Raw genomic sequence first — 101387 nt, 5'->3', positions numbered from 1 at the left:
TTCAAACACCCAACACCTTTTTTTGTATTGACATGCCCTAGAATATCAACATATCCCCTCTTGGGACTCACCATTCACCACATCCTTTTCCTTTGTGAACATTGATGCAAAGTACTCTTTAAGGATCTCGCCCACTTCCTCCAGCTCCATGTGTAAATCTCACCTCACTTGAGTAAGCCCACCTTTTCCTTGGCTACTCTCCTACTCTTTATGTATTTATAAAATACTTTGGGGTCATTTTTACAGGAACATGCTGGTGCTGAACACAAATCAACTGGCCTTTAAAAAAATTCCCATGTGCCGGATGTAGATTTACCCTCAAACAGCGAGCTCCAGTCTATATTCCCCATTTCCTTCCTGATATTGTAGTAATTAGCCTTCCTCCTGAGAACTACCCTTGTCATTATCCATAAGTAACTTAAAGCTCAGAGAATTGCGGTCACTGTTCCTGAAACACTCCCCCAGTGAAGCTTCGATCACTGGGCCAGGCTCATTCCCAATACTGTGTGTAAAGTACTGCATGTATCACTACACCGCCACCTCTCTCGATGCTTGGTGTCCTTAATACTTACCTTTTGCAACAAGCAACTTGAGTATCTGGTGGTGGGCTGTTTCCGACTTCTCAAACTCATGTCTGCTTTCCTCGCCTTCGGTGCAGAGGGGTGTCACTCCAGTGGGAACAGGAGTCCTGTGTTCCCTGATGGGTTGATTAGCCTTTCCAGGGAGGTATGCGGTCACAAACAACAAGACTCAGCCCTGCTCACTCTGACATCCGCACAACCAAATGTAACTTGTTTCCTGTGAGTGTCATTGCCAGTTCTTGCCTTAACGCAATTTAAGCAAATGAGCAAACAAATTCTCCAGAAGGTACGAAGGATTTTATGAGACAACTCAATAACTTCCAAAACAGATTGGCGTAATGACCTGGGAGGGAGACATTTACAAGGAGTTAAGAGAGTGAGCCGTGAGGTCTGTGGAAGAGGTCTAGTGGGTTAGCGGGCTCTTAAAGAGCCAGCATGATTACGATGGACCAAATAGCCTCTCTATGTACTGCATATGTGTGTCTGTGTGCATATCACAAATCTGTGTGAATTCTCAATAGGCCTATCGGAAGAATGTTGTGAAATTTGAGAAGGTTCAGAAAAAGTTGGGCGGCACAGTGGCTCAGTGGTTAACACTGCTGCCTCGCAGCACCAGGGACCCTGGCTCGATTCCAGCCTCGGGCAACAGTCCCTGTGGAGTTTGTACATTCTCCCCGTGTCTGCATGGGTTTCCTCCCACAGTCCAAAGATGTACAGGTCAGGTAAATTGGCCATACTAAATTGCTCATAGGGTTAGGTGCATTAGTCAGAGGGAAATGGTTCTGGGTGGGTTACTCTTCGGAGGGTTGATGTGGACTCGTTGGGCCAAAGGGCCTGTTTCCACACTGTAGGGAATCTAATCAGGAAAGATTTACAAAGACGTTGCCAGGTTTGAAGGGTTTGAGCTGTAGGGAGAGGCTGAACAGGCTGGGGCTGTTTTCTCTGGAGCGTCAGAGGCTGAGGGGTGAGTTATTAGGTTTATAAAATCATGAGGGGCATGGATAGAATAAATAGACCAAGTCTTTTCCCTGGTGTGGGACAGTCCAAAACTAGAGGGCATAGTTTTAGGATAAGAGGGGAAAGATATAAAAGAAACCTAACAGGCAATGTTTTCATGCAGAGGGTGGTACTTGTATGGAATGAGCTGCCAGAGGAAGTGGTGGAGGCTGGTACAATGACAGCATTTAAAAGGTATCTGGATGGGTATATGAATAGGAAGGGTTTAGAGGAATATGGGCCAGGTGCTGGCAAATGGGACAAGATTAGGTGAGGATATCTGGTCAGTATGGACAAGTTGGGCCAAAGGGTCTGTTACCGTGCTATACATCTCTACAACTCTATGATTGTAAGTGCTGATGGGGCATAAATTCCTAATTAAAGGAATTTGTCCCTGATGTTCCCTTAGGGATGAGTGGAGCAAGGTACAGCATGAATTGGGTACACCTCATCTCAGAATCATAGAATGCCTACAGTGCAGAAAGTTTGGCCCATTGGGCCTGTACTGACTCTCCGTAGAGTATCCCACCATAACCCAGCATTTATCATGGCTAAGGCACCTAACCTGGGTATCACTGGACACTTCAGGGCAATTTAGCCTGCTATGACCCACCCATAGAGAAAATGCTTCTCAGCAGGAGAAGAATCAAGTGGATCACCATCAAAGCGATTGGCTACTTACCAGATAAAGGAAGGTGGTGGATTGGTTGATTTATTGACACGTGTACTGAAGTGCAGTGCAAAACTTTGTTTATGAGCAGGACAAATGGGATTGCAGTTCTGGCCACTGCATTATAAGAAGGATGTGGAAGCTTTGGAAAGGGTTCAGAGGTGATCTACTAGGAAGTTGCCTGGTATGGACGGAAGGCCTTAAGAGGAAAGGCTAAGGGCCTTGAGGCCGTTTTCGTTAGAGAGACGGAGGTTGAAAGGTGACTTAATTGAGGCATATAAGATAATCAGAGGGTTAGATAGGATGAGCAGTGAGAGCCTTTTTCCTCTGATGATGATGGCTAGCACGAGGCTCGCTTTAAATTGAGGGGTGATAGACATAGGACAGATGCCAAAGGTAGTGTCTTTATTCAGAAAGTAGTCAGAGTGTGAAACAGCCTGCCAGCAACAGCAGTAGACTCGCCAATTTTAAGGGTATTTAAATAGTCATTAGATAGACGTTTGGACGAGAATGGAATAGTGTAGGTTAAATGAGCTGCAGATGGATGTAAGTTTGTTCACTGAGCTGGGAGACTCGTTTTCAGGTGTTTTGTCACCAACTAGGTAACATCATCAGTGAGCCTCTGGTGAAGCACTAGTGGTATGGCTCACTTTTTATTTGTGTGTTTAGGTGTCCTTAGATTGGTGATGTCATTTCTTGTGATGTCATTTCCTGTTCTTTTTCTCAGGAGTGGTAAATGGGATCCAGGTCAATGTGTTTGTTGATAGAATTCCAGTTGGAATGCCATGCTTGTCCAGAGGCTCACCGATGATGTTACCTAGTATGGTGACGAAACATCTGAAAACAAACCTTGCAGCTCAGCGAACAAACCTACATCCCGAAGCCCAATCTGAGCTACAAATCTTCACAAAATGGGCTTCAGATTGGTTTCACAGGTTGGCACAACATCGAGGACCGAAGGGCCTGTACTGCACTGTAATGTTCTTTGTAGATACACGTTTTTTTGTCTCCAGTGCATGTCATCACTGCAGGCTGATCCAAAGTGTTTTATGAAATATTAAATATTTTCAAAGACTGTTCCATGTGTGGGGAACATGGCAGCAATGATGGTGCAGCAAGATCCCACAAACAGCGCTGCAGCCCTGTATAGGCATTCTGCTTCTCCAGTGCTGATTGGTTGAGGGTAAAAGCAGGGGACAGCACACAGGGGAGGATCTGCTCTCCTTTGAAGGAGAGGCCATGAGATCAGTAAACTGCACAGATGGCTACAGGTGTAATGTCTTTTTCAAGATATTTTCCTCCTCAACCTGCTCAGGGGGTGTTATTGCACAGCTCTGGAGCAGGGAGCACTTCACCTCAGGAACATTTAGACAGGTCCATGGATTGAATAGGTGTGGAGGGATATGGACCAAGTGCAGGCAAATGAGACCAGTTTAAATTGTGAAAACTGGGCTGCATAGGCAAGTTCGGCCAAATGGCCTGTTTCCATGCTGTGGACCTGTGTGACCTTGCCTCCTGGCCCAGAGGTAGGGGCACGATCACCGTGTCACAGATCCCTTTAAATACAAGCGTGTTTCTCTGCTGCAAGTGCTTGACAGTAGAGACCTGTTTAATATTGATTGTCAATGGTGCAGTGAATTGGTGCTGCTTTCTTCACATTGCAAACAATGCATTGCACCAGTGTCGATCATTGGTTAATTCGCAGTGATGCGATCTGAGTGTGACTGAGGTCAGGAAAGGTACTATATAAGTGTAAACCTCTTTTTGTTGATGAATGTTAAGGTCCTAGGGAGTGTTGCTGAACAAAGAGACCTTGGAGTGCAGGTTCATAGCTCCTTGAACGTAGAGTCGCAGGTAGATAGGATAGTGAAGGCGGCGTTTGGTATGCTTTTCTTTATTGGTCAGAGTATTGAGTACAGGAGTTGGGAGGTCATGTTGCAGCTGTACAGGACATTGGTTAGGCCACTGTTGGAATATTGCATGCAATTCTGGTCTCCTTCCTATCGGAAGGATGTTGTGAAACTTGAAAGGGTTCAGAAAAGATTTACAAGGATATTGCCAGGGTTGGAAGACTTGAGCTATAGGGAGATGTTGAACAGGCTGGGGCTGTTTTCCCTGGAGTGTCGGAGACAGAGGGGTGACCTTATAAAGATTTACATAATTATGAGGGTCATGGAGAGGATAAATGGGCAAAGTCTTTTCCCTGGGGTGGGGGAGTCCAGAACTAGAGGGCATAGGTTTAGGGTGAGAGGGAAAGATATAAAAGAGGCCTAAGGGGCAACTTTTTCACGCAGAGGGTGGTGTGTGTATGGAATGAGCTGCCAGAGGAAGTGGTGGAGGCCGGTACAATTGCAACATTTAAGGGCATTTGGATGGGAATATGAATAGGAAGGGTTTGGAGGGGTATGGGCCGGGTGCTGGCAGGTGGAACTAGATTGGGTTGGGATATCTGGTCAGCCTTGGCAGGTTGGACTGAAGGGTCGGTTTCCGTGCTGTACATCTCTATGACTCTATGACCTGCAAAATTGACGCTGAAGAAAAACTCAAGCTGCAGTCCCACAATGAATCAGCAGGTGGAGCATGTCCACTACATTGAAGTGAGAAACACATTGAGCTCAGTGTAGTCAAATAATAGACCACCATCTGGGGAAGGCCCATCATGTTCCCATAGAATCAGAGATAACATTAAAAGTAGGAGTACGAGCAGGCCATTCGGCCCTTCAAATCTGCACTGTTATTCAATACGATCAGGGCTGATCATCCAACTGAGTCCCCTGTTCCCACTTTCTCCCCCATACCCTTAGATTCCTTTATCTCTAAGAATTATATTGAACTCCTTCTTGAAAACATTTAATGTTTAGGCCTCAATCACATTCTGTGTCAGAGAATTCCCCAGGCTCCCCACTCTGTGGGTGAAGACATTTCTCCTCACCTTTGTCCTAAATGGTCTACCCAATATCCTTAGGCTGTAACCTCTAGTCATAGAATCATAAAGTCATTCAGCACAGAAACAGACCCTTTGATCCAACCAGTCCATGCTGACCATAATCCCAAACGAAACTAGTCCCACCTGCCTGCACTTGGCCTAGGTCCCTCCAACGTTTCTTATTCATGTACCTTTCCAAATGTCTTTTAAACATCATAATTGTGCCCGTGTCCACCACTTCCTCTGGAAGTTCATTCCACAACGGCACGGTGGCACAGTGGTTAGCACTGCTGCCTCACAGCGCCAGAGACCTGGGTTCAATTCCTGCCTCAGGCGACTGACTGTGTGGAGTTTGCACATTCTCCCCATGTCTGCGTGGGTTTCCTCCAGGTACTCCGGTTTCTTCCCACAGTCCAAAGATGAGCAGGTCAGGTGAATTCAGGTGAATTGGCCATGTTAAATTGCCCATAGTGTTAGGTAAGGGGTAAATGTAGGGGTACAGATGGGTTGCACTTCGGCGGGTCGGTGTGGACTTGTTGGGCCGAAGGGCCTGTTTCCACACTGTAAGTAATCTAATCTAATCTAATCACACATGAACCACTCTCTGCATAAACAAAATTTGCACTCCTATCCCTTTGAAATCTTTCTCCTCTCACCTTAGAAGGATATGGGCCAGGTGCAAGGAAATGGGGTTAGCAGGGACCGGTTTGAGCTAAAGGGCCTGTCTCCTGCTGTAAGACCTTATGACTCTATGACCTTAAAAATATGCCCCCAAGTTTTGAAATCCCCCACCTTAAGGAAAAGACATTTGCTATTTCACCTTATCCATGTTCTTCATGATTTCATAAAACTCTACAAGGTCACCCTTTAACCATCTACCCTCCAGTGAGAAAGGCCCCAGTCTATCCATTCTCTCCTTATAACTCAAACCCCCCATTCCTGGCAAAATCCTGGTAAATCTCTTATGAACCCTCTCCAGCTCAATAATATCCTTGATTCTGGACTCGTCTGATCATTGGGAACATTCTTCTTGAGAATGAGTTGAGTGTCAGGAGAAGGTCAACTACAGTCAGAGAGTTGGAGTATTTTGTACAGATGATAATTGGGCCGATGGATAGTGGGGAGTGTGGAGAGACTGGAGAAGCTGCTATTGGTCTCCTTACAGCAGACAAGGTTAAGGGAAGTTTTAAAAGAAACGTTTGAAATTATTAGAGTATTAAATTAGGAAAAATCGGTTTCAGTGTCACGGAGGCCCGCGACAAGGTGACACAAATTTAAGATAAAACAGGAATTGCTGAAGAAACTCAGCAGGTCTTGCAGCATCTGTGGAGAGAGAAAGCAGAGTCAATGTTTTGAGTGCATGACCCTCCTTCAGAAGTCAAAGCGAGCAGGCAAAGAAGATATTTATGCTGATGATGAGTCAGTGAGTGTAAAAGGAATGGATTATTTACGCTGTTACTGAATTCCTGCAAGTGACTTTCCCAGCTGTCGTCAGTTCAGAAGAAGGCACTGACTCGAAACATTTCTCTCTCCACAGATGCTGCCAGACCCACTGAGTTTCTCCTGCAATTTCTGTTCTTGTTTGTTTCAGATCTCCAGTATCCACATTTCTTTGTTTTATTTAATACACGTTTAAGAAAATTGGCACCAGAACTTGGGGAGGGAATGTGAATCCTTTTCATTGCAGTAAGTTGTTGTGATTTGGAATGTGCTGATTGCAAGCGTGGTAGATCCGAAATCAATAGAAACTTTCCAAAAAGACTTGGATAATTACTTGAAAACAATAGCTTGCAGGGCCAAGAGAAGAGGATGCAATTAAACAAAAAGACCCTTCGAATTATTGGTTAGGCCACTATTGGACGACTGCATTCAAATCTGGTCTCCCTGCTAAAGGAAAGATGTGAAACTTGACAGGGTTCAGAAAAAATTTACAAGGATGTTGCCAGGATTGGAAGATTGGAGCTATAGAGATAGGGGCTGAATGGCTGGGGCTGTTTTCCCTGGAGCGTCGAAGGCTGAGGGTGACCTTATAGAGGTTTATTAAATCATGAGGGGCATGGATAGGATCAATGGTTTTTTTTCCAGAGTTGGGAAATCCAGAACTAGAGGGCATAGGTCTAAGGTGAGAGAGGAAAGATTTAAAAGTGACTTAAGGGGCAACTTTTTTACGCAGAGGGTGATGCGTGTGTGGAATAAGCTGCCAGAGGGAGTGATGGAGGTTGGTACAATTACAATATTTAAGAGGCATCTGGATGGGTATATGAATAGAAAGGGCTTAGAGGGATATGGACCAAGAGCTGGCAAATGGGAGTAGATTTAATCTGGTCAGCATGAACAAGGTTGAGGTGTGACCTTATAGAGATTTATAAAATTACGAGAAGCGTAAATGAGGTGAATAGCAGAGATCATTTCCCTAGGATAAGAGGGTTCAAAGCTGGAGGGCATATTTTTAAGGTTAGAGGAGAAAGGTTTAAAAGGGACTTGAGAGGCAATTTTTTACACAGAGGGTGTTTTGAATGTGGAATGAACTGCATGAGGGCGTGATAGATCCGGGTACAGTTACAACATTTAAAAGACGTTTGAACATGAATAGGAAAAGTTGAGAGGGATATGAGCCAAATGCAGGCTCAATTGAGAAATTGGTCAGCATGGACGAGTTGGACTGAAGGGTCTGTTTCCGTGCTGTATGACTCTATGACTCAGAGGGGTCTTTTGTAGTAATGAATGTGAACCCAGTGAATTGTTGACCAAGCCTTGACATCAATAATCTTTCCTCCCTCATGCTTTGTTGAGTCAATCACCTTGAGCCTAATACAGTCCTCAGCTAAGCTTAACTACGCCTAAGGCAAACGTGAGGACTGCAGATGCAGGAGACCAGAGTTTAGATCAGAGTTGTGCTGGAAAAGCATAGCAGGTCAGGCAGCATCTGAGGAGCAGGAAAATCAAGGTTTCGGCAAAAGCCCTTCATCAGGAATGGAGTATTGAGTCTCCAGGGTGGAGAGATAAAGGGGGTGGGGGGGATGCTCCTTGCCTCCATTCCTCCATTCCTGATGAAAGGCTTTTGCCCAAAATGTTGATTTTCCTGCACCTCAGATGCTGCCTGATCTGCTGTGCTTTTCCAGCACCACTCTAATCTTAACTAGGCCTGAGACAGTAAAAGGAAGAGAGTAGCTCAAGTAAACATTGCTCCCTTAAAGGATGAGACTGGAGAATTAATCAAGGGAAACAAGGACATTGCAGAGACTTTGAACAAGTATTCAAACCTGTCTTCACACTCAAGAAACATCCAGTAGAAAGGAAACAAAAGGACCCAAAATGAGGGAACATTTTAAAAAAATCACTAGAGAAAAGGTATTGGGAAAACTAATGGGACGAGAGGCTGATCAGTTCCTTGGCCCTTATGGGAAGTCACTGCAGGGGTAGTGAATGTAAATTTCCAAAAAATCCCTAGATTTTCCATGGATTTGGAACCATAAATGTAACACCACTATTCGAGAAAGGATGGAAGGCACAAAGCAGAAAATCAGAGTTAGTCATACATTTGTCATTGGCAGCATGATAGAATTCATTAATAAAGAGGCAATGCCAGGGTATTTGGATAATCATATGACAATGAGACAACATGATTTTGTGAAAGGGAAACCATGGTTGACCGACTTATTAATGTTCTTCAAGGATTTAGTACTCAAGGTGATAAAGAGAAATCAGGGTTTCCAAAGGAATTCACTAAAGGGCTAAATAAATGGTTACTGAACGAGATAAAAACAGCTGGTGTGGGCTTTGACATAGACTAGACTGAGGATTGATTAACTAACAGGAAATAGAGTGGGGAGAAATGGGTCATTTTTGGATTGACAAACTGTAACTCATGGTTGCCACAGTGATCGATGCCATGGATTCCAACAATTTACCATCTCTCTTAATGACCTGGATGAAGGATAGACCTGTGTATAAACTGGGCAAATCAGATGGGAAAATGTAGACTCGAGAAAGAACTCATTGAATGTTTCAAGACAATTTATTCGTCCAGCATGTTATGGCACCAACCAAAGAGTAGGCTATTCTAGGAGCAAATTACTACAGATGCTGGAATCTGAACTGAAGACAAAAAATGCTGGAGCAGGTCAGGCAGCAGCCACGGTGAGAAAGAAAGCGAATGTTTCCAGTCTGGATGAAGAAACATTAGCTTGCTTTCTCTCTCTGGATACTGGCTGACCCATTGTAATCTAGACCTGGTTTGGACCAACAAGTTTGGATTAATTTCTGAACTGATAATGAACACGTCCTTTGCGGCTGTGACCAGAATCTGATTGAGTTTTAGATGCAATTTAAGAGAGAGAGAAGTGTGATTCCAAGATAGCTGGTTTGAATTTAAATAAAGGCAGCTATGAGGGTATGAAAGTAATTGAGGCTAATGGAGATGTAGTGGCAAATATTTAAAGGGATGTAAATCGCACATTCCAACAACTAAGAATTCTAAGGGACAGACCCATTATCTGCAGTGAACTAAAAAGTCAGAAATACTATAAACTCAAAGAAAACATGTACAAGTCTGCAAAGGTAGGTGGTAGGGTAGAAGATTTGACAGATTGGGCATTTTAAAAAAAAGCTAAAAGATTAATAAGGAGGAAATAATTAGTATGCTTTCTAGAAAGAAAGCTAGCCAAAAATATAACAACAAGTAAGAAAAACTGTGTGCAATTCTCTTCTCCCTGCTATAGAAAGGATGTTGTGAAAGGGTTCAGAAAAGACTTACAAGGATGTTGCTGGGGTTGGAGGGTTTGAGCTATAGGGAGAGGCTGAATAAGCTGGGACTATTTTCTCTGGAGTTTTGGATGCTGAGGGATGATCTTATTGAGATTTATAAAATCATGAGGAGCATGAATTGAGTGAATAGTCAAGGTCTTTTTACCAGGGTACGGGTGTTCATAACTAGAGGGCATAGTTTTAGGGTGAGAGCAGAAAGATATAAAAGGGTCCTAAGGGGCAAATTTTTCACAGAGGGTGGTGCGTGTATGAAATGAGCTGCCAGAGGAAATGATGGAGGCTGGTACAATTACAATGTTTAAGGGGCATCTGGATGGGTACATGAATAGAAAGAGTTTAGAGGGATATGGGCCAAATGCTGGCAAATGGGACTAGATTAATTTAGGACATCTGATTGGCATGGATGAGTTGGACTGAAGGGTCTGTTTCCATGCTGGATATCTCTCTGACTCTAAAAGTTTCTTCAGATATTTTGTCAACTCTCTTTTTATTTAAAGAAGTGTTAGCATATAAATGATGAGCCTGGGGAGTAGTAGTGGAGGGTAAAGAGATATCAGATGAATTGAACAGATACTTTCCGATGGTCTTCACTAGAGAGGATGCAGGTAGCGTTCATGAGATGGCAGTAAATCAAGAATTAAAAAGAAGGGAGAAACTCAAGAAGATTTACAATTTCTCAGAAAGTATTACTGAGTAAATTGTCACAACTGTGAGCTGACAAGACCCCAAGATTATTCAGGAAGAATAAAATTGAATATTATATGAATAGAGAAAGACTGGAGGTGGCTGTAGTACTGAGGGATTTGAGAGTCCTCGTTCATGAATCATGAGATGATAACATCCAAATTCAGCTGATAGTTGAGAAAGCAAATGAGATATTGGCTTTTACAAACTGTTTTAAGTATAGAGAGACTTTTGCTAAAATTGTACAGGCATGAGTCAGACTCTAGCTGGAACACTGAGAACAGATTTGAACCCTTCATCTGAGAAAAAAGTGCACTGAAGCATTGAATGCAGTCCAGAGAAGGTTCACTAGACTGATACTAGGAGGGACTGTCTCATGAAGAAAGGTTGAATAGATTGGACCTGCACGCATCGGAACTGAGAAGAACAAGAGGAGATTGTACTGAGATAGACAAAATTCCTGGTTCGGGGTGTTTTTGGTGGGGGAATGGTGGGGCAGATGCAGGGGAAGGTTGGGAGTGGTGGGGAAGGCAACATGGTAGAAAGTTTGTTTCCCCTAGTGAGAGAGTTTAAGACCAGAGGGCATAATCCCAGAATATGGAGTCATATTTAAAACAGAGATAAAGAGGAATTTCTTCTCTCACAAAGGGTCTGTTTCCGTGCCGTACGTCTCTATGACTCTAAGCGATCAGTGTTTTCAGAAAATCTAGTCCTATTAAAACTGAGGAATGTGAAACTAACTGGAGTTAACAATCAGGAAGTGTTTGTTTCATTTCGAGACAAATCTGGTATTGAGGGGCTTTTATTAGAAAGTGATAAATCTGTGGAATTCTTTATCACAGAGGGCTGTTGAGGTTGGGTCATTAAGTATGTTGTAGGCTGAGACAGATTTTTAATCAGGAAGGGAATTTAAGGGTTAGGGGGAAAGGCAGGAAAGTGGAGCTGAAGATTATTAGATAAGCCATGATCTCCTTGAATGGTGGAGCAGACTCGATAGGCTGAATGGCCGACCTACTCTCATCTTTTGGTTTTCTGGTTCATTGCATTTAGATTTCCAGAAGGCATTTAATAAGGTGCCACATCAAAGATAACAAAAAACAAAAAACTCACCGAGTAAGGGATAAAATATTGGCATAGACAGAAGATTGGCTGGTTAACAGAAAACAGAAAGTCAGAATAAATGGGTGGAAGAATGAAAAGAAAAACATAATTTAAACAGTGAAAGATTACAGAGCACTGAGATGCAGAGGGATTTAGGTGTCCCAGTTTCTGAATCACAGAAAAGAAATCAGAGTTAATCAGTTCTAGGGAAAGGTCACCGGACCTGAAACGTTAACTCTGATTTCCCTTCACAGATGCCACTAGATCTGCTGAACGTTTCCATCAATTTTTGTTTTTGTTTGTGATTTACAGCATCTACAGTTCTTTCAGTTTTTATTCTGAATCGAGCAGGTGATTATACATGTACAGCAAGTAATCAGGGAAACTAATAGAATGTTGTGTGAGGGGAATTGAATGCAAGATTAAGGAGTTTATGCTTCAGTTATACAGGGCATAGGTGAAATTAAATCTGGAGCATTGTGTACAGAACTGGAAGAATTTTAATACATTTGAAGCCTTTCTGAGCAAGTTTACTAGATTAATCCCTTGAATAAACAAACTGCCCTATGAGGAAAGGCTAGTCAGGCTAGGCCTATATCCTCTGAAGAGTCAAAGGTGACTTAATTAAAACTTCAAAAATCCTAAAGGAACATGACCAGATAGATGTAGAAAGGAACGTTTGAGGACTCTGGAACTATACTCAATAGAGTTTAGAAGGATGGGGAGGCATCTGACTGAAACATATAGAATGCTGAATGGCCTGGACAGAATGGATGTTGGGAAAATGTTTCCATTGGCAGGAGAGACGAGAACCTGAGGGCACAGCCTTAGAGTAAAGGGAAAGTCGTTTAGAATGGAGAGCCGGAGGGTGGGGAATCTATGGAATTCACTGCCACAGAAGGCTGTGGAGGCCAGGTCATTGAGTATGTTTAAAACAGGGATAGGTAAGTTATTGATTGCCAAGAGGATCAAGGGTTACAGGGAAAAAGCTGTAAAATGGGGTTGAAGAACCTAGCGGCCATGATGAAGGGGACTAGATTGGCTTGGGATATCTTGTCGGCATGGACAAGTTGGACCGAAGGGTCTGTTTCCATGCTGTACATCTCTATGCCACTATGAATGGCAGAGCATACCTAATGGGCCAAATGGCTTAATTTCTGCTCCTATGTTTTATGGTCTTATGGATGTTCCCTCCTGTATGAGAATCTAGAACTAGGGGTCAGAGTTTAAACATAAATGGTCATCCTTTAAGAGAAACGTAAGGAAACATATTTTTCTCTCTGAGGGTCTTTGGGATTCCCTTCCTCAAAAGGCAGTGAATGTCAAATCTTTAATTATTTTGGAGGCAGAGGGAGATAGAGTTTTAAGGACCACGGGCTAAAAGATTATCAGGTGAATGCAGGAATGTAGAGTTGATGTTCAACTCAGACCAGCCATGATCTTACAGAGTAAGGAGGACAGATCCAAAGGAGCTTGTTCTTGAACATGATGTGAATGCACTGGTAAATAGAAAATACACGTGGGGGATCCTGATGCCAACACTTGTACTAATAATAAATAACAAGCAAATATAAACTGAGAAGAAAGGATATATGAATAGGAAGGGTGTAGTGGGATATGGGCCAAGTGCTGGCAAATGGGACTAGATTAGGTTGCGATATCTGGTTGGCATGGATGAGTTGGACCGAAGGGTCTGTTTCCGTGCTGTACGTCTCTATGACTCTAAGTGATCAGTGTTTTCAGAAAATCTAGTCCTATTAAAACTGAGGAATGTGAAACTAACTGGAGTTAACAATCAGGAAGTGTTTGACTGTTTCATTTCGAGACAAACCTGGTATTGAGGGGCTTTTATTAGACATGCCAATGATCATGTCTCCAAGTCCAGCATACAATGGTATTAGAGAACAGAAAGCAGTTACATCAGCAGATGTTGCATTTTGAAATTTACAAACTGCAGATCAATTCGGGGAAATAAAAAAGACACTTCCCTTTTGTTTTTAAAATCGTGAGTACAGGCAGAAATAACTCCAATTCCTTCTGCCCCATTAAAAAACATCAGGTAACTCCCCTGAGAATGGGAGGATGGGTTATTTGAGAAAGAAGGAGTCATTAATGCTTTTCCCCTCTCATTAGGGGAGACAAGTCAGAGTCAGAGAGTCACATAGCACAGAAACAGACCCTTCGGCCCAACCAGTCAATGTTGAACAGAATCCCATACTAAACTAGCCCCCAAGAGTGAAAGGCAAGGTTGTGAAGGCAGGACCTCAGCCAAGAATTCTACCTGCACTGTGCTGTCACTCTGTTAGTGAACCAACCATTCAGCCAACTGATCTAACCACTGAGCAGGGAGTCAGAACTCAAAAGATTACTCCGAACAGTAGATGGGTCTCTTTTTGCAGGTATCTGTTAATATAGTAACTCTTGTGTTAGTCAAGGTAGAAAACTGATAGATATATTGACCAGAGTTTGTTACATGTCAGTGAGGCAGAGAATTGCAGTCCATAGGGTTAGTTTTGGATATAATTAAAACAGAAAGTGTGGAGAGACTCAGCAGGTCTTACAGTGTCTCCAAAAAACGTTATACTGGACTTGAAGCATTAACTCTCGTTTTCTCTCCACAGATACTACCAGACCTGTTGAGTTTCTCCATGCATTTCTGTCTTTTTTTTCCAGCATTCAAAGTATTTTGCATTGAATTTCAGTTTTGGATTTGTCTGGCAAGAGGATGGCACAGACCTGACAGGCAGAAAGGCCTCTTATTTTGTTCTGTAAACGTCAGTGCTTTTAACTTGGGTCTGGAAGGGAATGGACAGACGTACTGGGTCCACATGAGAACTCAAAAGCAGTTTTTCTGCAGGGCTAGCCCACCTATTTCTGCACATAATGGGCCATTTCCCATGACCAAACCTTCTGCACATCTTTGTGACTGTGGAAGAAAGCCAGAGCACCCAATGGAAACCCACGCAGACATGGGGAGAATGTGCAAACTCCACCCAGCCAATTGCCTGAGGCTGGAACTGAACCCAGGTCCCTGGTGCTGTGATGCAGCAGTGCTAACCACTGAGCTACTGTCACTATGGATGAGACTTGTTTCCAATTCCAATTTCGTTGGTTGGGTTGAAATTCCACCAGCTGCTGTGGTGGGATTTGAACCCGTGTCCCTGCTTTCTCCTCTAGATACCAATCCTGGACAATCAGGCACCAGCATCTCAAGGCAGGCTCCATGGGTACTAACCGCCTACACCTCATCGTCTGTGGGCCTTCGTGTCAAATTCTTGCCCACGTCTCCACATCATCATGAACACTTCTCCAATCCTCTTGGAGCTTCTGCTGCAGTTCTGGGTACACTGGCATCTCTCATTGCAATCCCTTAAGGGACCCAGCTTACAGATTGGACCAGGCTGCATCTCAATCCTGCTTACTGGCTCTCATAGCTCTCACTTGCTCTGCATGCTCCCAGCATCCCTGCCTTGCCTTACCATTTTGCACTTCCCCATTGTGGTCTGTTCCCTCCTGTAATGATAGAAAAGGAGGTATTGAGGGAGGAGATTGCTCTAGATTTAGGAGTAATCCCTCTGGATTGGAAATTGTACACGTCACTCCACCTTTTAAACAGGATGAAGGAGGAAAGCAAGGGAATTACAGATCAGTGGAGAGAAAGCAGAGTTAATGTTCATTTCCAACATCCACGGTTGTTTGTTTGAAATTGGTGAGACCGCATCTGACCTCCGATATTTAATATCGTCATTTGGTGAAATGATTTGGAAGCCTCTCAGGGATTGTTTACCAGACTAATACCTAGAATGATAACAGAAGTTGCTGGAAAAGCTCAGCAAGTCTGGCAGCATCTGTGAGGAGAAGTCAGAGTTAACCTTTCGGGTCTGGTGACCCACCCTCAGAACTTTAGATAACTTTGATTTCACTCCACAGATGCTGCCAGACCTGCTGAGCTTTTCCAGCAATTTCTGTTTTTGTTTCTGATTTACAGTTTCTACAGTTCTTTCAGTTTTTATTTAATGCCTGGAATGGGCAGGTTGTGTTATAAGGAAAGGATGAACATGCTGGGCTTTTAACTCACTGGAGCTTAAATGAGTAAGTAGTGACTTGATTAAAACATATAAAATCCAGAGAGGTCTTGATGGGATGATGTGGAGAAGAGTTTTGTCTTGTGGAAGAATCTCAAGGTCGGGTCTACTATTTCAAAAAAAGGGGTCACCAATTATGACAGAACTAAAGAGAATTCGCCAAGTCTTCGGAACTCTGTTCCTCAAAGGACAATGGAAAGAGAGTTAATAAGACCATAAGAAATAGGAGCATGAGTAGGCCATTCGGCCCCTCAAACCTGCTCCACCATTCAATAGAATCATGGCTCATCTGATTAGACATTTCTCAAATCCAATTTCCTGCCCTTACCCTGTAACCCTTGATTCCCCGAGTGATCAAGAATCTCTCTCAGCCTTAAATATACCCAAGAACTCTGCCCCCACAGCTCTCTGTGATAAAGAGTTCCAAAGACCCCCAACCCTCTGAGAGAAGAAATTCCTCCCCATCTCAGTCTGAAATTGGTGCCCCTTTATTCTGAGACTGTGCCCTCTGGTCCTAGACCCGCCCATGAGGGGAAACATCCTCTCAGCATTGACCCACTCAAACCCCTTAAGAATCCTGGATGTTTCAATGAGATCACCTCTCATTCTTCTAGACTCCAGGGAGTAAGATCCCAAATTGTTTAGCCTTTGCTCATAAGACAATCCCTCCCATCCCTGGGAACATCTGAGTGAACCTTCTGTGAACCTCCTCCAATGAAATGAAATCTTTTCTTAAATAAGGGGACCAAAAATATTTTTAAGGTAGAGGTACATAGATTCTCAGTAAGCAAGGGGAGTGAAAGGATCCCGGGGATAGACAGGAAGGTGGAGTAATCAGTTCCACCATGAATTTAGAAATGGCAGAGCATTCTGGATGCGCCGAGAGACCTCTTGCTGCGACATCTTTTTATTTTTGTGTGAAAGGCACTCAGTCAATGCATTATTTTTTCTAACTAGCCCAGGGATTAAATGCATTGCAAACCCTAACTGATGTTTTCCAGTAAAAACGGAAAGAACTGCAGACGTTGTATATCAGAAACAAAAACAGAAGTTGCTGTAAAAGCTCAGCAGGTCTGGCAGCACCTATGCAGAGAAATCAGAGCTAGGTTTTCCCCATTCTGCTTTCAGAGGAAAATTAAACAGTTTTGGTCTCAACAGCCTGTGTTTGCCAATCCACCACAGAAACCATCTCACTAGAATGTTGACAGAGTTTCACTGTTACTCGTGAGCGCGATGCATTCCTGAGGGAAAACAAAGGGCATTTCCACAATTTTCTTGTCTGTTGCAATCTCTAGTTCATCCAGCACAGTCGAGTTATTTACAAGAAAAAAGAACTTGCATTTACGTAGCACCTTTCATTTTTGCTTTAAAAAACACCACACTATCGCCAAACAGTGGTAGTCCTTATTTCCCCCCAGCACCCATGTTGTGTGCGTATAGTTGTAGGAGACAGTGAAGAAACAATGAATACAGAAAACTTTATTCATGTTCCACAGCCAGGAAGTAAAAAAACTCCCGCGTGGCCAGTCACAAGCAGTGCCCTTCTATTTAGCGGCAATGCCTGAGTGATCAAAAATGTGAAGAGGAGGGTAGGGATTAAATATAGAATTGGAGGGGGAAACAAAACACTTCACACCCCACAGTGCCCACCTGTCCCTGGAAACCCCGCGGGTGTTGGTCAACACTGTGTGCTCCTTCTCCAGGGAACATCGCACCATTTATATACCTCTGTGTCTCAGGGAGGACAGAGGTCAAGCAGTGACATTGGGAAGTGTTGCTTCTGTTGCAGCCCAGGGCACAAGGCAGCTAACATGTGTGCAACGAGCCCCTGCAAACTGCAAGAGCCAATTAGATTGTTTTGATGACTTTAGCTAACAGATGAATATTGCCCAGTCACAGTGCTGTGAAGTTTTTTACATCTGCCTGTGAGGGCTGAGAGTTTTCATTTCGATCTTTCTCGTGAAACTCAACACAGCACATTTACATCTTCCTCCTCCTTCACATTAATCGTCGCATCTCAGGCAGATACGAACGCTGCTACCTGGTATTGCAGGAGATTAAGCACAAGGTTCTGGTCAGCTGCGCTCTGCCCTGGAGCAGTACTGAGGGAATGCTGACAGTCCGTAACCATCCCCTGCAGCCGCTTCGAGGGCAGTTTGTGGTGCTGAAGTATCTGGCCATGCATGAAGGATCTCACAGGCAGTGCCCTTCTCCTCACTGGCCAAGCAATGTCCTGGTGCTTGTTAGAATGTTCTGGTGATGAGGCATTCTTCCAAATGGCATCTGCTCAGGGAACCACGCCGCAGGATCCACCCTCTCCTTTTCCCACAGGGTCTTGGCAACACTATGTGCTGTACATTGTCTCATGGCCTTGTGCTTTTCTTTGCAAATTTCTCCACAAGGAACATGGAACTGTCCAACTGCTTGGAGCGAGGCCAGTCCCATCTTTCACAATGCCAGGGACAGGTAGATCCTCAGCACGTAGTGACACTTGGTGTTTGCGTACCAAGGGTCTACACACAGCTGGATACAGCTGCAAACAAAGATGGCCATCAGGATGACGGTGACATTAGGTATGTTCTTCTCCCCTTTACCCAGAGTTTTGTACATGGAGCCCCTGCAGACATGGTCCATCTGAGACCTCCTGATGAAGTGGAAGCTGGCTTGGGTGACTGAAACAGCACAGTTTCTGGGGATGGGCCAGACCTACTCCACATACAACAACAGACAGAGTCCCTCACACCTACTGTCCAAGTTTTTCCCCACATTGGAGAGGGTGCGGTGCTCCCAAAGGCCCAGTTTTTGCCTTGGCTTGATGATACCCTCCTCCCAAATTTGCACACCCCCCTCTGAACCATATTCCCAGCACTTTCAGGTAATCTGTCCTGACGATGAAAGGGATGAAGGATTGGTCAGTCCAGTTCTCAAAGAGCACGTCTTGCTCTTGCCCTCGATTTCTCTTGGCTCCTGAGGCCAGCTTGAACTGGTCGCAGATGCTCATGAGACTGTGCACTGACAGAGGATTTGAGCAGAAATCAGTGATGTCATAAATATACAGGGAGGCTTTGACCTGCTGGCCTCCCTGCTGCCTGGAATAGCCTCCCCTCTAAGGCTCGCATCTTTCCTGATAGACGCAGCAAAGGGTTTGATACTACACACAGACAAGGCAGGAGAGAGTGGGTAGCCTGCCTGACTCCAGATCTGATCGGGAAGCTTTCTTATTCCCACCCATTGATTGAGATTGCATTAACGATGTTGGTGTAGAGCAATCGGATCCAGTTGCAGATTCTCTCCCCAAAGCCCATTTTGGACACACGTAGGTTTGCAATGCCCTGTCGAAGACCTTCCCCTGGCCCAGGCTGATGAGGCAGGCATCCGACCCCCCCCTGTCCTGTCTGTAGGTGATCGTATCTCTGAGGAGTGCAAGGCTCTCAGGGATCATTCTGCCTGGTACAGCATGGGTTCGGTCGGGGTGAATCATCGATCCCAGAGCACACTGACCCAGATGGCGATGGCCTTTGATGGGATTTTGTAATCTGCATTCAACAGTGATATTGGTCACTAATTTCTAATTTCCTCCCACTCCCCCCACATCCCTCTGTAGATGAGGGGGATGATAGTCCTTATGGATTCTCACATGCCACCTGACAGATGCATACTCTCATCCACCTCCAGCAGCTCCTGGCCAATCAAGTCCCACAGAGCCGAATACAACTCGGCCAGTAACCCGCCATTCCAAAGGTTTTATCCTTTTCAAAGGACTCGAGGGTCGTGGTCAGCTCGTCCAGGGATAGCGGCTAGTCCAGCCTCTCCCACGTGCTGTCATCTAAAGCCTTGGTGATAGAGGACAGGGACTACTTGGAGGCCGCACTGTCAGTTGGCTTCGAGTCACACAGGCTGGTAATAGAAGGATTGCCTGATGGTGTTGGACTGAGATGGCAATACCGAGCGACCTTCTTCCTTCAGTCTGCTAAGCATGAAGCTTTCCCTGTGCACCATCTGGAAGAGGAAACGTGAGCACATCTCGTCCTGCCCCACGGAGCAGACCCTGGGGCGGGTGATTATCTCCAAGGCAAAGAGCGAGGCTTGCTGGCCCTTCACCTCCTTGAGGTCCTCCATCACATCGACCCCTGTAGCCTGTAGCTGGAGCAGGCTCTGCATAGTTTTCTGGCATTTGGTCAGTTTTCCCAATCTCTTTCTCTTCTTCTGCACATCTCTGAGAATGAAGAACCTCTTCCTGTTCCCTTTGCCTGCTTCCCACTAGCCCGCTGGAGACTCAAAGAGGGGCTTTACGGTTCTCCAACCTGCGTAATCCCTTCTGGAGTCCTCAATGTTTTCTGGCATTCAGCTTCCACATTCCCTCACCAGCCCACTGATATCCTTGTAGGGTGACAGTTGACCAGCAGGAGGCAGTGGTCAGAGACGAACACCAGCTTGACATCAGTGGATCTGACCAAGAACGCTTGGGACACAAGCAGGGAATTCTTCTTCGAGCAGATAGACCCACGTCTGCCCGTGACCAGGTGTATCTATGTTATGCTCTGTCTGCAGGGGTGCTGAAGATGTCATGCAGTGTGGTGACTTTAACCATTCCCATCAAGAATCTAGCCACGGAGTCCAGTTCTCTGTCAGCCCCTCTGGGTCATTCATAGTGTTAAGGTTTAGATGGAGAGGAATTTGTTAAGTGTGTATAAGAAAATTTTCTGATTCAGTATGTGGATGTGCCTACTAGAGAAGGTGCAAAACTTGACCTACTCTTGGGAAATAAGGCAGGGCAGGTGACTGAGGTGTCGGGGGGGAGCACTTTGGGGCCAGCGACCACAATTTTATTAGATTTAAAATAGAGATGGAAAAGGATAGACCAGACCTAAAAGTTGAAGTTCTAAATTGGAGAAATGCCAATTTTGACGGTATTAGGGAAGAACTTTCGAAAGCTGATGGGAGGCAAATGTTCGCAGGTAAAGGGACGACTGGAAAATAGGAAGCCTTCAGAAATGAGATCGTGAGAATCCAGAGAAAGTATATTCCTGTTAGGGTGAAAGGAAAGGCTGGTAGGTATAGGGAATGCTGGATGGCTAAAGAAATGGAGGGTTTGGTTAAGAAAAAGAAGGAAGCATATGTCAGGTATAGACAGGATAGATCGATTGAGTCCTTAGAAGAGTATAAAGGCAGTAGGAGTATACTTCAGAGGGAAATCAGGAGGACAAAAAGGGGACATGAGATAGCTTTGGCAAATAGAATTAAGGAGAATCCAAAGGGTTTTTACAAATACATTAAGAACAAAAGGACAACTAGGGAGTAAATAGGGCCCCTCAAAGATCAGGTAGGAGAAAGTGAGGACTGCAGACGCTGGAGATGCTGATTCCTGAAGAAGGGCTTATGTCGATTCTCCTGCTCCGTGGATGCTGCCTGACCTGCTGCGCTTTTCCAGCAACACATTTTTCAGCCCCTCAAAGATCAACAAGGCGACCTTTGTGTGGAGCTGCAAAAATGCAGAAGATACTAAATGAATATTTTGCATCAGTATTTACTGTGGAAAAGGATATGGAAGATATAGACTGTAGGGAAATAGATGGTGACACCATGCAAAATGTCCAGATTAGAGAGGTGGAAGTGCTGGATGTCTTGAACTGCATAAAGGTGGATAAATCCCCAGGATCTGATCAGGTATACCCTAGAAGTGATTGCTGGGCCTCTTGCTGAGATATTTGTATCATTGATAGTGACAGATGAGGTGTCTGAAGCCTGGAGGTTGGCTAACCTGGTGCCACTGTTTAAGAAGGGTGGTAAGGAAAAGTCAGGGAACTATAGACCGGTGAGCCTGACCTCAATGGTGAGCAAGTAGTTGGAGGGAATCCTGAGGGATAGGATGTACATATATGTAGAAAGGCAAAGACTGATTAGGGATAGTCAACATGGCTTTGTGTGTGGGAAATCATGAGGACTGATGAGGGCAGAGCAGTAGATGTGATCTGTATGGACTTCAGTAAGGCGTTCGACAAGTTTCCTCATGGGAGATTGATTAGCAAGATTAGAGCTCATGGAATACAGGGAGAACTAACCATTTGGATACAGAACTGGCTCAAAGGTAGAAGACAGAAGGTGGTGGTGGAGAGTAGTTTTTCAGACTGGAAGCCTGTGACCAGTGGAGTGCCACAAGGATCGGTGCTGGGTCCTCTACTTTTTGTCATTTATGTAAATGATTTGGATGCGAGCATAAGAGGTATAGTTAGTAAGTTTGCAGACAACACCAAAATTGGAGATGTAGTGGACAGCGAAGAGGGTTACCACAGATGACAACAGGATCTGGACCAGATGGGCCAATGGGCAGAGAAGTGGCAGATGGAGTTTAATTCAGATAAATGTGAGGTGCTGCATTTTGGGAAAGCAAATCTTAGCAGAACTTATACACTTAATGGTAAGGTCCTAGGGAGGGTTGCTGAACAAAGAGACCTTGAAGTGCAGGTTCATAGCTCCTTGAAAGTCGCAGGTAGATAGGATAGTGAAGAAGGCGTTTGGTATGCTTTCCTTTATTGGTCAGAGTATTGAGTACATGAGTTGGGAGGTCATGTTGCGGCTGTACAGGACATTGGTTCGGTCACTGTTGGAATATTGTGTGCAATTCCGGTCTCCTTCCTATTGGAAAGATGTTGTGAAACTTGAAAGGGTTCAGACAAGATTTACAAGAATGTTGCCAGGGTTGTAGGATTTGAGCTGTAGGGAGAGGCTAAACAAGCTGGGGAGGTTTTCCCTGGAGCATCAGAGGCTGAGGGGTGACCTTATAGAGGTTTATAAAATCATGAGGGGCATGGATAGGATAAATAGACAAAGTCTTTTCCCTGGGGTGGGGGAGTCCAGAACTAGAGGGCATAGGTTTAGGGTGAGAGGGGAAAGATATAAGAGAGACCTAAGGGGCAACTTTTTCACACAGAGGGTGGTATGTGTATGGAATGAGCTGCCAGAGGAAGTGGTGGAAGTGGGTACAATTGCAACATTTAAGAGGCATTTGGATGGGTATATGAATAGGAAGGGTTTGGAGGGATATGGGCCGGGTGCTGGCAGGTGGGACTAGATTGGGTTGGGATATCTGGTCAGCATGGACGGGTTGGACCGAAGGGTCTGTTTCCATGCTGTGCATCTCTATGACTATGACTCTATGTCTATGACTATCTATATCAGTGATGTAGTTGAAGTCTCCGACCAGATTGAACGGTCTAGACATCGGCAGCAGCAGTGGGAGCTGCTACAGCACAGTCACTCACTCACTCTGTATCCCTGTGGTGTAGATGGTAATTAGTGTCAGGGGAGTGTTTCTGTATGTAACATCTTACATGTGGAGACACTGCCCACCAATTCCTAAACCTGATGCTGAGGTTGCCTCCTCACAGTAGAACACCCAGGTCAGATGAATGGGGATTGTTTCTCCCCAGCCAAGTCAAAGGCCCTTGGTTCGATAAACCCATCTCCTGTAGCTGCTGAGGTGTGGAGTCCCACACTCCCTGTAGAAACAGGAGGTCTGCTTTGATGTTGACCAGGTATCACCCACATTATTGGGGGTGGCCCTGCAAACCAGTGCTGTGGCCAAATTGTGAGACACTCTCCGCATTGAGATAGCCGTCTTGCTCTTCCCACTGTGGTGTGGGGATTGCCCTGATCCGGTGTTGTCCGGGCAAGGATGAAGCCAGGACGGTGCGGTTCAGAGTCCATCAGAGGGACTTTCATGCTCAGCTCCTGACTGGGAGTGTTGCTGCCCCCGGTGGCCCGGGTTTGTGGTGCGGTGGGGTACCCATGAATCCTGTTAGCTGGAGCATGGGCATCACCAGGACCCTCGGGACGTTCGTTGTTTCTGGGTTCCAGCAGGCTCCTCCTCCTGCCCCCTCCCCCTTGACCCCAGCTTGGTGCTCTGCCTCTGTTGGTGGCCATCCCATCATCAGACGAGCTGCTTGTGTGTCCATTGTGCAGCTGCCTCTTTCCGTTTTGCTGTGAGGGATTTGGAGGGGGTGGGATCTGACGTGTTTTCCTTTTCTGGTTGTTTCTCACCATATCCACTCCTTGGCCTCCTTCGTCTCCTCCTCCTCCACTGAGCCTGCCTTCTCGGGAGGAGGTCGGGTCGGTTGTTCTGCCTCTGTGCTGGCTCCCCTTTCCCTCCTCCCTGCCCCTCCTTCTGGGTGCCCCTCATGCCAGTTTGCTTGCTGGGGGGAGGGGAGGGAAGACCTTAATGACCTTGGGGATCCATGGTCTGTGTGGCCACTTCCACCTGAACATGTGTGCCTCCCCATCCACCCCAGTCTCGGGCAGCAAGTCTAACCTTTACTTTAGAAAGCTCCTAAATACAGTGCAAATGGTGAGAATTTACTGAACTCACCTGACAATGAATGATTCATATTGTTTAATACAAAGCACAAGATACAGTAAGCCTTTAATTTTAATCTGTAATATGAGAAGACACACACTTTGCAACACATTCACCTGACAAAGGAACAGCGCTCCAAAGACTTTTGGTTTCAAATAAACCCGTTGGACCTAGTGTCATGTGACTTCTGACTTTGTCCAACCCAGTCCAATATCAGCACCTCCACATCACGTTGTCTTGTAATCATTCTTATTCTGAAAGTTTTGCAACTATGCAATCCTCTTGTTATTTGACACTTTATTTTTATTTTGAATTTTTTTAATGCACCTCTGCAAACAAATTGGCAGCTATGCTCCCTTCATTTTAATTCATTGACTTCATGAAGCTGAACAACGCATAATGGAAATGTAAATTACAACATGCAGGTTGCATCCAGGCAAGGCAGTGGCATGGTGGTAATGTAATTGGAGAGTTACGGGTTCAAATCCCATCAAGGCAGTAGGTGGAATTTAATTCGATTAATAAATCTTGAATTGAAAGGGTGTTGTGGTGCACTGGTAGTGTCCCTACCCCTGGACCAGGAGGCTGGTGTTCAAGTCCCATCCTGCTCCAGAGGAATGTAATAACATCTCCAAACAGGTTTATTTGAAAATACCTGCATCTAAAAGCTAGTCTCAGTAATGGTGGTCGTGCAAATATCATTAAGTCTCACAGAAAGTAAGGATTCGACTGAGGAGGAATTTCTTCACCCATAGGGTTGTGAATCTGTGGAATTGCCTGTTCAGTGCAGCAGTTGAAAGTAGCCAAGCAGGAGGCTGGAAGAAAACAGCACAGCCTCCTGCCCATCTACCTTGGATTCCAGCACCTGCAGTTTCTTTTTTTCTCTAACTCAGTGAAGCAGTTGAGACGACCTCGAATGTTTTTAAGGCAAACGTTGACAGTTTTTTGAAGAGTAAAGGAATTGAGGGTTATGATGAGCGGGTGGGTGCAGCTGAGTCCTCAAGAAGATCAGCCCTGACCTTATTGAATGGCGGAGCAGGTTCGAGGGGCCAAATGGCCTACTCCTGCTCCTAGTTCTTACGTTCTAAAACCTCATCTGGTTCACTAATGTTCTTTAGGGAAGGACGTCTGGCCTACATGTGACTCCAGATCCACGGCAATGTAATTGATTCTTAACTGTCCTCTTAAATGGCTCAGGAAGCCACGCAGTTTGAGGGCAATTACATTACAAGATAAGGCTGGCCTTATGCCAGTGACACCCACTTCCTTTATTAAACAAAGCTGCATGAAACCTGCCGTTAATGATATCTGGAGTGTTTACAGTGTGTGTAAACTGCAGCCTGCAGCCTTGCTGTCACACCCAGTGAGATTAAGAACCCCTAGCCACAATTAGCAAATATGTGACAATCTCAAACCCAGCAGAATCGATTAGTTTATAAAGCCGTCCCAGGAAGGCTGAGTAATGTCCTGTGCTAAAAGCTAAGAGCTTTGATTTGTCGAAAGGAGCTGAACTGAGAGGCAAGTTGTAACTAATTGACGTTGTTGTGACTGCGGTGTTCAGGAGAGAAACCTGCAATGACTGGGCACTGACTGTAAGCAGCCTCTGTCTGTCTCATCCAGTTCTGACGAAGAACACACAGGGAGAAACTGCTTCCCCTGGCAGGAGGGTTGGCTGAACACCAGGTGAAGGTAATGAGCAAAAATAAAACAGAGAGGAGGTGAAGAGGACCTTCAATGGGCAGCAGGTGCTGTGGTCTGACAGGGCAGGGAGGAGCAGATTCAGCAGGATCTTTCCAAAGGGGAATTGGATAAGAATTTATAAATGATAAAAAAAACCAAATTTGGTGTGTGAAGGGAAGGGTGGTAGAAGACTGTGGACCATCCCATAATCAGGCGTGTGGGAGTGGGGAGTCAGTTAGCTCAGTTGGCTGGACAGCTGGTTTGTGATGCAGAGTGATGCCAATGTGGCGGGCACCGGCTGAAGGTCCAGCCTTCTTGACCTCACTGCCTTGGCTGAAGTATGGTGACCATCAGGTTAAATCTTAGAATCCCTACAGTGTGGAAGCAGACCATTTGACCCATCGGGTTCACATCACCTTTTCGAAAAGCATCCCACCCCATCCCTGTAACCCTGAATTTCCCATAGCTAATGCACCTAGCCTGCACATCACTGAACACCATGGGCAATTTAGCAAGGCCAATCCACTCTAACCTGCACATCTTTGGATTATAGGAGGAAACCAAAGGAAACCTGCACAGACAAAGTACGAATGTGCAAACTCTACACAGACAGTCACCTGAGAGTGGAATCAAATCAAGATCCCTAGCGCTAACCAGTGAACCAAAGTGCCACCCAACACAGCACCAGTCTAGTGAGGATATGGGAGCTGCGACACTGTTTGTTATATGACATAATTATATATAATTTAAGTTATTGAAAAGTCATCATGATAGCATGATGTGTGGCATGTGGCTCATGGGATGTCACAGTGGCTCAGTGGTTAGCACTGCTGCCTCACAGTGCTAAGGACCTGGGTTCAATCCCAGCCTCCAGCAACTGTCAGTGTGGAGTTTGCACATTTTCCCTGTGTCTGTGAGGGTTTCTTCTGGGTGCTCCAGTTTCCTCCCGCAGCATCAAAGATGTATAGGTTACGGTGGATCGGTCATGCTAAGTTGCCCATAGTGTCCAGGGATGTGTAGGTTATGTGGATTAGCCATGGGGAACGCAGGCTTACAATGATAGGGTGGGGGAGTGGTTCTGGGTGGGGTGGTCTGCTGAGGGTGGGTATGGATTTGATGGGCCAAATGGCCTGATTCCACACTGTAGGGGTTCTACAATTCTAAATAGTAGCTGTGGTGGTATAATGGGCTTGTAATCCAAAATCTCAAGGTAATGTTTTGGAGACAATGGTTCAAATCCCAACATGGCAACTGTTGGAAATATAATTCAGTAAAACAAAATGTGGGTAAAAAGATAATTATAGCTGATAGAGTTTTTTTTAGCAAATGATGTCTAGTTCATTAATGTTGTATAAGGAAGGAAACCTTACATGGCCTGACCTACATGTGACTCCAGACCCACAGCAATGTGGTTGACTCTTAACTGTCCTCTGGGCAATTAGGGATGGTCAATAAATGTTGGCCTCACCAGCGCTACCCACGAATAAAATCAGGCAATGCTAGAGAAGCTCAATCAATCTGACAGAATCTGTGGAGAGAAAAACAGAATTAACATGTGTTCTGAATAAGAGTCATACCAGCCTTGAAACATTAACTCTGTGTCTCTCTGAGTTTCTGCAGTAATTTCTGTTTCTGTTTCAGATTTTCAGCACCCACAGTATTTTGCTTTTATTTTAGCTCTGTCAACATCCCATGAATTAAAAAGGAAAGGCAGGTATGTCACTTTGCCACCATCTTCACACGTGATGTAAAGCAAATGATAAACATGCGATTGTTGTCACATGGATGTAAGTTTGCTCACTGAGCTGGGAGGTTTATTTTCAGACATTTCGCCACCATACTAGGTAACATCTTCAGTGTGCCTCCGGTGAAGCACTGGTGCAATGGCCTACTTTTTATTTATGTGTTCAGGTTTCCTTGGGTTGGTGATGTCATTTTCTGTGGTGATGTCATGTCCTGTTCTTTTTCTCAGGGCATGGTAAATGGGACACAAGCCAATGTGTCTGTTGATAGGGTTCCTGTTGGAATGCAATGCTTCTAGGAACTTTCATGTGTGTCTCTGTTTGGCTTGTCCTAGGATGGATGTGTTGTCCCAGTTAAAATGGTGTCCTTCCTCATCTGTATGTAAAGGTACTAGTGAGAGTGGGTCATGTCTTTTTGTGGCTAGTTGATGTTCATGTATCCTGGTGGCTAGTTTTCTCCCTGATTATCCAATGTAGTGTTTGTTACAGTCCTTGCACGGTATTTTGTAAATGACATTAGTTTTGCTTGTCTGTATTGGGTCTTTCAAGTTCATTAGCTGCTGTTTTAGTGTGTTGGTGGGTTTGTGGGCTACTATGACGTCAAGGGCTCTGAGTAGTCTGGCAGTCATTTCCGAGATGTCTTTGATGTAGGGAAGAGTGGACGCGTTTTGTCTGCTTGTTTGGGTTTGTTACTGAGAAATTGGTGTGTTCATTGGGTACCCATTCTTTTTTAATACACTGTATGAGTGATTTTCCTCTGCTCTGCGTAGTTCCTCTGTGCTGCAGTGTGTGTTGGCTCGTTGGAATAATGTTCTGATGCAGCTTCGTTTGTGGGTGTTGGGATGGTTACTTCTGTAGTTCAGTATTTGGTCTGTATGTGTTGTTTTCCTGTAGATGTTCCCCATTAGCTGTTCGCTCTACTGTGATATCTAGGAATGGCAGTTTGTTGTTGTTTTCCTCCTCTTTAGTGAATGTTACGCCAGTTAGGGTATTATTGATGGTCCTGAAGGTTTCCTCTAATTTGTTTTGTTTAGTGATGACAAAGGTGTTATTATCCATGTAGCGGACCCAAAGTTTGGGTTGGATGTTGGCAGAGCTGTTTGTTCGAGTCTCTGCATTACTGCCTCTGCTAAGAACCTTGATATCAGAGATCCCATGGGGGTTCCATTGGTTTGTCTGTAGGTTTTATTGTTGAAGGTGAAGTGGGTGGTAAGGCATAGGTCCAGTAGCTTGATGATACTGTCCTTGCTGAAGAAGATGGTGGTTTTTGGTGTGTGTATCTTTGGTTCTTCTAATAGTGTAGTCAGTGTTTCCTTTGCCAGGTTGAAGTTGATTGATGTGAATAGGGCTGTTACGTCAAAGGAGACCATTATTTCATCCTCTTCCAACTTGGTGTCTTTGATGGTCTTCAGGAATTCTTGGGTGGAATGGATAGAGTGGTGTGAGTCTTCTACTAAGTGTATTAGTCTTTGGTGGAGCTCCTTGGTTAATCTGTAAATTGGTGTTCAGGATAGTGAGACTATGGGTCTGAGGATGGGGGGGAGCGGTTGGGGGAGTGGGGTGGGGGCTCCTGGTTTGTTGTCATACAGAGCAATTTTTAATTCCTGGAGATTCCAGGAGATTGTTCCAAGATTGGGAATCCTACAGTCGTAGAAGGCTGTAGCACAGAAAAAGGCTCTTCGGCCCATCATGTCTGTACACAGTTAAAAACAGCCACCTAATATTCAATCCCATTTTCTAGCCTAGTGCTGTTCATGTTTTGGTATCACACGTGCACATCTAAATACTTTGTAGATGTGGTGAGGGTTTCTGCCTCTCCCACCCTTACAGGAAGTGAGTTCCTGATTCCCACCACCCTCTGGGCGAAGAAATTTTTCTTCACATTCCGCTCTAAACCTTCGGCCCCTAATTTTAAATCCATGCTCCCAGCCATGGGTCCCTCTACCAAGAGGAACGGTTCTTATCCAGAAGGTGGGTCAGTAAATAATCAAACATAGGTCAAAAACTGCCCTGGACATCTCACTCTCCATTTCCTGTCGGAGATGATCCCTTGGAAAGGACCTGTTTGCAGTTTTAGCTTTTGTTTTTAACCTTGATTGAAACATCTGTCATTCCACAGGTGTGGGACGAAACCAGTTCTTTCCAAGTCAGGACTTGGCAGCTCCTTGTTTGTTTTTTTGGTGCCTGTTTGTTGGGTAAATACTTCACGAAGCTGCCACAGTCAGTTTGTGTGGAATCTGCTGCCTCAGCTGCTTTCTGCCCCCTTCGTCTTTTGAGGCAGCCACATTCCACAAGTGGGTCACACGTAATTCCCGAATGCAGGAAAATGGTGGGAGTTTTCCCCTCCCTCATGGCCTCCTCTTCCTCTGCGACAGGAGACAAGATGAAAGCCAAAATTGTTCTCATCCTTTATCGGTTTGGAGGGAGCATGCTGTTGTCTTCCTCTTCAAAGTGAATGGGGGAGGGACGGTACACTCGCATTTATGTAGCCCCTCTTCTGGCCTCAAAGCACTTCTCATCTTGTTGATCACTGTTGAGTGAGGCAATGGCCTAGCAATATTATCACCAGATTGTCTAATCTGGAAAATATTCAGGGTCCTGGGTTCAAATCTCACTGCAGCAGATGGTGGAATTTCAATTCAATAAAAAAAATTAAGGGTCTAATGATGACCAGGAAGCCATTGCTGATTGTTGTAAAAACCCATCTGCTTCACTAATGCCCTTTAGGGAAGGAATTGACTATCCTTACCTGGTCTGGCCTATGTATAACTCCAGACCCACAGCGATGTGGTTGACTCTTCACTGGCCAGTAATACTTTCATCCCATGAATGAATATATAGAACAAAATGCAGCAGCCATTTCTGTGCACAGCAAGATCCCATAAGAGCAATGTGATAATGGCCAGATATTCAATCTCTTTGGCCACCTTGATTAAGGGATAAATATTGGCCAGGGTGCCTAGCTCTCTTTGAAATAGGACATTGAGATTTTCATTTTACTTACATCTGAGAGGGTAGCTGAGTCTTTGCCTCAATGCCTCATCCTACAGTCGGACCTGGGGCCTACACAGCACTCCCTCAATTGGTAGGACTCTCACATTTGACTCATAGAGTCATGGTTTAAGCTTGTTGCTAGAGGTATACGCATGTTCTCACAGTTCAGCACTAAATGTCAGCAATGTCAGCTTTCAGGGAGGGTTGGTACACTGGACCAGTAATCCAGAGGCAGAAGTGGGTACTGCAGATGCTAGTGATTAGAGTCAAGACTAGAGTGGTGCTGGAAAAGCACAGCAGGTCAGGTAGCATCCAAGGAGCAGAAAATCGATATGTCGGGCAAAAGGCCTTAATCAGGAATGAGCTTCATTCCTCATTCCTGATGAAGAGCGTTTGCCCGAAACCCCGAGTTTCCTGCTCCTCGGATGCTACCTGACCTGCTGTGCTTTTCCAGCACCACTCTAGTCTTGACAGTAATCTGGAGGCACAAACCAATATTCTGGGGATTTGGGTTCAATTCTTACTGCAGCAGATGGTCCAAATTGAATTTAACAAAAGTCTGGAATTAAAATTCTAGCCTCAAGGTGACAATGTGTTCACTGCAAATAGTTATAAATCCCATTTGGTTCACTCGTGTCCTTTGGGGAATCATCCTTTCCTGACCCGGCCTACATGTGATTCCAGATCCGTGGCAATGCGTGGTTGACTCTTAACTGCCTTCTGGGCAATTAGGGATGAGCAATAAATGCTGGTGTAAATAGTGACGTCCACAATCCGAGGAATGAATGAAAAAGAAGGCCCTATCTGACATATGCTTCTTTTGAGTTGGGGAGCAGAGAGTGGAAGAAGCAGAGTCTGCTGGGAAGGTAAGTGATTGTATTTTAAGTAGGCACGATCTAAACCCGAGACCCTACACTGTAGGCCCTACCTCCCACCCACCTCCTCTAACCTTCATAATAGTCGGTAGACTCTGTAAGGTTTTCAGGTTTCCTCTTTTTTTCTCTTCCTTGTTTAGTCCTGTGTGGGCTTTCAGCATAGCGGGGTATGGCAGATAGGGCAGTTGCATGTTCCTCCTGCAGAATGTGGCAGGTGAGAGACATGACGCATGTCTCTGCTGGCCACATCTGCGGGAAGTGCACCCAAGTCCCAGCTCCTCGATAACCAAGTTAGGGAACTGGAGCTGGATGAACTACGGATCATCCGGGAAGCTGAGGGCGAAATTGAGAGGATGTACAGGGAGGTGGTCACTCCTCAGACACAGGATAAAGGACAGCTGGGTTACAGTCAGGGGGAGGAAAGAGAACCAACAGTCGGAGCAGGGATCCCCTGTGGCCGTTCCCCTCAGCAATAAATATACCGTTTTGGATACTGCTGGTGGGGACAGCCTACCAGGGGAAAGCCATCGTTGTCAGGTCTCTGGCACTGAGGCTCAGAGGGAAAGGGGAAAATAGAAAAGCACTAGTGGTAGGGGACTCAAGAGTTAGAAGGATTGACAGAAGATTTTGTGGTCAGGAACAGGACTCCCAGAAGGTATGTTGCCTCCCAGGTGCCAGGGTCTGGAATGTTGCCAATTCGATTTACAGGATCATGACGGGGGAGGGTGAGCAGCCAGAAATCATGGTACATATTAGCACCAATGATATAGCCAGGAAAGAGATTGAGATCTGAAAAGTGACTACAGAGAGCTAGGCTGGAAGCTGAAGAGCAGGACGAGTAGAGGAGTGATCTCGAGTTTGCTACCAGTGCCACGAGATAGTGAGGTGAGGAACAGTCAGCAAGTGCAGCTTAACATGTGGCTGTGAGGCTGGTGCAGGAGGGAGGGCTTCAGATACCTAGACCATTGGGATGCCTTCTGGGGAAGGTGGGACCTATCCATGAAGGACGGGTTGCACTTGAACTGGAGGGGCACAACTGTCCTGGGTGGGAGATTTGTTCATGTGGTTCGGGAGAGTTTAAGCTAGTTTGGCAGGAGAGTGGGAACCACAGTTACATATCTGAGAGCGGGGTGGTTATATATGGGCAGTGACAGGATGTAGTGAATCTATCAGGAAGATCTTTCACGTGATGAAACAAAGGGATTGGTTAAAGTCTGTCTGCTTTAACGCAAGGAGTGTCAGAAATAAGAGTGATGAACTTAGAGCATGGATCAGTACTTGGAACTATGATGTTATGGCCATAACGGAGACATGGGTTTCACAGGGGCAGGAATGGTTTGGAACGTTAGAACATTTAGAAAGAACAGGGAGGGTGGAAAAAGAGGAGGGTGTGTAGCATTGCTAATCAGAGAGTCCGTCACAGTACAGAAATAAAGGTTGTTGAGGAAGGTTTGTCTACTGAGTCAGTATGGGTGGAAGTTAGGAAAAGCAAGGGAGCAGCCACCTAATTGGGGGTTTTCTACAGACTCCCTAATAGCAGTAGAGAGATTGAAGAACCCATAGGCCGGCATTTTGGAAAAATGCAGATGTAGCAAGGTTATTGTTATGGGTGACTTCAACCTTCCCAATATTGATTGGAACCTCCTTAGTGCAGATGGTTTGGATGGGGCCGCTTTTGTCAGGTGTGTTCAGGAGGGTTTCCTTACTCAGTATGTAGACAGGCCGACAAGGGGAGAGGCCATTTTGGATTTGGTGCTTGGCAATTAGCCAGGACAGGTTTCAGATCTCACGGTGGGAGAACACTTTGGTGACAGTGACCACAACTGCCTCACATTTACCATAGCCTTGGAGAGGGAAAGGAACAGTTACTGAGGGAAGATATTTAATTGCGGAAAAGGAAATTATAACGTTAGCAAACAGGAGTTGGGAAGTACAGACTTGGAGCAATTGTTCCACAGAAAGGGCTCAACAGGCATGTGGAGACTATTTAAGGAGCAGTTGTTGCGAGTGATGCACAAATTTGTTCCCCTGAGACAGGTAAGAAAGTGTAAGATTAAGGAACCTTGGATGACAAGAACAGAGGAGCTTCTTGTCAAAAGGAAGAAGGCAGCTAACGTAAGGTGGAGGAAGCAAGGATCTAGCACAGCTTTAGAGGATTACAGGCTTGCTAGAAAGGAGCTCAGAAATGGACTGAGGAGAGCCAGGAGGGGGCACAAAAAAGGCTTGGCAGGAAGGATTAGGGAGAACCTAAAGGCACTTTACTCATATGTGAGGAATAAGAGAATGATCAGGGAGAAGGTAGGGCTGATCAGGGATAGAGGAGGGAACTCGTGTGTGGTGTTTGAGTAGAAAGAGGAAGCCCGAAATGAGTTTTTTTGCTTCAGTTTTCACTAAGGAAAGGGACCTTGTTGTGAATGAGAACTTTGAGGAGCTGGGAAACAGGCTTGAACAGATCGAGATTGATGAAGTTGATATGCTGGAAATTTTGGCAAACATTAAGATTGATAAATCCCCAGGGCCAGACCAGATTTATCCTCGGTTGCACTGGGAAGCAAGAAAGGAGGTTGCTAAGCCGCTGGCGAGGATATTTGCCTCCTCACTCTCCATGGGAGTCGTACCGGAGGATTGAAAGGAGGCGAATGTTGTTCCTCTTTACAAGAAGGGTTATAGGGAAATCCCTGGCAATTACAGACCAGTCAGTCTTATCTCTGCAGTCAGCAAGGTTTTGGAAAGAATTCTGAGGGATAGGATTTATGAAATTTGGAAAAGCATAGCATGATTAAAGGCAGTCAGCATGACGTTGAGAGAGGCCTCACAAATCTTATTGAGTTCTTTGAGGAGGTGACGAGACAGGTTGACAAATGTCGAGCAGTGGATGTAGTGTATATGGACATCAGCAAGGCGTTTGATAAGGTTCCCCATGGTAGGCTCATTCATAAAGTCAGGAGATATGGGATACATGGAGATTTGGCTGTCTGCATTCAGAATTGGTTGGCTGACAGAAGGCAGAGAGTGGTTGTAGATGGAAAGTATTCTGCCTGGAGGATAGTAGTGAGTGGCGACCCCCAGGGCTCTGTTCTTGGGCCTCTGCTCTTTGTAATTTTTATGAATGACTTAGATGAGGAGGTTGCGGGGTGGGTTAGTAAGTTTGCTGATGACACAAAGGTTGGAGGTGCTGTTGATAGTATCGAGGGCTGTTGCAGGCTGCAGCGCGACATGGACAGGATGCAGAGCTGGGCTGAGAAATGGCAGATGGAGATCAACCTGGATAAATGCAAAGTGATGCATTTTGGAAGATTGAACTTGAATGCTGAACATGGGATTAAAGACATGATTCCTGGCAGTGTGGAGGAACAGTGGGATCTTGGTGCTCAAGTGCATAGATCCCTCAAAGTTGCCACCCAAGTGGATAGGGTTGTTAAGAAAGCATATGGTGTTTTGGCTTTCATTAACAGGGGGATTGAGTTGAAGAGCCGTGAGGTTTTGCTGCATCTCTGCAAGTCCCTGGTGAGACCACACTTGGAATATTGTGTCCAGTTCTAGTTGCCCTACTATAATAAAGATACAGAGGCTTTGGAGAGGGTGCAAAGGAGGTTTACCAGGATGCTGCCTGGTCTGGAGGGCTTGTCTTACGAAGAGAGGTTGACTGAGCTTGGACTTTTCTCTCTGGAGCAAAGGAGAAAGTGCTTTGGAAATTAAATTGACTCGACTCAACTGTCAGCAAGAGCAAAGAAAGGAGCTTAATTTAAATTCTGCAGAATTGGCCCAATACTACATTCAGCCACATGCCTCATGTAAGGGGTACTTGAGCATAATTCAGATACTCTTCTTATACTGTTTCATAACACATTTTCAAGGGTAAAGACTGGAAAAATTCAAATTGTTTATTTTCTCATCCCCTGGTTGTGGACATAACTGTTCTAATGCCTTTGCTGAATTCGACTGTCGCAAGGTCAAGTTGAATTCAAACAACGCCAAGCTGTCTCCTGGCTGCAGAGCTCAGCGAAGTATTGTTTACAAAGCTCAGCACAGCATTAAATTTAGAAAGGCATTTTCTTTCAGATTTCACAGTAAATGTTAAATTTGTTAATTTTCCATTACAGAAGAGAGGTGATCTGACTGAGGTTTACAAGGTAATGAGAGGCATGGATAGAGTTGATAGCCAAAGACTTTTCCCCAGGGCAGGATTGACCGCCACAAGGGGTCACAGTTTTAAGGTGTTAGGAGGAATGTATAGAGGAGACATCAGAGGTAGGTTCTTTACGCAGAGAGTTGTGAATGCATGGAGTGTGTTCCCAGCGGTGGTGGTGGGAGCAGAGTCATTGGGGACATTTAAACAACTGCTGGACATGTACATGGACAGCAGTGAATTGAGGGGTGTGTAGGTTAGGTTGTTTTATTTTAGATTAGGATTAATCCTTGGCACAACATCATGGGCCGAAGGGCCTGTACTGTGCTGTACTTTTCGATGTTCTATGTTCTTATCCTTTCAGGTGTGTGTAAAAGATCCTGCAGGCCCTTTCCAAGAAGATCGGGGGAGTTATCCTTATCAGTATTTTATCTCTCAGCTAGCATTACTGAGTCGGTTCTCTATTGGCATTGCATTATTGTATCTTGGACCTGGCTTTGGACAAAATTGTCTGCCACATCTCCTGCATTAACGTGGCAACTGTCCTTCAAAAACACCCAACTGGTTGTGAAACACTATGTGTGACCCTGAAATTGGGAATGGCATGATATAAATGAAAATCTTTCTCTGACGCCAAAATAGAGTTGAGGGGCTGTTTCTGTGTGCAATGCTCTTTGGAGGGCTGGTGCGGACTCAATGGGCAGAGTGGCCTGCTTCCACACTGTAGGGATTCTACTTTCCTATTAAAAAACATATCTTTATTCTTTCACAAGATGTGTGCGTCACTGGCAAGGCCACTATTTGCTGCCTTTGAGTTAGATGGCTTTGGTAAGAGTTAGACCCTTACCAAAGAGTGGTACAGGTCTATAGGTCAGGCCAAGTAAGAAGACTAGATTTCTCTCTCAAGAGGAGACTTATGAACTTGGTGGGTTTTTAAGACAATTGACAATATTTTTGTCACAGTCACCACTGCGGAGACAGGTTTTCAGTTCCAGAATTAATAGTTGAATTTTAATTCCAGTAGTTACCCCAGTCTAATTTGAATCCCTGCTCCAATATTTCCTCTAACCAATGTGTTCCCCTAAACATTAGCAATGGTACACTTCTACATCTGAAGTGTGATTGTGATTTCGAACGCAGAAACAAAGAGTGCTGTGCGTTGAGCTGCAGTTGTATAAATAGACACTGGTAGCTTTGACATGGGGAAGTGAGAATGCAGATGCTCCTCAGGAGGATATTGAAAATCCAGACGATTCATAGAAACAGAACGATTACAGCCCTGGCCTATTGTGTCTGAATGGGCTCTGACAGAGCAATTCACCCTGTAACACTCACTGCAGCCTGTAAAGGTTTCCTTTTCAGATATTGATCCAATTCCCTTTTGACTGTCTTGATTGAATTTGCCTCCCCCATACTCTCAGACAGTGCATTCCAGACCCTAACCCTTGAGTTAATCTGCCTCCCCCACATTCTCAGACAGTGCATTCTAGACCCTCACCCCTTGAGTGAACCTCCCTTCCCCCACACTCTCAGACAGTACATTCCAAACCCTAACCACTCACTGCATGAGAACTTTCTCCTCAGGTAGCCACTACTTTTTGAGCTAATTTTCTTAAATCTATGCCCTCTGATTCTCAATACTCCCATTATTGATCTCTTTCCAAAATCCGTTGGTATTGTCACTGAACTATTAACTCAGAAACCCAGATAATGTTCTGGGACGTGGGTTTGAAACCCATCACAGCAGATGGTGGAATTTGAACTCAATAGAAATCTGGAATTCAGAGTCATCTAATGATGACCATGAAACTATTGGCAATTTTTGGAAAAACTCATCTAGTTCACCGATGCCCTTTAGGGAAGGAGACAGCAGTCCTTACCCATCTAGACTGCATGTGACAGCAGACCTGTGGTAATATGGTTGACTCTCAATCAGGGATGAGCAATAAGTGCTGGCCTGGTTAGTGATACCCACATCCTGTGAATGAATGAAAGCAATTCTTTGGAGGCCTGACAGGGGAGAGGTTGTTTCCCCTTTTGGGAGAGTCCAGGACCAAAGGGCATCATCTCACCTAATGAAAGTGTAGCATTTTGAAAGCTTTTGCTTTGAAATAAACCTGTTGACTATAACCTGGATTCTGACCTTCCTCACCCATTTAAGATAGAGATGAAGAGGAATTTAATCTCTCAGGGGTTTATAAATCTGTGGAATTCTTTACTGCTGTTGAGGGAGGGTAATTAAGCATACTCAAGGGTGAGATAGTCAGATGTTTAGTCAGTTAGGGAATCAAGGTTTATGAGAAAAGGCAGGGAAGTGGTGTTGAGGGTTATCAGATCAGCTATGATCTTATTGTTGATCTGATGGGCAAATGGATTACTTCTGCTCATTGTCCTAAGGTCTTAGAGAAAGAAATTGTTAAAACATCTCTGTTTGATGGAAGGAGATGCCTACCGTCCTTGCTGGAATGTGCATGAGTCTAATAATCTCATCTTTCTTGCCAGATGTGATTTGGCTTTTTTAACCTGGAGTGTGTCCAGGAGCTCCCTCTTCCCCCACCTCCCAAAGGTGTATCATAGAGTCACAGAGATGTACAGCATGGAAACAGACCCTTCAGTCCAACCCATCCATGCCGCCCAGATATCCCAACCCAATCTAGTCCCACCTGCCAGCACCCAGCCCATATCCCTCCGAACCCTTCCTATTCATATACCCATCCAAATGCCTCTTAAATGTTGCAATGACCAGCCTCCACCACTTCCTCTGGCAGCTCATTCCATACACGTACCACCCTCTGTGAAAAAGTGACCCTTTAGGTCTCTTTTAAATCTTTCCCCTCTCACCTTAAACCTATGTCCTCTAGTTCTGGACTCCCCCACCCCAGGGAAAAAGACTTTGCCCATTTATCCTATCCATGCCCCTTATAATTTTGTAAACCTCTATAAGGTCACCCCTCAGCCTCCGACGCTTCAGGGAAAACATCCCCAGCCTGTTCAGCCTTTCCCTGTCGCTCAAATCCTCCAACCCTGGCAACATCCTTGTAAATCTTTTCTGAACCCTTTCAAGTTTCACAACATCTTTCCATAGGAAGGAGACCAGAATTGCACGCAATATTCCAACAGTGGCCTAACCAATGTCCTGTACAGCAGCAACATGACCTCCCAGCTCCTGTACTCAATACTCTGACCAATAAAGAAAAGCATACCAAATGCCTTCTTCAGTAGGTAAAAACAATGACTGCAGATGTTGGAAACCAGATTCTGGATCAGTGGTGCTGGAAGAGCACAGCAGTTCAGGCAGCATCCAACGAGCAGCAAAATTGACGTTTCGGGCAAAAGCCCTTCATCAGGAATGACCACCTTCTGTGTGAAAAAAAGTGGCTCACCAATTTCTCAAGGTTAAAACGTGTTTTAAATCCAATCTACTTGTTTTGAGAGCCTTCTTCAGTATCCTATCTACCTGCGACTCCACTTTCAAGGAGCTATGAGCACACAATACAAAAGAGGATCTTTGGCCCATTAAGTCTGCACCACCAACATCACTCTAAGTCTATACAAGTTGCACTTACCCACAGTAGATCTGTAGCCTTGAATGTTACGACATTTTTAATATTCAACCACGCACTTTTTAAAGGTTGGGAGGTTTCCCAAATCAATTCCCACCCCCCCCAGGCAGTGCATTCCATACCACCCCCACCCTCTATAAAGAAGCCAATGGCTCCCTTCTGCACTGTAACAATTCTGTGAAAGAACAATCTCAAACTGCAACAACAGCAGGTGGCTCACCAGTTTCTCAAGGTTAAAATGTGTTTTAAATCCAATCTACTTGTTTTGAGAGACATCTGAGGTAGGATTTCAATCCGGAGATGTGGACACTACCATTCCACCATGAGGACATTAGGATTTTCCTAAGATTTACTCAGGATGGGTAATAAACAGCCATAGAATCCCTACATTTGAGGGCAAGTTGGGGTCATGGCCATTTGGCCCATCCAGTCCACACTGATCCTTTGAAGGGTGGCCCACCCAGACCCACTCCCTTATTGTCTAACCTTGCATTTCCCATGGCCAGTCCACCTAACCTGCAGACCTTTGGACCACAAGAGGAAACCTGCATTGGCATAGCGAAAATGCGTAAACACCACTCAGTCACCCAAACTGGAATTGAACCTGGGTCCCTGGTGCTGTGAGGCAGCAGTGCTAGTCACTATGCCAAGCTATGGGTTCAGAGTGCACGGCAGAGGCCCTTCAGTCCATTGGGTTTATGCTGATATCCACATTAATCCCACTTTCCAATACTTGGCCCATAGCTTTGAGAGTTATGATATTACAAGTGGTCCTCCAGGTACGTTTTAAAAGGTGTAAGGTTTCCCATCTCAACTACCCTCCCAGGGAGTGGATTCCAGACGCCCACCACCCTCTGAGTGCAACAAAAATCCTCAATTTCCCTCTAAACCTCCCTGGGGAGGTAATCAGGGATAGAAATGGCTTGGAAATTAATTGAAAAACACAGTTTTAAAAAAAAAACGCCCGCTCACATTTGTGACGACAGGGTCGAAAATAAAAAGCAAAATGTGAACCTTCCAGCCCCAGCCCACCAGATCGGACAGTGCCTGTCACATGAGATGAAGGAGGGATTTAAATCTGAAATTGACTCACGTCAATTTCTTAAGTCATTTTAAGGGGAGACGTAAAAAGTGAAAGCGTGGATGTAGAGGAGGTCGAGTGGGACTGAGGATTAAAGTTCGAACAATGCCGCATTTTAACAGAGACAGGTATGTCCTCACACTCTCTCAAATGTTTATCTTCAGTTCTGTTTTATAATGATACAAATTCGGGGCTAGCAGTGGGGGAAACAGTAAAAGGTGACTTGTCAGTCTTTAATGATGAATCGAGCACCTCAGGGAACCCAAAGCAGGACGGTGGGGATGTCTTTAATAACTGACTCAGGGGTTAGCACACTACCTCATAGCGCTGGGGACCCGGGTTTTAGTATACTCTGTGTGTGTGGAATTGGTACATTTCTCCTTGGGGTCAGTGTGGGTTGCCTCTGAGGGTGCCCTGTTCCCATGCCGCCTGGGTTTTTTGTTACAGAGCCGTTTTAAAGACGGTGCTTTGTTAGCCCCTTTGGAGAGTTTACTGTTCCTGGAAAATAACTTGTTCGGTCAGAATTCGGCCAGTTTACGGTTGTGCGGCCAGGGGGAGGATGGATTGGATCCTTAGCCTAGGCATTGTATACAATCCGCCCCAAAGAGTCTTGAGGTGCCGTGGTATTGTCCCTGCCTCTGAGCCAGGACAGCTGGGTTCAAGTCCCACCTGCCCGAGGGGTGTGTTTTAATATCGTCTGAGTATATTAACCAGGAGAGGGAAAGATACACAATCTGTGAGAATTTGAGAGGGAGTGTGAAGAGGATTGTTTACTTTTAATCTTCCTCTACATTGACTCCCAACTTTACCTTCAACTGGGAATATGGTTCTGCTGTTGCCAGTTTCCCAGTTTCAATCCACCTGTAGCTGCCTGCTTTGATCGAAGGTGGATAAGCTATTCGGCCATGGAAGTTCATTGGGGGCAGCTCTTGAGTCTCATTGGTCCAAAGAAGAGGACGGGCGAATCTACATGGAGTAGGAGAGGGAGGGAACTGAGAGTAGTTTCCACTCAGTTTGTTCACACAAGCTGGCAACTGGGACTAGATTAATTTAGGATATCTGATCGGCATGGGTAAGTCGGACCGAAGGGTCTGTTTTCATGGTCTACCATTCTATGATTGTGAACACACCTCTGGAGCAGATGGGACTTGAAACCAGCTCTCCAGGCTCAGAGCTGAAAATGTGTTGCTGGAAAATCGCAGCAGGTCAGGCAGCATCCAAGGAACAGGAGATTCGACGTTTCAGGCGTAAGCCCTTCCTGAAGATTTCCTGTTCCTTGGATGCTGCCTGACCTGCTGCGCTTTTCCAGCAACACATTTTCAGCTCTGATCTCCAGCATCTGCAGACCTCACTTTCTCCTCTCCAGGCTCAGAGGCAGGGTCACTACCACTTCAGCACAAGAGCCTTGGCATGTATTGTATGCACTGTCAGTTAACCTATTGTTCCAATCCTTGTAACCCTGTGCAAACTGCTCACTTGTTGGGTAAACATCAACTTGTTTTACATTGAGTTTTTCTTTTGGAGTGGATCAAAAGTGTTAAATAATGACATAAACCAACCTTGATGTTAATCTCTATGATGGCAGGTTCTCGGATTTGAATTCAATAAAAAATATCTGCATCTAATGATGACCACGAAACGGTCGCTAATTGTTTGGAGAAGATAAACCCATCTGGTTCACTAATGTCCTTCAGGGAAGGAGACTGCCTACATTGTGACCCCAGACCCACAGCAATGTGGTTTGACTCTTAACTGCCCTCTGGGCAATTAGGGATGGGTAATAAATGCTGACTTAACCATGTCCTATGACTGAATAAGGAAGCAATCTGTTAATCTCAATGTAAAAGTGTCCAATTACTCTACAGTATTTCTTGAAAGAGCAAAGTGTTTGATGATGTCACCACTGAACTCTAAATTTAAAGTTATATCCTGGGAACATTATGGTCGGCATGGACTCTGTAACTAGCATTGTAGAGACAGCAGCATAACACAAGTTTTGTTTGCCCAGGCGTGAGAGTTGCCTGATATTGGCAGCTTCCCCAGACAGTGTCAATCACATGTACAATGACAGCAGTAAGCTGCTAGTCTCTGGAAGCTGACGTTCACTTCCCTCAATGGCAAAGTTCAAACAAATGGAACAAATACCCATGTAACATTCCAGTTGTGACCTGCTTACCATCTGGATGCCAATTTGAGACATTGGCGGGACACTTACGGGAATTGAGGCATTTGATTAAGAAAAGTATTACACAAGTTCGGGAGAAGACATTTGTTAAAACAGTTGAGCCGTGAGAGAGCAAAAATGTGGCTTTTCAACCATTCTCATGGATCAGTATAAAAAGCAACCCCTATACTCCATTCATGTGGAGATTTGCTTAACCAGTGTGCTTGTGTTCTAATTATTTGTGTCTGGGTTTTTTGTCCATCCCTAATTGTCCTTGAACTGAATGATTCTCTCAGCCATTTCAGAGGCTTGTTTAAAGTTGGCTAGCTCAGTTGGCTGGACGGCTGGCGTACAATACAGACATTGGCACTGTTGCATCAGTTGAGGTTATCACGAAGGACTCTCCTCAACCTCTTCCCTTGCCTGAGGCGTGGTGGCCCTCAGGTTAAACCGCCACCTGTTGACTGTCCAAGAGAGAATGGGACTATGTTTACCTGATGCATATGGAATAGTTAGGTGCTTGCTTTTGATCTATGCATCCAATGGCCTTTTTTTCAGTGCTGTACACCTCCATGACTCTATGCATTGCTGTGGGTCTGGAGTCACGCATGGACCAGACCCGGTAAAGACAGCAGTTTTGCTTCCTTAGAGGGATTAGTGAATCAGATGGGTTTTTACAATTGATGATAACTGCATAGTCACCATTATGGAGAAAAGCTGATGATTTCAAATTGTAATTAATTGAACCTAAAATTCCACAAACTGCTGTGGTGGGATTTGAATTTCTATTCCCAGGTGAATTTAGCTAGAACCTCTGGATTACTTCCCTGTGACAGGCTCATTATACCCACAGCCATCCTACTCCTGCTGACTGTCAGGAGGGTGGATGGTAATTTACGGGTTTAGGTTTGTGCTTTGAAGCTGGGTTGGTGGAAGGCGTACCAAAGGGAGATCACCGAAGGGACGGAGATCATTGGGAGTTGAGGTTAAAATCCAATCAGCCACAAACTCACTGAATCATGGAGCAGGCTCAAAGGGCCGAGTGGCCTGCTGTTGTTCACATGTTTGTATGCTCCATTTAATCTCCATTGTCCCACTTAAGTTCCATTGTCTCACCTCGATCCCCATTTCATTTTCATTGTCCCACTTAAACCCAATTGCCTCACTGGTATCCTATTACCCTATCTCTATCCCCATTACCCCATTTTATCTCCATTATCCCACATAATCGTCATAGTATATTGATTTTGACTGTGGGGTGACCATGTAGAGGTTTATAAAATCACAAGGGGGTATGGTTAAGGTAAATAGACAAGGTCTTTATCCCTGGGGTGGGGGAATCCAAAACAAGAGGGATAGGTTTAGGGTGAGAGGGGAAAGATTTAAAAAGGACCTAAGGGGCAACTTTTTCACACAGAGGGTGGCGTGTGAATGGAATGAGCTGCCAGAGGAAGTGGTGGAGGCTGGTACAGTTACAACGTTTAAAAGGAATCTGGTTGGGTGTATGAATAGGAAGGGTTCAAAGGGGATGTGAGCCATATGCTGGCAAACAGGGCTAGATTAATTTAGGTTATCTAGTTGGCATGGACAAATTGGACTGAAGAGTCTGTTTCTGTGCTGTACATCTCTGACTCTATATTGTCATTGCCAGGGGCATGAAACCCTGCCCAGATACATCCCAACTGCACCAATTTTATTTCAACCCTCTGTAATTACTGACGATCTGCCTCCTTTTGTTAATTCCTAAACAGCCCACGAAAACGTCCCTCATCCTGACTAAAAGCTTTAGTAATTAAAATCCCTAAATCCGGGATTAATTTTTGAACAGGATTCTAATTACAAATACAAACATGGAGAACAAACATTGTAATCAGCCACAAACAGAGAAATTAGAGTGCACGAGAGATTAGAGTATTAACCTCAGTCATTGTTCATGACTCACACATTACTTTGCTGAAAATGTGTTGCTGGTTAAAGCGCAGCAGGTCAGGCAGCATCCAAGGAACAGGAAATTCGACGTTTCGGGCCAGAGCCCTTCATCAGAGCCTTTTCAGCTCTGATCTCCAGCATCTGCAGACCTCACTTTTTACTCACACATTACTTTCGAGACTTTCCAGTTACTCTTCATTATCCCCTCTGATCACATACATGGATTTCCCAATCCTCATCAGGGTTAGATTTGCTAGCCCCCTCCCATTGTACTGTTACCCCCAAAAGGATTAAATGGGATAAAAAGGCAAGGGTGAGGGAGCACATCCAACATAGATTCTCTGATGAAGGTTTCTTAAGACCCAAGTACCTTTTTAATCCATCTTGGGTACACTTGTCACTGAAAGCTATCAGGAGGACAAACCCCTAGTGTTGCTATTTGAAAGCCCCATTCCCTCAATGCCACTGAGATGTGGATCCACCAGTGGTACTCGTATACGTCCATGACTTGTCCTTCTTGACCTTCTGACATTCTTTGACCTGCCTTCCTCCTCCAACTGAGGTCCAATTGGTTGGCACTGCTTTACCCATGTTCTACTATTATCTACTTAATTGTAGCCAGACATCCAATGACTTCCCTTCCCATTTAGTTACCTCTGAGTGTCCCTCAAGGGTCTCTTCTTACACCCCCTCCTATTTCACAGATATTTGTTGCCCTGAGCAACAACATCTAAAAATTCAACTCCCATTTTCACATTTGTCATCAGCGCTACCACTTAGCCAACTCCCGACTCCTCACTGTCTCTTAATTATCAGATATTCAGTATTGGCAGATTTCCCCTCCCCCAAGGGTATTAGTGAATTAGATGGATCAAACTCTTGATCCCAGATTTTTATTGAATTCAATTACCACCATCTGCTATGATAGGATTATGAACCAAGGTCCTCAGGCTTAATAGCTTAGTGATAATACCATGCAGCCATCATCGTCCCACTTGGAGACACTTTTCCCATTATGCTACCAACTCTTCAATTGTGCAATGCCTGCTTGATCAACTGAGCTATCTCATCATGTTTGTCAGAGCAGAGTATCAGACATTTAGTGCAATGTGTGCAGAATTTATTTAACAAGTTTAACTGAGAGACCGGGTGGTCGGGGGGCACACGCAGCACAGGTGAACACCCTCTGCATGTGTTAAGACACAGGCAGTGGAATTTTGAAAGGCCTCACATTTATGGAGGGTGCTGGGACCGCGAGAGTATGTTCAAATTGTCAAGTCTCAATGTAAAGTGTGGACAAGGGCTTCAGCAGGAGAGGAGAGGAACTGAAACAGCAGGAGAGTCAAGCAATGTTAACAGAGGTGAAAATACATGTCTCGGTCTCGTGCCAGGGACAAACAGGCAACACGGTTGTGGAAAGTCTAGTCCACCTTGGGGAGTTATCAGGGAGAGTGATGGAATCAGTGGCAAAGGAGAGGGCAGGGACTGAAGACAACGTGGTTAATTCTTAAGTGAGGAATAAATACTTTCAATAGACTATAGGTGCAGGAGTAGGCCATTCAGCCCTTTGAGCCAGCACCACCATTTATTATGATCATGGCTGACCATCTGCAATCAGTATCCTGTTCTTGCCTTATCCCCATAAGGTAAGGACGACAGATTTTCTTCCCTAAAGATTCCACTATCTTTAGGAGCTCTATCCATCTCTTTCTTGAAAGAATCCAGAGTCTTGGCCCTCACTGCTTTCTGGGGCACAGCATTCCATACACCCACCACTCTCTGGGTGAAGAATTTTCTCCTCAATTCTGTTGGCCTGTGACATCCGTATCCAGTGGATAAATAAAAAATAAAACAAGTTACTAGCCCAAGGACCTCAGGCTGATGTTCTGGATGTGTGGGTTCAAATCCCACCATGGCAAATGATGTGCAGAAATTCTGGAATAAAAAGCTAGCGTACTGGCAACTATATAACTGCTTTTATATAAACAAACCTAGAACTATGGATGCTGGAGACCTGAAACACACAAGAACAGAAATTGCTGGAGAAACTCAGCAGGTCTTTCATTGTATCTGTAGAGAGAGAAACAGAATTAGTGTCTCAAATCCAGTATCCTTCTTTCAATGTAATTGCTTTCAGTTGTTGTAAAAACCCCATCCCTTTCACTAATATTCTTTAGGTAAGAACATCTGTTGTCCTTACCTGGACTAGAGACAAAAAAACTGCAGATGCTGGAGTCCAAAGTAGACAAGCAGGAGGCTGGAGGAACACAGCAAGAGGTGGGGAAATCAATGTTTTGGGTATTAACCCTTCTTCAGGAACCTGAAGAAAGATAATACCCAAAACGTTAACTTCTCCACCTCCTGATGCTGCCTGCCTTGCTGTGTTCTTTCAGCCTCCTGCTTATCCTTACCTCTTTACTCAGAGAATAGTAAGGGTATGGAATGCTTTGCCTGCAACAGTAGTAGATTCGCCAAGTTTAAGTGCATTTAAGTTATCATTGGACAGGCATATGGACGTACATGGAATAGTGTAGGTGGGATGGGCCTCAGATTAGTATGACAGGGCGGCGCAACATCGAGGGCCGAAGGGCCTGTACTGCGCTATAATGTTCTATGTTCTATGTTCTATGGTCTGGCCTACATGTGACTCCAGATCCACTGCAATGTGGATGACCCTTAATTGCCTTCTTGGAAATTAGGGATGGGCAGTAAGTTGCTATTGATATCCATGTCCTGTGAACACACAATTTTATAAAACAATTAGACCCAGGAACACAGAAAAGAAGCCAATTGGATGATAAATCTGTGCTCATTCTTACTTTACTAGAACAATCCAGAACTTTCTGACCGCCCTGACTTCATCTTTCACTAAAAGTGGTAATGGTCTTTGTCTCAATTTCTCCCTGTGGTGAAACACTTCATGCTTTGTCTCCACTATGTTTAATACATGACCATCCAATGATCTCCCTTCACTTTCTTAGTGACAGTCTTAAACTGATGGTATCCTTTGGAGCTTACTGCAGCCAGTAACAGCTCCATTTATGTAACCAGTTGCTATGAGACAACCCTTTGGGAATGAGGATAACTTGCTTGCCCTTTGATTTGATGGGTTCTGAGGTAATTGTTGAGTTTAGTGCACAGTCTGGGAGGTTGAGCGGTGACCTTTATAGAGGGTTATAAAATCATGATAGACATAGATAAGGTGAATTGCAAGGATCTTTTCCCAAAGCTGGGGCCGTTCAGAACTAGGGGACGTATTTTTAAGGTGAGAGGGGCAAGTTTTAAAAAGGACATGAGGGGCAATTTTTTTAGACGCAGGTTGGTTATTGTGTGGAATGAACTGCCAGAGGAAGTGATGGATGCAGGTACAGTTACAACATTTAAAAGACTTATGGATAAGTAAGTGAATAGGAAAGATTTGGAGGGATATGGGCCAAATGCATGCAAGTGGGATTACTTCAGTCTGGGAACATGGTAGGCATGGAATAGTTGGACTGAAGGGTCTGTATGATTCTATGATTCTATTCTATTCTAATTCTCACCGTGGACTCCTCTACCAGCCTAAATAATATCTCCCTCTCCACTCCTAAAATCTCTGCGAAAACTCCTTCTTATCTCCGATGATTCAGAATCTTAGAACTTTCTCCTGTGTTTTCACAACATCCCAGAGGATAGGGCAGACAGTGAGGCCGAGCTGCTGTCAGAAAAGTGCTGGCCAAGTTTGTGCACAGCAGGTTCCCAGGAGCAGACACAGATCCCGACACAACGACTAGACAATCCGTTTGAGTGATGTTGACGGAAGAAGAAGTCTCGATCCGGACACCAGGGAGCTCTCTGCCATCCCTCTCCAAAATACTACCTGGGGGGTCCAGTGTGAAAGGTACCCTTTCGGAGAGTGCAGCACCTTCTCTGTTGTACACTGGAACTTTGAGACTGGACACCGAATCTGTGATGTAAGAACTAGGAGCAGTCCGGTGAATCACCTCTGCCATCTAATACGATCCTGGCTGATCTTCTCTTGTCCTTAACTCCACTTTCCTGCTCACTCTCCATAACCCTTTATCTGTTACTTATTAAAAATCTGTCTCTCTCCTTTAATGTATTCAATGCCACGGTGTCCACTGCACTCTGGGACAGTGAGTTCCAGGTGCATCGTACTCTTGAGAGAAATAATTTCTCCTTATTTCCATTTTAACTCTGCTACTCCTTAGCCTAAAATGTTGACCTCTCATTCAATGACCCGCCTTTTCTAAACTTCTCAGCTGCCAACAGAACTACTTCGTCAAAATGGTGCTGGAGTAGGTCTCCTGAGCCAGAGCTCGTTCACTCCATCCATTTCTTTTCTTACTCTCTTTTTGCATTTTCTTTATTTTTGCTTTTAGCTCTCGTCTTCGGACAGAATTGGTGATGTCTGGCGTGAAAACCAGCAGGCACTCCCGGTGTCAACATGGATTTGGACTCCCGCCCCTCGGCACGGACCCACACTCCCGCCCCTCAGTACCGACCCACACTCCCGGCCCTCAGCACAGACCCACACTCCCGGCCCTCGGCACAGACCCACACTCTCAGCCCTTGACACGGACCCACACTCCCGCCCCTCAGTACCCATACTCCCAGCTTTCAGCACAGACCCATACTCCCGGCTTTCAGCACAGACCCACACTCCCGGCCCTCGGTGTTGACCCACACTCCCGGCCCTCGGTGTTGACCCACACTCCCGGCCCTTGGCACGGACCCACACTCCCGGCCCTCGGTGTTGACCCACAGTCGCGGCCCTTGGGGCAGACCCACACTCCCGGCCCTCGGTATGGATCCACGCTCCTGGTTCTCAGCATGGACCCACACTCCCATTCCTAGGTGTTGACCCAGAATCCTGGACTTCAGCATTGACCCACACTCCGGACCTCAGCGCGGACCCACACTCCCAGCCCTCGGAGTTGACCCACACTCCCGGCCCTCAGCACGGACCCACACTCCCGGACCTTGGCACGGACCCACACACCCGGCCCTCGGTGTTGACCCACACTCCTGGTCCTTGGCACGGACCCACACTCCCGGACCTCGGTGTTGACCCACACTCCCGGTCCTTGGCACGGACCCACATCCCCAGCCCTCGACGTTGACCCACTCTCCCGGCCCTCGGTGTTGACGCACATGCCCGGTCCTGGGCGTGGACCCACACTTCCGGCCCCCGGTGTTGACACACACTCCTGGCCCTCGGCACAGACTCACACACCCGTCCCTCGGTGCGGACCCACACTCCCGGCGCTCAGCATTGTCCCGGTCTCCCAGCCCTCGAGGTGAAACCTGCTGCTGTTTGGTTTGGAAGGACTGTTATTCTGAACTCTTATTTCTGTCTTTTTAAAAAAAATTAATTGCTAGTCTTTTTATTTCTTTTTTTTCTCATGTTTTCTTTAAGACTCTGTACTTTGCAACCTTAGTACCCAAGATGGCAGTGTAAGTCATGATTTGTAAACTTTGCATTGTACTCATGTGAGTACATGTGACAATAAAGAGAAAGCTAAGAAGGGGAAACCAAGAGACAAGTTTGGAATTGCAGAGAGCTTTTGGGAACATCTCCACGACACTAGCACCAATCAACCCCACCATCCCATGGCTGAAAGTTTCAACTCCCCATCCCACTCTGCCAATGACATGAAGGTCCTGGGTCTCCTCCACCACCAGTCCCTCCTCACCCGATGCCTGGAGGAAATAGGTCTCATCTTCCACCTCAGAACACTTCAATCCCAGAGCATCAAAGTGGACTTCACCAGTTTCTCATTTCCTCTCCCCCCACCTTACCCCAGTTCCAACCTTCCAGCTCAGTACTGTCCCCATGACCTGTCCTACCTGCCAATCCCCCTTCCCATCTATCCACTCCACCCTCCTCTCCGACCTGTCACCTCCATCCCCAACCCTATTCACCAATTGTACTCTTGGCTACTTTCTCCCCAGCCCCACCCCCATCCCATTTATCTCTCCACCCTGGAGGCTCCCTGCCTCATTCCTGATGGAGGGGTTTTGCCCGAAACGTCGATTTCCCTGCTCCTCAGATGCTGCCTGACCTGCTGCGCTTTTCCAGCACCACTCTAATCTAGACTCAAATGCCAAGTACTGATATTTCACTATCCTGAGGATAGCTGTTATGGTGCATTATCTTATTCTTGTTTTCAAAAAAAGAGGAAGGATGCACAGTAAATCCGATGTCTTTTCATTTATCTTCCCTAAAGAATTTATTACTTTAGCTTTCGGTTTTAGTGTCTGTTTGAGACTGTGTTGTGATATATCTATTTGTCTTAACCGTGCCTGGTAATAAGGACAACATCAAATCGACAAGGAGACATCTTTCTGATTTATCCAGAAGAGTGATGTAATCAGATCAAAAGGAAGTTAAAAATGGAATTTCTTTCCATTTTTCCATGATACAGCTAGTCAGGTGTAGTTTAGTGTGACAGATTAATGGTCATTGAATCCTGAATGTTCCTTGGCTCTTTGAAGCAATGGCTGAAGAAATCGAGTTATAAAACCATAGAGACACTGACAAGAAGACTAAACAGCACATCCTACCTTTTAATTCAAAAATATACTTTCTTCATAAAAAATATCTTTGTATACATACATAGTCACAAGTGCAGTTTGCTTCTGTACAGTGGCATATCAAGGAAACAAACAAACAAACCAACATTGCAGTTGGTTGATCCAAACAAAGCCAAGACATTGCTTACATAAACAACACTATATTTATATGCATTGAGGGATGAGGAGGGTCCGATAACTGAACGCATCCCCATTTACCTTCAGCAGAAAGACCTCAGACAGTGGTCTTTTCCCACTGTGCCTTGACAGTAGCTGCCCCCAGCTGTAGTGCGTCTCTCAGCACATAGACCTGGACCTTAGGATGTGCCAGTCTGCAACACTTGATCAGGGTCAACAGCTTGTTCTGGAAGACCAACATGTTTTCCAGCCACAGTTGATGTTTGGCTCGGTGTGTGTCCCAGGGAATAGATACCCTACCTGTGCCAACTCTTCATAAGAACTCTCCAGTTGATTCACCCTCCTGATTTTTCTCATCGTCCTGCATTTGTTTTCCCCTTTTCTGGTAAGTATACAACTCTCAACAAACAGGCAGACAACTAGCAATCCACATCCATGAACACCAATGAGCCACTAAACTCCACGACCAGCTGTCCCCAGCAGCCACACGCACAGGTGACAAGGACTGCAAATCAGACTGGGACAACACAAGGATCATAGAACAAGCCAAACGGAGGACAGCCAGAGAATTTCTAGAAGCATGGCACTCATCTACAGAATCCATCAACATTGACCTGGACCCAATATATCAACCACTACAACAAACAGCTGGAACCAGCAACCAGAAGCAGCAGGAACGGGACCGAGTAAATTCCAGAAGACACAGTACAGCAGCATTTCACAGGAGACTCCGAAGCACTGAAGATGTCACCGAGACAGGAGACAAAACATCTTCAAATCAACTTCCCAGCTCAGTGAACATACCCACAACTAATATAACTCTCATTTTATCTACAGTTTGAGTGGGACAGTAGGTGTAGTGGTCATACCATTGACATAATGAGTCCAACATCCTAGGCTGGTGTGTTGTCAGCCTGGGCTCGAACTCCAGTCGGGCAGGTCGGGAAGTTTGAATTCAATAAATATCTGGATTTCAATCAGTCCAATGGTGGCCTTGTAGCAACTGTTAATTTTCATAACAACTGATTCATTAAAGTAAAACAGGGAACAGTGAATGTTGGAAATCTGGAACAAAAACTGCAAGTGCTGGAGAAATTCTGCAGGTCTGGCAACATCTGTCGAGGAAAAAAAAGTGGACTTCACCAGTTTCCTCATTTCCCTCCCCCCCTCCCCCACTCCACCTCACCCCGAGTTTCAACCTTCCAGCTCAGCACCATCCTCATGACCTGTCCTACCTGCCAATCCCCCTTCCCACCTATCCGCTCCACCCTTCTCCCTGACCTGTCACCTCCATCCCCAGTCCCATTCACCTATTGTACACTTGGCTACCTTCTCCCCAGTCCCACCTCCCTTCCCATTTATCTCTCCACCCTGGAGGCTCCCTGTCTCATTCCTGATGAAGGGCTTTTGCCTGAAATGTCAATTTTCCTGCTCCTTGGATGTTGCCTGACCTGCTGTGCTTTTCCAGCACCACTCTAATCTAGACTCAAATGCCAAGTACTGACATTTCACTATCCCGAGGATAGCTGTTATGGTGCATTATCTTATTCTTGTTTTCAAAAAAAGAGGAAGGATGCACAGTAAATCTGATGACTTCTCATTTATCTTCCCTAAAGAATTTATTACTTTAGCTTTCGGTTTTGGTGTCTGTTTGAGTGCTGTGAGACTGTGTCGTGATATATGTATTTGTCTTAACAGTGCCTGGTAATAAGGACAACATCAAATCGACAAGGCGACACCTTTCTGATTTATCCAGAAGAGTGATGTAATCAGATTCCATTTTTCCATGATGCAGCTAGTCAGACCTAGTTTAGTTTGACAAATTAATGGCCATTGAATCCTGAATGTTCCTTGGCTCTATGAAGCAATGGCTGAAGAAATCGAGTTATAAAACCATAGAGACACTGACAAGAAGACTAAACAGCACATCCTACCTTTTAATTCAAAAATATACTTTCTTCATAAAAAATATGAATGAACTTTTTGAGTCCAGTGACCCTTTGTCAGAATTCAAGTTTCTGTTTTTGTCTCTGACTCACTAATATCCTTTTAAAGAAGGAAATCTTCCATCCCTACCTGGCCTACATGTGACTCCAGACCCACAGCAATTTGCTTGGCTATTAACTGCCCTCTGAAATAGCTGAACAAGTCAAGGGTACCTGGAAGAGGATGGTCAAAAATGCTGGAGCGGCCAGTGACATCCACATCTAGAAAAAAATCATCAGACTTCACACTTCTGTGCATTGACCTCCTTTCCATGTCCATTCACTCCAGCTATCCCTGTTGATATAATTTGATTTGATTTGCTTTGTTATTGTCACCTGTACCTAGGTACAGTGAAAAGTTTTGTTTTGTGTGCACTGCAGGCAGTTCACTCCATACAAAGCACATCGGGGTAATAGAACAGAGTGAGGAATTGACTTCTCTTGGGCTATTTGCCCACCCGGTTAGTTGAGTGCAACCCAGTTAATTTGAAAATTATGGATAATTTTCTTCCAGACCCAAATGAACTCAGTTCAAAAGGAGTCAATTTAACCAGGCTTTCTTGAAATAATAAAAATAATAAATTTATTAATTACTAAACATAAGAAATAATAAGGCAATGCACATATACAGAGAAGGTGCACAGAGGGTGAGATCAACATTAAATTTGAGAGGTCCATTCAGAAGTATAATAACAGCAGGGAAGAAGCTGTTCTTGAATCTTGCTTTTTAGGGGTTGGTTAGCTCAGGTGGCTAGACAGCTGGTGTGTATTTCGGAGCTAACACAAAGCAGCATGGGTTCAATTCCCACATGGGCTGAGGGTTTCTATTGAAAGACTCTCCTTCTCAACCCCACTCTTTACCTGAGACATAGTGAGATGGCCATAGCTCCAATTCTTAATGGAATGCACTCCCACTGTTGGTCACAGCAAGATGACTTAAAACAAAGGATCCTGTCCCTCATTGACTCTTTGCCATGATATCATAAGACATTGGAGCAGGAGCCAGTACAGGCACTAACGGCTGAATGGCCTCCTTCTGTCAGTCCATGAATTTGAATCACCATTTGATAAAAACAAGGAGTAGGAGTGGGCCATTCAGCCCCTTGAGTCTGCCCTGCATCATTAATTTAATAAATCTCTCTAGCTTCTGCTTAACTTTAATCGCTGTCCGAGCATTCCTGTCACTCTTTGCGAGTGAATTCCACAGGTTCATGACCTTTTGAGGGAAGTAATTTCTCCCCATCTCTGTTTTAAATGTCACCCCTTATCCTTAAACTCTGACCTTTCATTCTAGATTGCTCCACACGAGGAAACATTCTCTCTATGTCTACTTTGTCAATCCCCTTTAGCATCTGAAATATCTCAATTAAATCTCCTCTCATTCTTCTAAGCTCCAGAGAGTAAACTGGACCTGGACTGCTCAATCTCTCTTCATTAAGAGAAACCTCTCACCTCTGGAATTGATCTGGTGAACCCCCATCTGAGGTTCCCTCCTCAAATCCCTCCTCAAATAAGGAGACCAAAACAGTACGCAATACTCCAGGTATGGTCTCACTAATGTCTTGTATAGCCACAGCAGCACTTCCCCACTTTTATATTCTATTCCTTTAGCAATAAATGCCAAAATTCCATTTAACATCCTTAAGAACTTCTGTGCCTACAGATTAGCTTTCTGATGGTAAATACCCATCAACATTTAATCCATTAATTATAGTTAGCAAAGGAGATTATGAACTTCAACCATTGTTTGTACGAAGAACTCTCTCTCCTCCTCTAGTTTTGGGTCTATAATTACTGATGAAATCTTAATGCTGAGTGGATGTTTCTCCTTGTGGGAGAGCCCAAAATGAAAGGACATAGTTCTAAGGTCAGGTGCTTCCTAAGTTCTAGACAGAGATGAGAAGAATTTTCTTTCCAGCAGAGGGTCATGAGTTTGAAATTCACTTTCCTGTTCAGTGGTGGAGATGTGGGTTTTAGTATTTTCCAGGTGGAAGAGGATTGAATCTTAACCAGCAAGGCAGTCAAATGATAATGGTGGAGGTGGGATAGGTGGAAAAGCAGGTTGAGGTGACTATTAGATCTTACAGAATGGGCTAGAGGGGCCAATGGCCTACACATGCTCCTTCCTAGAGTCATACAGAATAGAAACAGACCTTTCGGTCCAACCAGTCCATGCTGACCATAATCCTAAATTAAATTAGATCCACCTCCCTGTGCTTGGTCCATATCCATCAAACATTTTTATTCATGTACTTATCCAAATGCCTTTTAACTGTTCTAACTGTACCCACATCCACCACTTTTTGCAGACATTTATTGCACATACAAACCATTCTCTGTGTAAAATATGTTGCCCATCCTTTTTTAAATCTTTCTCCTCCCTGCAATCTTGAAATCCCCCACCCTACAACAAAAACCTCCTGCCATTCACCTTATCAGTACCCCTCATGATTTTATAAATTTCTAGAAAGTCACCCCTCATCCTCCTACGCTCCAGTGAAAAAAAAGTCCCAGTTTTTCCAGCTTCTCTTTATAACTCAAAATTTTTAGATTAGATTAGACTTACAGTGTGGAAACAGGCCCTTCGGCCCAACAAGTCCACCCCGACCCGCTGAAGCGCAACCCACCCATACCCCTACATTTACCCCTACCTAACACTACGGGCAATTTAGGATGGCCAATTCACCTGACTTGCACATCTTTGGACAGTGGGAGGAAACCGGAGCACCTGGAGGAAACCCACGCAGACGTGGGGAGAACGTGCAAACTCCACACAGTCAGTCGCCTGAGTTAGGAATTGAACCCGGGTCTCAAGCGCTGTGAGGCAGCAGTGCTAACCACTGTGCCACCGTGCTGCCCACTAATACCCAGCAACATCCTGGTAAAACTTTTCTGAACCCTCTCAAGTTTAATAATATCCTTCCTATAACAGGGCGACAAGAACTGCACACAGTATTGCAGAAGAGGCCTCACCAATGTTCTGTACAACCTCAACATGACGTCCCATCTGCTATACTCAAAAATCTGAGCAACGAAGGCAAATGTACTAACTAACTTCTTAACCACCCTGTCTACAAGTGATGCAAATTCCAAAGAATTATATACCTGAACCCCCTAGGCCTCTTTGTTCTACAGCACTAACCAAGGCCTTATTTTTAATTGTATAAATCCTGTCCTTGTTTGTTTTACCAAAATACAATACCTCGCATTGATCCAAATTAAACTTCATTCGCCATGCCTCAGCCTATTGGCCAATTGATCAAGGTCTCTTTGTAATCTTAGACATTTTTCTTTACTGTCGACTATACCAGCAATTTTATTGACATCCACAAATGGACTAACCATGCCTTTTATTTTCTCATCTAAATCATTTGTATAAATGACAAACAAAATCACCTCCAACAATTTACCCACCACCAAAGTCAGACTCACAGGTCTTTTAGTTCCCAGGCTTCTCAATATATCCCTCCTTAAACAAAGGCACAACATTAGCCACTCTCCAGTCATCCAACATCTCACTCGTGTTTATAGATGATACGAATATTTCTACAAATATTCCACAATTTCCTCCCTATGTTCTCACAACACCCTAACCTTGGCAATGGCTTTGAAAATAGTTCTGAGAGCATTACAATAAATTAGCATTTTGTAGATAAGACAGTGTCAAATGATGATAGAAGGAAACTCCTTAAAGAGTGAATATTCTCAAAATTATTTCCGAAGTCATTGCCAAAGATAGGAGAAGCTGATCTTTATTTGAACTTAGCGTCAATTGCAGAGACTGTCGGGGAGTTGCGTAGACTGCAGTAGATTGCAGAAGGTGAAAAACTACATCAACCTACTTCGCTCGTGCATGGTGGAGATTACTGAGATTGATATTTTACTCTGGTCACAAGGCAACAAGACCAGCCTTTGTGAAGTTGGTGATGAGCTGCCTTTATTGAACTGCTGCAGTGCATTCAGTGTCAGACTGTGATGGAGATGGTTCCACATTATTTTGTTCGTGACTCATTTGCTGATGCTGGAATTAACCTGCCTTCCAGAACCTTTTGTTTACATTTTATCATCCCGTGGTCTATCCTTCCTAACCTACTCCGTTTATTAGAGAAAACCACTTCCTTTAAAATATACCCCATTGATAATCAGCTGTTCTCCATTGTCACTGGACGATGTCCTGATTTTTAAAAGGGCTATTATTTACAACATGGTCAATCCAACAAGGAGCTGATGTTGATCTTGTACAAGATACTTGTTTGACCTCAACTGGAGTATTGTGTACAGTTGTGGGCACCACATTATAGGAAAGGTGTGAACACATTGGAGAGAGAGAGAGAGTACTGAAGCGGTTTCCAAGAATGGTTTTAGGGATGAAAAATCTTCAGTTGGAGCTGTTCCCCTTGGAGAGAAGAAGGCTGAGAGGAGAGTTTATAGAGCTTTTCAAAAACCTGTACAGGCAGGATAGAGTAGATTGAGCGAAACTGTTATTTCCCATAAAAAGGAACAAGAATGAGAGGGCATAGATTCAAAGTGATGTGCAAATGAAGCAAGCATGGGGTGGCATCCTTCACTTCTGGATGTAGGTTTGCTCGCTGAGCTGGAAGGTTCATTTCCAGATATTTTGTTACCCTACTAGGTAACATCTTCAGTGGGCCTCAGGGTGAAGCACTGTTGATAATTTCTGCCTTCTATTTACTGTATATGTTTATTTGTATGACTGGGAAAACATATCCACTCTTGGACAAGCCAAACAGAGACACGCACGAGAATTCCTAGAAACATGGCATTCCAACTGGAACTCTATCAACAAACACATCGAGTTAGACCCCATCTACCATCCCCAAGAAAGAGAACTGGAAATGACATCACCACCAGAAATGATGTCACAACCGGAAATGACATTGCTGGTCTATAGAAACCCAAACATATAAATGGAAAGCAGGAATTATCAACAGTGCTTCACCCGGAGTCCACTGAAGATGTTACCTAGTAGGGTGATGAAACGTCTGGAAATGAACCTTCCAGCTCAGCGAGCAAACCTACATCCAGAACCTCAACCTGAGCTACAAATCTTCTCAAAACTCGCTAATCCTTCACTTTGTTAGTATGGAGTACATAGCCTGGAAGTGTGATGGAGACTGGATCAACTAAGGCATTCATGAGGGTTTTGGATGCTTATCTGGATTAAAAATAATGTGCATGAGGAAAAAGCAGGAAATTGGCACTGGGTTAACTTTGATTTCTCTCTACAGATGCTGTGAGACCTATTGAGCTTTTCCAGCAACTTCTGTTTTTGGGGCAGTGTCAAGCTCAGTGGCAGAAGGATTAGAGGACGTGAGGAAATTTTGTGGGTGTCTGGAATTCGCTGCCTGAGCTGGTGGTGGAGGCAAAGACTCTAAATCCTTTGCAAAAATGCTGTGAGCTACAGGGCTCTTGGCCATGAGCAGGAAGATAGGATTAGAAAGGGCATCTGGGTGCCTTTGGGTCAGCATGGACAAGATGGGCCAAATGGCCCTATTGTGTGGTTCCATTAAAGGCCTGTGATATCACTCGTGTAGCTGGTATTACAAAGAAGGAGTAGTGCAGGAAATCTACCCAGGCCCCCTCAGTCTTTTTTATAATGTGCTAGATATCCTGACAATGTAACACCCTCTCCTAACGGAAACAATCCCAGATTTTTCCAATGTGGGCTATCTCACCACAAGCGACTATTAAAAGACATTCAATCCACTCCTGAATGGAAGAAAAACATAAGCAAATTTGGGGAAATGATTGGTGCAGATTCTCAAAGGGAGATGGTGATTTGAAGCTGTATGTCCAGAATCACCTTGTTTTGCACAAAGTGGTTATAATCCTATCATCAGCTTTACTTAAAGAGGAGTCAAAATTATTTATTGTTGGTTCCAGTTACAACCAACCTACATTTACTTAGCACTGTTAACATAACAAAAAGTGCAAAGGAGCATCTCAGGGGCATAGAAACTAACACTTGACTCTGATCTGCTATGACACCACAGAGAGTAGATGGCAAAGAAATTTTTGAAAAGTAAAGCGAGGGGGGATGGGGGGCACAGAGGTGAAAGGTTATTCAGGAGGGGAAGTGAGGTTGTGGTTGCTATCAGATCAGTCAGGAGCGTGTGCAATGGCAGGGCAGTTTGAGAGGCTGAATGACGTATTCCTTGTTTGCATATCCTCCTGCTGGTGTGAAGAATGTCTTGAGGGAGGGGTAGGGAAGGACTTTACCTTAAAGCATGGCTATGGAAAGTGGCGCAGTTAAACTGGGGAACTCTCCAGAGGCCAGAGTTAAACTTAAAAAATAGGTGCAGGAGTAGGCCATTCGGCCCTTCGACCCTGCACCACCATTCATGGTTGATCATCCCAATCTCAGTATTCCATTCCTACTTGCTCTCCCTTGATCCCTTTAGCTGCAAGGTCCACGTCCAACTCCCTCTTGAATATATCAAGCAAATTGGTCCCAACAGTTTTCTGTGAGAGAGAATTCACATACCTCTCTGAGTGAAGAAATTCTTCTCCATCTCAGTCCTTCTCAGGACGGCACAGTGGCTCTGTGGTTAGCACTGCTGCCTCACCGCACCAGGGTCCCAGGTTCGATTCCAGCCTCTGGTGACTGTCTGTGTGGAGTTTGCACATTCTCCCCGTGTCTGTGTGGGTTTTCTCTGGGTGCTCCGGTTTCCTCCCACAGTCCAAAGATGTGTATATCTGGTGGATTGGCCATTCTAAATTGCCCATAGTGTAAGGTGTATTAGTGAGAGGGAAATGGGACTGGCTGGTTTACTCTTCGGAGGGTCGGTGTGGACTTGTTGGGCCAAAGGGCCTGTTTCCACACTGTAGGGAATCTAATCAGTCCTGAATGGCTGAGCAAAGAGTTCTGGAGAGGAGCGGGTTGAAAGGGTACACAGAGATAGAGAGGGCCAAAGTCACTCAGGGATTTAGAAGAAGGAGAATTTGAAAAGTGAAATGTTGCTGAGCCGGGAGCCAGTGTAGGTCAATGACAGATTGTTGGTATGAGTAAGGACATGGGGAAGGTGAGCTGCATGTACATAGTCCTCCATTTCACCTCTCAGCATCATCTCAAAAAATACTTCAAATGATTTGATTTGGCTTATTATTGTCACATGTACCGAGAGACACAGTGGAAAGTATTGTTTTGCATGCTAACCAGACGAATCCTGCCTTACCTAAGTACATGAGGGGAGTAGAAAAGAATGAAGAATGCAGCTACAGAGAAGGTGCAGGGTTTCAGAGACTGAGGGGTGACTTTATAGAAGTTTATAAGATCATGAGAGGCATGGATAGGATAAAGGATACAGGAATGCAAATCCAGAGGGCATAGGTTTGAGGTGACGGGGCAAGATTTAAAGGGACATGAGGGGCAACTTTATCACGCAGAGTGTGGTGCGTGTATGGAATGAGCTGCCAGATTTCCCTCCCCACCCCTTTCTGCAAAGACCATTCCCTCCGTGACTACCTGGTCAGGTCCACCACCCCCCCCCCCAACAACCCACCCTCCCATCCTGGCACCTTCCCCTGCCACCACAGGAATTGTCCATACCTCCTCCCTCACCTCCATCCAAGACTCCAGAGGAGCCTTCCACATCCATCAAAGTTTCACCTGTACATCCACCGATATCATTTATTGTATCCATTGCTCCCGATGCGGTCTCCTCTACATTGGACTGGACACCTCCTGGCAGAGCGCTTTTGGGAACATCTTTGAGACACCCGCACCAATCAACCTCACCGCCCCATGGCCCAAACTTTCAATTCCCCCTCCCACTCTGCTGATGACATGCAGGTCTTAGGCCTCCTCCACCGCCGCTCTCTCACCACCCAACACCTGGAAGAAGAACGCCTCATCTTCTGCCTCAGAACACTTCAACCCCAGGGCATCAAAGTGGAGTTCACCAGTTTCCTCATTTCCCCTCCCCCCACCTTACCCCAATTCCAACCTTCTAGCTCATCACTATCCCCATGACCTGTCCTACCTGCCAATCTCCCTTCCCACCTATCCACTCCACCCTCCTCTCTGACCTATCACCTCCATCCCCACCCCCATTCATCTATTGTACTCTTTGCTACCCTCTTCCCAACCCCCCTCCCCCATTTATCTCTCCACCTGGAGGCTCCCTGTCTCCATTCCTGATGAAGGGCTTTTGCCCAAAACATTGATTTTCCTGCTCCATGGATGCTGCCTGACCTGCTGTGCTTTTCCAGCACCACTCTGATCTAAACAGAGGAAGTGGTGGAGGCTGGTACAATTACAACATTTAAAAGGCATCTGGATGGGTATATGAATAGGAAGGGTTTGGGGGGATATGGGCCAAATGCTGGCAAATGGGATTACATTAGGATAGGATATCTGGTCAGCATGGACAAGTTGGACTGAAGGATCTGTTTCTGTGCTGTACAAATCTATGACTCTCTGAGCTGTAATATATTGGAGATCGTCCATAAGTCTGTTAACAGTAAGATAAGAAGCTATTCCAACAGTCATTTACTACAGTCACTGATATTATGTTCACAGGCACTTGAACTAACATGAACGTATTTGATTACAAAGAGTACAGAATCATAGAATCTCTACAGTGTGGAAACAGGCCCTTTGGCCAAACAAGCCCATACTGACCCTCTGAGTGTACATATAAGCAAAATGGTATGTTTCACGTGGTCCAGTTTCAGAAAGGGTCTGAGATGTTTATATCCTCAAATGACATGTTGCGATGTAGAGTTTATGTTATGAACATGTCTTTTACAGGCATATTGATCTTCTCTTAAAGATATAACCATTACATACCTGACCTTGATACATAACACAAGAGGAAACTAATTGGATATGTCTTCCAAACTGCTGGTACAGGCATAATGGACTTCATTCTGTGTTACGAGATAAAGCATGAATAATTCTTGGAATGTGAGCAATGTTGGAAAGGCCATATTTATTGCTAGCCACTGCTATTTTTAAAATTCATCCTTGGGATGTGGGTATGGCTAGCCAGAGGCCCAGTATTTATTGCCCATCCCCAGTTGCTCAGGGGGCAGGTACAAGTGAACCATGTTGCTGTAGGTCGGGAATCACATGTAAGCCAGACGAGGTAAGGACATTCGTGAATTGGATAGGTTTTCTACTTCTACAGTCTGTGTGGAGATTTTCTTCCCAATGGTGTCAAGACAGAAGTCTCAAGAATTTTTAACCTAATGGTGTAGAAAGAATGGAGCTGCATTCCCAGTTTGGATTAAGAGTACGTTGGGATGCAGCTCTTGGAGGTGGTGCTGTTCTTATCTGTTTTGTTTGTGGTGGTGCCAGTAATTAAAATAGGACAGAATGCCAGTGCTGTCAACTCATCAAAAATTATAGAATCATGCAGCATTAAAGGAGGCCCTTACCCTTTCATTTGTATGATGGCTCTTCAAAGAGCTCTTGAATTAATCGTATTCTCCCTGCACTTTCCCCAGAGCCTGGTGAATTCACCTCCTTCAGCTCTCTGTTCGAAGTCAGACCTAACCCACACCCCCATGATCACCTCTCAGGGAAAGGGTAGGGGTGTGGATTCATCCTAGACAGTTCACAGGTCAAAGCTCATTCTGCTTGTGCCAAACTGATCCACACTGACATCCAATAACCTCCACCTCCCCTCACCAAACACCATCGGATGGTGTTTCTGTAGTACCATATATTTCCATTATTATTTGACATGATTTGATTTGATTTGATTTATTACTGTCACGTGTATAGTGAAAAGTTTAGTTTGGCATGCAGCATAGGCAGAGTGAGGAATATAATGCTACGGCAAGAGAGAAGGTGCATAAAGAATGAGATCAACATTAAATTCAAAATTGGAGAGGTCCTTTCAGAAGTCTAATTACAGCGGGGATGAAGCTATTCTTGAATCTGTTGGTACGTGTGTTTAAGCTTTGGTGTCTTCTGCCTGATGGAAGAGATTAAACTCAGGTGGGAAGGGTCTTTGAGTATGTTAGCTGCTTTCCCAAGGCAGTGGGAGGTATTGATGGAGTCAATGGATGGAAGTTAGTGCATGATGGTCTTGGCTCCCTGTAGTTTCTTATGGTCCTGGGTAAAGCAGTTACCGTCCCTAGCCGTGGTGCATCCAGATAGGATGCTTTGTGTGGTGCATCTATAAGAGTTTTTGTAAGAGTCTTTATGGAGATGCCGGATTTCATCAGACTCCTGAGGAAGTTGTGCTTTCTTGACTGTCGTGTTAATGTGGATGGACGGATTGTTTTGATGATCTCACTCGCAGGAACATAACAGTATTGGCCATCTCCACCTCAGCACCAATGGTGTTGAAACTATTGATAGCAATGGGAAGCACACTAACTTTCTTTCCATTCTGTGATTGACCAGGGATCTCTCCTATTCTTACAGTCCGCTGTTGATGAGTGTTGGAATGAGTTACCAGTGATACTCACCCTATTTGGTTCAGTGATAAGCCCTTGGCAATGAAATCTGGGAGTAGGACTCGAACCTAGAGCTTTTGACTCATAGGCAGGGTCGTTACACACTGTGACAAAATAATTCTCCTGCAAATGAGTCCTTTTCAAATATTTTTCCAAATCCCTTTCCAAAAGCTGGTTGTTGCATCTGTTTCCACTGCCCTTTCAGGCAGTTTGTTCCAGATCTCAGATATCAGGTACATGAAATAATCCTCTCAATTCACCTCAGCACCTTTGCAAATTATCTCAGGTCTCTCTGATTACTGATCCATTTGCCACTGGAAATATTTTCTTACCTTGCTACATCAAAACCATTCATAATACTAGCAAATATACATGAGACAGGATCATGAGTCAGCATAGAATCCTTACGTGTGGAAGCAGGCCATTTGGCCCATCAAGTACATACTGACTCTCTGAAGAACACCCCACCTAGACCTACCACCATCCCAACCCTATAATTCTGTAGCCTGCACATCCCTGAATACTACAGGCAATTTACCATGACCATTCCTTGTAATCTACACTCGGACTGTGAGAGGAAACCAGAGAACCTGGTGGAAACCATGCAGATACAGGGAGAACATACAAATTCCACATAGACAGTCCCTCGAGTGTGGAATCGAACCCAGATTCCTGGCACTGTGAGGCAGCAGTGCTAAACACTGAACCTCGAGGTTGCTGAAAGTCACTGTGCTGTGTCTGCGTGGGTTTCCTCCCACAGTCCAAAGATGTGCAAGTAGGTGGAATAGCCATGAGGTTTGCAAGGTTACAGGGATAGAGTGGGGGTCTGGGTGGGATGGTCTTTGGAGGGTTGATGCAGACTTGATGGGGTGAATGGCCTCTTTTCCTGCACTGTAGAGATTATATGAGGCAATTTTAAAGGAGATCTGAATCAGTGTTTGCACACAGGGGTTTACATTGAGGCGATGTGGACACTTGCAAGTGTTATTATCAGTGAAACTAGCGTCCACAGGAAGGAATCTGCAGCCCTTGTCTTTGGCTCGGAGATAGATCCCAGTTACCTTTCAAAGATTTATTTCTTTATTTACCCTCGAGTTTCCTAAAACGAGACCGTCTCACGAAATACAGGAGAGGTCAAGGACTGGCCCTGTTACATTCTTTCCATTTATGGCACTTTGTCCCAAACTATTTCTGCACAAACATCAATCTGTAATGTTTCAACAATTAATGTCTGGCAGCGAGAAGCTGAGCGGTCCACTTGCACTGAGTTAAAACTGCAGCCTCAGCTCACAATGCATGAATGCTGCTTAAATCAAGGTGCATTAACAGTTGGCGCAGATACAGTCAGGAAAAACAAGAAGTGTTGACCGCAAGCAGTTAATCTTCCTCTTACTGCCAATTCCTTCCTTTCTCTTGACCCTAGTGCCAGCGTAGCTCAGCTATAGCTCTGAATATTGTGTAAAGAAGATTGACTTTCCAGTATTTGTGCTGAGGAATTGCCCCATCTTTCAGATGGCAGCTTTTGCCTTCGTCTCTTCAGCTATTCTGGTGGATTATTGCTAGGTTGGGGTTATGCGTTTAGGGGTAATATCCTTTACAGACACTAAACCCCAGGGACGTAAAACTCCCATTTTCATTTTTAAAGTTTCTGACAGAACTGAGGGTTGCAAGCATTTCCTTTCACCAGTTTTCTGCGCACACACCAGATTAATTTCCCTCCTTTGCAGTCTCTTCCAGGTCTGATTCTAATTGTTAATCGAAGGCCCCAAGTCCTGGATTTCCAAACTAGTCAAAACATCATAGAGCTATACAGCACAGAAACAGACCCTTCAGTTCAACTCATCTGCGCTGACTAGATATCCTAAATAAATCTAGTCCCATTTGCCAGCATTTGGCCCATATCTCTATAAACCGTTCTTTTTCACATACCCATCCAGATATCTTTTAAATGTTGTAATTGTACTAGCCTCCATCACTTCCTCTGGCAGCTTGGTCCATACGCGTACCACTCTCTGTGTGAAAAAGTTGCTCCTCATGTTCCTTTCATATCTTTCTCCTCGCACCTTAAACCAATGCCTTTAGTTTTGGGACTCCCCTACCCTAGGCTATTTACCCTATCCATGCCCCTCATGATTTTATAAACCTTTATAAGGTCACCCCTCAGCCTCTAACGCTCCAGTGAAGACAGCCCCAGCCTGTTCAGCCTCCCCCTATAACTCAAACCCTCCAATCCAAGCAACAACCTTGTAAATATTTTCTGAACCCTTTCAAGTTGAACAACATCTTTTATAGTAACAATCAGTATTCACTCTTATCTATCTAGGATCTCTTAATTGCACTAAATTAGATTGTATTCCCTACAGTGTGGAAACAGGCCCTTCGGCCCAACCAGTCCACACCGACCCTCTGAAGAGTAACTCATCCAGACCCATTTTCCTCTGACTAAAGCACCTAACACAATGGGCAATTTATCATGGCCAATTCACTTAACCTGCACATCTTTGGACTGTGGGAGGAAACCGGAGCACCCAGAGGAAACCCACATAGACAGCGGGAGAATGTGCAAACTCCACAGACAGTTGCCTGAGGCTGGAATCGAACCTGGGTCCCTGGTTCTGTGAGGCAGCAGTGCTAACCGCTGAGCCATTGTACCACTTAATCTTCTAATTTACTAAATGAAACAGTTGGAGAAAACAGTCATGAGATTTAAGAAGTGTCTTTTGCAGAGTAGTGATTGGTGGAGGGGTCATTGGATATTTTTAAGATGGAGGTGTATGGATTCCTGACTACCCCAAGGTTATCAGGGGTAGTGAGGAAGGTGGAGGTGAGGCTGAAATTAGATAAATCATCATCTTGTTGAGAGATATAGCAGGTTCAAAGGACTGAATGGCTACACTGGCCGATAATTTGCATGTTTGTGTAATGGTCAAGGAGCTACAAACTATTGCAGTCTAATTGTAGGGACACAGTGTTCTCAGATGTGTATAATAGCTTTGTGTCAATCTAAATTTAGTGCACTTTCCTTCATTGCTCAGACCATCAAGTATAGGAGTTGGGACATTATGTCGAGGTTGTACAAGATTTTGATGAGGCCTTTTCTGCAGTACTGTGTCCAGTTCTGGTCATCCTGTTACAGTGGCGGGCGTCACGGTGGCACAGTGGTTAGCACTGCTGCCTCACAGCGCCTGTAGACCCGGGTTCAATTCCCGACTCAGGCGACTGACTGTGTGGAGTTTGCACGTTCTCCCCGTGTCTGCGTGGGTTTCCTCCGGGTGCTCCGGTTTCCTCCCACAGTCACAAAGATGTGCGGGTCAGGTGAATTGGCCATGCTAAATTGCCCGTAGTGTTAGGTAAGGGGTAAATGTAGGGGTATGGGTGGGTTGCGCTTCGGCGGGTCGGTGTGGACTTGTTGGGCCGAAGGGCCTGTTTCCACACTGTAAGTCTAATCAGGACGGATATTACTAAGCTGGAAAAGGTCAGAAGAGATTTGGCAGACTGTTGCCAGGGAATGGATGATTTGTGTTATAAGGAGAGGCTGGATAAGCTGGGACTTGCTTCACTAGAGTGTAAGAGGTTGAGGGGTGACCTTTAAAAATCATGAGAGGCATGGATAAGGTGAATGGCAGGTGTCTTTTCCCCAGGGTGGGGGATTTCAAGACTAGAGTGCTTATGCTTAAGGTGAAAGTGAGGACTGCAGCTGCTGGAAGTCAGAGTCAAGATTAGAGTGGTGCTGGAAAAGCACAGCAGGTCAGCCAGCATCTGATAAGCAGAAAAAAGCGACGTATTGGGCAGAAGCCCTTCCTGACCTGCTGTACTTATTTTTTCAGAAGAGAGAAGAAAGATTTTAAAATGACATGAAGGAAGACTTTTTTATATACAGGAGTGGTTTGTGGGTGGAATGAACTTCCAGAGAAAGTGGTGGATGTGGGTACAGTTACAACATTTAAAACACATTTGGATAAGGACATGAATAAGAAATGTTTGGAAGGATAAAGGCCAAGCGCAGACAGGTGGCACTAGGTTTGGGATTATGGTCAGCATGGACTGGTTGGACGAAGGGTCTGTTTCTGTGCTGTATGATTCTACGGCTCTAAATGCATGATGAATGTTCAACAGGCAGGCATTACAAAAGCCTGGGAATTATTAGAGAGGGAAGTCATTTGTTTTCTATAACAATTACAGATATACATCACAGTGTCTTATCAAACCCACTGTAAATATTTCAAAGCAGTTCTTAAGACAATGGATTCTCCTCAGATTCCTAGCAATGTAGTGCATTGGTGGACAGAGAAAGAATAATGTTTATTCAGTTTACTTATCTAAGTAAGTAGACAAAGAATGGAATTTTTGACTGAGTGTATTAATCTCCATCAGTCAATCATCAATCACAACTTACATTTGTGTAGCTGTTTGGATGTACAGGACTTGAATCTTGCTGAAACAAAGACACATTTTATAGAACCACTCATCAGGAAATTTGCAAGAATATCAATTCAATGGAGAACCAATATTTGTACTGCACGCGAGGAGAGTGCTGGTTGTTTGGCTAACAAACGCTTTGGTGATTGGTAGATATGGTGTTGCCACAGAGGATACATCAATTAAGTTAACTGCCAGGTTTTGTTTAAATTTTAAACGAGGCAAGTTGACTCTGGTCTTGGCATTGTCCTGAGAAATGAACCAGCCAATGGCTGCCATTCATTTTGTTGATTGGAATAGGTGCACTGTGTATATGTAGTATTTCTATTTTGCAGACATAGGGCACATTGCTGCCTGCGGGAGGTTGCTCTGCATTGTGTTTTCCACACTATAACAGTGACTACACAATTACCAGAAAAGGCTTTGGGACCAATGTGAGATCATGAAAAGCCCTTTAGAATTCCAACCCTTTATTCATTCAAGAAGCTATGTCCATTCTGGACACCATCTTAAACAAATTGGATTGTTATCAGTTCCCGAGGCTACTCCAGATAGCATGGGAAATATGCATAAAATCTAAACTGTGTACATGTTGTAAAGAGGAAATGCAAAGCCTGCCAAAGTATTCTGCATCCCACAAATAGGCCTTGACCTCTGCTGAGACCTGATTTCAGATCCACCCCTGGCCACTGTGGAAGACTTTCCCAAATATTCTCAGGGGGACTTGAGACAGTCAACATCATGCTTGCTACAATGACTGTCTTCACCAGTGACAGGAAACCTGGCTACAGCCTTTAGTTATGTTGTGAAGAATCAATGATTGAAGAAAAGAATATAGGAGCAGGAGTAGGCCACTTGGCCCTTCAATGTGACCATGGCTGATCATCCAGCTCAGTCCCCTATTCCTGCTTTCTCCCCATATCCTTTGACCCTTTTTAGCTCTAAAAACAATCCCTTCTTGAAAGCATTCACTATTTTGACCTCAACTGCTTTCTGTGACAGAGAATTCCACAGGCTCCCCACTGTCTGTGTGAAAAACATTTCTCCCCATCTTTGTGCAAAATGGCCGACCCCATATCCTTTGATTCAGCCCCTGGGTTCTGGACCCCAGCCAGACAGACACCAAGTCCAAACAATAATCTGCCTGTCAGCCGGATGGGATAGTTTCCCCATTAATTGTCCACGGCAGTCAGTAAGTGTTTTGCTGAAACATGTTCAGCAGTTTGGGTTTGAGGTCATTGCCCCCCCCCCCCGATGGCCTCTTGGGCGGCATGGTGGCTTAGTGGTTAGCACTGTTGCCTCACAGCGCCCCGGACCGGGTTCAGTTCCCACCTCTGTGTGGAGTTTGCACATTCTCCCCGTGTTTGCGTAGGTTTCCTCCGGGTGCTCCGGTTTCCTCCCACAGTCCAAATATGTGCAGGTCAGGTGATTTGGCTACGCTAAATTGCCCATAGTGTTAGGTGCATTGATCTGGGTGGGTTGCTCTTTGGAGGGTCGGTGTGCACTTGTTGGGCCGAAGGGCCTGCTTCCATACTGTAGGGAATCTAATCTCATCTAAATAAATGTCAGGGATAGTGACAGTGTCATTGGTTCAGTAATCTAGCTGTCCTTCTCATTGCTATGGGGCCAAAGTTTCAATTCCCACCACAGCTGCTTGTGGAACATAAATTGAATGAAAAAAATCTGGAATTGAAAACTAATCTTGGTGGTGGTGACCATGAAACTGTCATCATGTGTTGTCCATCGACTCCCATTAGGAGTCCTCACCTGGTCTGGCCCCAGAGTAACTCCAGACACACAGCAACGTGCTTGACTCTTAACTGCCCTCTCAAATGGTCTGAGCAAACCGCTCAGATCAGGGGCAATGAGAGATGGGGAATAAATGCTGGGAGATGCCCACATCCCATGAAAGAATGAAGGAAAACCATTCGGCAGCAAGGTCGATGAGGGATGAACAAGAGTGTGAACCCATGCCATACTACACACTTCCAGCAGGAGAGTGGGTGTCCTATTCTGTTGTAACCATTCCATGAAGAAAGTCAAACATAACACTCAAGGTTATGAACCCAGTCCAGGAAAGTGGAATGAGTGTAGATTGTAGTGTATTTTGGCAGTACAGCCTTGATGGGCCGAAGGGCCTCTTCTACACCATATAAGTCTTTGAAAAGGGAGAGCCAGGGGAAATGGGAGCTCTTCCCTCAAAGCCTGTGGTAAGTTGGGACCTTGGAAGCCAAAGATTCAATAAAGGTACTCCTCATTCAGCTTTCTCATCTTTCCTGATTGTGAGTTGGCTGGACGGCTGGTTCATGACACAGACTGCGTGGGTTCAATTCCTGCACCGGCGGGGTCCCCTGCCTTCTCAAATTTGCCCCTTACCTGAGGGGTGGTGACCCTCAGGTTAAACTTACCACCAGTTCTTTCTCCTCCTCTCTCTCCCCTGAATGAGAGTTTGGAACAATGGTGACTTTATTCAGCGTCTGTAATTTTTTTTTGCTCAGAAGAAAATGTTTCTGGGGAAGATAGGTTGGTACAGAAAATTCAGATTTTGGTTTAATTTGATTTATTATTGTCACATCTACTGAGATACAGTGAAAAGTATTGCATGTGATACAGAAAAATCATGCTGTACATAAGTCCATCAGAATGCAGAATATAGTGTTACAGTGAGAGAGAGGCACAGTGAAAGATCAACTCTAATACATGACAGGTTGATTCCTAATTCTGATAACTCTGCATTGGAATGGAGTCACCTCAAACCCCAGGGATTGCCTAAGAAAACAAAGAAGGAAGAAATCAGAGGCTGACTCAAAACCTCAGGATTTATTGGAAAGAGGGGAAGGGGAGATAGGGCAGGGCTCCAAAAAGGGTCTGAGGCAATCCCCACCCACCTGACGAAAATTAGCTACACTGGCCATCCAAGGTACTGGCCCTGCTGCTGAGTCACACTTGTGAAATATAGGACAGGAGCTCCCCTTCTCACACTCTCCTCAAACAAGCAGACTTCTTCCAAGCTGGTCAGTCCCCTAATGGCCACCAAGCTTGGAAATACACCCATATGACAATGATTAATCAAATCAAAGGTGTTTCTTCCTCTGCCCTCTTGGCATAGCTGATCTCCAGTACCAAGCTCATTTTGAGAATCCTGTTCAGTTAACAGCTTAGGAAGGCCAACAGGTGTGGCCTGTCGCTGAGTGATGTTGGCAAAGTCATGATGTGGAGGTGCCGGTGTTGGACTGGAGTGGACAAAGTTAAAAACCACACAACATCAGGTTATAGTCCAACAGGTTTATGTGGAAGCACTAGCTTTCAGAGTGCTGCTCCTTCATCAGGTGGTTGTTTAATATTACATCCCATGGCACTGCAATCCTGTTGCTGTAAAGTCTGTGTCTTGTGATTCTGCTCCACAACCACCTGACGAAAGGGCAGCACTCCGAAAGCTAGTGCTTCCAAATAAACCTATTGGACTATAACCTGGTGTTGTGTGTGTTTTTTTTAACGATGTTGGCAAAGCAAGACACAGCCAGCAGCATAAGTGTTTGCACCCTTCACCCCAAAATAATCTTTTTCGACATCTACCCTGTTAAACCTGCCTAACAATCTTGTATGTTTCAGCAAGGTGGTTCCTCTATATGCCAGTGAGCACAGGCCCAACTTACTCACCCTCTTCTCATAAGGCAGACCCTCCGTACCTGGGATCAGCCAAGTGAACCTTCTCTGGATTGCCTCCAATTCCAGTATGCCTCGGGGGGCCAATTTGGCTGGATGGCTAGTTTGATGTGGCACCAACAGCGTTGATTCAATTCCTGCACCAGCTGAGGTTACCATCAACGACTCTCCTTCTCAACCTCTCGCCTGAGCTATGGTGACCATCGTGTTAAAGCAACTACCAGTTGTCTCTCTCTGTAATGAGGGAGCAACCCTATGGTCTAGTAAGACTGTGATGATTTTGCATCTTACCTCAGAGTAAGGCCCCAAAACTTCACAGTATTCCAGCTGTGATATGACTAATGCCTTGTATAGTTTTAGAAAAACCTCCCTATTTTATATTCCACTCCCTTTGAAATAAAGACCCATGTTCCATTCCCCTCCCTATTGCCTGCTGAACTTCTGTGATTCATGAATAAAGAATCCAAAATCCCTCCATTCCGTAGCGTCTAATTTCCGGTCTCATCCCTTGCCAAGACTTTCAGAACATGCCAGAGGATATTTCCATTAAGCTCAGGGCTATTCTGTGGATGGGTCTCCCAAATAACTTTGGAGACTAGTAACGGAGGCTTTCCTTATATGCGCCTGCATTCCTGGTTCAGTTGGCATAAATACAATATTGCCCTGCGTTAGACAAACTGACCATCTTCCTTTTCAAAGAATCACAGAATTATTGCAATGCAGAGGAGGCCATTTGGCCCATTGTGCCTGCACTGGCTCATTTTAAATGAGCATCATTACATCGTGCCACTTTCCTGCTCTATCCCGATACCCATGTTTCAATCCAAATAACCATCCAATGCTCCTCTTGAATGCCTCAATTGAACCTGCAAGATTTCCAGGTAGTGTAATACTGTCCCTAACTACTTGCTATGTGAAAAGATAAGTAGTTTTTCTCACACCACCGTTGCTTCATTCACACATCACTTTAAATCTATGCCCTTTCATTCTTGTTCCTTTTACAAGCAGGAACAGCTTCTCCCTAACTACTCTGTCCAACCCACTCATGACTTAATCCTCTACCAAATCTCATCTCGGCCACTTTCTCTCCAAGGAGAGCAGTCCAAACTTCTTCAATCTATCCTCATTACTGAGGTTTCTCGTTCTTGGAACCATTTTTATAAATCACTTCTTCAGAGATTCCCTACAGTGTGGAAACAGGCCCTTCGGACCAACAAGTCCACACTGACCCTCCGAAGAGTAGCCCACCCAGACCCACTCCCCTAACTTATTATCTGACATTTACCCTGACTAATGCACCCAACCTACACATTCCTGAACACTACAGGCAATTTAGCATGGCCAATTCACCCAACTTGAAAGTCTTTGGATTGTGGGAGGAAACCCACACAGACATGGGGAGAATGTGCAAACGTCACACAGACAGTCACCTGAGGTTGGAATTGAACCCAGGTTCCTGGTGCTGTGAGGTAACAGAACTAACCATTGAGCCACCGTGCCACCCTATAACCTTGACATACGTTGGAGTCAGGCAGCTTTCCAATGTGTTTACCCCTTTCCTGTGATGTGGTAACCAGACTTGTATCAAAAACAATGGCTTTGAACCACTTCCCAGTATGACAGTCAAAAGCTGAACTAAACAATAATAACAACTTGCATTTGAGTAGCACTTTTGATACAGTAAAATACCAAAGTTGCTTCACAGGAATGAACATCAAACACAACTTTTACACTGAGCTTCAAAAAGGAATTGCAGACATTAAAAACAAACCTTTTGCCAAGAAGAGGAGAGAGAAATAGCAAGGTCTGTGTAAGAGATTCCAGACCTTGGGGTCCAGGTAACTGAAGTCCTAGCTGCCAGTGGTGGAATAACTAAAACTGGGATTACTTGAGAGGCCAGAATTAGAGGAAGGTGGAAATATTGGAGGGTTGTTCGAGGTTTACAGAGATAGGAAGAGCGGGGGCTGTTGGAGGAGATTACAAAGCTAGAGAGGATTGAAAGGAACTAGTCATGGTAACAGAGAGGAAGAACAGTGTAAGAGGTAGAGATGTTTATAGAGAGAAGGAATTTTGTGTGGTTGGAGGATGTTACACCATTAGGGATGTTTATAAGGCTGGAAGAGATAATAGTGTTGCCAATTGTTGGAAAGACCCATCAGATTTGTTACTGTGAAATCTGCCACCCTTATCTGTTCTGGTCTATAGGTGACAGCAATGTGGTTGACCTTTGACTGCCCTCTGGGCAATTAGAGATGGGAAATAAATATTCACCTAGCCAGTGATGTCCTCATCCCGTGAATGAAGAGAAAAAAAAAAATCAAAGATCCTCAGACAGCACTTTCCAAAACCACAACCACTTCCATCTAAAAGGACAAGGGGCAGCAGATCAATAGGAATACCACCCCCTGTAAGTTCTCCTCCAAGCCCCTCTCCATCCTGACATGGAAATGTATCGCCGTTCCTTCAGTGTCACTGGGTCAAAATTTTTGAATTCCCTCCCTAAGGGCATTGTGGGTCAACCAACAGCACATGGACTGCAACGGTTCAAGAGGACAGCTCACCACCACCTTCTCAAGGGGCAACTATGGATGGGCAATAAATACTGGCAAGATTAGAGTAGTGCTGGTAAAGCATAGCAGGTCAGGCAGCATCCAAGGAGCAGGAAAGCCAATTTTCCTGCTCCTCGGATGCTGCCTGACCTGCTGTGTTTTTCCAGTGCTACTCTAATCTTGACTCTAATCTCCAGCATCTGCAGTAACCACTTTCATCTAATAAATACTGGCACACAGCCGTGCCCTCCCAGTGAATGAATAAATGAAGTCATTGATAAATCCAATAGGATGATCAACGAAAGAAAATCCCTTCCCTCAAAGAATGTGATATGGAGGAATCTGATTGGTATGGGAGTGTTTACAGGAAAGCTAGATGAGTATGAGAGGCAACGGATTCATGGTCAGAATTAGCTCTTAATTTTGGGTTTTTTTTATTGAGTTTAAATTTCAAATTAAATTTAAATTGAGTTTAAATATGATGGGATTCAAACCTGGTTCCATGGAACATTAGCTGAATCTCTGCATTAATAGTCCACCAATAGCATAGAGAGGCTCTCGCTTCCTGGTATTGCAATGCAATGTATCCTGCAGATGGCCGCTGCTGAGTGTTGGTGGTGAATAAACTGGATGTGATGTCAATATTTTTGTGACTGTGTTAAATTTTGTTGGACTATGTTCAGTGAGGCACTTAAAATTTCACGTTGCCTTTAATTGGACAGAATTAATGGAAGAGCTTGTGGAAGGAAAAACATTGAAAATGATAGCTAGTTTAAAGATAAATAGTGGACATTAGTCTGTTAGATTCTAGACAAAGAAGTGGAACTTCCAAAAGGGAAATAAGATTAATGTTAGCCAGATGGTTAACCACATTACAATCAACCAATAGCTGATTGCGATTCAGTTCCACACAGGACAATGACATTTACCCTCTCTCTAAAACAAATAGATTGGCATGCAATTGTCCTCCTACGCCAATTGGAAAGTAAAATGTCTCATCAGTAAATTGAATGTTGAATACCTGTCAGCCAAACAAGTCTTTTTCCCCATTTTCCATATTTTCAATCTGGACAAGAGAGATGTTCAAAATGACAAAGAGAAATTTGTCCCTGTGCTTTTTCTCTGGCTTTTCCTCAGTTGCTCTGCAACAATCTATCACTTGGGTTTGGTAGATGCGATGAGATTTCAGTTTGCCCTTCTTGACCCTGGATAATGCCTGTGAGTGGGATGCCATGAGAAACAACACAGTCGCCTCTTTGTAACACTACTGGGTTAGTAATCTGTCACATGGGCTCAAATCCCACCTCGTTTTGAATATCATGCCACATGAAGCGCTCATCCAAATACTTTTTATAGGTCATGAGGTTACTCTCCTCAACTACACTCCCAGGCAGTACATTCTCAATAAAAACCAAAAGAACTGCGGATTCTGTAAATCAGGAACAAAAACAGAAGGGCCTGGAGCATCTGTGAAGAGAAATCAAAGTTAACGTTTCAAGGCCCAAGGAAGGGTCAGCGGACCTGAAACATTAAGTCTGATTTCTCTTCACAGATGTTGCCAGACCTGCTGAGCTTTTCCAGCAACTTCTGCTACTGCATTCCAAATGGCCAAGTGAAAAATAATTTTCTTCAGTAACACTTCACCTTCCTGAATCTGTACCAATATCTTCCTTCTCTTGAGTGAAGACAGATGAGAAGTGCACATACAGATTTCCACCTTGATATCTAATGGACCCCAATCTTTTCCTGGTTAGTCTCTTCCTCTTGATATGCATTTATTTATTCACAGGATGAGGGTGTAACTGGCTAGGCCAGCACTTATTGCTGAACTCTGATAGCAGTGATAGCAGTTGAGAGTCAACCACATTGCTGAGGGTCTGGAGTCACATGAAGGCCAGACTAGGTAAGGATGTCAGTTTCCTTCCCTAAAGACATTAGTGAATGAGGTGGGTTTTTTTGACAATTACTAATGGATTCATGGTCATTATTAGACTCTTAATTCCAGATTTTTATTTAAGTGATATTCTACCATCATGTCAGGTTTCGAACATTACCTGGATCTCTAGATTAACAGCTGAAAATGTGTTGCTGGTTAAAGCACAGCAGGTTAGGCAGCATCCAAGGAACAGGAAATTCGACGTTTCGGGCCAGAGCCCTTCATCAGGATGAAGGGCTCTGGCCCGAAACGTCGAATTTCCTGTTCCTTGGATGCTGCCTAACCTGCTGTGCTTTAACCAGCAACACATTTTCAACTCTGATCTCCAGCATCTGCAGACCTCACTTTTTACTCTCTAGATTAACAGTCCACTGATAATACCACTAGGCCATTACCTCCCATTTCTCCCTGATTTTACATGCCAGTGCTTTACTCATGCCCCTTCTTTGCTTTCGAATTGCTTTCTTGAGCTCCCTACTTCACTTCCTGTACTCCTCTAGGGCCTCCATTGATTTGCTTGCTTTGTACAAATTTTATACCTCTCTTTTCCTGCTTAGCCGGTTCTGAATACTCCTGGATATCTAGGGTTCTCTGGGCTTGTTGCTCCTACATTTCACCCCAAAGAGAATATGTTAAGGCTAAACTCTCCCCAGTTGCATTTTATTACACCTTCCACTCTGCTGTAGAAATACCCATATATAGCTATTCCCAGTCTACTTTGGCCAAGATTCTGTCTTATTTTAATAAAATCTGCTTCTCCCGCACCCCCGCCATACAAAATTCTTTTTTTGCTGACCGTCCTTTTCCTTTTCTATTTGTGCCAGGTATGACTCCAACTAGTGGAGAGCTTTCCTCTGATTTCTAGTGATTCCAGTTTTGCCAGGGCACCTTGATTATAGCCTGGATGCTAAGGGCTGTCACTCTCGCCTCACCTCTGGAATTCAGCTCTGGTGACCATGTTCGGACTGACATTGCAATGCGATCAGGAGCCGAATTGCCCTGGACCTAAACTGAGCTCCGTTCCTTTGCTGGAACTTTAGAATTTGCAGGAATTTTGCAGATTGCCAGGTAAATGTTAGTGAGATAGCTGCACAGAAACATACTGGCAAAGACCACGGCAAGTTCTGGAGCACTGAATTATTGTTGGAATGTTGTCAGGGCACGCTGACCTTGCAGTATCCAATGTCTTGATGTCACGTGGAGCGAATGGAATTGGTTGAAGACTGATATTTGTGATGCTGGGGGAGTGCGAAATGGATCATCCACTCAGTACTTCTGGTTGAAGATTGTTGCGAAAGCTTCAGCCTTAACTTTCTGCACTCGTGACCTGGGTCCCCCATCGTTGAGGATGGGGATATGTGTGGAGCATCCTCCTTCAGTGAGTTGTTTAATAGTCCACCACCATTCACGACTGGACTGCAGAATTTAGATCTGGTCTGTTGGTTGTGGGATCATTAGCCTTATCTCTTGTCCTATTTAGTGTTTTCACCAGGATGGCACCTCATATGCTGGTGCTGCTCCTGTAATGGCCTCCTGGACTTGGGTCCCCAACTTGATAAGAGGCTCCTGATACTCTCTGAGCCACAGCTTTCCAATGAGCTCCTCTCCTTCCCCATTGTCATGACCATAGTTTATTTTTAAGCATTTGTCCAATTTCCTCAGAGACTTTCCATCTTGCTGGACTGTTTCAAATTATAGACTCATTAAATATAAAATAAACATTCGTTATCATACATACTGAGTAAAGGAGAAATATCCTGAAGTTTCCATTTGTCAAAAGATTGCAAACTCGTGAATCAGTGTCATACAAACACAAAGAATGCTGGAGAAATTCAGCAGCTCCGGCAGTATCTATGGAGAGAGAAACAAAGTTAATGTTTCAAGTCTAGTGACCCTTCTTCAGAACTGCTTGTGAATCAGTCTGATTGTCTGAGAGTGAAGGGGACTATATTCTCAAAGTGCATCTTCCATAATTTGGTTTATAAATAGCAGCACAGTGCTCAGTGATAGCATGTCAACACAAAACCCGTTTCTTAGGGCAGTTTCTTGGTTATTCATGCAATGCCATTTCTGCTGCGGACTAGTGCTCATAGTGAGGAGTAACTTGTGTGTTTTTGTGTGTGTGTGTGTGTGTGTGTGTGTGTGTGTGTGTGTGTGTTTGTGTGTGTGTTTCTTCGTGTGCATCTGTGTGTGCATGTGTTTGTTAGTGTGCAGGTGTGTGTGGCAGATCATTGAACAAGCAACCTGTGAAAGGAATATTAACCAAAGGGAGGAAATCTTCATGTAAACCCATCACATTAATTGCAGATAAAAGAGTTGTTCAAATCTAAGAAAAGATTAATGCATTTTTATTTAGTCATGGCTAGTCAAGCACTTATTGTCCATCTTTGGTTGCTCTGGTGGATGATGCACAGGCTTTGGGGAGTCAGGAGGTGAGTTACTGACTGCAGGATTCCTTGCCTCTGACCTACTCCTGTACACAGCATTTATATGGCTAGTCCAGTTCAGTTTCTGATCAATAGTAACTCACAGGAGTTTAACAGAGTGGAATTCAGTCATGGTAGCACCACTGGATGTCAAAGGGTGGTGGTTAGATTCTGTCTTGTTGGAGATGGTCATTGTGTGGCATTTTTGTGGTGTTAATATTACTGTCTAATCTTGACTTGATTGAACTATTTAATTCCAAATTACACAAACTCTTTCACTACCAGACGAGGATTGATATGAATTGTCAAAAATATGTACAAGAATGATCCTGGGGATTAAGGGTTTGTTTTATGAGGAGCAGTTGAGGAGTCTAGTTCAGTACTCAGTGTAGTTTCGAAGCATGAGGCCTGGGTAGAGTGGACGTGGAGAAGGTGTTTCCACTAGTAGGAGAGTACAGGACCCAAGGGCACACGTCAGAGTGAAAGGATGACCCTTTAGAACTGAGATGAGGAGGAATTTCTTCAGCCAGAGGTAAATCTGTGGAACTCGTTACCACAAAGGGTTGTGGAGGCCAAGTCATTGAGTTTATCTAAGACCGAGGTAGGTTCTTGAGAGCAAGGGTTAGGGAAGCAGGCAGTAGAATGGAGTTGAAAAAACGTATCAGCTATGATCGAATGGCAGAGACCATGGAATCTTCAACTATTACACTTATCTTTATTGCTCAGTCCTTTGAGTGTTGAAGTTGGGAAATCAAGTTGAGGTTGTACAGGACATTGGTAAGGCCTCTCCTGTAATACTGAGTCCAGCTCCGGTCGCCCAGTTATAGGAAGGATTTTATTAAGCTGATGAGGATTCAGAAGAGAATTACCAGGATGTTGCCGGGTATGGAACGTTTGATGTAAGATTAGATTAGATTAGATTACTTAGATTACTTACAGTGTGGAAACAGGCCCTTCGGCCCAACAAGTCCACACCGACCCGCCGAAGCGCAACCCACCCATACCCCTACATTTACCCCTTACCTAACACTACGGGCAATTTAGCATAGCCAATTCACCTGACCCGCACATCTTTGTGACTGTGGGAGGAAACCGGAGCACCCGGAGGAAACCCACGCAGACACGGGGAGAACGTGCAAACTCCACACAGTCAGTCGCCTGAGTCGGGAATTGAACCCGGGTCTCAGGCGCTGTGAGGCAGCAGTGCTAACCACTGTGCCACCGTGCCGCCCACAAAGTTATTATAAAAGGCTGGATAGGTTGGGGATTCTTTCACTGGAGCATGGGAGGTTGAGACGTGACCGAATAGAAGTTCATAAAATAATGAGAGGTATGCAGAGTCAATGATAGTTGTCTTATCCCGAGGATGGGGGGGGGTTTCAAGGCAAAAAGGGTACATTTTTAAGGTGAGAGGAGAGAGATTTAAAAAAGACATGAGGGGCAAGTGGGTGGTTCTCGTGTGAATGAACTTCCTGAGGAAGTGATGGATTTGTGTACAATAACAACATTTAAAAGACATTTGGATGGACACAGGAATAGGAAAGGTTGTGATTCAGGTTGTAAGTTTGCTCACTGAGCTGGTAGATTTGTTCTCAGACGTTTCTTCACCATGCTAGGTAACATCAGTAGTGAGCCTCTGGTGAAGCGCTAGTGTTCTGTCCCACTTTCAATTTATGTGTCTTGGTCTGTTAAGGTGGGTGATATTATTTCCGGTTCTTTTTCTGAGGTTGGTAAATGGTGTCTCAATCAATGTGTTTTTTGATGAAGTACTGGTTTGAATGTCAGGCCTCTAGGAATTCCCGTGCGTGTCTCTGTTTAGCTCGTCCTGGGTTGGATAAGTTGTCCCAATCAAAGTGGTGTCCTTCTTCATCTGTATGAAAGGATACTAGTGATAGTTGGTTATGTCTTTTGGTGGTTAGTTGGTGCTTGTGTATCCTGGTGACTAGTTTCCTGCCTGTCTGTCTGATGTATTGTTTGTTGCAGTCCTTGCAGGGTATTTTGTAAATGAGATTCGTTTTGCTGGTTGCTGGTACAGGGTCCTTTAAGTTCATCAGTAGCTGTTTCAGTATGTTGGTCGGTTTGTGGGCTACCATGACGGTAAGGGGTCAGAGTAGTCTCGCAGTCGTCTCTGAGATGTCTTTGATGTATCTGAGTGTGGCTAGAGTTTCTGGGCATGTTGTATCTACTTGTTTGGGTTTTTTGGTTAAGAATCAGTGGACTGTGTTTATCGGGGTACCCGGTTGTTCTTGAATAAGGTGTACAGGTATTTTTCTTCTAGTGCTCATAGTTTCTGGATGGTGCAGTTTGTTGTGTTCCATTTAAATAATGTCCAGACACAGCACCATTTGTGAGTATTGGGGTGATTGCTTCTGTAGTTGAGTATCTGGTCTGTGTATGTTGCTCTCCTGTAGACACATGTCTGCAGTTCTCCATTGACTGTTTGTTCCACTGTGATGTCTAGGAAGGGGAGTATGTTGTTCTCTTCCTTTTTGGTGAACTTTATGTCAGTAAGGATGATGACAATGATATTGCAGGTTTCTTCTAATTTGTTTTGTTTCATGATGTCAAAGGTGTCATCCACACAGTGGACCCAAAGTTTGGGTTGGATCGTGGGGAGGGCTGTTTGTTCTAGTCACTGCATCACTCTTTCTACTCATAATCCTGATATCGATGATCCCATAGGCATCCCATTGATTTGTTTGTAGGTTTTGTTGTTGAAGGTGAAATGGGTAGTGTTTGGAGGGATATGGACCAGTACCAGACAGGTGGGATTAGTTTAGTTTGGAATTATGTTCAATATGGACTGGTTGGACCAAAGTTGTTTCCATGCAGTATGACTCTCTGACTATGACTCTATCTATTGCTTCCTAGAAAAGAATACAAGCCACTGCCTATATGCCTTCTCCTGATCTACCTCCAATTTTATAGGGATGGTGGAAAGGTTGGCTGTTTATTGTCCTTGGCCTATTGAGGACCTTAGATCAGGATACTGATGTGCCTGAACCCATTATCTTCTTCTACATTTCTTGCACCAGGGGAATACCCAAGCCAGGCAGGTAGCTCAGGGGTTTCTAGTGGATATTAAGAGGGGGAGTTTCTTCGGAAGCATTGTCCCAGAGAAGGATATTTAATTGCCCAGCTGATCCAATTCTGGGAGTGTAGCAGTGGCTGCTTCAACTGAGGCTTTCAAACGGGCATTGGATTATTTTAGATTTAGATTACTTACAGTGTGGAAACCGGCCCTTCGGCCCAACAAATCCACACTGACCCGCCGAAGCGCAACCCACCCATACCCCTACATTTACCCCTTTACCTAACACTACAGACAATTTAGCATGGCCAATCCACCTGACCGGCACATCTTTGGACTGTGGTAGGAAACCGGAGCACCCGGAGGAAACCCACGCAGACACGGGGAGAATGTACAAACTCCACACAGTCAGTCGCCTGAGTCAGGAATTGAACCCGGGTCTCTAGTACTGTGATGCAGCAATGCTAACCACTGTGCCACCGTGCCGCCCATTAGCACAGGGAAGAATTGTAGGGCTTCAGATGAATTGGTCTTGCAATGAGGCAGCAGAGACGAGATGGGCCAAATGGCTTCCTTCTATGTTGTAAAGTTTTCATAGTTGTGTACGGTTTTATCATCAGGAAATGGAGTTGACTAGTTAACACCAGCACTGATGTGTTTAGACTGGGATTTGCACAATGTAATAACTCAGACCCTCCAACCCTGGCAACATCTTCATAAATCCTTTCTGCACCCTTTCAGGTTTCCTACAGCAGGGAGACCAGAACTGAATACCGTCTTCACCAATGTTCTGTACAGCTGCAACATGACATCCAAACTGCTGTATGCAATGCACTGACCAATACAGGCAAGCATGCCAAATTCCTCCTTCACCACCTTGTTTACCTGTAACTCCACTTTCAAGGAACTATGCACCTGCACCCTTCTGTCTCTTTGTTCAGCAACCCTCCCCAGGGTACTCCCGTTAACTGTATAAGTTCTGCTCTGGTTTATCTTTCCAAAATGCAACACCTCACACAAAACTATGGGAAGAGGCTGAATAGTCTAGCCTTTTTCTCTGCAGCATTGGAGGCCGAGGGGTGACCTTATAGAGGTTTATAACATCATGAGGGGCACGGAGAGGGTGAATAACCAAGGCCTTTTCCCCAGGGTAGGGGAGTCCAAAAATAGAGGGCAAAAATTTAAGGTGAGGGGAGTAAAATTTAAGAGGTTTTCATGCAGAGGGTGGTATGTGTATGGAATGAGGTGCCAGAGGAAGTAGTGGACGCTGGTACAATTATAGCATTTAATAGGCATCTGGGTGGGTATATGAATGGAAAGGGTATAGAGGGATATGGGGCAAAAGCTGGCGAATGGAAGTAGTTAAGATTGGGATATCTGGTCGGAGCAGATGAGTTAGACTGAAGGGTCTGTTTCTGTGCTGTATAAATCTCTGATTTCAGTACCCTGAGTGATCATTGGGGTTTCATCAAGCATCAGGTGTACTTTGTCTCTGGGGATGATGGATGAATGGGATAAGGAATCAAGACGGGTAATTGGGGTTGAGGCAAAGATTGACCATTATCTAACCAAACGGAGTAACAGGCCCAAGAGGCTGAATGGCCTCTTCCTGTTCTGATGCTTCCTATTCAGATTTCACTTTTTGTTTGAACAGGGCCGAGTGAGAGGAATAAAAGTTGAAGCGTTCGGGAGACGGGAACATGAATGATTCCACCTCTGGCCCTCCGAGCAAAGGCTGCACATACCAAGAGAAGTTCAAGAACATTCTACTGCCTGTCACGTACACGGTGGTGCTGGTCCTTGGCCTGATCCTAAACCTGACAGTCATCATTCAGATCCGGCTCTCCCCGAAGCCTCTGACCAGGAATGCCATTTACATGGTCAACTTGGCCATGGCGGACATCCTGTACGTCTGCTCCCTGCCGCTCCTGATCTACAACTACATTCACATGGACTACTGGCCCTTCGGTGAGATGCTGTGCAAGGCCACCCGCTTCCTCTTCTACGCCAACCTTCATGGGAGCATTCTCTTCCTCACCTGCATCAGCTTGCAACGGTACATTGGCATCTGCCACCCGCTGAGTACCTGGCACAAGAAACGGGGCCCCAAGTTTGCATGGGCAGTCTGCGGCCTGGTTTGGACCTTTGTGTTGGCAGAGTGTGCTCCCATCTGGAAATTTGCTTCCACCGGGATCCAGCGCAACAGGACCGTGTGTTACGACCTGAGCAGCCCTGAACAGTCCCTTTATTACTTCCCGTACGGCATCGCCCTGACGGTGGTGGGCTTTGCCTTCCCATTTGCTGGACTGTTGGCGTGCTACTGCGCCATGGCGATGGAGCTGTCTAAACCTAACCAGGCACTGGGCCACGCCATCCAGCGCAAAAAGAGCAAGGCCCTACGGATGATTGTCATCGTGGCCGTGGTCTTTATCATTAGCTTCTTGCCCTTCCACCTGACCAAGACTGCCTATCTCATCGTCCGCGCTCAGAGCTCCATTGCCTGCTTAACGCTTCAAGGCTTCGCCCGGGCCTACAAGGCCACGAGACCCCTGGCGAGCATGAACAGCGTCATGGACCCCATCCTCTTCTACTTCACCCACGAGAAGCTGAGGCAGAGCACGCGATTGCTGCTGCAGAGGGTCAACACCAACCTGAAGGCGAGGGTATGCAGGAGTGTCGAGACCTGACCTTGCTCACCTTCACCCAGCTACGTCAGCCAGCTTGGGTGGAGGCTTGCACAGGGTAGTCTGAATGCACTGGACCAAGTGATGGCCTCCCACCTGACTGCATGGCATGATTCAGGGGGATGGGGTGGGGTTGACATGGACGGCGGGTGGCCTGCATGAGCCGTGTTTGTGAATCTGGAGAACAAGCAACATCTGACACAGCGTGTCAGCACCCGAGGCTGGAATGCTGGAGTTAGAGTGATGGCCAAGGATAAGCAACTGCATTGATAATGCACTGACGCACATGCTTTAACCCAACCAAAATTGCATCCCTCATTTCCAAAAAACTAAAATACAAAGACTGCTTTAACAAGGGGGGATTGCAAGTATTTGATTGCAAGAATTGATTCATTTCTAAGCATGGACTTCGGAGTTCAGAGTCATCCCAATTCTGAGCCTTTTGATTTTTGGGTATCTTTGACAGTGTTGCCAATCTTTCATCTCTTCACTTAAAGTATGGTAACTTCTTGGGTTACGTATCAGAGATATCACCACTGTTTACTATCTCCATCACTTTAGACTCTACCTCAGCTCATCTGCTACTGAAACCTGAGATCATGCATTTGCTGCATTTGGACTTGACCATTTCAGTGCACTCCTGGTTGGTCTCATAGACTCTACCCTCTGTAACCCGGAGACCATCCAAACCTCTACCTGAGTCCTAAGTCACAGCAATTCCCTTTCCCCTGTCCTCCTTACATGTGCCAACTGACATTGACTTGAAGTCAATGAACATTTTGATTTTGAAATTCTTGTTTTCAGGCCTCTCTGTAGTCTCACTCAGTTTCATATCCGTCTGGGTACTCTGTGTAGTTCTGATCACTGCACTATAGTAGGATGTGATTGCACTGGAGGGTTTGCAGAAGATATTCACCAAGATGCAGCCTGCGATGGAGCATTTAACCTGGGATGAGAAAGACTCAATAAGCTTGGGATGTTTTCTTTGGAAGAGGAGTTTGAGGGGCATCCTGATTGAGGTGTGTAAGATTATGAGGGGCATGGACAGGGCAGATGAGAAGCAATAAAGCAAAACTTGCTGGAGGAACTCAGCAGGTCTTGCAGCACCTGTAAAGACAGAAAGCAGAATTAACGTTTCGAATCTGGTGCCCCTTCTTCAGAACTGTTGGTACAGAAAGCAACTGCTCCCTTTAGTTGAAAGATCGATAAATAATTTTGTGGCGAAGGGCAAGAGGTTTAGAGGGTATTTGAGGAAATGTTTCCTCATCCAGAGGGTGGTGGGCATCAGGAATGCACTACCTGGGAGGGTAGCTGGGGACAGTAACCACAGAGCTTTTAAAAAAGTGCATGGATGAGCACTTGAAATGCCATAAGTGTGGGAAAGTGAGACCAGTAATAGGTTGAATGTTGCTTTGTTAGTGCAGACTCGTATGATTCTATGTTCTCTGCACTCCTCCAGTTCTGCCCTTTTAAAGCATCCCTGATTTTAATCACTCTATCATGAAGGATCAGAGCCTCAGTTGCTTAGGTCCCAAGCTCTGTCAGTTCCACCACCAATCTACTGCTTGTCAGCCTCCCTTTTTATCCTTGTAACCGTGATGTGGAGGTGCTGGTGTTGGACTGGGCTGGACAAATTCTGAAGTCACATGAACCCATGTTATAATCCAACAGGTTTATTTGAAATCACAAGCTTTCGGAGCACTGCCCCTTCATGAGGTGAAGATGTCATCTGATGAAGCAGCGGTGCTTTGAAAACCTGTGATTTCAAATAAACATGTTGGACTATAACCTGGAGTCATGTGATTTTGAACTTTATTCTTGTAAAACACTGCTATAAGATTCCAACTCCTTTAAGCTAACCTTGAATCACCTGACCTAACATCTCCTACAGTAGCTCTGTGTTATATTTGGCAAACAAACACTCCTGTGAAACTATTTGGGATCTTTTCATTGCGTTAAAGTTACCAGATTAATATAATTTGTTGGAAAATTTACAGATACTTTAAATATCAATGTGAATTCAGCTGCCAAGTTTGCAGATGCCACTTAACCTCACATACAAATTGGTTGTTTTTTTTAAACCTCTAGAAGCTCCTGAACTTTCTTATTATGATTTTTAGGGCTGAATTATTTTGCATTATAAAAGCTAGGTAAGCAGCAAAGGCTGCTTGAAGTCTGAAACGTGCACAGAGAAAGCTAGAGGAACTCAGCAGATCTGTGGAGAGAGAAACAAAGTTAACTTCTTGAGTATGGAACAGTTCTGAAATGGAGTCCTCAGCCCTAAAACATTAACTCTGTTTCTCTCTTCACAGATACTGGCAAACCTACTGAGATTCTCCAGCATTGCCTGTGTTAGTTTCAGATTTGTAGCGCCTACAGTATTTTGCTCAAGAGCTTTCAAGGGAAGCTTGATGAGGATTGAGGGAGGAAGTAACAGGAAGGCATGGTGGTTGGATTAAATGGAGAAGGAATGAGAGCAGGCTAATATGAGCCAAATGGCCTATTTCTGCACTGAGAGTACTTCGTAAAGGGAATTGTCCAGGATTCTCCCAGTCCCTGGAAAATTAGGAGACGTGACTTACATTGACATTGCGTTTTATTAGCTGAGAGAATTCTACTGTAATGCAAATAGGGAGGTGAAATATTCCTGAATTTGCATATTTTATTTTAATTTAATTTATTTTTTTCATGGGTTGTGGATGTTTGTTATCCATTCCTAATCACCTTGAACTGAATGGATATTCGCCAATGGCTTACTCAGGCCGTTGCAGAGAATGGTTCAGAGGCAACAACACCACTGTGGGTCTGGAGTCACAGGTAGGCCAGATGCATTAAGGATGGCATTTGTTGCCCGTCCCTAATTGCCCCTTGAGCAGGTGATGGTAAGCTGCCTTCTTGAACTGCTGCAGTCCATGTGCTGTAGGTAGACTCACAATGCCCTTAGGGAGGGAATTCCAGGAATTTTACCCAGCAACACTGAAGGAACGGTGATATATTTTGAAGTTTCAGATGGTGGCGTTCCCATGTATCTGCTGCCCAGGTCCTTCTAGGTGGAAGAGGTCATGGGTTTGGAAGGTGCTGTTTAATGATTTTTGGTGAATTTCTGCAGTGCATCTTGTACTACACACTGCTGCTACTGAGCATGAGTGATGAGGGAATAGATGTTTGTGGATATAACATCAAAAGTGTAGTTCTGGAAAAGCACAGCAGATCAGGCAGCGTTGAAGGAGCTGGAAAATCGATGTTTTGGGCAAAAGCACTTCATCAGGAATCTTTGGATGTGTGTTTTTGATATGGAGCCAATCAAGTGGGCTGCTATGTCCTGGATGGTGTTAAGCTTCTTGAGTGCTGTTGGAACTGCACCCATCCAGGCAAGTGGGGAGTATTCCATCACACTCCCTGACTTGGGCCTTGCAGAAGGCATGAGATAATAGAAGCAGTGCAGGAACAATGAGGTGAATGGCTTCTTTCGGTGCCATAACAATTCTGTGATTCTCTGAGATTCATTGTCCTAAAGTTGAAGTTCATTTGCACTATTTTTTGATTTACAGATTTCCTTATTTTAACTAATAAAACCACTGAGAACAAAAAACAGTTGTTTGGTTGTTTTTGACTTGGGGTGAGGTGAAAGATTGATTAAACGTGCTTGCAGTGTGGCCCTCAGGGATTTCCCTCGGTTGGAGAGTTCATTCTCTGCCTTCATTCTGTAAGGGATGCTTGTTGCTGCTGATTCACAGGCCCACAATTCAAGTTCCCACTCCAAGGACGTGGGGCTGTGATCCAGGCTAACACACCTAGTCCAGCATCAAGGGAGTGCCATAATGTCAGAAGGTGCTGTCCTTTGGAGCAGGTGCTGAATGAGACCTCACACAATGACATGCAAGTTCTCATTTTAATTCACTCATGGAATGTGAATGTCACTGGCTGGGCCCAGCATTTATTGGCCGTCCCCAGTTGCCCCTTGAGAAGGTGGGGGTGAGCTGCCTTCTTGAACCGCTGCAGTCCATGTGCTGTGGGTAGACCCACAATGCCCTTAGGGAGGGAATTCCAGGATTTTGACCTAGCGACACTGAAGGAACGGTGATATACTTCCAAGTCAGGATGATGAATGGCTTGGAGGGGAACTTGCAGGGGATGGTGTTCCCATGTATCTGCTGCCCTTGTCTTTCTAGATGGAAGTGGCCGTGGGTTTGGAAGATACTCTCGAAGGAACCTTGGTTAATTTTGGGAAGATAATGCACAAAGTCAAAATACCACAGGTGCCAGGAAAACAAAATGTGGGAACACATTCAGGCAACAGAGAGAATCAGAGTTTCTGATGTCTGATCTATTACATCATGAAAACATAGAATCCCTATGATTCCCCATAGAATGGAAGTAGGCCATTCAGTCCCTCAAGTCTGAAAAACATCCCACCCCCAGCCCTCCTACCCTTTCCCTGTAATCCTGCATTTCCCACGGCCAATCCAACCCTAACCTGCACATCTGTGGACTGTGGGAGGAAACCGGAACACTCAGAGGAAACCCACTCAGACACGGGGAGAATGTGCAAACTCCACACAGTCGATCGAGGCTGGAATCAAACCCAGGTTCCTGGCAGTGTGACATCCAAGGAGCAGGAGAATCGACGTTTCGGGCATGAGCCTTTCTTCAGGAATCCTGAAACGTCGACTCTCCTGCTCCTTGGATGCTGCCTGACCTGCTGCGCTTTTCCAGCAACATATTTTCAGCTCTGATCTCCAGCATCTGCAGTCCTCACTTTCTCCTGGCAGTGTGAGACCACAGTGCTAACCACTGAGCCACAGAACTGCTGGATTCGATCCCTCCACAAAGGGAATGTTTTTTGCTGGAATTGGCAGCCTGTCTGACATTCAAAAATCAATGAATAATCAGCAATTGAGCTTTTAAACTAGGCTATCATTCCAAATATTACACTGTCTACTTTGGCTGACTTGAGCAGTCCAATGATTTGACAAACAGTTTTGTGAAAAGGCCACAATAAAACCCAGGAGCAGAAGTAGGCCATTCAGCCCATTGAGTCTACTCCCCATTCAACGATTTGATAATTCTCAACTCCTTTTTCCTGCCTTTTCCCCATAACCTTTGATCTCTTTCTGATTGAAAATCTCTCTGTCTCAGTCTTAAATAGACTCAATGTCCCAGCCCCTATAGCCCTCTGCAGTAAAGAATTCCACAGATTCACTCTGCTCAGAGAAAAGAAATTCCTCCTCATCTCTCTCTCTCTTCAATAGGTGACCCCTTATTCTGAGATGATGCCCTCAGGGTCTAGACTCTCCCACAAGGGGAAACAACCTTTCCCCATCTATCTTGAAGCCCTTTGAGAATCGTGTGTTTTTCAATATTCTTCTCATTTCCCTAAAGTCTAATGAGTCCGGGCCCTATCTACGCAAGCTCTCTCCATAAGACAGTCCCTCCATACCTGTTACCGATTGAGTGAACCTTCCCTGGTCCCCCTCCAGTGCCAATCCATCTTCCCTTAGATAAGGGGCCCAAAACTGTTCACAGTATTCCAGCTGTGGTCTGACAAGACTGTGCCTTGTTTAGTTTTATACTCCACTTCCTTTGAAATAAAGGCCATTGTTCCATAATCCTTTTCCTATTTCCCCACTGAAGTTCCACACACATCGTAGCAACTCCCCCTCCCAGCCCCACCACAAATTCCCCCCAACACCTGAGATGATAGCCTCTAATGTAGGCCTGCTGTTTGCTCTGTATACCATTGTAAAACAGTGGAGAGCAGATAGCTAATGCTCTTTGATGGCCATTTTACAAGGTTGCTCTGAGTTAACAAGCATCGGAATTGTATCACTGTATGTTATATCAACCAATGATATCAAGGCAGGCTCCCAGTGTCCAGGTTTTTGGAAGGTTCCAACAACTCCCCCTCCCCCACACAGCTGCATACACGCACATACGCACACACACACACACAGACTCTCTCATACACACAGTTGGTGGGCACCTGCCTGTCTTCAAACTATTAATTTTTTCTTTCTTCATTCAGGGGAGGTGTGTGTCCCAGGCAGGGCAAGCATTTGTTGCCCATCTCGAATTGCCCTTGATCTGAATGTCTCGCTCTACCATTTCAGCAGGCAGAGAAAAATCATAGAACTATACAGCATGGAAACAGATCCTACCAAACAACTCTTCCATGCTGACCAGATATCCTAAATTGATCTAGTCCCATTTGCCAGCATTTGGCCTATATCCTTCCAAATTCTTCTTATTCATATACCCATCCAAATATCTTTTAAATGTTGTAATTGTACCAGCCTCCATCACTTCCTCTGGCAACTCATTCCATACACATATCACCCTCTGAGTTAAAAAGCTGCCTCTAAGGTTCCTTTTAAATCTTTCCTCTCTCACCTTAAACCTATGCCCTCTAGTCTTGGACTCCCCTATCTTAGGGAAAAAAGACATTGGCTATTCATCTGATCCATGCTCCTCAAACACATTGCTGTGGGTCTGGAGTCACGTGTAGGCCAGACCAGGTCAGGATGGCAGATTTCCTTCCCTAAAGGACATTTGAGACCCAGATAGGTACTTGCAACAAAGACAATAGTTGCCAATTAACAACAACTACTAATATAACTATCAGAGTTTAAACTTCAGGTTGAATTAATTCTTCAACAGCCCACGTTACCATGGGTAATTAAAATTACATTTTCAGATCACCAGTGCAGATGGAGTTTCTGTGATAATGATCATGGTCACCATTGCTGAGTGCAGCTTTCAATTCCAGGATTTACTAACTGAATTTAAATTCTACTAGCTGACAGGCTGGGATTTGAACCCAGTCTAGATTAGAGTGGTGCTGGAAAAGCACAGCAGGCCAAGCAGCATCCGAGGAGCAGGAAAATCGATGTTTCAGACAAAATCCCTTCATCCGTGCCAGATTCATCAGCCTGTGCCCATGTATTATTATCACTACCACTGCTCCCTACTTTATCTGAGGGTCTCAGTTTGAATGAACTCTCTGCTTCTCTTTCCAATATGTTCTCTGGCACCACAGAGTGCCACCTCTTTGAGTGTGCCAGCAGTTTGGCCAAGTGTGCAGCCTGTCCTCACTTGGAAGGTGGTCTTCAGCAAGGAGATGGTGGTAGTAATATCGCTGGACACTTACTCCAGAATGCCAACATAATGTTCTGGGGACATGGCTTCCAATCTCACAGAGCAGATGATGAAATCTTAAATTCATTGAGGGGAAACACCTGGAATGAAAAGCTAGCCCAATTGGCAACTACCGATAAAAGTGAAGTCACCTTCATCTTAACCAGACCATAGGACTTCTCTCTCAGTAGAGAGAGAAAGAGAAAGAAAGAGACAGAGAGAGTGAGAGAGAGATGGTGGTTTATCCTGAGGCTGGCCGTGCCTCAGGTCAGAGGGGAGAGCTTGAGGAGAGTCCTCCATGGTGACCTCAGCCAGTGCAGGAACTGAATCCACACTGTTGATAACCCTTACCCAGCAGTCCAGCCAACTGAACTGACCAACATTCTACCATGTGACCATTGTTGATTGTAATAAATACCCATCCACTTCACTAATGCTCTTTAAGGAAGCAAATCTGCCATCCTCAATGAGTCTGCCCCTCATGTGACACCAGGGCGATTGATGTTTAACTGCCCTTGGGATAACTAGGGGTATGGATGTGAAGGTAAACTGAATTGAACCCTGCCACCCTGCCTTTTGGCACTTTGTTGAAACAACAAAAGAAAATTGAAAAACTGCCCTCAGCTCTCACACCTTCCTAAAGCCCTCATGTTCTCCACCTCATAGAACTATAGAATCCCTGCAGGGTGGAAGCAGGCCATTCAGCCCATACCAACCCTATCCCCATAACCCTGCAAGTCCCATAGCTAATCCATCTAACCTGCACATGATTGGACCATGGGAGGAACCTCACACAGACACAGGGAGAATGTACAACTTCCACACAGACAGTCACCTGAGGCTGAAATTGAACTCAGGTCCCTGGCACACTGAGCCACCATGCCACCCTTATCTTCACACAGGAATCTTCACTGAATAATTAAGGAATAATGTTAAATGTTTATTGGACAAAGGTACAGAAGGTATGGATTGCCACATTTGCTGGTGACACAAAGGTAGATGGGAAAGTAAGTTGTGAAGAGAACAGATGGAGGTGATAGAAAGAGTTAGATAGCTAGATTAAGCAGACAAAGATGCGGCAAAGAGAGCATCATGTGGGAAAATGCAAAAATGGCATACTTCACTGGCTGAATAAAAAAGATTATCCAAATGGTGAGAGTTTGCAGAGCCCAGAGATGCAGAGGATTCTGAGGTATTTATTGCAAAAGGTTTGTGTGCAGATACAGCAACTAATTAGGGAACTTATAGAATATTATCAGTTATAGCAAGGGGAATTGATACAAAGGTAGGGAAGTAGTGCTTCATCATACAGAGCACTGGTGGGACCGCATCAGGAGCGCTGTGTATAATATTGGTCACCTTTTTAAAGGAAGATTTTCAATGCAGTGTAGTTCAGAGAAGATTTACCACACTAATGCCTGGAAGTCATGATTTGGAGATGCCGGTGTTGGACTGGGGTGTACAAAGTTAAAAATCACACAACACTAGGTTATAGTCCAACAGGTTTATTTGGAAGCACTAGCTTTCGGAGCGTCGCTCCTTCATTAGGTGGTTGTGTCACAACCACCTGATGAAGGAGTGGTGCTCCAAAAGCTAGTGCTTCCAATTAAACCTGTTGGACTATAACCTAGTGTTGTGTGATTTTTAAGTTAATACCTGGAAGGTGTGGGTTGCCTTATGAGGAAAGGGTGGACAGACCAAACTTGGATCAGTTGGAGTTAAGAAGCGTAAATGTAACTTGATTAAAACATCTAAGATCTAGAGGTGGCTTGACAGGGTGTATGTGGAGAGGATGTAGAACTAGGGGTCACTGTTTAAAAATCAGAGGTCACCCATTCAAGACCGAGATTGTGGAAATTTACCTGTTTCAGGAGGTGATGAGACTCTGCATCTCTCTTCCTTAAAGGGTGGGAGAAGCAGAGTCCTTGAATTGTTAAGGCAAAGGTGGATAGATTCTCGATAAACAAGGTGTTGAAAGGTTATTGGGGACAGGCTGCAAGAGGTGCAAAACCTGCGCCCACCCCTCCCTCCTCACCTCTGTCCAACGCTCCCTAAGCATCATTCCAAATCCAGCAGAAATTTACTTGTACATCCTCCAACCTCATCTATAGCATCTGCTGCTCTCAATGTGGTCTCCTCTACATACAGTCAGAGAATCATAGAGATGTACAACATGGAAACAGACCCTATGGTTCAACTTGTCCATGCTGACCAGATATCCCAACCTAATCTAGTCCCATTTGCTAACACTTGGCCCATATCCCTCTAAACCCTTTCTATTCATATACCTTTTAAATGTTGTAATTGCACCAGCCTCCATCACTTCTTCTGGCAGCTCATTCCATACACGTACTCGCCTCTCAGAGAGACCAAGCGCAAACTCGCAGAACGGTTCAGGGAACATCTCTGGTCCATAAGCACCAACCAAACCCACCTTCCTGTGGCCATCCACATCAACTCCCCTTCCCACTCCCCTGAGGACACATCCATTCTGGGCATCCTCCATCGCCTACACAAGGCCACTCGCAAACTGAAGGAGATACACCTCATCTTCCGCTGTGGGACCCTACAACCACATGGCATCTGCATTGAATTCCCAATTTCCCCTCACCCTACACCATCCCAGATCCAACCCTCCGACTCAGCACCGCCCTCTTGACCTGACCTACCTGTCCATCTTCATTCCCACCTATCTGCTCCATCCTTCTCATCGACCTATCATAATCACCTCCTACCTTCGCCCACCATTCGTCCAGCCCCACCTCTTTCCCTTCATTTATCTCTCAATCCCTTTCCCCTTCCCAGTCCTGATGAAGGGTTCTGGCTGAAACCTTGACTCCCTTGCTACTTGGACACCGCCTGAACTGCTGTGCCTTTTCTAGCGCCACACTTTATCATTTTGAGGTTATAGCCATGATCTTATTGAATGTTGGAGCAGGCTCCATGGGTTGAATAGTTCTGGATGGAGGCGAAAGTGAGGACTGCAGATGCTGGAGATTAGAGTCAAGATTGAAGTGATGCTGGAAAAGCACAGCAGGTCAAGCAGCATCCGTGGAGCAGGAATGTCGACGTTTCGGGCAGGAGCCCTTCATCAGGAATGAGGCTGGAAACCTTGGGGGCAGAGAGATAAATGACAGGGGGTGGGGCTAGAGAGAAGGTAGTTGAGAGTGCAATAGATGGATGGTGGAAAGGGTAAAGGTGATAGGTCAGAGAGGAGGGTGGAACAGAAAGACGGGACAGAAGATTGACAGGTGGGACAAGTCATGAGGACAGTGCTGAGCTGGAAGTTTGGAACTAGGGTAAGGTGAGAGGGAGAGGAAATGAGGAAACTGGTGAAGTCCACATTGATGCCCTGGGGTTGAAGGGTCCTGACGTGGAAGATGAGGCCTAGTTCTGGACATAGGTTTGCTCACTGAGCTGGAAGGTTCATTTTCAGGAAAATGACATCACCAACCCACGGACACCTAAAAATATAAATAAAAAGGGGGTCATACCAGCAGTGTTTCATCCGGAGGCTCACTGATGATGTTACCTAGTCTGGTGACGAAACATCTGAAAACAAACCTTCCAGCTCAGTGAGCAAACCTATATCCAGAAACTCAACCTGAGCTACAGATTTTCTCAAAACGCGGGTTGAATAGTTTCCTCCTGCTGCTGATTTCTATGTTTGTGTTTCACATATTTCATCTGGAACTTCTGTGCTACTTTTCCTCACTCAGTTATTAAATCTAAGAATTGACTGTGGCATCCTCTAGTGGTAAAATCTACTCATTACAATTTTAAGCAACAGTCAGAACTGGATGAGTTGGCTGTGAGGCAAGACAGGGTGTGGGACTAAATCACCGAATTGTAACAACACCGAACATCATGTAAAAAATGAGGTCTGCAGATGCTGGAGATCACAGCTGCAAATGTGTTGCTGGTCAAAGCACAGCAGGCCAGGCAGCATCTCAGGAATAGAGAATTCGACGTTTCGAGCATAAGCCCTTCATCAGGAATAAGAGAGAGAGAGCCAAGCCGGCTGAGATAAAAGGTAGGGAGGAGGGACTAGGGGGAGGGGCGATGGAGGTGGGATAGGTGGAAGGAGGTCAAGGTGAGGGTGATAGGCCGGAGTGGGGTGGGGGCGGAGAGGTCAGGAAGAGGATTGCAGGTTAGGAGGGCGGTGCTGAGTTGAGGGAACCGACTGAGACAAGGTGGGGGGAGGGGAAATGAGGAAGCTGGAGAAATCTGAATTCATACCTTGTGGTTGGAGGGTTCCCAGGCGGAAGATGAGGCGCTCCTCCTCCAGCCGTCGTGTAGTTGTGTTCTGCCGGTGGAGGAGTCCAAGGACCTGCATGTCCTCGGTGGAGTGGGAGGGGGAGTTAAAGTGTTGAGCCACGGGGTGATTGGGTTGGTTGGTTCGGGCGGCCCAGAGGTGTTCTCTGAAGCGTTCCGCAAGTAAGCGGCCTGTCTCACCAATATAGAGGAGGCCACATCGGGTGCAGCGGATGCAATAGATGATGTGTGTGGAGGTACAGGTGAACTTGTGGCGGATATGGAAGGATCCCTTGGGGCCTTGGAGGGAAGTGAGTGTGGAGGTGTGGGCGCAAGTTTTACATTTCCTGCGGTTGCAGGGGAAGGTGCCGGGGGTGGAGGTTGGGTTGGTGGGGGGTGTGGATCTGACAAGGGAGTCACGAAGGGAGTGGTCCTTGCGGAACGCTGATAGGGGAGGGGAGGGAAATATATCCTTGGTGGTGGGGTCCGTTTGGAGGTGGCGGAAATGGCGGCGGATAATACGTTGTATGCGCAGGTTGGTGGGGTGGTAGGTGAGAACCAGTGGGGTTCTGTCTTGGTGGCGGTTGGAGGAGCGGGGCTCAAGGGCGGAGGAGCGGGAAGTGGAGGAGATGCGGTGGAGGGCATCGTCGATCACGTCTGGGGGGAATCTGCGGTCCTTGAAGAAGGAGGCCATCTGGGTTGTGCGGTGTTGGAATTGGTCCTCCTGGGAGCAGATGCGGCGGAGACGAAGGAATTGGGAATATGGGATGGCGTTTTTACAGGGGGCAGGGTGGGAGGAGGTGTAGTCCAGGTAGCTGTGGGAGTCAGTCGGTTTATAATAGATGTCTGTGTTGAGTCGGTCGCCCGAGATAGAAATGGAAAGGTCTAGGAAGGGGAGGGAGGAGTCTGAGACAGTCCAGGTGAATTTCAGGTCGGGATGGAAGGTGTTAGTAAAGTTGATGAACTGTTCAACCTCCTCGTGGGAGCACGAGGCAGCGCCGATACAGTCATCGATGTAGCGGAGGAAAAGGTGGGGGGTGGTGCCAGTGTAGTTGCGGAAGATGGACTGTTCCACATATCCTACGAAGAGGCAGGCATAGCTGGGGCCCATGCGGGTGCCCATGGCAACTCCTTTAGTTTGGAGGAAGTGGGAGGATTGAAAAGAGAAGTTATTCAGGGTGAGGACCAGTTCAGTCAGTCGAAGGAGGGTGTCAGTGGAAGGGTACTGGTTAGTGCGGCGGGAAAGGAAGAAGCGGAGGGCTTTGAGTCCTTCGTGATGGGGGATGGAGGTGTACAGGGACTGGATGTCCATAGTGAAAATAAGGCGTTGGGGACCGGGGAAGCGAAAATCCTGGAGGAGGTGGAGGGCGTGGGTGGTGTCCCGAACGTAGGTGGGGAGTTCTTGGACTAAAGGGGACAGGACCGTGTCGAGGTATTGGGAGATGAGTTCGGTGGGGCAGGAGCAGGCTGAGACAATGGGTCGGCCGGGGCAGGCAGGTTTGTGGATTTTGGGCAGGAGGTAGAAACGGGCGGTGCGGGGTTGTGGGACTATGAGGTTGGAGGCGGTGGATGGGAGATCCCCTGAGGTGATGAGGTCCTGGATGGTCTGGGAGATGATGGTTTGGTGGTGGGAGGTGGGGTCGTGGTCAAGGGGGCGATAAGAGGAGGCGTCCGCGAGCTGGCGTTTGGCTTCAGCGGTGTACAGGTCAGTGCGCCAAACTACCACCGCGCCTCCCTTGTCTGCGGGTTTGATGGTGAGGTTGGGATTGGAGCGGAGGGAGTGGAGGGCTGCACGTTCTGAGGGTGAGAGGTTGGAGTGGGTGAGAGGGGTGGACAGGTTGAGTCGGTTGATGTCACGGCGGCAGTTGGCTATAAAGAGGTCGAGGGCGGGTAGGAGGCCTGCACGGGGTGTCCAGGTGGATGGGGTGTGTTGGAGGCGGGAGAAGGGGTCGTCAGAGGGTGGGCGGGAGTCTTGGTTGTGAAAGTAGGCACGGAGGCGAAGGCGGCGGAAGAATTGTTCAATATCTCGCCGCGTGTTGAACTCATTAATCCGAGGGCGTAGGGGAACGAAGGTGAGGCCCCTGCTGAGGACTGATCTCTCATCCTCAGAGAGGGGGAGATCTGGAGGGATGGTGAAAATCCGGCAGGGCTGGGAGCTAGGACCTGGTGTGGGACTGGAGCTGGAGCTGGAGCTGGGGGCGGGGTTAGGGGCGGGGACAGAGATCGAAGTAGGGGCGGAGTTAGACGTGGTGACGTTGCTCGACGTGGGGGCGGGGTCATGCGTCGTGACGGAAATAAGCGTGGGGGCGGGGTTACGTGAAGCGACGGGAGATGGCGTGGGGGCGGGGTTATGGGCGGGGTTATGCGTAGTGACGAAAGACGGCGTGGGGGCGGGGAAACCTGAGGATTTGTGCTCCTGCAGGTTAGTGATGTCAGTGGGGGCGGAAGTGGCTGCGTCGACGGCAACCGGAGGGGCGGAAATGGTTGCGGCGACGGAGGAGTGGTGGTCATTCCCGGTGGCCGCGTGGGTCGCGGGTCCGTCGGCGATTGTGGAAGCGGTTGTGTGTGTGGTGGTCACCGGGGCAGTTGTAGGGGCGGCGATCGCGGGGGCTCCGAGGTCGGTGGGGGCGGAAGTGACGTCACGGTCGGCGGCGGCCTTTGGTGCCGCGGGCGCTGTGGAGGCCACATGTGTAATGGCGTCCGACAGGCCTGTGGAAGATTCTGGAACAGTTGAGGGGCCACGAGTGTGGGGGTAAGTACATGAAAGTTTTTGGTACTTACTGTCTTTAATCTCTGATAGGGCTAGGAAGAACTGTTTGTTGAGTTTGTGGATTCTTCTGTAGATGAAGAACAGCAGGGGTCCTTTGCAGGTCTGTGAGAGTGTTGTCCTGAGCTGGGGTAGGGCTGATTGCAGGGAGTGTAGGTAGCGACGCATGGCTGCAAGGGTGGAGCGGAGGATCCGCAGGGAGGTCTGTTGCTGGAGGCTTCGGATTTGTTGTAGGTACAGGTTGTCCTGGTTGGGTCCAAATTTTGTTGGTTGGAATGTAGTTCGGAGTCCGTGTGGGATCAGTCGGTTCCTTAGGCAGGTGCTGAGGAAGGAGATGTGGCTGTGGTAACGGGTCTGTTTGAGAACGTGGCTGAAGAGCTTCTGTGCAGAGGAGATGACCTGGGGGGTGCAGTGAGAGAGGGACTCACTGAAATCCTTGTAGAGGGAGGAAGAGAGCTTCTTCAAGGAAGGCATCCTTGTAAGAGGATTCGCAGTAGGTTAAAATCTTCGAGTAAAAAATGAGGTCTGCAGATGCTGGAGATCACAGCTGCAAATGTGTTGCTGGTCAAAGCACAGCAGGCCAGGCAGCATCTCAGGAATAGAGAATTCGACGTTTCGAGCATAAGCCCTTCATCAGGAATAAGAGAGAGAGAGCCAAGCCGGCTGAGATAAAAGGTAGGGAGGAGGGACTAGGGGGAGGGGCGATGGAGGTGGGATAGGTGGAAGGAGGTCAAGGTGAGGGTGATAGGCCGGAGTGGGGTGGGGGCGGAGAGGTCAGGAAGAGGATTGCAGGTTAGGAGGGCGGTGCTGAGTTGAGGGAACCGACTGAGACAAGGTGGGGGGAGGGGAAATGAGGAAGCTGGAGAAATCTGAATTCATACCTTGTGGTTGGAGGGTTATGCCTACATCGGCTCTTCAAACGAGCATCATTACCAAATGCCAATCTCCTGATTTCTTCCCATACCCTTCATAGCGTCATAGAGATATACAGCACAGAAACAGACCCTTCAGTCCAACTTGTCGAAGCAGACCAGATGTCCTCCATAAATCTAGTCCCATTTGCCAGCATTTGGTCCAGATCCCTCCAAACCCTTCCTATTCACATAACCATCCAGATACCTTTTAAATGTTGTAATTGCACTAGCCTCCACCACTTCCTCTGGCAGATAGTAAGGACTGCAGATGCTAGAGATCAGAGTCGAGAGTGTGTTGCTGGAAAAGCACAGCAGGTCAGGCAGCATCCGAGGAGCAGGAGAAGCAACATTCTGAGCATAAGCTCTTCATAAGGAATGAGGTTTGCGGGCTGGGGGGTGTGTGAGAGATAAATGGGAGGGGGAGTGAGGCTGGGGGGAAGGGAGCTGAGAGTGTGGCAGGTAGATGGAGGTGGGGGAGAAGGTGATTACTTGCTGGGTGAAAAGGATTTTCTCACTTAGCCCTTGCATCAATTTAAAATGATGCTCTCTCGTTATCTTTCTTTTATGAGTGGGAATAGCTTCTTCCTATCTATTTAGACCATAAGAAATAGGAACAGGAGTGGGCCATTCAGCCCCTCGAACCTGCACCCCCATTCAATAGGTTCATGGCTGATTCCACATTCCTCACATCCTCTTTCCTGCCCTTTGCCCATAACCCTCGATTCCCCGACTGATCAAGAATCTGTCTCAGTCTTAAATATACCCAAGGACTCTGCCCCCACAGCTCTCTGTGACGAGGAGTTCCAAAGATTCACAACCCTCTGAGAGAAGAAATTCCTCCCCATCTCAGTCTGAAATTGGTGCCCCTTTATCCTGAGACTGTGCCCTCTGGTCTTAGACCCGCTCATGAGGGGAAATATCCTCTCAGTATTGACCCACTCAAGCCCCTTAAGAATTTTATACATATCAATCAGATCACCTCTCATTCTTCTAGACTGCAGGGAGAAGAATCCTCATCTGTTTAGCCTTTGCTCATAAGGCAATCCCTCCCATCCCACGGATCATCCTAGTGAGCCTTCTCTGATGAAATGATACCTTTCCTTAAATAGGGAAACAAAACTGCTCGCAGTGCTCCAGATCTGCCCAGCACCTTGTACAGTTACAGTAAGACTTCCCTACTGTTATACTCCAACCCCCTTGAAGTAAGGGCCAACAATCCATTAACCTCCCTGATTCCCTGCTGCCTCTGTGTGCTATCTTTCTGGGTTTCATGCACAAGCTCCTCCAGGTCCCTTTGTGTTGCAGTTTTTCTCCATTTAAATAATACTGTGATAGAGTCATACAGCACGGAAATAGACCCTTCTGTCCAACTTGTCCACGCCAACCAGTTGCCCATTTGCTGACATTTGGCCCATATCTCTCTGAACCTTTCCTATTCATGAACCTGTGCAAATGTCTTTCAATGTTGTAACTGTACCTGAATCTCCAACTTCCTCTGGCAGTTCACTCCACTCCACATACAAACCACCTTTTGTGTGAAAATGTTGCCCCTCAGGTCCCTTTTAAATCTTTCCCCCCACCCTGAGGAACAGACCTTTGCCCTCCACCTTACCTATGCTCCTCACAATTTATAAACCTCTCTAAGATCACCCCTCAACCTCCTACGCTCCAGTAGAAATAGTCCCAGCCTATCAAGCCTCTGACGAAAAATGAAACCTTCCAATCCCCATAAAAACTTTCTCTCCAATTTAATAATATCCTTCCTATAACAGGGCGACCAGACTTATTTGTGGGATTGGGTTATCACTGACAGACAGGTAGTGGTTATTCAGCCCTAGTCGTCCAGAAGAGGCCTCACCAATGTCCTTTACAACCCCAGCATGGCGTCCACACTCCGAAACTCAAAGGTCTGAGCAATGAAGGCAAGTGTGCTAAATGCCTTCTTAACCACCCTTCTACATGTGATATAAATTCCAAAGAATCATCTACCCCCACCCCTAGGTTTCTCTGTTCTATTCGACTCCCCAGGCCCGACGCGGAGTTGTATAAGTCCTGCCCCTGTTTTTTTTTTAACAAAATGCAATACCTCACATTGATCCTTTTATAAATTGCTTCTACAATGCATTTCCTTCTGATCGGTTTCAAACAGCCAAAACA

At 45.4% G+C, this 101387-nt stretch overlaps 1 protein-coding gene across 2 annotated transcripts; it reads left to right on the top strand.

The window, feature by feature from the left end:
* The first annotated feature begins 25654 nt into the window (after window positions 1-25654).
* LOC132816563 (P2Y purinoceptor 3) lies at window positions 25655-86205 on the top strand. Of its 2 annotated transcripts, none has more exons than XM_060826327.1 (2): window positions 25655-25852; window positions 83132-86205. In XM_060826327.1, the coding sequence occupies exon 2, from the start codon at window positions 83178-83180 to the stop codon at window positions 84162-84164; it is 987 nt and encodes a 328-aa protein (XP_060682310.1). In that variant the 5' UTR covers window positions 25655-25852; window positions 83132-83177; the 3' UTR covers window positions 84165-86205. The 2 variants fall into 2 exon arrangements, with proteins under 2 accessions (XP_060682310.1, XP_060682309.1); XM_060826326.1 differs by lacking the exon at window positions 25655-25852 and adding an exon at window positions 40266-40355.
* Window positions 86206-101387: the final 15182 nt, after the last annotated feature.

This window comes from Hemiscyllium ocellatum, chromosome 6, assembly GCF_020745735.1.
Source record: "Hemiscyllium ocellatum isolate sHemOce1 chromosome 6, sHemOce1.pat.X.cur, whole genome shotgun sequence".
In the NCBI taxonomy this organism is placed as follows: Eukaryota; Metazoa; Chordata; class Chondrichthyes; order Orectolobiformes; family Hemiscylliidae; genus Hemiscyllium; species Hemiscyllium ocellatum.
This window is presented reverse-complemented; position numbering and strand designations above follow the sequence as displayed.

Bases quoted from the DNA above. Each gene is read 5' to 3' on its own strand.
- LOC132816563 (XM_060826327.1), top strand. From the start codon at position 83,178: ATGAATGATTCCACCTCTGGCCCTCCGAGCAAAGGCTGCACATACCAA.